At 39.3% G+C, this 130,662-nt stretch overlaps 12 protein-coding genes across 21 annotated transcripts; 7 read left to right on the forward strand and 5 right to left on the reverse strand.

Annotated features, from left to right (window-relative positions):
• Positions 1 to 632: 632 nt before the first annotated feature.
• On the reverse strand, positions 633 to 14,393 carry cnsta (consortin, connexin sorting protein a). The gene is made up of 13 exons (XM_086072274.1): positions 14,247 to 14,393; positions 11,161 to 11,251; positions 10,705 to 11,070; positions 9,822 to 10,417; positions 8,514 to 8,544; positions 7,751 to 7,837; positions 6,854 to 6,935; positions 6,395 to 6,416; positions 6,225 to 6,285; positions 4,157 to 4,674; positions 3,647 to 3,838; positions 2,071 to 2,212; positions 633 to 1,935 (listed from the first exon to the last, which is right to left on the reverse strand). The coding sequence occupies exons 2-13, from the start codon at positions 11,171 to 11,173 to the stop codon at positions 1,724 to 1,726; spliced, it is 2,322 nt and encodes a 773-aa protein (XP_085928400.1). The 5' UTR covers positions 11,174 to 11,251; positions 14,247 to 14,393; the 3' UTR covers positions 633 to 1,723.
• Positions 14,394 to 16,112: 1,719 nt separating this feature from the next.
• Positions 16,113 to 20,712, reverse strand: tfb2m (transcription factor B2, mitochondrial). Its single transcript, XM_086071496.1, has 10 exons — positions 20,544 to 20,712; positions 19,701 to 20,040; positions 19,162 to 19,351; positions 18,950 to 19,041; positions 18,438 to 18,594; positions 18,195 to 18,343; positions 17,991 to 18,080; positions 17,822 to 17,878; positions 17,586 to 17,734; positions 16,113 to 16,760 (listed from the first exon to the last, which is right to left on the reverse strand). Exons 2-10 carry the CDS (start codon positions 19,995 to 19,997, stop codon positions 16,571 to 16,573), a joined length of 1,371 nt encoding a protein of 456 aa, XP_085927622.1. The 5' UTR covers positions 19,998 to 20,040; positions 20,544 to 20,712; the 3' UTR covers positions 16,113 to 16,570.
• A 404-nt stretch (positions 20,713 to 21,116) lies between these two features.
• Positions 21,117 to 27,914, forward strand: LOC147176984 (saccharopine dehydrogenase-like oxidoreductase). 2 transcript variants are annotated; one of them, XM_086070512.1, is made up of 13 exons: positions 21,117 to 21,379; positions 21,687 to 21,901; positions 23,959 to 24,071; positions 24,530 to 24,610; positions 25,137 to 25,266; positions 25,360 to 25,409; positions 25,493 to 25,623; positions 25,782 to 25,899; positions 26,187 to 26,306; positions 26,382 to 26,438; positions 26,686 to 26,797; positions 26,931 to 27,012; positions 27,233 to 27,914. In XM_086070512.1, the coding sequence occupies exons 2-13, from the start codon at positions 21,703 to 21,705 to the stop codon at positions 27,321 to 27,323; spliced, it is 1,284 nt and encodes a 427-aa protein (XP_085926638.1). In that variant the 5' UTR covers positions 21,117 to 21,379; positions 21,687 to 21,702; the 3' UTR covers positions 27,324 to 27,914. The 2 variants fall into 2 exon arrangements, with proteins under 2 accessions (XP_085926638.1, XP_085926637.1); XM_086070511.1 differs by having other exon boundaries at positions 21,117 to 21,901.
• gcfc2 (GC-rich sequence DNA-binding factor 2) lies at positions 27,649 to 35,656 on the reverse strand. Its single transcript, XM_086070509.1, has 18 exons — positions 35,287 to 35,656; positions 35,073 to 35,174; positions 34,312 to 34,548; positions 33,951 to 34,208; positions 33,484 to 33,584; positions 32,467 to 32,609; positions 32,198 to 32,381; positions 31,948 to 32,071; positions 31,787 to 31,823; positions 31,514 to 31,611; positions 31,252 to 31,451; positions 31,031 to 31,175; positions 30,814 to 30,935; positions 29,676 to 29,752; positions 29,526 to 29,592; positions 29,104 to 29,250; positions 28,457 to 28,593; positions 27,649 to 28,376 (listed from the first exon to the last, which is right to left on the reverse strand). Exons 1-18 carry the CDS (start codon positions 35,606 to 35,608, stop codon positions 28,244 to 28,246), a joined length of 2,634 nt encoding a protein of 877 aa, XP_085926635.1. The 5' UTR covers positions 35,609 to 35,656; the 3' UTR covers positions 27,649 to 28,243.
• itsn2b (intersectin 2b) lies at positions 35,333 to 63,176 on the forward strand. 5 transcript variants are annotated; one of them, XM_086070505.1, is made up of 40 exons: positions 35,333 to 35,628; positions 41,871 to 41,948; positions 43,880 to 43,972; positions 44,060 to 44,123; positions 44,197 to 44,354; positions 44,900 to 45,037; positions 45,545 to 45,590; positions 45,787 to 45,923; positions 47,040 to 47,103; positions 47,195 to 47,332; positions 47,422 to 47,510; positions 47,611 to 47,873; positions 47,998 to 48,147; positions 48,243 to 48,383; positions 48,468 to 48,555; positions 48,897 to 49,036; positions 50,195 to 50,352; positions 50,433 to 51,211; positions 51,317 to 51,438; positions 51,617 to 51,856; positions 52,214 to 52,410; positions 52,755 to 52,810; positions 53,655 to 53,821; positions 53,903 to 53,927; positions 54,068 to 54,189; positions 54,336 to 54,432; positions 54,639 to 54,836; positions 57,699 to 57,820; positions 57,890 to 57,996; positions 58,086 to 58,269; positions 59,169 to 59,267; positions 59,360 to 59,443; positions 59,560 to 59,643; positions 59,738 to 59,800; positions 59,913 to 60,059; positions 60,158 to 60,276; positions 60,480 to 60,562; positions 60,644 to 60,727; positions 60,853 to 61,026; positions 61,583 to 63,176. In XM_086070505.1, exons 2-40 carry the CDS (start codon positions 41,942 to 41,944, stop codon positions 61,729 to 61,731), a joined length of 5,376 nt encoding a protein of 1,791 aa, XP_085926631.1. In that variant the 5' UTR covers positions 35,333 to 35,628; positions 41,871 to 41,941; the 3' UTR covers positions 61,732 to 63,176. The 5 variants fall into 5 exon arrangements, with proteins under 5 accessions (XP_085926631.1, XP_085926630.1, XP_085926632.1 ...); XM_086070504.1 differs by lacking the exon at positions 35,333 to 35,628 and adding an exon at positions 36,213 to 36,504; XM_086070506.1 differs by lacking the exon at positions 35,333 to 35,628 and adding an exon at positions 36,213 to 36,504 and having other exon boundaries at positions 52,217 to 52,410.
• Positions 63,177 to 68,639: 5,463 nt separating this feature from the next.
• Positions 68,640 to 76,790, forward strand: eva1ab (eva-1 homolog A, regulator of programmed cell death b). Of its 3 annotated transcripts, XM_086071670.1 has the most exons (5): positions 68,685 to 68,833; positions 68,964 to 69,078; positions 74,274 to 74,442; positions 75,674 to 76,039; positions 76,333 to 76,790. In XM_086071670.1, the coding sequence occupies exons 3-5, from the start codon at positions 74,340 to 74,342 to the stop codon at positions 76,443 to 76,445; spliced, it is 582 nt and encodes a 193-aa protein (XP_085927796.1). In that variant the 5' UTR covers positions 68,685 to 68,833; positions 68,964 to 69,078; positions 74,274 to 74,339; the 3' UTR covers positions 76,446 to 76,790. The 3 variants fall into 3 exon arrangements, with proteins under 3 accessions (XP_085927798.1, XP_085927796.1, XP_085927795.1); XM_086071672.1 differs by having other exon boundaries at positions 68,640 to 69,078; positions 76,328 to 76,449; XM_086071669.1 differs by having other exon boundaries at positions 68,701 to 69,078.
• A 1,331-nt stretch (positions 76,791 to 78,121) lies between these two features.
• Positions 78,122 to 88,150, forward strand: xkr5b (XK related 5b). Its single transcript, XM_086071124.1, has 13 exons — positions 78,122 to 78,341; positions 80,034 to 80,123; positions 80,378 to 80,483; positions 80,601 to 80,767; positions 81,104 to 81,237; positions 81,334 to 81,412; positions 82,278 to 82,447; positions 83,097 to 83,208; positions 83,314 to 83,481; positions 83,578 to 83,771; positions 84,772 to 84,855; positions 85,042 to 85,222; positions 85,515 to 88,150. Exons 1-13 carry the CDS (start codon positions 78,233 to 78,235, stop codon positions 86,147 to 86,149), a joined length of 2,229 nt encoding a protein of 742 aa, XP_085927250.1. The 5' UTR covers positions 78,122 to 78,232; the 3' UTR covers positions 86,150 to 88,150.
• A 1,016-nt stretch (positions 88,151 to 89,166) lies between these two features.
• On the forward strand, positions 89,167 to 96,777 carry ctsba (cathepsin Ba). Its single transcript, XM_086071125.1, has 11 exons — positions 89,167 to 89,315; positions 91,529 to 91,656; positions 91,760 to 91,845; positions 93,184 to 93,298; positions 93,396 to 93,511; positions 94,577 to 94,662; positions 94,738 to 94,884; positions 95,001 to 95,117; positions 95,213 to 95,341; positions 96,044 to 96,125; positions 96,207 to 96,777. The coding sequence occupies exons 2-10, from the start codon at positions 91,534 to 91,536 to the stop codon at positions 96,115 to 96,117; spliced, it is 993 nt and encodes a 330-aa protein (XP_085927251.1). The 5' UTR covers positions 89,167 to 89,315; positions 91,529 to 91,533; the 3' UTR covers positions 96,118 to 96,125; positions 96,207 to 96,777.
• An 897-nt stretch (positions 96,778 to 97,674) lies between these two features.
• Positions 97,675 to 105,323, forward strand: adpgk2 (ADP-dependent glucokinase 2). Its single transcript, XM_086072080.1, has 7 exons — positions 97,675 to 97,947; positions 98,813 to 98,972; positions 101,116 to 101,306; positions 101,400 to 101,496; positions 101,566 to 101,702; positions 101,781 to 101,917; positions 103,249 to 105,323. Exons 1-7 carry the CDS (start codon positions 97,752 to 97,754, stop codon positions 103,804 to 103,806), a joined length of 1,476 nt encoding a protein of 491 aa, XP_085928206.1. The 5' UTR covers positions 97,675 to 97,751; the 3' UTR covers positions 103,807 to 105,323.
• A 126-nt stretch (positions 105,324 to 105,449) lies between these two features.
• On the reverse strand, positions 105,450 to 107,994 carry drc8 (dynein regulatory complex subunit 8). The gene is made up of 7 exons (XM_086072081.1): positions 107,947 to 107,994; positions 107,767 to 107,836; positions 107,475 to 107,547; positions 107,270 to 107,352; positions 106,781 to 106,823; positions 105,788 to 105,854; positions 105,450 to 105,715 (listed from the first exon to the last, which is right to left on the reverse strand). The coding sequence occupies exons 1-7, from the start codon at positions 107,969 to 107,971 to the stop codon at positions 105,597 to 105,599; spliced, it is 480 nt and encodes a 159-aa protein (XP_085928207.1). The 5' UTR covers positions 107,972 to 107,994; the 3' UTR covers positions 105,450 to 105,596.
• A 514-nt stretch (positions 107,995 to 108,508) lies between these two features.
• On the reverse strand, positions 108,509 to 113,406 carry cgref1 (cell growth regulator with EF-hand domain 1). 2 transcript variants are annotated; one of them, XM_086071614.1, is made up of 7 exons: positions 113,022 to 113,406; positions 111,637 to 111,733; positions 111,332 to 111,406; positions 110,956 to 111,020; positions 110,707 to 110,831; positions 110,177 to 110,278; positions 108,509 to 109,647 (listed from the first exon to the last, which is right to left on the reverse strand). In XM_086071614.1, exons 1-7 carry the CDS (start codon positions 113,245 to 113,247, stop codon positions 109,360 to 109,362), a joined length of 978 nt encoding a protein of 325 aa, XP_085927740.1. In that variant the 5' UTR covers positions 113,248 to 113,406; the 3' UTR covers positions 108,509 to 109,359. The 2 variants fall into 2 exon arrangements, with proteins under 2 accessions (XP_085927740.1, XP_085927742.1); XM_086071616.1 differs by having other exon boundaries at positions 112,946 to 113,163.
• Positions 113,407 to 119,058: 5,652 nt separating this feature from the next.
• Positions 119,059 to 130,381, forward strand: kcnk2a (potassium channel, subfamily K, member 2a). Of its 2 annotated transcripts, XM_086072107.1 has the most exons (10): positions 119,059 to 119,565; positions 120,980 to 121,086; positions 121,171 to 121,283; positions 121,807 to 121,897; positions 123,538 to 123,655; positions 123,997 to 124,157; positions 127,042 to 127,228; positions 127,291 to 127,430; positions 128,367 to 128,441; positions 128,506 to 130,381. In XM_086072107.1, coding segments are annotated over exons 1-10 (1,104 nt in total). In that variant the 5' UTR covers positions 119,059 to 119,564; the 3' UTR covers positions 128,617 to 130,381. The 2 variants fall into 2 exon arrangements, with proteins under 2 accessions (XP_085928233.1, XP_085928231.1); XM_086072105.1 differs by having other exon boundaries at positions 128,367 to 130,381.
• Positions 130,382 to 130,662: the final 281 nt, after the last annotated feature.

Here is a 130,662-nt window from a genome sequence, read left to right on the forward strand (position 1 = left end):
AGCTTAAATCTCAGTGACGATCACTGATTTGGAACATATTTCATATTTCATTAAAAGAAAAATACAAAATAGAAAAGTTCAGATCAACTTATACATTAAAATCTGCAGGCAAGAAATACATTTACATGACTTTTCAATGTATTTCTTTCAACACGAATCCTGACTGATGAGAAAATGAGTCTTTTTCTTTTCAACGTAGGACATCCACAAACTTTTAAGACCGACGTGAACGTGGCTGTCATGAGTGGTACACAGAACTCAATGACACACATTGCCCTTTTGTTGTATGCTCTTTTTGTGAAACATTTTATACTCGAAAGAGAGTCCGAACATGATCATCTAATGTGACAATACGACCAACCTGCCTGGTAGAAAAGTGATACAAGCAAATTACACACGTTTGTTAAAAAGCAACTGATTACAAGATAAAGTCACGACTATAATGCCGACATGAAAGATTAAAAACTTCAGTAATGTGCAACAACAATCATTAAGTGAGCATAATGACTAAATCAAAAATGTTTGCATCCGCTGAGTCATAAATTAAAAATATAAACAATTAAACAAGATGTTTGGAGTCATCTGAGCCAGCCGGATGACTCGTGCAAATAAAAACAAGAACGAATCTGCAATGCTTTACATCATTATGTGATGTATGATAATACTGCTTTAATCCAAGATGATTCATAATGCATATAAGACACTCCATGGAAGCTCCTCTTGTGTGAATTGTACCTTTGCCATATTTTCACACTCTTTGTCGGGCATCCAAAACGACACATTGGATGCAGAAATGCCTTAATAATAAAAAGTTGATGCACTGCAAGAACAATACAGTGTTGTCTTCAGGGCCCCAACAAAAAAAAAATCTCTTCACCCAAAGGGTAAAGAAACTTTCAAATTTGGGGGAAACAAAACAACAGTGGCTCTCACAATGAGGATGCTACCCAGAAATCCTGAGATGCAAAGACACAACTGGGCAGACACAATGCTACATAACATCACATAGATGTTGTAAATTACAATGAATAATTAGTTGCAAGAGGTCTCTATTTCTGAGGATAATATTGCAAAATTACAAAAACAAAATCGTACCAGTCATGTTAAACATTCCCGTTGGTATATGTTTTATATAAATTTTTAAATGTACAAGTAGAACACACTGCTAAGAGGTCGAACAATGCATAGCTTGAGATCAGTGTTATTCGTCATAAATTGTCTGTGGTCCAGCAACAGCTCAATTTCTATTCAAAAGAAAACTTAAAAAATATACAGTATAGTGTAAATGCCTTACATATGACTGAAAACATTCATTCTGAGTGTTAACACATGATTAAGACTTTACAATTAAATGTTTTTTTCCTCATTTGTTATAAAAAAAAAAGTCAATAAAAGCAACCCTAGAGGTTGCAAAACGTTTTGCAAAATGCCCATGAGGCCACTATTTGTGCAGCATGTGTAGAGAGCATGTTTGAGCCCTCCAGTTTACAAACGTTTATTTATTTATTTATTTATTTAAACAACTGACAGCAGTGTCAGCTGTTATTCCTGTGTTCTTGAGTGAGGCCAGCAAAAAGTATGGATCCAGTCTTTGCAGATTCCCTAACTCTTTAGGGGGGCCTGAAGTGTACCCACTTCTCTCACTTTTCCATAATAAAACAAGTGGCTGACACTGACCTGTACAAAGCAGACCGTTTGTTCTCTGTCCCTTGCTAACGAGCCGCTACGTGGCACTCGGGCCTAACCACTGATGGATCTGAGCTACGGCGCGCTGCATCTGTCCAAAGTAAAAGTCCACATTTCTGGAAAAGTCCTGGCAGACGGAGGAGTGAACGTCACCCAGAGCACAGTAAAGGGTGGTGCCGCCCATGCTGATCACCACAGTCACCAGACAAAGCAGGAAGAGAAGCAGGCAGGAGTCTCTGCCGCCAACATCTGCAAAATAGACAAATTAGGCCTTCTGGGTATCCATCAATTTTCTGCACCACTTATCTTGTTAGGGGTCTATTCCAAGGGGTCAAATAAGTCAATTCATCCATTTCAGGTAGGTTTGAGAAACCAGAAACTCACCACTATCAAAGCCATCATCTGCTACTTTGAAGCGGACTCGTCTTTTGGCAGTGGGGTTATCGGACCTGGACTCCAGACTAGCATCATCGCTAGGCAATTTCCTCTTCTTCAAGATGGAGGTAAGGCCAGAGGCAGGCGATATCTGGGAGGGCGTAGAATAAATAACATAATTTGAAAACGATCTCGAGCTCTGTCTTTACAAAAGAGTCAGCTTTCAACTCACCACTAGGTGTCACTGCACCACACAATAAGGAGCACTGAACTACATCCACTCTCCTTTCAACATTTATTACGCTGCAGTCGGCAGTGCTTATGTACATGTCCTAAACAATCAATAAATGGCGAGTCAGCACTAATGGATACCTATTTCAGTTGCCTTTGTTTAGACCACATTAGTATGATATCAAAAAAAATCTCTGAATCATTATGTTGAAGGAGGAAAAAAAAATGTACACCAAAAATGTCTATCAATCATCTCTGGGCCTGACAAAAAGACTATGAAGATAAGACATGACAACATAGGAACTTCACATTCAGTCCTATACAATTACAGGGAGTAAATCAACACTAATAGTGGACATGGAACATCCCAATCAATCAATAAATGACAACTTGACATTAGCTGAAGACCTGCCTAATTCACCTGCCATTGTAGCACACATTAGCATGTTTGCTAATGGTGATATTTAAAAAGAAACTCCAACTGTCTTGCTCTATATTATTTATTTGGTTGTTACTAACATGACTATGAGATTCATCTTTCAAAAATAATTTCCAGTTGAATACATTTTGTAGAACCTTTATTTGGACGTACGCCGCCATTGTTGTTTACCCCGCAACGCATTCAGTGCGTAGTGACGTAGAATGGCGGCTGGCTCTCTGCCGAGCAATGTGAAACGCCCATAAAGAAAGCAAGTTAAGCCTCGTAGCGTTCCTAAAGAAACAAACGTGCGATCGGGAGAGTCATCCTAATCCCACGACGTGCTGTCGTCATTCACCAGACACATTCAAGAGTTTTGATCGTCCCTTTAGGAACGCTACGAGGCTTACCTTGCTTTCTTTATGGGCGTTTCACATTGCTCGGCAGAGAGCCAGCCGCCATTCTTTTAAATAATAACATAATACGTCCAAATAAAGGTTCTACAAAATGTATTAAACTGGAAATGATTTTTGAAACATTTATCTCATAGTTATGTCAGTAACAAATAATTTAGAGCAAACTTGTCATGACAGTCGGGATTCCTTTTAAAGCTGATCTATCAATTACGTTCAGGTAGATGTTAAATTAGCTTTCATTTCTACAGAGACAGTAGCAGAGTATTGCAATAATGTTGCTATGGGCGGGGTGAGTTATTAAATAATAATAACTTAGATTTGTATAGGACCTTCACACACAAAAAGCCTGCCAGTCATTTGTGGGATTGAAAAACGTGGAAAAAGCATAGCGATAAAAGCAAATTTTCAAACTTCACATCCAGTCAACTACAATTACAGACAAATGAACACCAATAGGCATTGGAAAAACACATTTATCACATGTAGCTGAACTATTTAATAAGCATGAACGTGTACAGACCTCGTCTACAGTGATGAGTTTGGCCATGTCGTCCAGTGTGATAGCTTCTGGAAAGACATCAGCCAGCTCAGCCTCGTATTCTTCTTGCTCCTCGTCTTCCTCGCTGCCCAGCTCGGGGTGTTTCAGAAGAGCCTCTTGAGGAAGATGGCTATCATCATCATCCTCCTGCTGCAGGCTGCTTTCATTTCCCTCCTGCAGTCAAAACGGAATGCAGCGCTTACAGAGTACACGTCCATATTCAGGAAACAGCAACAGATGTTCCACTCCCAGTGGCTCTGTGCTAATACTTGTCTAGGACAGAGGCTGACATTTTAGCTATTGCTTCATATTAGCAAGAGCAACAAAGACAAGAGGCACTTGAAGATTTCAAAAAGAGAGAAAAAAAACAAGAATTTTTGTACAACTGAGACCAAATCACATGACAAAAAGAAAACAACTTTACTGTAAAATATTGACTAATTATTCTTGTACCCAAGTTAAAAAAACACTTAAACAAAACAGGATTTGTACCTTGATCTCGTCACAAATCTCTTTATCTGCTACTTGAGCTTTCTGGTGCAGATGTTCCACCTCCACATCTATCCCACTGAGTGCTTTCCTCTCTTCCTCGCCCTCTTCTTCTTCAGTCTCATCTTCCATCATCAGCGCCTCCGCTGCCTCTCCCACATTGCTGCGCTCGGCTTCCCGATCCACCTCCTTTTCCTGTGCCGGACCTAAATCTCCTCCCTGCTGCTCTGCGGGTTTGGTCTGATCCATTTCTCCAGCTTGAGAGGGGTGCAACACGTCTCCCACAGTTGAAATGGTGTGTTCCGGACACTCCCCTTGCTCTCTGCCACTGCCTTCCACGTCAGTCTGCTCAGTCCCATGGAAACCGGCCGGCCCTTCTAAATTGCATTCGGGGGCTTCCCTGTTCTTTTCGGAACACTCGGGGGAATCGAGCTGATTTATGGAGGGCGTGAGTGGATGGCTGGTTTGTGGACAGGAGGAGTCTCCGGCTTTATTCTCTGTCCTAACTTCAATGTGATGGGCTGGAGAAAAGCACACCACAAAATAGGACGTAAGTCATTGTTAGACAAGAAGGAGACACTGAAAACAGGTTACTTTTCTGTTTACGGGTGACATCCCAAATAGATAGACAGGCATAGCAAGGTGCAGCTATAAATATAATGGTAATGATTGTTTCTGAGGAAGTACATGGACAGGGGTGCAACATAACAGCTCCATATATACCAAATGTACTGTATTATTATTATTAATACTATTAATAATAGGAATGGGCGAATACCAATGCTGCCGATATCCAGCCTTATTTCAAGGTATAGGTACTCACGACGTGGCCGTTTTACGATCAGGAACTAGAAATTACAAGAATAGAAAATCCCCCTTAACTCATTTGCCCCCCAAAACGTATATTTATCTATTTTAAATATTGCCATGGTCCTAAAAACATATTTATACATTTTGTATGTTTTTTTTTTAATGCCAGAGCATACAGAAGGCTTTGATGCAGCCTCTGACCTGAAAAGGTCGCTTAAAGCAATGGTAGTTATTACAAAAAATGCCCAGCAGGTGGCAGCAGAGTATAAGAGATCAACCAGGGCCATGTTGGGGAAAAAAGCTAATTTGCTCACAATTCTAAATAGATTTGTGAATAATGATGAAACTTATTCTAATGCCAATTGCTGCAAAATGGAAACAGATAAAAATTTACTTTTTTCCTGATGAAGGAAGAGACTAATATTTCTATTGGTAGGTTCCATGTTTTTATAGCAAGAGAACACAATATTCTGTGGGCCTTGCAAAATCAGTCAAAATCCATCGGAAAATGGCTGGGAATGGATGAGTCAACCCAAACATGTTCTTTACAAATAGTCTAAAAAAAACAGCATTTTGACTAATATTGCGTTTGTGAAATATGAGTTAAGTAGCAAAATCCACCTGTTTTTATCCATCTCAGGGGTGTGTGTGTGGGGGGGGGAGGGGGGGGGGTTGTCGTGATTCTAATGCTGAAGATGGCGGCCACTTGTCACATTGCTACCAGTGACTTGGGTCAAAATCTAATTATAAATAATGGTAAAAAAATAACATTAAATCTTAAACCTGACTAGCTGTAAAGCAGCACTTTTTTTTTTTTTTAGCCACATCTTACACTGCGCTGGAAAAATTATATGCGGCAGGCTCACAAATACTGGCACAAGGTAGACACACACACTCAGGCAAACATGCAGTACTGTCACTTTCATTTAGTGACTAAATGGAATACAACTATAAACAATTCCACCTGTTCTTCTGGTTTTAATCAGATTAATGAAGGAGTAACAAATTAAATTCCTTCTCTGGGGAGGTAATTAGTACTTAAAACAAATTCCTTTTCAAAGTAATTTCCTAAAAATTGCTGACTACAAACATTATATTACATATTTCACAATTTATCGTGACCTGATAAAACCCACCAAATCCCATTCCAGATTGTACGTCTGTGTGTGTCGAGACAACAGAACACCCCATCTCAGCAACAAACCATATATATTGCACACGACAACTTTTTTCTCCCACACATACTGCTTCATTCGTTCACCTGATGGAGGTAATGCATCCCCTTCTTCAAGCAGAGGCCTTAACAAGCCCAGAGATGCAGACTGTAAACACACATATACAAACTGTTTTAAAAAGAAAATACATCAACAATAGAGTGATATATCCCTTTTATATACACGCAGATGATAATAAAAAAAAAACATGTCTTACCGCTGCATCTGTAGCATTTGGTCTATGACAAGAAGAGACAGGATGATATGGTGGTGAGTACTCTTCGTAAATTAAGACATGTAAGATAGGTGATGCTTCTCTACTCTGCCAATCTAATATTAGCCTGAGCACATTTCCCAGGCTATTACAAAGTGTACGCGTGTGTGCTCGAGAGTGTGACACAGTCAAGTGAGATGAAACCTTAGCAGCACAAAAGCTCAAATGTCTTAAAGTGCACAAGTAGCAGTCGTATCTTTACTGCAAAACCAAGGAACTTAAAGAAAATAGGATGCCAAGGTGACTGCACACACAAACATTAATTTCCCGACACCATGTGTATCTATTTTTGGATATATTGTATATGTTGCTTGGAATGTTATTTCTTTATTAGGTTTACTGGAACTTCAAATACATTAGCCTGCCTGCCTGACAGTGTAAAGTACAAAGACATACACTGACCGAGTGTGTGTCTGGCAGATGTCTCTGAGAGTGTCCAGATGTCGGGCTTCTAGAATGGGTGAGCTTCTTGTACACCGACTTTCTACGAAGAACAAACAACGACAGAAATATTATTACAATGTACTGCAGTGTATACATTAGTGACAGTACAAACTTGGTCAAGTATCTATCCTGTTTTACTTTAAGTGTCAGCTCTCTGAACTTGGTTGTAAAAGCAAAGATAAGCTGGATTCAGTATGAGGTAAACTGACGGGGTTTCATGGCAGATTGAAGACCAAATCAATCACCAGACTTTAACCCAATTGAGCATGCCCCCAGAAACAAAACAAACAAAAAAGAACTGAAAGAGGCTGTAGTAAAGGCCTGGAAAAATCATTTCAAATGAAGAATGCAACTGCCAGGTGAAGTCAGTGGGTCGCAGGCTGGACGCAGTTAGTGCAAGTAAGATTTATGCCACCAAATATGAAATGTTATTCACTAATCTAATTAAAATAATGTTTGTTCTAATACTTTTGTTCACATGAAAAGTGGGTGGTTCAAACTAAAGTTGTTTTGACTTGAGTTTTTTTTCTTCTTTTTTTTTTTTAAATACATTTTGTCTCAAAGTTATCTTTTGATCTGAAACACACATTTCTTCAAAAATAAATGAAATTGCCCTTGCCGTTCCAATACTTTTGAAATCATCTGTATATGAGAATACGCAGTACAGAGAACGATGGATGATAATGGTAATAAGTGAAATGCAAATGCAAGCATGGTCTCTTCAGTGTAAGTATTCAACTAAAGATTTTCCAACAACACTGTTGCAGTCTGCTGAGAAACCTTTCTTTATAGGTAGCAAAAAATAAATAAAATAAACAAATGTAACTGTATAAGTGTAAATCTACTGTAAATTACCCCACTGTTGCTGGAGAGCTTTCAAGTTGTCCAACACTCTCTGGTGATAAAGCCTCTCCAGTTGAATGCACTGTAACGCCAACTGGTCTGAACAAAGCAAGTTAAAGAACACACATAATGGCTCTGGAGAAACAACGCAGGCTGCGTTGATCTTTACTTTCTTGACATAACTTGAGTCAGGCAATGGGGGGGGGGGGACTAGGAGAACAAAGTGAAAACTTTAGAGGATGAAGTAGTGCTCATGTTTATGTATGTATATGTGCAAGCAGCCATAGTACAATCCTTCTTTGACATGGTTCAATGGCCCCTCTCTCGCCGAGCAGCCCTCGATACATGCCATGCATGATGCATGGCATAGCTAGGCAAGCTCTCCCCCTTGTATCTTTCTTAAATACTTTTTGTTGTTGTCAGATTACATCACATGTTCCTGTTTTCTGACACGTCTATAAGAGGGAGTTGCACTTGAATTGATACAATTGAATTGATTGTATTGCGACAGATGGTTTCGCTGGTTATGATACAAGAGCACTTTGCTTAAGTACATGTGAAAATAAAGATAAAGACCAATAGCTTTGTCTGATGCTTTTTGTGGCAATTTTCCATTCCTTTCCCTCCCTATGGGTAAATAAATTCCAATTAACTGTGTGTACAACAAGTTATGGTAAATCAGTGCTTGTGGTTTTCAGGAACTGTGCCATATTACGACAAAATTTGGCCTCCACAAAAAGCCCCTCCGTCAACACATAAACAATGATAAGGATACAATCTTCATGGCGGACAGAGGCCTCAGCAATCTGCAGGGACAGATAAGAACCTTTAAATCATGATAAGCATTTTTATCATTTCTAAGAAAACACTTCGGTTCACCCAAAAGTCAATTAAAATCAAAAGACAGACCGACGTTAGGACAATATAAGGAGATGCCACCATAGAAACTCTACCTCTCGTTGGCCGGTGTCAGTGTCACTTTTATGTTGCTCAGCTGATTACAGAACAAGTGTGTATGTGTCTCAAGTGTGAGAGAGTGCGAGAGACCACACAAAAAGCTCTCACATTTAAATTTAAAGGACCAGTACATATTTAGAGGGCTTTTTTTAACAGAAGAAAACGCTATATCAAATCTGCATGTTAAACTAAACGAATGATATACGCAAGAAGTCAATCATAACGGCTCTGACCTTAAAGTGTCTCCAATAGCTTGTTTTTGCCGTTTAAAAAGGTCTCTACAGAGTGTTGTCAGTAGTTGCACATCTCGATAAGTGAATGACTACCTCCAAACATATGCAAGTTGATCATATCCAAAATGCATGTTTAGAAATGATGCTCAAAAGAAATCTTACGTTTAATTAGGAACTAGTCTTGCATACACAAACACATTCTTGCAGGCGTGCATTCCAGAGATCCAGACACATCAAAAGAAATCAAACTCACAGAGATTTTTTTTACATGTCAATGCACACATCTTGTCCAGCAGGTAGCAAGCTTGACTTGTGGATGCAGTGTTGTGTGCTTGTTTCAAATTGACACCATACATTGGAGGTGGAGTAGATATTTTTTTTAACTCATTCACTCCCAGTCCAAGCCATTTTCACTGATGCAACCCCCTTCGCTCCCGGCTGTTTTACTGGATTTTGACTGATCTTGCAAAGTCCACAGAATATTCTGTTCTATTGCTATAAAAACATGGAACCTACATTTGTATCTGTTTCCATTTTGCAGCAATTAGCATTAGAATATAGCTAGGTTTCATCACTGGGAAAAAAAGAGCTTGTTGCAACATGGCCCTGGCTGATCTCTTATACTCTGCTGCCACCTGCTGGCCGTTTTTCTGTAATAACTACCATTGCTTTAAGCAACCTCTTCGTTTCAGAAGCTATATTAAAGCCTTCTGTATGCTGTAGCATAAAAAAACCCCAAAAAAAACATTTTGGGGAGTACTAAAAAAACAAACTTTTATTCAAACCCATTCAACATTATTGTTATTATTATTCAAACCCAAAAACTACATTTTGGGGGGAGGGTTGAATTGTAAGAGGGCATTTGGTGGTGAAATCAAATAAAAAGAGGTTACCTGATGAATGTCTTGTGGAAGGCAAGTGTCATCTCCTCTTTGGGCCAAATGTTCCAGGGATGCTATCAGAAAAGAGATGGGCCTAATGGTGCAGGTGGGTACTGAAGAGGAAGTATACTGATCGGAATGTGAAGGTGTCATTTCAGATGTTGATTGTGCACCAGTTTTTATATGCCCTTTGGAGAGGGCAAATGTCTCTGCAGTTTGGCTATTAGATGTAATGGACGTATTGGGCTTCATGGGGGACGTCGTCTCTAAATGAAGGTCAGAAACACAAGAGCATGTGAGCCCTTCAATGGGGGAAGAACAAGTGGTAAGAGGTTCTGAAGTGGATTTAGCATTTGTGGCACTAGTTGCTGAGATATGTTTATGTCCATCAGTGCAGCTCAGGCCTGTGTCTGAGGTTAAAGATGGATGAGGAGAAAGCACAGGCCCAGTGATGAAGGTACGTCCTGGTGTGCTGGAAGCAAAGCCACTGAAGTCCACTTCAGTTGGGCCCAGTTCCAACGGGCTGACGGGACATGATGTTTCTTGGAGGACAGGGGATGTAAGTTCTGGACTCGTCCCAGGACTGAAAGGATTTTCCAGCAGACTTCCTACAGAGGGAGTAGACAAATTTCATTTTATGGCTTTGGCAAAGCAAACTCAGTCACTTTTGTTAACAAGAGTATGAAAAAAGAAATATTGTACATTTATAACAGATATTAAATTTGTGATTAATCGTGAGTTAACTAGTGAAGTCATGCGATTAATTATGATTTAAAAAATTAATTGCCTGTCACCCCTAATTTTTAATTATCTTTTTTTTAAATGAATTTATGGCAGTGAATGAGTTAAAAAGCACATTACAAAGCTGTTTGTTGGGGTTTTTGTCTGTCTGTACCTGTTTCTGAATAGGAGGAGTCAGTCATGGGTGTATCTGGCGACTGGCAGTGCATTCGGCAACTTGATGCCTCTGATTCCTCTTCTTCATCCTTCATCACCTCATCAATGTCCTCTTCTTCTTCTTTGATTGTGCTTTTGTGTCTCTCAGACTCCTCCTTGTTCTCCCCATTGTTGTTGAGGGATGCGTTCGAGGCTCCAAAATCATTTTGTAGAGTTGACGTATGTTCAGTCTGAGTGAGCGGGTTGATTGTGTTGAGGTTTTGAGGTTGGGGAGTAAGAGGTTCAGGGTGGGGTGTGTTATCACAACGGCCGACCCCACCCACTACAACTTGTGACATTATTCTGTCCTCATAGTCCAATTGACCTGGAGACATGAAATACGAAATCAATATTTGGTGCATGCAGACTGGACATGTTTCTTCGTGGCTTCGATGATTACGTTCTTCACACTCACCACCATGCTCCATGAGGCTCCACCCTCACAATCTTTGACCTTTCAGCCTGTTGTCGCCAATCCAGCAAACACTCGAGAACAAGAATGGCCGCTGCGAAAGAAGAAAAAAAAAACACATTACATAAGTTTAACAGTCTGACTCATTCATCAGTGAAAGTGAGCGGGAAGGGGTAAAAGGCAGTAAAACAAGTCCAACGTCATTCCTGAGGTGATAAACAAATAATGGCCCTTAAGTACAATCCTACCAGCACATCATAAGTGTCAAATATATCATCTAAAACACATTGCAAACAAAGAACGAGATTTGGAAAACCACTCTGTACCGCACATTGTATTACCTGGAAGCTTGACAACAAATCTCTGGATCCAGCTAATAAAAATGACAACAGTTTACACCCATATCATATTCAGACAAATTAACTTTTGTCATTATGATAACTACATTTCATACCTTTAAGTAAATTAGAACCTTTGAGGTCAAACAACATCAGTTCCATCAACATGTAGCCCATTTTTACATAATGCAAATTTAAGACTGTACAGAGTTGTAACATTGGTAATCGTGACACAATCATGGGTATAAATCAACCCCTGTATAACCTAACAAAATGAAGGGAAAAAAAAGAGGGCCCCAATTTTTGTGTCATGTCGTGACCAAAGTCAGAAATGTATCACTTGCAAAAGTGTGAAGAGAAAAAGGAAAAGGGAGGCTTGCAGAGAGTCAGTCCTCATTGTCGTCATCGCACTTTATTAATTAGGGATCACAAAACACGATGCTATTTTGCCAACTTCAAACTATACAGTACTGTATAGTGATCAATGTTTGCATATTTGCCCCACAGCTACTTTTTAACATGATTAAGTGCTTTGCCAGTATAAAATAGGTTAACCAGTGTATAGTAAACATGAAAAGGCTGTGAAGGACACACTGCGAGGATCACCTGGTAGGCGAGTCTCAACACAAAGCATAGCTGACTTTGCAATGTACAGTCAAGTTTTTGTTTAATGAGGCCAGTTTATTATCCCTTATGCCATGTCACAATAAGGTGTGTGGTTTTATGGTTGTCTTTGTCATTGATATTTTCCACACTAGTTAGAGGAGCACAATCAGATTATTATTATTAATTTTTTTTTAATCATACAACTTACGTTGTTGGTTCTTTATAGCAGCGGTCAACAACTTTTTTTTCTGCCGTGGTTTGGTTTCAGGTTAATGACATATTTTGGTAGATTGGCAATATTCGAAACGTCATGTCCAATCAGCCGTTTGGAACTGAGCTTGTTTCTCTTCAACATGCTGGCAAAGCCATGTGCAAAGCATGTTTTGATAGCTTAATTACCGCATTTGCGAGTCTGTCGCAACATATTAGCAAACTTGGTGTGTGCGACTGTGCGCATCAGCAAGCAATATACCTTAATATTAGGACTGCTGATATTGTCCCTTGAATACAGCTTTTTTGGAGGTTGCGGGCTCTTCTTCTGTCTCATTATTTGGCATACTACCCCCTCATTTCAAGGAAGTTTACACTAAACTTTTCAACATGATTTTTTTAAAACAAAACCTCCTCCAGACTCTTTGTTGTACATAAAATATTTTAGATATGTGTAGTAAAATGATAGAGTTTTCGGATCACAGTTTCTGGTATATGTAGCCTTGGTTTTAAGCTATTATTATAGACAAAAAATAAAATAAATAAATAATTATATTTCTCCGTGAGATGTGTTCCCTTTATTGTTTTGAATTTTTAAGATGGTCACAACTTGGCATCATTAGGAAAATACCCAAGGTGTACTGGTTTATATGAGGTAGTGAGACCAGCCATGTTGAATGATTGAGAGAACGTAGTATTGACCAAAAGACAGGAGGAGGCAGGTTAATATTAGCAGAGTTGAAGGTGCTGAGATTCTTCATTTGGGAGTGAGTGACAAGGATGTACAATATCAGGAATGAGCTCATCAGAGGGACAGCAAGTAGACGGGTTAAGTTTTGAGACAAAGCGAGAGAGAGCAGGTTGAGGCGGTTTGGACGTGTGCAGAAGAGGGACACCGGATATATCAGTTAAAAGATGCCGTAAATTGAGCTGCCAAGTAGGAGGCGGAGAGGAAGAACAAATGGGAGATTTATGGATTTGGTGAATGAGCAGAAGATACTGAGAACATGGAGTGATAGAAGAGTATTATATGCTGTGCTGAAAGAAGATGCAATAAACATGTTATTCTTATACTGACTTGTAATAAAGAACAACCTCCATGCCTAATCTAACTGGTGCATTACTTGCCATTGTTTCTTAATCAACAGCATCCCAAAGTGTCTCTCCCCCACAGCGGCGCCTGTTCATCCAGCAACCCATCTTTTCCTCTTCTCTACAGGGGGCTCATAAATAATGAAGGACATGAGAAATGTAAAGTGCTCAGATCTCAGGAAGAAGAAACAAAGGCCACCCAAGAGAAATACAGATGGACATATACACCTCAAACCACAGGACAACTCATTAGGTACACCAACAGTATCTTTATTACAGCTTTTCGTGATGGATCGAGATGGCGTCAATCATCCTGAGAGTGTACCTAATGGCGTGTCCCTCCTGTATGTTTGCGTCGCCTCTACTAGCACACACTGCGTTTGGTCAACCTCGCTTTCAGTGGCAAGCCTTCGGTGTGACACGAAGGGAGAGCACATAGTTCGATTCAGTTACAGATGTGCTAGCTGACGGCTAAACGCTCACGTGATTGCTAACAAGGTGGGCAGCTGCCTTGGTTAAACAAGCTCTTCAATGTGCTACTTTCGACAATTTTATATTACGGCTCTCTCGCAGGCGCTGTCACGGTTACCATAATTAGCATAATCGTAACGTTGCCTGTTCAAAAAATCACAAGGTGCGGGTGGCTACCCGACTATGCATGTTACTATCGCAACAAGATGAGTTTATATAGCAGTTTTTCGACTACGGTTATAAATTGAGTCATCTTGGAGAGTACAGCGGCGTTGGCTAATAGTTAGCTCGCCGTCCACATCTGCACAGCACACCACAATCGAACCATTTAATTATGTCACTGGACATTCGTTTGCTTTAAAGTGACCTTACTTTTCGTTAGCTTGCGAAGGAGCGTTTCTTTCGCATCGACGATTGGCAGGTAATCCAACAGGAACGCCACCTCTCTCTGGCAAGGTTGGTCAAAAGGTGACAGCTTGGACCTGAAGTGACACCTTTCTGAGGATGTTGTCGCAATGACGTCTATCTGCCACCGGGGGCGATGTTGCCAACGTCAGTACCGAGTGGCTCTGTCGCCCTCTTTAGGCGACAATGTCAGGTTTGGGCAAAGTATGACCAGACCTAACCTGGCAATAGCCTGATTGATAATTGTGATTCACTCAAGGGAGTTCTCCACAATAGTCTCGGGAGTTTGTGAACTCACAAATACCGCGAGAATTTATCTTGCAGAGCAAGGTTAGGCCAGACTGATCTGAATATATGACTGGATAGCCGATAGCCCATACGTGCAAACCGTTGAAGTCACAGGGTGGCCATCTTGCTCCTCCCACCTCGCGAGCAGACTATTGTAAACTATACGGATACGTACAGATGAGACATACACAGTTTGTGCAGGGGTAGTCACTATTTATATATTATAAGTAAAATAAAATAAAACGTTTTTTTTTTTTTAAAGTGGACGGTATATGCTGCTTTGAAGACCCCCTTTTTCTTTTATCACTCAGTTCCAGACCCCGATATTAGATTTGGCAGAGGCATCTTTTGTTGAATTAGTTATAATTTATAATATAGTTATATATATATATATATATATTTATAAATAAATAAAATATTTATATTGCATTGTTTTATGTTATTTATTTATATATGTATATATATATATATATATTTATTTATTTATATAAGTTGTAAAATGTCTGAAGTCCTCTTGTTTACGTTTAACAAATTTGAAACACCATAAATCATGCTGTTTCTACGAAGTACTGTCTCAAATATTCTCAAATTTCGATACTGTAAATGATCGTATGCCGAGAAACGTTTATTGGGAGGAGCAATATGGCGGCCTCACGACTTCAAAAGTTTGGCCTATCGGCTTTCCAGTTGTATTTTCAGATCAGTGGGCCAGACCAGCAATCAGATTTTTAAAAAATTATATAATTTGGGTAATTGTAAATATTAATGTCAAATAAAAAATTGTACATATACATTTAAGTATTTCTTATTTATTGTATTTAGTTAATTACAAATTATCGATTTAATTCTTTATTTGTTTACTTCACAGCCAGGTCAGCTGTCTAAGGTATAAAAGAAAAATACTAAAATGTGTACATAAAATTATTACCTCACAGCAGGTCAGTCATAGATTGGGTTAAAAAAAAAAGTTAAAATGTGCGTGTAAATATGTACAGTATTTGTAACAGTAAAACTACTCGTTTTGTAATAATTAGAGATTTGCCTATTGACTTTCTTCTGCAATTAATTTGTTATATTTAAAGAGATATTAGACACTCAACAAACCAACGTTAGGGTAAAAATGGCTACATTATTGCAACAAATATTACAGGACTCTTGATACTGTAAATTTGTTTAATCTGTGAGCTACCACTGCTGTAGAACAACCACAATCTTGACAGCCTTCCAAACTTTAAACAGTTCAAATATTTAATTTCATTCAGAATTTCAAATATAATATTTTCATGTCAAATACTGAATGAGATGACATGGACTGTCATGACCTATGGAAACGTTTCTAAGAACAAAAAAAAAAAAAGTGGTTTATGGCTAAAATTAGTGCGACAAACAAAATTCATATAGAAAAGCATGTTTGAAAGGTCTATGACCATTTCCAACCAAATTATAGTCCATAGAATTGGTGTAAAAGTTCATTGTAAATATGACAAACAAGCAAACACATTGTGCCATTAGAAAAGTGAAATGTTTAACTAAAAATACACAGTATACAAACAAAGCAGAGTTTATTAGCACTTGCTGCTACTCCAGTGAAGAGGTTTTAAAATGTAGCTCTTCAGAGAACTTGCCAGACGTGTTTACAATGGGGGAAAATTTATTTATTTATTTAATACTTATGAAGCAGTCCTAAAGCACAATTGAAACCTTTAAATGACCGGATACACACAAGGCTTTTAAATGGCAGCCTCAAGGTTTTCAATCATAAAAGGTAACCACATAATGAAGTGCATTTTGCCACATTATAAAATATGGTTGTATTCCATTACTCTGCTATTTACAGTCCAGAGCAATTATATTTCCAAGGCCCATTCCAAGGTATATCTTTTGGATTTACCTTGTCTCAGTGTAATATTGTAATTGTTAGTTACATTTCACTGCTAATAAATTATGCACAAGTTCGGTAATTAATTGAATACATAATGATTTTGTCAGGTATATACACACTTTCAGCCCCATCCCTCTTTTTCAATGTTCTCCATGTGCTCTGCATAAAGCCAGCTTTGAGTGAACTCCTGGCTCTTTTCCATCAACTGGAACAGCTGAAGATATTGTCTAGGATGAACGTGACCTGTCAGGATATCTTCCGGAAGTCCCATTTCGGACAACAATTTACTCCCACTGTCAGGTGACCAAAGACTTTAAAAGAGAAAGGGGAGGAAAAAGAGAGGAATAGTAAGAATGGTTCACATTGGCTGTCATTTCCTCATATTGTACATGTATAATGGATACTGGACAGTTGGTGTAGTGGGGCATGCGTCTGGGGTTCGATTACAAGTCAGTTCCTCAATACCCATCCACAAATGATCCCAAGCCACAAAAACTAGACAACTGACCCCAATAACATTTAAAGTTGCGTAAAGAGGTTAACAGAGTGGATAGAAAAAGTCTAAACGCACAAACCCTTCAGCCTTCTTTTAGAAATCACCATTTAACGGTATAAGAGGATGGGCACACCAAATTATTTCAGTTACATTTTTTAATTCACTTCTCAAAGATAAGATAGCTGTAAAGTTTATAGGTTACATCTTAAAAAAGATTTATCTTTGTCTCTTTCTCTTTTTTAAAAATCACAAAAAATATACAAATAAATAAACAAAAAAACTTGGCTTGTGTGGGCTCAATAGTCCCGCCTGGATGATAACATACATTTGGGGCATATATGTACCACCAGTTGTTGTAATGTGGACCACTGGTTTAGATTGTTATGAGTTACCAGGGTCCTGCATAATGGTGCAAAAAATAGTAATCCTCATATTTATATAGGGGCATTCTAAAATTCTTACACGACTTAATTTACAGTCACAAGACACTCATTCAACTATACCAACAGAAATCACTGTTTAAAAAAAAAAAAAAAGAAGAAAAAAAAATGATTGCACATCCATGCTTTCATTTACCTCTCAAGATAAGTAAAATGACAACATTGTCACAATTAAACTGTGCAAAAGTGTGATTGCTTACTTAAGCTTATTAATGAGCTTCTCCTTCCTTTTCACCAAACACTGTTTGACCATCACAAAAAGCGTGGAGGCGTTTGAAGGTGTGAGGCCAGCAGAGAACAGGTCAGCCCGTGGACGCAGACGAACCAGGCACATGTGATCATTGGGAAGCTAAGAGGCAAAAGTGGAGAAAAAAAAATGGGTCTTAAAAGTGCTTAGGTCAGTCATGTTTAATATACAAATTGAATCGGTCATTACTAAGCCTTTGCGAGGAGATGCCCTCTGGTTGGTTGCCACAAACGACTCCCAGGGCTCCTGTAAACACAAACGAACACATCTTAAATCGAGACAGGTGTATTTCATATTGTGGCGGGTGAGTTATTGAACAGTTTAGTCATGTAAAAGTTCATTTTGATACATTGTATACCTTGTGAAGTAGCTCAACATGACAGGCCATCTGCCAGAGGACACTGAGGGATTGGTAGTGCAACATTTTACCAGGAGGTGTCACCATGGACTGGCAGAGAACAAATCCACATACAATCCAAGTCAATGGTTAGTACATTGCCTGCTGGTTACATGCAGTACACATACAAATTCCAGTATGAAAGTATAGTATAAATCCGCTTACGATGTATTCGCGCTCACTCATAAAGAGGTTGAGCTCAATTCTTCCATAACTGTAAATGGACAGTCGTTCAAACAGAGCATAAGCTAACTTCAGCAATGTGGAACGCTCATTGTGCTTCGGCACGATGGCCACAACTTTCACTGGGAAGTCTAAAAGAGATTGAAATAAATAAAACATGGACAATATAGCAAAGATTTCAGAATTTTTGTATTGCGTGTGTGTGTGTGCGTGTTTGTTGCCCACCATCCAACCAGTTGGCCTCTGTTATTCCCAGGTCAGTGAATAGTTTGTCAGCGAACATAAGTGGTGGTTTGTTGTTGCTTCCACTCCAGAAAGGGTCCAATCTGAAGAAGTCACAATGAACCACTTCCAGCTGACCATCAAGTTGGCCTTCCAGTGCCTAAAGTGACGCAACAACACCTAATTCACTCACTTGTGAAAAATTCATCAGTGGTGCATCATCAAGTTATCTTATGTGGAACCTCCAATGTCCAACAACACAAAAGTGGTTCACAGTTGAGTTAGGAGGGGAAAATATTTTACATTGTATTTAACAGTGGTTACTTTCTCTTTATGATTATACACACAGACAGTTTGGACAATCAATATGTCAGTAAAAATAACTTGCCTTCACAGCTAATAAAAGTGTTTAAAACTAGAAGAACCTAGAAGTCAACCAGCATCAATTGTGTTCCACTTTGGAGGTTGCACTGTACATGCACAATGCAGTCATGATTCAAACAGATGTTTTTTACCTGCAGATCATTCAAGAAAGTTTTTTCTGACTCAAGAGCCACGACTCTTTGAGCTCCAGCATTGAGCAAGGTCTTAGTCAACACCCCAGGACCTATGTCCAACAAATAAATGTATGCATCTATTATATCCATTCCGCAGAAATAGATGTTATTTATGCATGCTGATCACCAACTTGTGTAAAAATAACAAAGTGACAAAGCGCATACAGTACCTGGGTTACATTCAATGACAACAGTCTTGGCACTGTGTAGGTCAGGCCCCACATGATGTGCTACTATCTTAGCCACCTCTGGGTCCACTATGAAGCGTCTGGATTTTACAGAGGCGCGAGCTTTACGTATATTGTCCTCAACTTCGCCGAGATCCAGAAAATCATAAAAGCACGGAGGTCGGCATTGTCCCTGGAGAAAGATGTACAAAAACATATCCGTTTAATTCACTTCTACCACTGCAATGCTGAGAGCAACCACAAGCATGTGAACACAACACTGAGCAAATCGTGTAAATACAATTTTCAAGGATTTGAAACAACAGTGGCATTTTAAAGGACCATGACGACCACATATAATTGCAGTCATTTTTACCATGGGGCAGATATGACATCTGTAAAGCTGAAGACCACAGTTGAGTTTAAAAAGAAAGTGTTCAGAGTAAAATTGACAAAACATTTCAATCCTAAATGCAAAGAGCCAGGCCACACAAAGAACATTAGAGGGGAAAATATAAGTTAATGAACAGATAACTGTCTACCTTTATAGCCACAGCAGACAAGTTCCTGTGAGAGAGTGCTGAAGAGGGGGACGTCCTCTCTGCACGGGGCTGCTGGGAGTTTGCGCCAAGTGTTGGCCGACTAGGCCCGGCGGGGGACAGAGAATCAAGGCTATAAGCCCTTCCATGAAACATTGGGTGACTGGGCACTCTAGGTGCCACTAACATTGTCCTCCGTAAACAAAATTGACTTGTAATGGCCGGACAGCAAGAGGCGCCAGAGACCAGCTCCAACAGCCTACAGATGTTGGTGGACATGTTGGACCTGCAGACAGCCATCAAACACCCAAAGGGAATGCAAAGGGCCTGAAGAAGTCGCTTCCTAAAAGGAGTCGAGAGAATAAGATATAGTATTATGACGGATCACTGTATTTCTTGACATGTATGAATGTATACAATTTTACGTGTTTTTTTTTTAATTCAGACACTGAACGAAATCCACATATACCTGTTCACTTGCAACATTTCTGCCAGCCTGATTTGAAAGCCATAATAAAGACAAGTGTATGTACGTTTTCTTCATAACGGTTCATATTACTATAGTAATACAAGTTCAATGCTCTACTTTTACAATATACCCGTACTGGACTGAACATTGTCCTGCGTGCACGTGGAAAGGCAAACATTGACGTAGCACGAAATAACATACATTTTAATAACCAATAACTTGTTCTGCTTTTTGTGTATATGCACTAAAACAACATTTGTAAACTGAAATATAATATTGTACAATAAAAAGTATGGCTAGGAGAGAAGGCTGATCACGCGTTAGCAAATTTGCTAACATAAGCGTTCACCATATAAGCAGCAGTCATCTGGACATACCTCACTGTGGAGCTCCTCTATTAATCATATACAACTGTTGCGAAGGCCGGGTTTCGAATTCGTTTCATTGTTGCCCGTTTATTTGTAAACTCTGTGACATTGAGCTCCAAGCATTTTGACCCCACATTTGTTATGCGCGAACGCTCGTGGTGTTTCAGTCGCATAGTTTGGACGTCATCGATGCAGCCAATCAGCCGTATTGGTCAGGGCACTTCGAGGGAAGGCGTTCTTCTCGGCAAAAAAAGAAAATAAAAAAAGAAGCATATTACTGTATCCTAAAAGGAAAATACAACACTATCTAACTTTTACACCTCTGCAAACTAAAAACACAGAGTATTTGCGTCTAATTAGTACTGTATCGCTATGGATGTGTCAATCAAACCAATGGGACATAAACATTTGAGAACAATTGTAAATTACATTACTTGAAATTGTTCCAAATAATTAGTTTATCTCTATTGGTTTTTTGTACGTAGACATTTAAAAAAAAAACACACACACACACATCAAATATAACCTAGAAGTGCACGCCTTCACTAGGAAACGTGTCTATCCGTCTCCGCCATGTTTAATGTGGCACAGTGGCGCAGTAAGAGATGCAGGCATGTCTAAAAGCTTAGTTAGTCTTTATGCACCGTTGCATGTTTATGATGTAGCTTACATTGCTATTCGGCATGTTTTGTGGTTATAGTTTGTTTTCCATGTTACCGTTACACTTGCTGTGGGTTATGGGGACGTGAACAGGGTTTGACGAGAGGAGGAGCTTTCAGACTCAACGCCCCTTCATCTCCCTCCACTCCGCCCCAATCGTGGCTAGAGCGATCCAGATATAAATGGTATCGATAACGATGTTGGTGTTGATATTGTTTGAGTTTATTTTTGTCTCCTGTATTCGATGCTACGGTTTTCACAAAGAAATAGCTAACTAGCTGAGCGCGGGTGTGCGTCATTAATTTCGAATAGCAGAAATGGGCTATTTCAATCTCAAACCGAATTAGTAAAAAAGTATCTGTATTTTCTATCACTATACTCTCCTTGCATGTACTTTGGTTTGGGATCGATATTAAATCTTGCAGTATCGCACACCAGTTCCTCGCTCTTCTTCCGGGTAGAAAAGTGCAATCAGGTGTCGCTCTCCCTCAGTTTACCCGCTGTCATCATGGCGAGTGTTCACACATCATCCAGCAGACCTTACCATCTGGTTATTTTCGGAGCCTCCGGATTTACGGGGCAGTTTGTGGTGGAGGAGGTGGCCCGGACTGCATCCGAGGGTCCGCGAGGGAACCTCAAGTGGGCCGTGGCAGGCAGGAGCAGGCAGAAGTTGGAGCAAGTTCTGGAGCAGGCGGCTTCTGTCCTCGGTTTGTATCGGCGTTACTTTAAGTCAAGTGTCTTTTTTGAACTCATTACTGTTTTGTTTCATTGACATTTAACTGCAGATGTTTTCCTTTTTTTTTTTTTTTGCCGTACCGAATGCAACCGTGAAACATTAAATTGCCATTCTTAGACTTATCTGATTTCCCCTTGATCCAAGTCTACTGATAACTCAAGTAGTGACTTAGACCCTAGCTGCTGAACTCCAAAGTGCAACCAAACTAACAACATAAAATCACAAATCACTCCTATTGACCACGAATCTAGCCACGGGTTTGCAAACATTTGTTATATTGGAACGTTCATTTCACTGAGATTACCTGCAACATTTGGAACGTGTTGCAAAATGAAGCCAAGTATGCCAGTAATTTTCCAGGTCAACATTCTAAACATGGAAAGTAAAGCTCATCACTAGATTAGAACCTTGGAACATTTCTGGCTATGGTTTGATCTTTGATCCCCCCCACCCCACTGTTTTTCTTTTGTCTTTTGGGAGTGTCCAACAGCTGATGGAACATACCAGCTCAGCTCACTGTTCAATCCCACTTTGAAACACATGCGCACACACACACTCAGTCCCCAGTTCGTTTTCTAACTATAACAAGTTGTTGGTACATTCGAGAAGGAAGGTTGCATGCCGTCTTGAACAGTGATTCCGTTTTACATGAGAGTATTCCTACAGAACAGGAACACCACCAAACCAAAATGACAGTTTAGGCTTCGCAGTTTTTTGTAAGCATGTCATCGCCTTGCTGTATTGCCGTCCATCAAGAGGTTTTCAGTCCCTGATTTGAGTTCAGTAAAGTTAAGCCCTCCATATAGACTTTCCCCAGCTTTGCGCAAATGCCTGCTGCAGAAGTTGGGTGTTTTCATCAGTGTTCATAGTGGCAAGCCTTCTGCTGCATTATTTAGCAAGAACAGATCCTGTTTTGAGAAACCTTCCATGGCTTGCGTAAATTTTTACAACGAATTGGATCTGTGAGGCAGCCATAAATCTTCTCGAATTGGTGCTGGACAGAAGATCTTCTTACCAGGTGGCAGTTTTCAACACTGTTCTACTTTCAATCGTGGAGCCATACAAAAACTGCAAAGCCTAAACTGTGACCTTGTTAACAAGCTCGTTTTTGTCTTATTTATAAACTGGCCCAATTAGTCAATCTTCAAATCAGTATTACATCTGTGATGACATTTTCCACCAGTTAGCATCACCGTTTTACGGAAAAAATCAAATTATTATGTCAGCAGCTTCTTGCAGAAAATTTGAAAGTGTTCAAATCAATTATTTTGGTCACATTTATGCCACATTCAGTGTATTGATAATACTGCGGACACATTTCCCTTAGGTGCACATTTGACACTGTTGTTAATCTTAGTTTCATGAGTCTGATTTATTAGTGACTACAGTTTTTGTATCATTGTGAATGCTGTCTTTGACTTTACAGACTTTGTCAGATTAGATTATTCTTTTTTTTAAATACAAAAAATATATTTATACTCTTATATACAATAATGCTCATTGTACCCATCTAAAATATGCCGAGTCATGTTGCGTTGTTTACTTGTTTGATGTCTTATCAATTGCCAGAAAACGAAATATCTAAAGAAATTGTCTCAGTGCTGCAATTCTGTCGTGCAGAAACGAAAGTCTTTAAATTTCTGTAGAATTTGCGTTAGAAAGCTGAAGAGCTGAATTACTTGGTTGAGTGGTTGAATATAAATATTGAATGCAAAGTTTGTGCTGAAATGAATTGATGGCTGAAACACTCATGACAAGCTGATGGGCAGTTTAAGTGAAACAGGAAATGTGCGTTTATAGTAGGTTATATACATATTGCAACAAATTAAATAACTGACTATATACTGAATTGTAAAGCATTTAAATTAATACTGGAGTTTCCGCGATAGCAGATCATGTGACTATATAATAGAAAGGTTTGTTTATTTGAACAGTTCGATTCAGTAAGTGAAAGTCGAGTGTTATACTCTGACAGTGTGCTGGTTACTTTTTCTGTTGAAATCCACTGACTCTCCTGTCACGTTGCAGAAAAGCCCGAGCTGAGAACTGAAGTGGACATCATTGTTGCAGATGTAGAGGAACCCGACTCCCTGGCGGCCATGTGCAAGCAGGCTGTCATTGTTCTCAACTGTGTGGGTCCTGTAAGTATGAAACAGCATACTTTTTTTTTTTTAGTTTAGTTTTTTCAAACGCTTTCCTCGTATAGTGACACACAATTTTTGTAGCCAACATTTCCCACCTTTTCACTTGTGACTGTGTCACTCTCTCTTCCTCTGACTGTCCCACACACTGCAGCATTCATTTACACAATGAAGGCCACAGTCTGACAGCGCACAAAAACGCGTTGTGTCCAGCAATGCTGCTTTGCATCTGGTGACTCATTCAGGTTCTTGTTTCAAACCGAAGTTTGCCTTTTACAGTTACCCAAAACTGTTACTCACCTACCCTTTATCCGTTTAGTCATTGAGACTTAACACGTTATAGTGCCAGTGCATTTTCTGTTCATCTTGAAATGTCATCCCAAATCTGAATATTGCAAACTTTTTGTGAGTAGTGTATGTCGATATTTTATTTGATTGATTTGTGTTCATGTTAATAGTACCGGTTCTTTGGTGAGCCCATGGTGAAAGCCTGTGTGGAGAATGGAGCCCATCACCTTGACATCTCTGGAGAACCTCAGGTAGGTGTTTATTTTGTTGGATATTAGAGTAAATGGATCACATGATGCACAGTTTTGACTACCGCTGAATCAAGTGTGCTGTTTACAGGAAAAACAGCCTTCTGTGTTCAGATCTGCTTTTCAAATCGTATAAACGCCGGTGAACCATTTTTTTGAAATTTAAATTAAAGATTGCAAATCATAAGACCAGGCTATTATTAAAAAGGTCATCAGTTCCCGCAATTCTGCAAGATCATAAGATCTGAGTTTGTTGAGAAACTTACTGTCCTAAAATGTCACATTGAAGCAACATTGTTTTCATTTTATTTATGAGTGGTCATTTTGATTTCGCAAGTCGAACTTTTGTCAGTTTCTTTTGCAAAATTGTCACTCAGTGGTGATCGACATATGAGGGTCATGTAATTATGTAAATAAAAACAACACTGAATTCTTGATCTAAATATTCAATAATTTGTCAGCAGTCATCTGGTGAATTAGTTTCTTTTATGCAGAATTTAGTTTTCTAAAAGTGCTCTCTTCCATATAGTTTCTGGAGGGCATGCAACTGAACTACCATGACCTGGCAGCCGAAAAAGGCGTGTACATCATCGGAAGCTGCGGGTTTGACTCCATCCCTGCTGACATGGGGGTGCTCTACACCAGGGAGCAGTTCAAGGGTACATGGACATTCGTGCATGATTGGGATCAACTGTTGAACTCATTAGCTATTTTTTCTTGGCCAAGTTGATATTTTGTCACGTCATCTTCAGGTACTCTAACTGCATTGGAGAGCTTCCTGACAGTCGATGCTGGCCCGGAAGTATGTGAAAACATTGCAGACAAGCCATTACAAAAATGATTTGCTCCATGTGACGTCTGTGTGCGTTTGTCTTCTCCTGACAGGGAGGATGCATCCACGATGGCACGTGGCAGTCGGCCATCTATGGCTTTGCAGACGGCCACAAGCTGCAGAGTCTTCGCCGGAAGTTTAACTATAAGCCGTTGCCTACTGTTGGCACCAAGCTGAAACGCAGGTGTTGTATGTTGCAAGGCTATTGAAGTTTTACGAAGTCCCAAATTTCAAAAATGTTTTCTATATTACGGGTTTTCACCCATTGCAGGCGGGCTTGGAACGTATCACTGTAGTGTACATTTATATTCAGATAACATCAGAAAACTGTGTCTTTTGTAGGGGTACGTTGTTCTACAGCAATGAGATCCAGCAGTACACGGTGCCCTTCATGGGTTCTGATCCGTCAGTCGTCAAGAGAACACAGCGGTTCCTGGTGGAGGAATATCAGGACACTCCGGTTTGTTTGTTAAAAAGAAAAAAGTTGCATCTGTTCCCTTTGGGATTTTTTTCAGTCAGTAAATCCTCTATTAACTGCACAAATATGACTTTTAAAATACACTAACCATATTGTATTGAGCAGCCAGACAGAGATGCATCCGCCAGCTGTGTGGTGGTAGCATTAGAGAAGAAAAAAAAACCAGTAATATATTGTATGTCTGTAATTCCAATTGGTAAACAGGAATATATATATTTTTTTTAATTGTGTGTGCCTTTTGTCCAACAACATACCTTTCTCTGCCGCAGGTCCAGTACGGAGCCTACGCAGGTGTTGGTGGTATTGGCAACGTCATCAAATTGATGTTTGCCGGCATGATATTCTGGTTTTTGGTCAAGTTCAGTTTCGGACGCAACCTCCTCGTCAACGTAAAGTGACAAATACAGAAATCTCAGACTGAATATTTGTATTTGAATGCTTAAGTCTTCTCTGCTGCTTCCCAGCACCCAGAGTTCTTCTCCTTTGGACTCTTCTCCAAGGCTGGACCAACCCGGAAGCAGGTACATGTGCACAGTGAAAGAACAGAGCCAAAAAATCCTAGAAGACTTTAGTTTAAATTGTATAATGCAACGTAGCCTGATATGACTTGTAAAACCGCGTATCCCAACTTTTTATTGAACCAAGGCATAGTCTACATTAGAAAATGTCACAATAAGTATACTGAACTAGTGATGAGCTTGTCTTTATAAAGAAGGGGACCCATGTATCACACTTTTAAATAACAGATCTACTGTATATGTGTTTCAGATGGAATCGTCCTCATTTCGGTTTGCTTTCTATGGAGAAGGTTACACAGAGGGATTGGATCCCACCCAGGGGAAACCCAATGGCAAGATTTGCACCCTAGTTCAAGGACCAGGTAAACTACAAGCACTTTTGTTTGAAATCTATAATAAAAAGGGTTTTTTTTGTTTTTTGTTTTTTTTAATCATGAAGCTCTCAATTGTTGAGTACCCTTTTGAGACTCATTAACATTGTTTCTCACTTTTTAGAATGTGGCTATGTGGCCACACCCATTGCTTTAGTGCAGGCAGCTCTGACAATCCTCAACGAATCTACAGCTTTGCCCAAGAGGTGAGTCATCATCCCAAAAAAATGCAGACTTGCAAGTTTACTAGTGAACTCTATAATCCCCACATATAACTGTTCATAGGTGTTGATGGTATTGAACCAATATCGGCACAAATGGTGTACCACAGTGCAGTTACGTCATATTTACAGGTTGGGAGTTTGATATAAAACCCATTTTGTCCCCCCCCCCCACCCCCCACTCCCCACTCCCCCATCTTACTAGTGGAGGAGTGTATCCACCAGGAGCCGCCTTTGCAAAAACTACCCTGATCAAGCGTCTGGACAAACATGGCATCCAGTTCTCTGTCATCTAAGAAGGTTCCTGTACAGCATTGGGCTCCAGGTTTTACTTGAAGCATTTGAAAGCAACTGCAGAATAACAACTAGAATGTTTCAACAATGCATTTGTAACCATGCTTTTTGCACTTATTTTTCTGCAGAATGCAACATTACTAATAACTCAAGGCTTGCAAAGACATAGGCATGATCAAGCACTAGCACAATGTTAGCTTTAGTAAAAAGGATACAATCCAGGATTTTTTTCTCATCTCATACAATCATAAATTTCTTTTAGCTGCACGACAGCTTTCAAAGACAGTTTGTGTGCTGCTGGGAATAGCAGTCTCATGTTTGTGTGTATGCTTACTTTTGCTAACGGTATCGTCTACTGATTTTTGGTAGATAATGCTTGGAATATCATCATAGTCATCTTGTCCAAATATGTGCTGTAGTAAATGTTGCTTTTGTGGCCTGGAATGACAAACGGCATGTTGATCTCACTCCAGACTTTTTTGCATCCAAATGTGAGTGAGGTGTGCAAATAGCAGGTTTAGTGGATTTGCCTCTGTGTGATTCATTTTGCTGTGTATGAGTCTTCTGAATAAAGCCAGCTCCTCAAACAGAAATCTTGTGCTTTCATAGCACTAATGTTCCTTGGATACATTCCATCAGTGCGATGTTCACCACAATGTTTAGATTCATTTAATTCAAGATATTGCCTTAAGAAATATTAAAATGCACAGTAAAGAAAAATCTCAGATAAAATGCAAACATTTATTTTTAAAAAAAATAGTAATTTCCTGTATATAAACTATGAATTGCTTATGGCATGACCACTCTCACTATTGGCAGTGATGAGCCTTCCCCCTTTTTTTTTCTTTTTTCGTAGCATGTCAGCACATTGAATTGGAAACAACGATCTGCGAGAATCTATGCTTCATCTAATGATGGCTGTTCATTCCGTCTCCTGATTGAGCAACTGATGAGAGTAGATAACATCCTCATAGTGGTATTTTTCAGTTATGCTCATGATAGAATGGTGGCATCGTATTCTACTCAGAATTTTCAGTACTTCAACCACTGCAAGCCTGAAGACAGGGGAGCAAGTATGGATTACATAAATAACCGGTTTATCCAGAATAATAACCATTGATAAAACTTCCAATACCTTGTGTCTGGAGCTTCTGGGGGTTTTTGTTTACAAATGTTGTGAGCCTTCTGAACGAGGTGATTTTTGAAAGACTGGAGCTGAGGCAAACATTCATTCTCTCCTCTGAACCAACTAGATGGCAGGCTGTCTGCAATCTTAACGGAGACAGGATAGTGCAAGTTTAATGTATGTAATGTAGAAAATATAAGCTCTTCCATTTCCCACATTAACTCATTCACTGCCATTGTTATAGACGTAAAATATTCATTTGAATTATTTCTATTAGTTTAACTTTTTTTTTCCATTTTTGTTAAGAGTATGAAAACGTATAATTTTTTATTGTACATTTAGAACTGATATAACATTTTTGATAAATCGTGAGTTAACTCGTGAAATCACGCTCCTAATTTTTAATATTTTCTTTTCTTTAATCGCGTCAGGCGATAATTTTTTTTAAATTTTAGTTAATCTTATGACTTCAATAGTTAACTCACGATTAATCATACATTTTATATCTGTTCTAAATGTACAACAACAAAATTCTAGGTTTTCATACTCTTAACAAAAGTGGAAAAAAATGTTAAACTAATAGAAATAGTTCAAATGAATTTTTGACGTCAATAACCGTCAATGGCAGTTAAGAAAGGAAACATATATATATATACCCTTTTGCATGCATGAAGGTCATTGTTGGACAGCGTCTGACTGCAAAGGGCGATCATCAGATATCGGCAAAGTAATTTGTCCAACATCAGCTCCTTCAGCGCAGAATCTGGCAGCAGTGGATCCCATTTTCCCATGTTCCCTAGCAGCTAGCACAAGCAAAAAACAAACAAAAAAATACAACATTTAAAGCATGAATTAACATGCTCATCACACACTCATACAAAAAAAGTATGTTCAACCATTAACATTGCAGCATCAAAGCAGCAAGCCATTTTCAATTGGTCAATAATGTGCAAAAATAAAATTTGTGTGGACTGACCGATGGTATAGATTTGTGAAAAGAAAAAGTTGATTTTACCAAATCGTGACATAAGAGGTTTCAGTCTGACATTAGCGATATGTAATCGTAGCATTATGATACCTTAATAGCCATCCAGAACTGCTGGTTCCTAAAGTGATTCTGTGGAGACAACCTGTCCTCTAGGTACCTAAAGCAGAAAGAAAAAGTAATTTTAACAACGCGTTTTAATCAAAGCTCGAGGAAAAAAAAAAAGTGGAAAAAAACCCTGACTTTTTGGGGAAGAGCGGAATGAAGACGTCTTCATCTACACAGCTCCTCAGTCGGCCAATCACAGCCTTGGTGAGCGTCTGTGGACACGAATGCACATATGAATGAACTACTTACAAAATACACAACTCACAAAAAGTTAGGGGCATTCTATTCAGCTTTCGGGTGTAATTTCAGGATGAACATAACGGTACACCTTTTCCACAACTTGCTGTTCTCTACAGTTTAATGGATAAATTGACAACAGATCAATGAATGGATGAATACATTTTGTGAATTGAAATCTAAATAGTCATTTTCATCATGCTGTTCACATCTTTACATCATGAACACAACATGACAACTGACAATTGATCTAAAGTAATTAGCCATTGTGGGACAGTCATCGGCAAGTTACAACAGAGAAAGACTGGAAGAGACATAAAAAAGCACAGAATTGGACATATTTAAAAATGAAACTAACCAGAAAATGTTTTTGTCCATTCATAGACCAAACACCTGTTAATTTTGCCCTTCAGCTCCAGAAGTTTAACATTTTTCAAATTACGTTCACCTGTAAAAGCTATTGTGTAATTTCGGTTCATTGTGAAGTTTCATCCAAAAGCGGAATATCGGAAAATTTGTGTCAGTAGTAGGGGTGTTAGAAAAAATCTATTCGGCAATATATCGCGATATTACAGCGCGCAATTCTCGAATCGATTCGATATGCGGCCGAATCGATTTTTAAACATACATTTTTAATGGGAATATTCAACTAAACGTCTTACTTAGGGTTAGGATTCACACATTAAGCATGGAAGATTGTTATATTAATGGAACATTAAGCCTTAATATTTTATTTCAGTGCTGTTCAAACATGAAACAGACTGCAACCTGTTTGTTAAATGCAGTGGCTGAGTTATAAGCCTGAATTTTCAGATGAATAAATACATTTTCATACAAGTCTTACAGTGTACATGTACAAGTTTACTGATTAGTATTTTCTAAATTTGAGTAAAAAAAAAAAATAATCTCAATAATCAATTTATAGATTCATATCGGGATTAATCGGTATCGAATCGAATCGTAACACGAATTGAATCGCCAGGTACTAGGCAATTCACACCCCTAGTCAGTAGTGTGTATTTTAAAACAAGCTTACCATGACCGGCTTACTCGGCTCTCCTTCAAAGATTGAATAATCCTCCCTCAGCTGGTGACACAGCTGGGTGAGACAGGTTGATTGATGGAGGGACATGGGGTCCCAAACCAGATCCACAAAGGCTAAACACAGAAGAGAGTGGAAAAAGGTTTAGATCAGCGGTTGTTCCTCATGCAACCAAAAAGAATACATGAAAATGGGCGTGTATATGTGTTACCTGTTATTTTGGCTATGACTGTCCTTTCGATGACATTAGAAAGCATTTCTCTGTCTAAGTGCTCTAACTCCTCGTGACCGTGGCCGTGACAACATGTCTCCACCGCAGTGAACCATGGGAGCTTTTCAAAGCCCATGCTGGCATCCTGACACACACACACACACATTCAGTCCCCTAAAATCTACTGCACACGTCAAGATGTGTTCTGAACATACAAGTACCTTTACAGGGTTCCATCCAAGCAGCTGGTGCCTTATGATAGGGTTAAGCAACTTGGGCAGACAGAGCGAGATGTAGGCACTGTGGTAAGAGTCCGAGTAGAAGCTTCTCCATTCCTCAAAGCGGGACAAAATCCTTTTAACGTCATGAAAGTCGTCATGAACGTCAGAGAAGACCTCTTGGGACTTCTGCAGGATGGCAGCTATAGAGCAGATAAGGAAATGAGTTTGTGTCCACATCTCAAGTGGATCTTTTTTCCCTTACCTGTCTCCTTCTCCAGATGTTCTTCCTCTTCACTTGAAAGAGGTGCATCTTCAGGTATATCGCAGTCTTCCACAGGTTTATCGCAGGTGCCTTGCACCCTGCATTATGAGTCATGACATAGACTGTAAAATCAATGATGATAACCCATTGCAACAATTTTTTTTAAACTACTTTCAGGGCTTTGTCGCCTCCTTGTGGCACAAAAATGCACATAGGTTAGTTTTTCACATTCCAGATGGAAAAACACAAATTGGTGAATAATAGTGAACTTACGTCTGCGTATCAGCTCCATTGGTGGAGTTGTCGTTGGCTGAGATGAAACAGTGGGGAAGGAAAAGTGGTTCATGTCAACATCGAGTGATCCTTATTATTATGGCTCATTAGCAGACATAATTAGAAATCAATTGAGATGTCGATTGATGTAGCCGACTCACAGCTGATCTGCTGCAGGTGCTGGGCATGCTCCTGGATCTTCTGTCGTCTCTGGGCACACAGCACCTCCATCTGGCTCGACAGTAGCGTGTGCAGCTCAAGCTCCAATGAGTTAATTTCAACAATCTGTACTCAAAAAGAGTCTTGAATAAGAAAACCAACTGAAATGTGACATATAAATACATCTCCTTAGCATCTACAAATCAAACAGCCATCGTGTGCTTTAGGTGAGCAAATCCAATGGTGCCTTACTTTCTCCCGCAGACACTCCACCAAATTGTGGGCAAAGAAGGTCATATCTCTGTAAAACTTCAGTTGTTTCTCTGATGAGCTTTCCTCCAGAGATTCCACAAAGGTTTTAGCACTCTCGGCATCATCCTCCATCCGACTCAGCTGGGCCCGCCGCGCACTGTGCACCTCCTTCAGCGAGTCCAGTCTGCAGACAAACATAATCACCTGAAGCACTTGGACCAATTGGCAAAGTGGGAATACATTTAGGAGACATTAACCGCAAAACCTACGTTCCAGCTATCCTCCTCTTAACCATTGAGACAGTGACAGAGGAGAGCATCTTTGGGATTTTGAGCCCTGCTGATTTCTTCTTGTGTCTCTGATGTTTATCGCGCTGGATGCTACTGCTGCTGGTCTCACTGCCGGATGGGCTCTGAGTGCAAAAAAGGAAGCAAAAAAAAAAGAGAGAAAAGAAACAGTCAAGGCAACTTCAGTGGCAAAGAAAAATTGGAACAAATTTAAATTCCATTAATCCATTCCAGGTACCAAAAATATGGAGCCACAACACTGACAATAAGATTTGGTATTGGAAAAAAATGTCATTGTGGAAAAAGCTGCATTGACATTGAAACAAGTATTGGCATTGGAAAAGGTTGTAGTGAAAAATAAAATACAGACATAAAAAAAAAATGCCATAAAAAATGCCATTCTGCAGATTTTGTTTACACGCTCTCTTTTTTTCCGGGTGTCACAGGTTTTCAGTTTCAACTCTGGTTTTCAGTTTATTTTCTCTTTTTTTCCAGTTTCAACTTATTGGCAGTGTTTTAACGTGGTGGGCGGGGTTGGGGTTGCGGGCGGTGCTTTGAACACAGAACGCCTTCCAGCTTTTCAGGAGAGGAGAGCGCTGTTGGCTAAAGGCAATATTCACGGATACAAGTTCACCAGGAACTCCTAAACCGCCTGTAAGCCACAAGGTTATATGTGGTTATATATGTTACCTGTGGCATTAAAACCACCATGTTCGAAATTACTTTATGCATCATGTCATGCTACTTTAGCTAACGTGTAACTGGTTAACTACAGAACCATTAACACTGACGCCACAAGGTTATGTGTAGAAAAAACACAGCTTTACAGGGTTTAGCCTGTGGCTCTCCTTGCCCATATGTAAGGGAATTACGGAACCTAATTGCTTCTTTTTATTTTTCACTTCATCACATCTGCAAAATTTACTATTGAAAATTGAAAATGTTGTGGCCATTGAGCATACAAGTAGCTGTGCCTACTAAAGGGATAAGTAATCTTACCTGTGCGCCAGTGCAACTCTTCACTCCCTTCCCAATTTGTGTTTCTTCCCAAAGTTCTTGCTCCTCTTCTTCACTCCCTGACAGACTGCCTTCACTTCCACCTGACATACAAATAACACTTTAAGTCCAACCATTGCAGACCTGTACAGAACAGTGCAAACTCTCCTAATGAAAAATAATCTAAACTGCAAACAATTTAGTCCTATTAATTAAATTATAGCATTGATTCTCTCAACTGGTGGCTCGGGACCCAAAAGTGGGTCGTGGGGCCATTTTGGGTAGGTTACAGTCTAGCAGAGAGGTAGTAATTGCTCGCGATGGATAATTTTAATTAATGCTAACTCTACACAGGAAAGCTGGAGCCGAGATTTGAACCACAAACCTCAGAATTAATCAACCACTTATTCACCATGCTACCAAATTAGATTATGTTTCTAAAAATGTCACTGCATGTATTTCTTCCATACCAAGTTTCTCCGCAATCCTCTCCTTGATGCTTTTTAATAGTGGGGCAAACTCAATTCTTTTCTCGTGATCATCTGGCCCATCGTCGTCGTCAACCCTGTCTTCATCCTCATCCTCCATTTCCTCCTTGTGGTAGCGCTCTGGGGTGCTACCAGACGAGCTCCGGCCATCTTTGTTCAAAGAGATGAACTCTTTCTGGGCTCTAGTGTTACGCCGCTGCCTCTTGGCTGCTTCAATCGCCCTTGCATTGGGGATCATAACTGCACACAAAATAAACATGTGACACACACTGTTAGCATTTGCTCCAAATATTGTAGCACCCCATCACATGTCAACTAGCCAACAACAACAAAAAACACCTACTTGGTTTAACAGCAGAAAAGCTACATTTTGTGCTCGATGAAGAGGATCTGGCAGATCCATCATCATCATCATCATCATCATCATCATCATCATCATCATCATCATCATCATCATCATCAACATCATCATCATCACCAAGTTCCTCATCATTGTCATCACTTTTGTGAGAATTATGTGGTGATGCTTGGATGTCATCATCTTGCCTGACAGAGGCTGATGGGAGGATCCCTTCTTGCTCTGGGAAAATAAGAGAGAAAAGTCATAATCCCTCCGAACAGGCATGACATCTTTGATATAAGAGCTTTGGTTCCCAACTCCTGTGTCGACAATCGAGATACATTAGTGTGCAGTAACATATGTGTGCTGCCGGAGCTTTTCCAGTTTCACTGAATTGGTTGGAAAATTATTCACTACAAACAATTTTTTTTGGTTCGTCTATCTGCGCCAGTGACATTTACTGTAGTAACAGGTAGATCAATTAAATAAAACACTTCTACTAGGGGGGAGACAGACTTGAGCAGGATTTTGAACAACTTTGTCAAAGCGGTGAAGAACGAGGCCACAGGTGGCTGTCCCAGTGACAAGCACACTGAGCCAATGCTCTTTTGTGTTCAAACGTGCAAGTTCTGTGTAATAGCACTGTACTGAAAAAATACTAGTGACGTCATCTGTGACTAGTCGACTTTTACTCGCCTTTCATCACATTAGCGTCAACTTTGAAAAGTCGTGCAAGCTAACCTTTCAAATGAAGAGTTACCTACCAGCGTTGTGGTTGTTCCTACTAGGTGGCGCTTCCTTTTTCCGTATTTGGAACAACACGGCTTTATCAGCAGATTTCTTTAATTTAAACTCGGGTTCCAGAGCTGAAAACAAAAATGAGGTGCAAGATTCAGTGATTAGGACCACTAATAGATAAAATGGTATTATATTAACTTGTTTGTCACAGTGATGTTTTCCACGTTTAGACATATTTACGTTCTTTGTCGTCAGAGAAACTGAGGACTGTGCTTGTTTTCTTCTTGATGTCATCATTGTCTTTGCCATTTACTTCGTTGTCTGCCGTCATTGCGAATGTCTCCACGTCCTCACCATCACCATCACCCACCTTTGATGGAGTCGCTTCCCGCTTTGAACTGCACGATATCCCACGGGAATGGCCTACTCTGGACGGCTTATTCGCAACTACTGCTGCCACCTTCTCTGATTCGGCTCCATAACCACTTTTAACCGACGTTTCCTCATCACTCGAGTCCCCTTTTCTCTGTCGAAAATTTCTCCTGGGCTTTTTGTTGAACATTTTAACCCCGCAGTTGACAGGTGAGCATTTGGATCGCAAAACGGGGTACGTCGCGTCAAAAAGTGTTTCGAAGTGTCGTGAAAAGACGTAAATGTAGTTTGGTGCACGATGGGTTATGTAGTCGAACTTGTCGATAATTTTTTGCGTTTTTCTACTTCTTTAATTATTATTATTAGTAGTAGTAGTAGTAGTAGTAGTTGTTGTTGTTGTAGTAATAGTAGTAATATTTGTTATTATTTACCGCCAAGTGACATCTCAACATGTGACCATTTGCTTTATATTTTTGGGGTGTAGCTGCCCGAAGTGAGTTGGGCCACTTGCCACATTCAATATGGCGGCGAGGTTTACGTACAAATCCTTTTAATCTATGTTTGAAATCTGTTTGATAACTACACTACATTTATACTTTTCTACACGTTAAGAGACGGTATCATTTGATGGCCGTTAAAAATAGCCCCGGTCCTACCAAATGAATGGCTCAATAATATATTTGTGCCGTGCGTTCAAGCTTTTAATGAGTTCCCCCCACCCATCATTCCCTTTCATTTACGTTTTATCCCTCCCCGGTGTCTCTCCTCCCACCCTTGCTGGATAGACGTTAACAGCACTGCTAAGCAGCCACTCGGTAACAGCAGGCCAGGCAGGCAGTGGTCGTCAGCCATGTTGTTGGTGTGACACACTCAGCAGTCAGCACAGCGAGCTGTCAGCAACAGGTCCTCCCGAGAAGTAACAGCAAAACTAAAAACTTCAAACATTTCTGCCTCCCTTTCACTTCTCTTCGGACAATAACGTCGTCGGCAAGAGAGGCTTTCCCTGGAACATGATATTAACTTAGAACATTTAGAAAACTCGGACATCTTTTTTTTTTTTTTTACCGAGCGAGACAGCAACCAAGGGTAAGTTCAAATATTGTCATTAACTGTCGTTTAAATAGTGTAATTTCGCTTTCAACCGACTTATCGTGTCCCATTGCTTGCAATAATGTCACAAATGTAGGCAAAAGCTGCATTCTAATGACGAAAATATAAGGAGTGAAAAGTAATAACATGCAACGGGACGTGATTGGGATGGCGAGCTCAATCGTGCTTTCGAGCAAAATTGTGAATTGATTGACAATAAAAGAGCTGTCTAAGTGCATATTGTGTGTAACTTGGGTATCAGTGAAGGCAGATTTGCAAGTGCAATACTTTAAACTAGTTGAGCAGGTTGCAGGCAGCACACGAGAGATCTGAGAATGTGTGGCTTGCACACTGAGATAGGAGACGTTCATCTCAGCCTGTTTTTGAAAGTACTGTGTACGAGGTTTTCTTTAAGTAGTGGTTCTTAAACTTTTCACTTAAATTACTATCTAAACAATTGGCTCTCCAAAGTTCCACCATTTTGACCAACACTAGAATTCTGCAGTGTCGATCTAAACAGGACAGTGGTTTTATTCATAAAATATACATATTATGCACAGTTTGTATAATAACAGTGCGCTTAAATATGACTTACAAAAACTCACTAAATTGTATTGCAGATAAAAGTTAAATAATAACGTACTTTAAAACAAAGTTAAACACAACAGAACTGTGGTAGGCTAAGGTGATTGTTTACATGTCACTAAAGGGAACCCACGTACAGCGAGTGGTACGAGTACCACACTTGAGAATCACTGCTTTATAGCACTATTGCTCAACACTGTGTTTGTGTACATTTGATTGTCTCATAGTGTGACGCCTGTACTGGATATTATCCAAAAGAGGCACAAAGATGGCCCCTCATTACTTAGATGCACTACTGACTGGTAACATTATACACACTCGTGCAGCTCTACGAGATCTATATGGTTGCCAAGAAATAAACATTGTTTGATAAACGAGCCCAGATTTCACACTGAGGCAGTTTGTGGGTAAATTGAGACAAGGTCATTATTCCAGTCCAGTATGTGCCTGTATGTTTTTTGACTTTTTTGTTTTTTGATGGTGTGCCATGAGATTTGTCTAATGTAGAATATGGGTTTGTCCCAGAAAAGTTTGTCTAACACTGCTGGAGCAGACACCGTTTTTTTCTTGGCACACTTTATTTACTGCTGCTACGTCCAAAGATGACAAAATACTGCCATAAATGCATCACCTTCAAATGCACCCAGTATAAAACAGTGGGATTTTCCCCAGTTTTGTCATAGTCTCATATATTGACAAATCAGGGCAAGGCAAAGAAACCAAATTCAGCAGAGAGAGCCTTGCCCTGCAGCAACAATTACGCATTCTGTGAAACACTTTAAAAGGCCAATGCAGGTTTTTTTAAAATGTGTTTCATGTTGTGACATTTTCACCTATAATGCTACATGATTTAATAACATACTATTAAAAAAGGGTGTCAGTGTTTCAATCACGAGTCGTAACTGTCATGCCGACTAGGGCACCCTTGTTGACTGACCGCAGTATCAGATACAGAAACCAAACAGCTGCAATATTAAATGTATGTTTGTTGCACTGCATTTTCTTTGAGTGCCTTTTTTTCAGTTGAACTCTATTGCTAAAGGTCATGATGAGGAAAATCCTGCGTCAAAGTGAGTAGGAGGAAGAGGAATCGGTGGTTAAAAAGACAAGTCAGACATGGAGTCATCGACCAGAAATAATGTGCATGGAGTTACTGGCGTAAAGTCAGTGTGCAAGGTAGAATCAATCGTTTGTAATACAGTACGTTTGTATTGTCAAATACATGACATGTTATTTCTTTGTTCTGCCAAAATGCTGCCTTGTTGTGATTGTGAATTTGACTGTCACTATAGGCTAGTGCTCATTGGTCAAATTGCCGGGTCACTTGTAAATCAAGGTACTGTATTTAAGAGGCAGACACAAGGAACAAGGAAGTGGGTGTATTAAATACCTAAAATGGCTTGAGGTAGCATCTCATCTCTGTCTAGTTCAGTATGACCCCCTTTTCAATGTAACTGCATGGTTTATTATTAAACGATGCACTGATTGGAATAACATCTCCAGGATTCATGGCTATTGCAACACGTAGCCAGTGCCAGGCAGGCTATTTATCCAACAGTTGAGTGTTTTGTATATAACGAGTGAGACAAGCATGACCTTTTCAACAGCAACTGAAGCCAAGTTGAAGCATTTGAGGTTTGACGAGCGAGTATGACTGAATGACATACTTCAGTGCAGCAGTCTGTAGTGTAGATGTGATAAATGGAACTGCCTGATGTCTGACGGGTGATGAACAAAAAAAACGTCTACGCTGGTCACAACAGTGGAATCGCCGAAGTCCAACACAATCCGTTCAAAGATGCTGGTCAACCTCCAATTTATTTGCATTTCACCAAATATTTATATAAATGAAAATAATCACAACCAGGCTCCATTGCAATTGCTTCATTAATTGTACAGGCAATGTTTTGAGTTACATTTTATCAGTATAGTATATCTAAACTAGTATATCTAAATAAAACTGCAATGTACCCCCGTTTATTGCGGGAGAATTGAAATTTAGATCTTATACTACGTATTGTTGTGTGTTAGATAGGTGCCTTTGAGAGGCGGTGGCCAAATGTGGTGGCGTGTGACGTCAACAAGCCTGCTTGTGAGTGCCTGAGCCAAGTATTAGGGACAAATTTAGCACTTTTTTCTGACAGTGTAGCATGGATACTGGGTTTTTAAGTAGGACTGCATACTGCTATTTTTAACTCCAAGTAGTTTGTTACAGTCAAAAATGACAGGTGGTAACTCAATCACTGTGTATGGAGTTGCTCTACTGTATGGAATACTGCAATAAAGCTATTCTATTTATGCAGGAAGTTGATGCACCATCAAAACGTAGCTTTTGTTTCATCTTTACTTCTAGAATATTCCCCGTGTTTCATCGGGCTGCTCTTTGTGCGCTCACACTCTCGCCCACCCAGCCTACCTTGTTGTGGCTGTTGCAATGCAAATATTAAAGATGCTGCTGAATTCATTTGGAACCTCGTGACAACTTTGACGGATGGCCTGTGTGTGCGTATTTGTGGGTCTCACTATATAGACAGGGACATTTTTGAGATGTTTACAGCAAGGTGAAAACTTGAGTTTGCCTATAGTCAGCCACTTGTGTGTGACGACTCTTTTTGGTTTGGTTTTGTCCATCAGCCAGTGAACAATGATGCTGTCAAAAACGTCCACTTTCCACCAGGGTTATTTAAGTTTTGATTTTGCTATTTCAAATACTTAATTTTTTAATTTATTTTTGATTATTTTAATTAGTTTTTAGTTAATGGTTTTAGCCAGCATTATTTTAAAGCACTCATTTGTATTTATTTTATTTTATTAGTTTTTTTCTATTTTAATTTTCATTTGTTTTCGTAAACTATAATAGCCTTGCTTTTGTTTATTTTTTTCCAACTAGCTTCCTTTTCAGGCTCCAAAAGGCTGTGGTCATGTTAGCAACTATCATATGTTACTTAAAGCATCAAAAATTATATATGTACCCATAAATGTGTCCTTTCATTAAGTGTACTGTACATGATGTAGCAGTGACATCTTTTTGTATGTTGTACATTTATTTTTAATTGACCTATGAATACAGTTTAATTGGTGCATTCAAAGGATGTTATCTATGAGATATTATGAATGATCGGGTTACTGCACCATTTGGGAGTCATGTTTATACTCCAGAGAGATAACGAGCTATAAACCAAAGAGGAGAAAGCATCAAGTAACTGAGATCGAGGGAGAGGACCTGAGACAAGGGAAAGGGAGGAGAGCGACAGATGGCAGGCAGTAGATTAGTCCTGCTTTGCTCTCTCCTTGTGGGCATCGATTGAACACACTCAGTCCAACTGCACCCTCACTTTGTCATGCCTTTCTATTTTTCCAAACTATGTTTTGACGATTTGTAATTGTACCTCCTAAAATAACTGGTCAGTCAGGCATTTTTTGCTATGCTGTTGCGTTTTAAACTTTTTCTCCTTGGATTGCTGTCACATCCAAGCTGTCCCGCCGCCAAAGTCCATGACGGCTTCCTGTCAGCTGACTAGGGATGAGGAAATGCTGTTTTCTGATTGCTGGGAAGGAAGTGTTGAGTAGAAACACTGGAATGTGTCCCGTCTTGCTTCCTGTGACTTTATCATTTTAGTCTCACTAACTGACGGTGGCAGGTGTTCAGCGTGGAAGCTGCAGATACAAGCAAGGCATTTGTTTCACACTTTTTTAAAAAACTGAACTTATTGTGTCCTTTTGTGTTGACTGCTTTTCAGAAGTACTGAAGCTGTTACAGAACTTGTGTTACATCATCGTGACATTTGTTTATTGATGTTAGTCTTTTTTTTCCCATTGATTGCTGGGTTGTGATTATTGCGATTCAAGCATAATTCCCATGCTTTTTTCAATTTCAATGTATGTGCAGATGTTTACAGTTATAGGTTGTCGCGTCTTTACAAGTTTAATTCATTCCGTTAACACTCGCATCATGTACTATTATTTGTGTGTTTAGTTTGAACTGCGAGTTAACAATTAGAAAGCTCTTTTTTTAAGGTTTACTACTTACTTTTTGAGATCAGTTGAGTTCACTGCCACCATCTCGGGCTTGTATTTCATATTTTTTCTCGCAAGTCACACCAAAAATTCATTGAGAAAAACTGAACTGTCACCACTATAAAACATTAACTGTTTAAGTAATAGTCTAATATTCTTAACACATTGCTGGTGCTGTCATACATGACAAGTTTTGTATCGCAGACATTAGAAACACATTTCAAGATGTAGATTAAACTTGAGAGCTTCCTTTTGTGTCACTATCACCACTTTCTTACTCCCTCTACTGTTTGACTGATGGATTTTAAACCTTTACTTGTTGAGTCATGTACATTCAAAGCATGCGAACAAAGAATAAATGGAGACAGAAAATCATGTTGCATAAGCTCTACTGACGTGACATAAGTCAGCATATGACTTTTAGTGTCACCTCAAGCAATAGAGATGTAATATTTTAGTATGTTTATTGCCAAATACAGCATACGCCGGTCTTTCCAGCTAATGTAAATGCCACATCTCTAGCACTAATAAAGAGGGACTGTGAACGTTGTTGGAGCCTCTCCCAGTGTGCTTTAAATGGTTTGGGAGTTGGCCTGAGTTGCCCAAGCAGAGGAGAACAGGAGAAGCCCTGTTAGACTGTGCTGACTGACCAAAATCTCCCTCCTGTTTCCTGCCTGCCTCGTTCGCGCCACGGCTGCTGTGCTGTGCTGTCCTCGCAGCAGTGCTGACTGATGACGGGGCTTCCACTGTCTGTTTTGCAGATGGCTGCAAGCAGTAGCTGAGGACACCATCAGGAGTTCATCCACTTCCTCCGTCCCCGACACCAGCAAATATGAATGGTAAGCGGGATCCTTGCTTGTTTGTTTGAGTGCTCTGTGCGCATGTACGTTTGAATACTCCTCTTTGCGGTAGCTATGATAAGATAACCTTTGTGTGCAAGTAGATCTTAAAATAAACATTTATAACGCGTGCCACAACTGCCGTTTATTTTAGTTTTGTTTCGCTGTTTGATTTTCCCATAGATTTACTTGGCCACAGTTGTGGATACAAATTGCAAAGTAGAAGTGTGACAGCTCTCAGTCATTATCATAACATCATTTTCTGTGTGTGCATGTTTAATTTAACACTTACCAAGTTTAGGGAGTGTCTAGTCTCGCTGCTGTTTGTGGGCCATCCCCTTTGGTGCCAAGTGCTTGTTTGCTTTTCTCAGGTGAAGGTTTTGCTTCCTGGTGATGATCACCAGTGTGATTTGTTTGAACAAGGCTTTCTGCGTGTTAAGGTTATTAACGTCATGTATAATTCAGAATGACTTGAACAACTGGGAGATTCACTACAAGGACAAAAACATACCTTGGCCATACAGCAATTAGATCTTTTTTGTGCAGTTTCCACATTTGTGGAAATACTTTCTACAACATTTTGGAGTGTCTCTGTGAATGTTTAAACATTTGCAAAGTCAGAGTTCAAGGGTTGTGTTCAGAGTTCTCATGTTCCACTAATCTACACCAAAGTCACCCAAGCTTGGATGTACAATCTAGACCAGGGGTGTCCACACGTTTTCAGCATGTGAGCTATACTTATAACATGACAAAGGCAAAATGATCTGTCTACAATATTCATTTACAATCACATTTTGAAGTCTTCATAACGTACAGTTTATGGGATAGGCTCCAGCACACCCAAAGGCCTCGCGAGGATAAGGTGTTTGAATAATGGATGATAAATGTTAGTGCACCTTGCGTAACTGCATTTTACCCATATTGCACAATACAACGGGTGTACATTTTTTTGCCCTTTCTGATGCTGAATGGACTTTATAATGTTTTTCTATCAATGGCCCGAAAATACAGCTCCATGTTTTCCCTCCTTCAGCCAGTCAGCTAGCTGTCCTGGTTCCTCTCACCACCACCATCACACTGACCGATTGGCAACCGTATGGCTCAGGGTGTAGAGACGGTCGTTCAGTAACCAGAAGGTTGGCTGTTCGGTCCTCGCTCTCCCCAAGTCATGTGTCGTTGCGTCCTAGGGAGGGACACTTCACACACATTTCCTCCAGTGCTACTCACACTGGTGTATGAAAGGTGTGAATGTTTGGTGGTGGTCGCAGGGGCCATAGGCGCAGACTGGCAGCCACGCTTCCGTCAGCCTGCCCCAGGGCAGCTGTGGCTACTTAAGTAGTTTACCGCCATCAGAGTGCGAATGTCTGAGTGCATGAATAATGTATTCATTCCATTGTAAAGTGACTGTCTAGAAAAGCGCTATATAAATCCAATGCATTATTATTATTATTATTATTGCAACACACCATCGTAGTGCCCCCGCAGACCGGCCTCACGCCCGTTTTTGAGTGAACGGCTCCTACAGCTGGATTGGAGGCTCATAAAGAAACTGCTAGTTCGCTAGAGTTTTGCCAGAATGTGCCGTAGTATGTGCATGCATGTTATGCATGTGACATACGTATGACTGACTATCAAACAAGTGACAAATTTCACAACAGATAATAGGTGGGTGTCTACTTTTTTTTTTTTTCATTCACTGCCGCTGACAGGCAGCTATGTCGATAACAAAACTGAACTCTGGGAAATGAAAAGGTTGGAAACATAGAACTGTTCAAAATATCTATTAAGCATAAAGATTTAGGGAAATCTATCCAACCCAATTGATTAATTAATACATTAGATAAAGAAGTATGTGTCTTAATCTATCTTTGTAGTGTTAGTCTGCCTAATACCGCCTCGCTCGCCTTTATCAAATTTTCCATATATTGCAGGTGGTACAAATATGTGGGCTGTCACTCCAGAAGAGAGGAACAAGCATGACCAGCAGTTTGGCACACTCGCCCCTTCAATGGGTTATGTTTCAGGTGCATCCATATGTTCACTGTGCTTTCTTAGCTACATTGTCCTTCTCTATTCACTGGATTTATTGCCTCTTTACCTTCTTTCTGTAGGTGTACAGGCAAGGAAGTTTTTCCTTCAATCAGGGCTACCTGCGTCAGTTCTTGCTGAGATATGGTAAAAACATTTGTGGAACAACTACTTCCCACAAAATCTATTCTTGACTGACAATTTTGTTGCTCAATCTCAGGGCTCTTGCTGACCTGAACAAAGATGGGAAGATGGACAGGTTGGAGTTTTCCATTGCGATGAAGCTTGTAAAGCTCAAACTCCAGGGAACACCGCTTCCTTCTGCACTGCCAATCATCATGAAGCAGCCTCCTATGCCTGCTCACAATCCTGCCTATGGTACTGCCCATGCGTTAACACTTGAACTCTGAGCCAGTACACTTTTTCACTGCATGGGACCTATTCGGCTCAACACAGCTTTACTTACTATTGACACTTTTCCCAGCCTATATCATATGGTTGCTCATTGAACGAAGCCGTGATTGTTTCAACATTGTAACCTTTGAGAATGCATGGCTACAATTGTTAAAAAAATAAATACACAGGCTCTCGTGCAATAGCATTACAGTCTGCAGTCACGTATTGCTGCAACAGTCCATGTTCCTGTTGATGTTAGTGTCCTCTAAAATAACATTGATCTTTTACTGTGGCCACATGCAGAGAAGTTAATATTATATAGGTGACTGTTGATATGCCAGTACATCATGTTCTGATTGACCTGTTCAAGACTGAAAAGTTAAAAAGCAATTTAGGGCAACACGTGCTTTCAAGTAAGAGATGTACATACAAAAATTATAAAATAATTGAATAAAGCCTTTGAACGATTGTTGTCATGCACGTTGTCCACCATCTAAGTAATAGCTTTTAATGTGTGTATGCCTTAGGGATGGTGCCTAACATCTCCCTGATGTCTGGCACCAACCTTTCCAATTTAACACCTGTATCCATGGCAACCCCAGGACACACTTCTTTGCCACCAATGGCAGGCTTCAACATGGGACTTCTCCAGCCAATGGCCACTGGTACATGCTATTTATTTAATACAATTATTATTAGTGCTATATGAAATAAACACCTTTTGTGGTAAAATATGTTAGGCTCAATGTATTTGTAAAAAAAATGTTGCAAATGCACTTTTTATTTAATGTTATTAATGCCCCCAATTGTTCACCTATTGGATGGTGATGCATATGTATGGTTGCATCTGATTGGTCAAAGTTAGATAAAAGCATCCAATTCAACATGAAACATATTGTGCATCTTTGTAATATGGATATTGCACGCACAGGCCATTATTGTGATTATATTTCTTTAATATTGTGCAGACCTAATTAGTATCCATATAGTCATGCTACTAATAAAGTTTGCCATACAAAAAAAGTATTTGAGCACTCTTCTTCTTATTTTTTTCATAAAAAACACTATATGAAGTATGAACAAAGGTAAATACCCTTAATTCATGTAGTGTACATCCGTCTTCTTGCTGATGCATCTATAAATGAATGAAATGTATATTGATGTATTTTCAGGCCTTCCGCTATCTGCATCCTCCTATGGTTCTCCACTTTCATTAAGGTAGTGCACAAACACCCTGACATTTCAAATGCCCAAAGCAACAGCCCTTCACACTATCCGCCTCTTATCTAGTGTGGGGTGCTTGTAAATTATACTATACCTAATTTAATATTTCTCCGTCTGTAGACTGTAAGGACTGAGACCTCAGTATATTGGTGTGTATAGCCTGTATTTTTGTATTGTTTGTCCTTTGCAGCGCGGCTTTGCCACCCTCCTCAATGACTGGCCAAATGGCAGCAGGCCTCGGGGAGTGGGCCGTGCCACATGCCTCCAGACTGAAATATAGGCAGCAGTTCAACATCTTGGACAAGCAGATGACTGGATACCTCACTGGTGTGTGTGCTCACAGTGCACTTAGGTCATACAAAACCCAACTATGTGTGGCATGCAGGCGTGGATGTTATGAACAAAGGCTGAGTTCATAAATGGTCCCTCCCTTCTTTTTTCTTTTTTTGCAATTTAAATTGCGTCAAGCCTTGGCTGAATTGGCAAGTGTGTATGTGCTTGTGTGTGGCAGGCTTGTTGGACCGGGTTTTCCGAAATAGCCGTAATGTACTTAGACAATGAGCAATGAGCACACACCCACGCAGGCATGACTTTCATGATGGTCATCATAACTGTGTTTTAAAGTGTATCTCCATTAAGCAAATGCATGCCTTTATTGTAGTCTGCAGCGTGCCAGTTCTTGTACACGTTAGTTTTGTTTAGATGATGTTAAAATTGCCATTATGTAACATAACAGTACAGTACTTGAGAGCTCATCAGCCAGTGACTGCAAAGCAGCTTTTTTATATAGCACATTTCATACACAAGGCAACTCACTGTGCTTCACATGAAAAGAACAGTTGATGACATTCAGAAGCAAAGTAAACAAAACAAAACTTAAAACTACAAAAAAAAACATGCAAAGACAATATTTAAACACATTAACAAAAACATATAACACAAGTAAAGAAAACATATTTCTAAAATAACCAAAATGTAAAAAAAAAATTAAAGTTTTCAATCATCAGATCCTTTTATCTACTGTATATATAATATACAGAGAATGCAATCAACGACCGTGTGTTTTAAATTTTACTTTGCTTTTTCAGTCGTGCAATACAAGTGTAAAAAAAAAAATAGAATTAGTCAGGCATGCCTCACACATCTTTCCGCACATCTGTTGCATACTGCCATTCTCCCATATTGTCACCTGACTAAAGTAAGTAGGTTTTTGACAAAAACATTTTTTTTTTGCCTTAATCATCTCCTAATGATGCTGCCCATCTGTGCTAAATCCCCTACATTCTCAATTGAAAAGGCCATGCAATTCTGTCCCTCCAAATGAAATTAGTACTAAATCAGTATTGGGTTCAATACAAAAAAAATGAAAAACGAAAATGGGGGAAAAAACAACATTTTAGGCAGGGTGACTATGTTTAAAATAAAAATTCCATTTGTCTATAGGTCAGCAGGTGAGAGGTGCCATGGCAACCACAATGCTCAGTCAGACTCAGCTTGCCTCCATCTGGTGAGGACATAACCATGAATGTTTATAAGTGTACATTTTGTACGTAGTTATTAATAAATAGTGAATGCGTGTGTGTATAACTTTTCTACAGGAATTTGGCTGATGTGGACAAGGACGGCAAGCTCTCGGCCGAGGAATTCATCCTGGCCATGCATCTGGTAGATGTGGCCGCGAGCGGGCAACCGCTGTCGCGAACCCTGCCAACTGACCTGGTGCCACCCTCACAAAGGTAAGTGTAAAATAAGCCTAATTACTTAGCACATGACTGCATCAAAATGAGAGGTTAGTTGGTGTCTGAAATATCATCCTTTCTTCCAGGGCCGTTGCGAATGGGTCCAGTGCGTCTCACTACGCAGCTCTTATTGATCATTTTGATGTTGAACCCCCACAAAAAGCAGGAAGCTACAGTTGGGTTTTTTTCTTCCTTTTTCCTTTAGAATCTTAAAGAGTTTATTGAAGTTGCAAATTCAGTTTAATGTAAGTAACACTTATTGTTGTACCATTCAGTATCATTCGAGGACAAATTCAAAGCCAACATGGAGTTCGGTAATGCAGAGCTGGAGAAGAGACGATTGGCATTGCTGGAAGCGGAAAAAAAGGAGCAAGAGAGGCAAGCTCAAAAGGCACGAGAGGAGCAAGAGCGGCGGCAGAAGGAAGCTCGTGAAGCAGAGGAGAGGAGGCGGAAAGAGGAAGAGAGACGGCTGGAGCGCCAGAGAGAGTTGGAGAGGCAGAGAGAAGAAGAACGTCAGAGAGAAATTGAAAGAAAAGAGGTGAGGCTGTGTTGCAGCTCTCTCAACCCTTCACATATCAACAGTGGTTTCTGGCACATATTTTGCTCATAACAAATTATTACTGCAGCGTCACTGTGCTGTATAATGTGTTTGTTCACTACAGGCTGCACAGCGAGAGCTTGAGCGGCAAAGGAAGGAGGAATGGGAAAGGAGGAAACGAGGAGAGCTCCAAATAAAGAGGCAGCAGGAGCAGGATGACATTATCCAGCTCAAAGCTAAGAAGAGGAGTCTGGAGATGGAGTTGGAAGCTGTGGTTAGTGGTGAAGAGCTACTATGGAGGGTCAATTGCAAAAGCATTGCCAACCTTAGTGGAGGTGTCAGGTCGTTCTCTGTGTCTTAACACTGAAGGGTAACAAACAGCGACAGATTTCTGACCGTCTGCGGGACATTCAAAACAAGAAGAAGCTTCCCAAGACTGAGCTGGACCTTATCAATCAGAGGAAAGATGGGCGCCAACAGGACATCATAAACCTTCAGAAACAGATCGAGGTTAGTGGCTGTTTTGTTTCAAACTGTTTGTGATTCCTATTTTCTTTTGTGGCATCAAAACTATTTGCATTTACTCTTTGACAGGAGTCCCAGAGGAAATTGTCCCAATTGACTCCAGAACAAAAGAGGTTGACGGAGACACTCCAAAGCATGGCTGTGAATAACCTGTCCGGTTAGTGTTGGTGGGGCACTGCTTTGCTGAGATCATGAAATTATACTATTAAGTTTTTCGCAGTATTATTGTCTTAGCAAACTGACACGAAAAATGTCAGAAGAGCAACAAAAAGGAACACAGCAGTTAACACAAAGCAATGAAAACACAGTAGTAAAAGTTCAAATGCATTGTTTAGCCGTGCAATTTGCCATAATTATTTGCTTCATGAAGTTATTCTAAGCAGATTCTATAATATTTAGGCATTGTGGTGTCAGATTCAACGCAATTTACAACCATCATTTATTAGTGTACGAAAGGGAAATACAAGCTCATTATGCTGTCTCATCCTATGCTTGTAGTGTCCACCATCTCCAACCTGAAGCTCAGTGTTACCCAGAAGCGCGGTACATGCACAAAACTGAAAGATCAGTTGGAGGCCCTTGAGAGAGAAACTGCTGCCAAACTGGAAGAGCTGGACCGGTATAACAAAAGCATGCAGGTAGCATACAGCAACTTGACATGGCATCAGTTAAAACCCTGCAGTCACATGAAGCAGTGACTCACTATGACTGTGTGTATGGGTCACATAGCAATTTACCTAACGTAATTCCTCATGTAACGGCCAGGGGCATTTATTTACGCCACTGCATATGGGCAGACGGGGGATAGATAATGAGAGTGGAAGAGCATGTGTGTTAGCGAGGAAACCTTAATTTGTACAAATGCAAAATTCAAAGCATCTTTTTTTTCACACTTGGTGGTAAAAATAATGTACCGTGTGTTACAATATGTGTAAAGTTAAATTGGAGTTTGAAACAATATAAAAATGACTTATAAAGGACAACAACTGGGGTAGTCTAGGAAAAATATAAGTTGCATCGCTCAATGCAACATATACATGGACGCATGCTACTTGCTGAACGAGCATGTGTTTATTGGAATGCAAAATGCCAGGAAAGATGCCATTTCTACATATTCTAAGATCACTTTTAATACTTCTAAGGTAACCCGTTTATAGCATTGGTTATTTCTCCACACTTAAATTCACTTGAGAGACTCTTTATGTGCTTCAGCGCTGCTGTTTTGGTTATCAACCGACCTTAGTTGTTCCAGCAGTTAAGGCTTATATGTCTGCAAAAAGTAGCATCTATGACCTAAGATAATGTTACAGCCCGTGTTTTTTTTTAAACTAATGGAATAAGAGAGGCATCTATTTGAGGGAGAGTGTCTTATGTCCCTTTGAGTAGTCATGTAGAGATTTTGCTTATGACTAGCTACCTCTTTTTAACCTCATGTTGTCATATCATTTGCTACCGTCAACCATTTGCTTATTTCTTCTGCACCGTCTTCCTGTTACACATCTTTCTCATAACTATGCAGCATGTGGGCGCTAATGACGCTTTGCTTCAGGCGGTCGTTCGTCTCACTGCTGGCCTGCCTTCGTAATCTCTTCTACCTGCTGAAGGTTTTCATTCTCCTTGTTGTTCTCAATTTTGAATATCTTTTTATTGGCTGGTGTCATTGTCTATCACTCCCTTTGTTTAGCTTTGCCCTCCAAGCTTTTTTTTTTAACACTTATGCATTTGTCAAAATTTTGCTCCGCTCCTAACTCACTCAGGTTAGTCACGTCAACACTTGCTGTTTTCATGTCCATCAGGTACTGAGGGAGAGCCAGCTAAAGCAGCAGGCAGCACTTGAGAACCTGCGTAGTATGAAAGAGAACAAAAAGCAAGAGCTCATTAGGAGGAAGGAGGAGCATGAGGAAAGGAGGAAACAGGAAGAAGAGAGGAGGCGGCAGGAAGAAGAAGATCAAAGGTCTTTGGCACTTTCACACAAGTTAAATCCCATCAAACCTCACGTGATTCCTTGCATTAATGTTTTCATCTGTTTCGCAGGCTTATCAAGCTAGAAAAGGAACGTCAGTGGAAGGAGAAGTTGAGGAGGGATGAGGAGGAGCGCCAGAGGAGACTTCAGGAGGAACGCGAGGCCAAACAAAGGAAGGAGGAGGAGAAAGAAAGGCAAGCTCTCATCCAGGCAGCGAAGTTGGAGGCTGAACGAGAACTCAGGGCACAGGAGGAGGCGGAGCGGAAGCGTAGAGAAGGAGAGGAGAGGAAGAAAAGGGAGGAAGAGGAACGCCAAAGGCAAGCAGAGAGACGGATGCAGGAGGAAGAGAGAAGAAAACTGGAGGAGGAGAGGAGGCAGTTGGAGGCTGAGAGAAAGAAGCTGCAGGAGGATAAAAGGATGGAGGAAAAGAGAAGGATAGAAGAGGAGGAGCGACTGAAGCGAGAGGAGGAGAGGAGGAGGCTGGAGGAAGAACGTCAAAGGAAGCAAGAGCAGGAGGCAGAGGAGAGGAGGCGGCTTGAAGAGGAACGCAGACTGGAGAGGGAGCGAGTGGAGGAGGAAAGGCGGAGACAGAGGGCCTCCCATGCAGCCATCCGAGACTCTGAAGAAAGGAGGAGGTTTGAGGAGGAGGAAGAGAAACGGAAGCTTCAGCAGCAACAGGAGGAGGACTGGAGAAGGCGTGAGGAGGAAAGAAAAAGAGCAGAGTTGGATAGAAAGAGAAAGTTGGAAGAAGAAGAAAAGAAGAGAAGGGAGAATCAGTCAAGTGGAGGAGGCAAAATTGACATTCAAGAGAAGCTGAACTCTCTGCTTAGAGGACTGGAGGAGCGGAAAGGTAAGTAAAACCTCTGCCATCAATATACGATATGATATGTAAAGTTGTATGATGAATGGAAAGGAGCTTCTTTGTTTAATTCAAATTCCTCATGTGCAACCATAGGCCGGCAACCAAGGGTCATGCAACCCAGGAATTCGGTGGCTCTTACGCCCTTCAGGGCACTTTATCCTTTCACTGCGCGAAACCATGAAGAGCTCACTTTTAACGCAGATGAAATCATCGAGGTACGATTGCAAAATGCCTCACAAGGGCTGCCCACCAAGATCAGATCAATGATAAGCTTAACTATATAGAATTGGATAGCTGTATACAAACATTTAATTATTTTTTTCCTTTAGTCTGTGTATAATTGAATGAAACCCCTTCCTCCTAACTTCCAATCTTTCTGTCCTCCTCTGTCAGGTGGATGAGACTGTGGAGCCAGAGGAGGGTTGGTTGTATGGGAGCAGGCAGGGTCAGATGGGTTGGTTCCCAAAGAGTTACGTGGAGAGGGTGGGTCCGTCTGACTCGACAGCCCCTGCACCACCTCCAAAATTGCCCATCCAGTCGCAGCTCTCTAATGCTCTTGAAGCGGCAAAGGTAGCTGGGACTAAATCTGCCTTCACCCCAACACACTCTCCAAACCCCACCATATCAGGACAGGTAAGATTTTTTTGGTAATTTTTTTCTTAATTTCACTAGTACAGCGTACAGTTCAGTGAAATTCATAGAGTTGGCATTTTTGGGTTTTCTATGTCAAAAGTGGACTGGGATAGCAAGAAGGTATCATAACACACATGCCATAATAAAGAAACTAAGAGCTGCATTGTCCTTGGGATACTAAAACATCTTTGTTGAATTCATTACACTACTGTAAAAGCACACTATCAACACAGCTGACACATCTTGGCTTTTACCATTCCAAACCACACAATGTCAAGCCAGTCTGAACTGTACCACATTGAATACAGCTCTTTAGTGTCTAAACTTAGCTACATACTTCGGTATTTTCGTTATCAGCAGGTTGTAGGGAACCTGCTCGCCCAGGCCCTGTGCTCCTGGACTGCAAAGACAGACAACCATCTAAACTTCAATAAGGACGATGTGATTCAGGTGTTAGAACAGCAGGACAGCTGGTGGTTGGGAAATCTGAACGGAGAACAAGGCTGGTTCCCCAAGTCCTTTGTCACCCTTCTGGGAGAAGACAACAGTTCAGAGTATGTACCGGTATACAAATACGCAAAATAGTAACACGAGTCGTGCTTGCTTTCTAACATATTAAAAAAGTGATTTTTCTGAAAGCCTCAATAGCAAACAAGTCCCACAAATCATTGTTTGGGCTGACATAGACCCACCACTTACTCATAACCTTGGTAGCTCTTTACACAATAGATAAATTCAAGCCATAACAAAGTAAGTATATTTCAGCAGCTCTAGGACATAACATTAACAATACTCTGGATAATTTTCAGACACTCACTGAGATGCAAACACTGTTAATGAATTATTATAAAACTTCAGAGGGTATTTTGAATTTATTTTTGGGTCTTTGTGTTTACAGCATGAAGAACGCCACATCCAATGCCACAGACACGAGCAACAGTCAGCCATTTGAAGGTGAATTCATCTGCCTTGATTTTGGGGTTGTAAACAGTATGATTTCAATTTATTTCCTTATTTCAAATCACACCCAGGCCTCGATCATATGTGAATATAAATTGGAAATGTATCCAATACGTCTGCAGTATGAACGCTCATACATACACACTCGACCTATACTTCATCACAAGCCAAATAAGTGCTCTGTGTGAGTGGGGGGGGAAGAGTACTTGGGAGACGGACTGCTGACTTTTGTCCGTGAATCTGCAAAGTTATAATAGCAGTGTTGATTTAATCCATCCATTCATTATTTGAACCACTTCACCTCAATTTGGCAATGATGTGACGTCATCTTTAGTAGACGTCTCCATGGAATCAGATCGAGAAGTTGCCTCATATCCCCCAAATATTTCTACCTCCTCCCATCTCGCTTCTCTGTGGGTATGAGATCATAAGATGAGCCCCTACACAAGGCACCATTTTCAACCAGCCAGCCATGTTTTTTTCCAACAATGGAGTAAAAGTACAAATGGGGGTGGTGGGGATTGGCTGGTTCACATCACTCAATGTGTTTTGTGCGCATGCATATGTCATCATGGATGCGTTCTGTTCACGTCCGAAGCCATATTTGTTTTTGGAATGTGAACAAGTACATAAAAAGGTTGGATTTAACAAAAATATAATAAAAATCCTAATTCGGTATCACACCCTCCAGTGTGAACATAGCCTTAATGTACAATACTTAATTTGGACAGTCATATTTATGTCAATATTAACCCGTTTTCTTCAAGGTGTTATTGTCCATTATCGTGGTTACAACTTGATTGCTGGCTTCAAGCTTTCCCTCGCTTTTGCTTTCTAGAGTATACAGCGTTATACCCATATGAGTCATCGGATCCTTCAGATCTGACGTTTAGAGAGGGTAATGTGATCTTGGTGACCAAGAAAGATCAAGAGTGGTGGACCGGCACCATTGGCGACCGCTCTGGTGCCTTTCCCGGCACCTATGTCAAACCAAAAGAGGCTGATGTAAGGATTTTTCCACCACTACTCTAGTTTATGACACATACGTTATATGTATTATTAAAACATTTTCTTTGTGTTTCTCAGACAAGCACATCTGCCAAGAAGCCAGGTCAGTATCTTTACTCTTATTTTGATAGTACACTCTCTGTGCCCATCCCATAACATTACATCTCCTGTTTGTTTGTTTCTTTCTTTCTTTCTTTTTTGTCTTTTTTACCCTAAAAATTGCCCCTATTTTTGCTTGCACAGAGATTGGCAAAGTGACCAGAGCCCACATCTCCTCTGTACCTGGGCAGCTGAACCTGGAGAATGGTCAGCTCGTTGTCATCCTCGGCAAGGATGTGTCAGGCTGGCGGCTCGGAGAGCTGCAGGTCAGTAGTGCTCATGTAATCTACTTCTCGACAGTAGATGGCACCAAATGATTTCACAAGTATACTCGACATTGTCTATTTAGAGTCTGTCTCTTGTCTGCTGTAGGTTTTGATCGTTTTTCTTTGCATGTGTGCTTTGACAACAGGCCCGTGGTAAAAAGCGGCAGAAAGGGTGGTTTCCTTCCTCACATATCCAGATATTGGGGTCTAGTAGTGGCAAATCCACACCAGCAGTCCAGTCAGGTAAAATGCACACGCTTTCAAAGCTAAATGCAGTGGTTTCTCTTTTTTAGAATTATTATGCATGCTGGAATATGCCCTAGTCTATCACTAACATTGCTATGTCATGACTACAGTAATTATGTTTGAAAAACACTTACAGGTCTTAGATATAAAACAATTGGCGGCGGTAATGATGTTGGGCTCATTGACATTGTTCGTTTGTCAAGGAGTGTGCCAGGTGATCGCCTTATACGACTACGTAGCCGCCAACAAGGACGAGCTGAGCTTCTCAGCAAATCAGCTAATCACCGTCCTCGACAAGAACGACCCCGACTGGTGGAAGGGCGAGGTCAATGGGGCTACTGGGTTGTTCCCCACCAATTACATTAAGATGACCACGGGAGACGGTGACCCCAGTCACCAGTGTAAGTAATGCACTTCCACATGACCGCACCCTTGAATCATCATCGTCGTCGCCGTAGTATATAACGGTGACCCTTTCTCTCCATCTAAGCATATTTCAAGTGGCTTGTGGGAGCTGTTCTATCACCGTTGCACTTTGCATGCAATCTTCTTCTTGGTTTATGCTCCTTTGCGCAGCATTTTACAAACCAATGCGTTGATGTAGATAATTTGACATTGCCAGATGCAAATTGTTCAAAAATAGAGCCAAGTAAACATTAAACCAACTATGATATTTTATATTTAACACAGTGGAACCTTTGAATTACCACACAATCCGTTTCAGGAAAACGCAACCTCCGGTTTGTTCAAATTTCGAATGTTTTCACCGTAGGACATAAAGGAAATTGAAGTAATCAATTCCAGGTGCAAACTGTTGCCATCATAGAACCTTTGACAAACATGGATCAGTTCTTCAAAGTAAGACTTATTTTAGCCCTATATTTTTTTTTATCTGCAGTTATGAATCACTGACCAGCCAAGATAAACACAAGACTCTACATTATAATACGTTATGTGTCTGCTACTGTGTTCAACACACTTCTCCGCTCAAGGCAAAGCAGCACACTAGCTAACTTAATCATTTCAATGCCCAATTATCTGAAGTCAGCTGAAGATTTGCTGAGTTCCCATATTAATTTGTGCACGATGTTAGTCAAACTCTTAACAGCCAGCCCAGTACAACCTGGTGGGTTGGATTTTAGAGGTTTCACTATCTTATACATTATCTTATACCTAATATTCAAAACAGGACCCTTAGAGTCCCACCATGGGGAAACTCGCATTGATATGACAGCCCCAGGAACAATTCGGGGTTCATTATCTTCCTCAAGGATACTTTGACAGGTCTGGGGGAATCGAAATCTTCCTAATGCCGGATGGCCACTCCTCCCCTCCCCTTCCAACCATGCCGCCCAGCAACTCATGAGTTAAGGAGATTTTTTGTTGACGTTTTTTCTCACTGCATCAGTGCTTGTAGGGATTCTTATCCATCAAAACCGGAGTTCTCCTTGCTTGTTAGCTTTTAATCTCTGCTTTCCGTTCCAACTCTTCCTCTGTTGCTTCTTGCTGACTCACCTTTTCTTCTTTCCTCATGTCCCCACTTGTTGCCCTCCCACCCACTTGCCCTCTTTTCTCCTTCTAGGATGGTAAAACGAGATCCACCTCCTCTCCTCCTGACTTCAGAGAGACCCACTATTATTGCACACAGCTCTGATGGAGTAGTATTTGGGTGCCTGGACCGTCCCACCAAATCTACTGACTACTCTCGCTTAAGCACTGTAATGTTTTGGAGACTTCTACTAGCTCTGAGAGGCTCTTTGGGACTCTGATGCAATAAGCCTATGTGCCTTTTCAAAACAAATATGCAAAGAGGGAGAGGGAGAGACGGATAGTGGGTCTCTCTATTGTTTACGTTTTTGTCCCTCATGTGTTTTCCGCCCAATCTTCTACTTCTTGCTCAGCATCTCTTCTCTCTTTTTTGGGGGAGTCAACAATTTATCTCACAGGGATGCCTCCATACATGTTATCCAAACTTTTATCAGCCTTGCGTCAATTTTTTTTTTTTTTTTTTTTTTTATATAGTGCCTTCTTGATTGTCCTCACTGGGAGTGGAAGAATATGTTTGCTTGCAAGACCATAAGATTTATTTTTATTAACAGCATGCAAGCTTGAGGGAAAACCTATGTCTAGTGCGCTGCCATGCTGTGCTAATGCAAGAAAGGGGACTTTTCTGCTTAGATTTTATTTTATTTTTTCAGAATGATCTGGCTCAATGTATTGCAAGCTCTCCTCAGATTTAAGGATAAAAGAAAACAGGGTCAAATGCACTGATCGCAATGATGTGTATTTATTTTCTTTGGGTTCTGCCTTATAACATTAAAGCTTTGTTGAATTTCACACTTAAGTGTTAGTGTTATTATTCCTGTATACAGTATTCTTCAGGTGCGTACATACGTGTGTGTTTATGTGGGAACATGCATGCATGTTTGTGTGTGTGAGTGAGAGAGTGTATCACAAACAGAAATCTCGAACTGTTTCAGTAACCCACAACTGAATCGACTAGATAACACGGTTGATGGTCAAAGGACCATTTACAAACCATTTAGTTCTTAAACTATTTTTTTCCAAGGATTTTTGTCAGTTTCGAATATATCTAAAATTAGTGTCTGATCTAAACTCTTTTTTTCTCTCTCTCTCTATGGCTGTATAACAAAACCAATAACATTTTTGCTCCGAACATCCCACCATGAACTAAAATAATCCCTCTCCCTGTTTTGGTACAAACAGATTTATTTTGCGCATGGAAACATTTGTAATCTGTCACCAGCAACACGGAGATAAACAGCCGGAAGGTGAGAGAGACAAGACGACAGTGTTGTCTAGACTGACAAGTAATTTGTGTGAAGACAGGGACTAAGAAAATACTATTTTTATGCATTTATGTTATACATACTTCAGGTGATGACTTTAGAGAGCAGATTTAATTTTTTAAACCTCTGGGATGAGGTTACTAGTGACTGTGTGGTTAGGGAAGCAGAAAGAAGAACGATGAGTTTGGGCTGCACACAAATGTTAAATCATGCATCCGGTAAGTATACATGTGTTGTCTTCCTATTATTCCGAACAGAGAACCGACAGCTCAAAGTTGAGCCAGGTTACTTTTTTGTCTAAATGTCCATGAGGAGGCAGTGTATGCATTGTCAAATTGCTGCTGTGGTTCAGTAGATATGGTCAGTTATAGTGCCATTTTTGTTCAATTGTTTTTTCTTTTCTTTTTTTTCCATCCAAAATACCCCGTCTCGTGTGTGTTTTATGTTCTGTAGGGTGTGCAGACCTGACCAGCTTGGACTCGCTGAGCCCACTTGAGAAGAAGAGGCAAGGCTACATTCATGAGCTGCTACAGACTGAGGAAAGATATGTGGAGGACCTGCAGACAGTGCTCGAGGTGTGACAAAGCAAACCATGTTAACTAACTGCACGTCTGCATGGCAAATATCTGTTGTACTCTTTGTAGGTTTTCCATAAGCCTATGTCGGAATCCGGACGACTTAATGATGCAGAAATGAACATGATCTTTGCCAACTGGAAAGATCTGATTGCCTGCAACACTAAACTTCTCAGGTTAGTGCCACATCCACCAGAAGAGCTTTTTGAAATATTTCCAGTGTGCTTCAAACCTCACAATACGGATTCTTACCGTCTTTTTTCAGGGCGTTGTCTGCTCGAAAGAGAAGCGGCGGGGAGAACATGCCGGTGCAGATGGTGGGAGACATTCTGGTTGCTGAGCTGTCCCACATGCATCCGTACATCGACTTCTGCTCGTGTCAGATTAAAGGAGCCGCGCTGCTGCAGACTCGCACCGACAACGACCCTGACTTCAAGGTGTTCCTCAAGGTAGGAAGGGGCATCTTGAGGCCTACACTTTACTGAAAAGTTATTTTATGCATTTTTTGTGTAGACATCTTTAATGCACATATTTTTAGTGCCGTTTTAACACAATTAATAATAATAATAATAATAATAATTATTATTATTATTATAACCCTCTTCAAAGTGTCGTTATAGTATAAAAACAGAGTGTGAGGAAAAATCTGAACAATTTCATTCATGAATGAAATATGGAAAGGTTAAATCCAAAATAATTCAACCCCTGGGAAAATTTTGAGGTTGCTGTGATCCAGTGTAAAAGGTTGTTTCCTGAAATTTGTCCAATGAGATCAGGAAAAAATATATACATTTGTGCCATATGAAAACTTGAAATACTTTTTTCTTATCCCAATTGTATAGACACTTTAGAGGTGCATCCTAAAACTTCAAACTCATGCCGATTCACCTCATGCTATGTCATATTTCTACATTTATTTTTTTGTAATTTTGGTGATTAGTATAGCTCACAGCTAATAAACTTCACCAGCTCAAGAAATGATAAAATTATGTTAACCAATTAAAATATTTTTATACAGAAATTAAGTAATCATTTCACTTCTCCTGAGTTTTTATAATATCAAGTACACTTTTTAAATAATAATAACTAATATCAATGACCTTTATTATTAAAATATTTAAAAAAAAATCCAGATCAACCCGCAACTGTTTTTTTTTTTTTTTTTGCATACTCATTGAAAAGCATTTACAAAAAAAATATATTATATATTATATATATATATATACATTACAATACAGGGGGAATATTTAGGCCTTGGCATAGGTTTTCACTTGATGAACACTCATGTTTTTAAATGTAACCATTTGTGGCATTTCTTCTGTTTCTTATCTTTGCTGTCCTTTGTCAGAAAATTGGCTCAGACTACAGATGTAAAGGGATGCCACTGTCCAGCTTCCTCCTCAAACCCATGCAGAGGATCACACGCTACCCGCTGCACATCAAAAGTGTATGTATTCCCACATGCTACTTGTGCGCAGCGCTGTGTCCAATAAGAACAAAAGCAAAAGCATTCTCATTATTTGTGTCATCTTACACTAGATTTTGGAGTGCACTGCGGCTGGCCATGCTAACAGAGGTCCTCTAAAAGAAGCTCTGGAGAGGGCGGAGGAACTCTGTCAACAGGTGTGGAATTGTCATATATTAGTAATATACTGTACGGAATTGTACCACTAAGCAATTTGAGCGTCCATGAGACTTGCCTTTTGATCATTTTGACACTGGTCTCTTGTGCCAACCAGGTCAATGAAGGTGTGAGAGATACGGAGAACTCTGATAGGCTGGAGTGGGTTCAGAGTCATGTCCTGTGTGAAGGCGCAGCCGAGGTATTAAGTTCTCAAATGCAGTTGAGTTCATATGTACATCACCCACACCACTAAAAAAATAATAATCTAAAAAGCTTTTTGTTTCTTTCCACAGAATATTGTTTTTAACTCTATCACCAACTGTTTGGGCCCAAGAAAATTACTCCACAGTGGCAAGGTGACTGATGTTAAATAAACCCCTCCAATGTGACACAAACGTTCCAACTACTATTCTACCATGCTACGCTTTTTGGGCTGGATGTTAATTTGCTGTTATTTTTTTTTGCAAGATGTACAAAGCAAAGAGCAACAAGGAACTTTGGGTCTTCCTCTTCAACGACTTCCTGCTCTTGACTCAATCAGGGAAGCAATTCACCTTGTCTGGCATTGATAAACTGTTCAGCACCAAGAACGGGCAGCTCAAAATGTACAAGCCGGTAAGTTACACAATATTGTGCTCTCAGTCAGCCTGTCACAGTTGTATTATTATTCTTTCTAGTTTGCATTGATATCTGTGGGCCGTGTTTTCCTGCAGCCTGTTATGCTCAATGAAGTTCTAGTGAAACTGCCGGATCCTTCCGGTGACGAACCCGTCTTCCACATCTTGCACATCAACACGATTTACATACTGAGGACGGACAACATCAATGAGCGGTAGATATGCGCACAAAGAACAGCATGCTGTGCAAAAAGACATGAAATATCGAACATGTGCATTCAAAATCTTAAATGACGGTTAGTGTGCATTTTAGGCTTATCCTGAACTTTGACCCAAAAGCTGTATATCACAAACTTTTTGTGAAGTAGCGTATGCGTCAGGCAGTCTTAATGTTTGCTGTGATCCTTTGTGTTTGCAGGACAGCCTGGGTTCAGAAGATCAAGGCAGCATCTGAAGAATACATCGAGACGGAGAAGAAGAAGCGGGACAGGGCCTACCAATGTAAGCGTGTCACACTCGCATCTGCATTACAGCTAATGTGACACACCCTGCAGATGAATGACTCTGTGCCGGTCCTTTTAGTTCGCTCCATGAAGGGAAAAGGAATCGGCCGGCTCCTCGTCACAATTTTGGAAGCCACAGAGCTGAAGGCAGTCCGGTCCAATGGTGAGTGTGAACACACTTGCACAACAGGCTGGCTTTTGAATATTGCATAATTGCTTTAGTGAGTGTGTGTGTCAGTGTGATGATACATTTTAGAGGCTTTCCTTCCCGTTCTCTCCCCGCTGCAGGTAAAATGAATCCGTACTGTGAGGTGACCATGGGAGCTCAGGTGTTCACGTCCCGAACGATCAACGACACAGTGTACCCCAAGTGGAACTTCAACTGTCAGTTCCAAATCAAGGATGTCTACCAAGATGTCCTCAGCATCACTATATTTGAGAGGGACCTGCTTGCTCCTGATGGTCAGTAACCTTATTCATCGCCCTGCCTCTTTGTGTGCTTCGCATAACATGTAGCATATCTTCTTGTCCATTAAAATCCACACAATATCACAGAAATCTTTTTGTTTTTAGTATGTTTAACTGTATACTTACTGTAATGCCCACACATGTGCGAAAGGAGAGCCACAGTTGCCAATTCACTTTTCGAAGTCATATAATGAGCACACAGTTCATGTGCAGACTCGCTGACTTTGCACCCAACCCAACCAGGGCCCGCCTTTTAAAGACACACATCCAACACACAGACAGTAAAATATGTACTCTATTTTCTATTAAATTTTATGCTTTCATTTTTGTGTGGGTTCAAATGCATTCACAATGACGTTAAATTGTTTTTGCAGCGTGTGCGAGGGGCGTAAAAATTGTAAACCATGTTTGTTTGTTTTCTATCGTGGATATTTTTTTTTTACTATATGGGTCTTGTAGCATAACATCTTCCACACAAAAAAAAAAATTGTGTTCACCGCATGATGAGTAAGTATTCATATTGTTCCAGTAATTTATTTTCTCTTTTAAGAATTCCTGGGACGAACGGAGGTTCCCGTGGCGACCATAAAGAAAGAGCTGGAGAGTAAGGGCGCCGTAACGAGACGTCTTCTGCTGCATGAGGTACCCACCGGGGAAGTGTGGGTTCGCCTCGACCTGCAGCTCTTTAATGGCAAATAGCTCAAGCAAGGGCTGCCATTGCCACGGGATAATTCTCCTTCCATTTAGCATGTCTTCTTAATATTGTGATGAAAGAAGGCAGAAAATCTGTCTGACGTTACCCCAATCTTCCAGAAGGGCTATAAGTATTTTGTTTTGTATTGGATGAAAAAGGGAATATTGATGGATCCTGAATGAAGCTACTATAACTCTCAGGGCCAAGTCCACTAAACAAGTTGTAGTTGGAACAGTCTGACTGATGGCTTTGCTGACATGCTGTCTCTCCACCATTCTGACATGAAAACCTTGTCAAAGTAGCACTGGCTTGAACACACTCCACTGTTGTATATAGAAGATCTCAGGATATGTCCTTCTGGGTCCAATCACTGTAAAGGACTGAATGTTCCGTCTCCTCTGTGTCTGCGCTCTTGTTTTCATGATTGGCTCAGTCCTTGTTGTCCCATCTTTTTTTTTTGTGTGTGTGGACCCAAGAAAAATGCTAGGATGAGCTATTTTCAACCTGTGAAACTGTGTGTGCGCGATGTCACAATCAGTTTGTATGTAACAAAATTTATATTTTGTTGATAACACAGCATAGAAGACACGCTGCTCTTATATACTGTGGTTTTGTCAGGCCATTTTCTTTTCATGCAATTTAGTAGGAGTAAAGTCACAGCATTTTTTTTTTTAAAGGGGTTTTGACTAATTGAACAGTGTTCAAAACTGTGTGTAACCATTTAAAGGCCTTATTTTTTTATTTGTCTGGGACATTTGGGAATTAGGTTTGTTTGGTGATTCCTCTGTATATTTTATTTTTAATAACACCCGCCTGTCTCAAAGTCCCTTGCAAACATCTTTTAGATTCAAACTGAAACCAAGGAAGCGGCTGTGCAATAATAATAATATAATAATTCTCTTTCATGTTATGTTAGAAGGGAATCCTGTTCATGTTCACTTACAGCGAGTGAAAAGTTTCCACTTTTATCAGACAAATTTATTGTGTGACTTTCTTTTCTTCCATCCCACCTCAGATTTGAATGTCACCCCACCCTCAGCGAGGGCCTGCCGTTCTACATCTTAATTACAATTTGTATTTATTTCTTAATTTATGTGTGGGACTACCCAAAGATATCATGCGGCCCTTGTCATTTTGCGTAATCATGTTTTGGATTGTTTTTAGGGTTGTTGTTACCTTTTTCTGTCGTTGTTGAGTTTTGCTTTAAGTCGGCTCACTTACTGTAATACCGCTTGCTTGTTAGGGTCAATCAGGTTGTTTTTATTTCTTTTATTAACTTCATTGATTTGAATTGTCTTCTTTTTTTACACACAGACTGCCAAAGTGCTCTGAATAGACTTGTGAAACATGTTTGTTTGGTTGTACTTCGATTTTTGCAACCATCTGTCTGTTGACCTGCTGTTTGTACTCAATCAGCGGTTCCTGATTTGAATTAAAGGTATTAAAAGTGGCTAGACTTCCACATTATTTGAAAGGCACCCCATAGTAAGGAATTCCAAGTTTGAATTTTCACTGATGGGTTATCTGAAATCTGGTATATTCATCCATCCATTTTATTTGATTGTCTATGCCTCTTGTTCTCATTACCATTGTGAGGAACATATAAAGGCAATAATTCATGCCATCACTGAGTGGGAATAATTTTAAATAAATGTTTTATTTTGAATCCATTTTATCAAGGGCAGACAGGGAAGGAGTTTTGGAGTACAGTGCACAAATAGACCTCATTAAGTCCTTCTTCACCCTCCACTTGTTTCGGGTGCACGGGAGCAACAGCGATTGCGTAACCACACTGACAGTGGCTGCGAGAGAGGCTGACAAACACATACACATGCTCACAGCTGTGCAACACAACAGCTGGAATCAACCTTCTGTGCCGCCCAGTGGGGGGGGGGGGGGGGGGTCTTTAATACTGTGGGGATAACATTGCTATTAGTGACTCGTGCTCCGTTTAAGACTGAAACAGAATTATACACAAAGAAGTCAAGTTTGAGAATTGAAAGTCTAACACAATCCATTTTGTAGGTGTTGTCTGATCCCTTTTATTGTGTACATTCGTACCTTGAGACCAGACCAACAAGCTTGTATGTCAAATCACATGTATCCTTTATTTGTACCTTGAGATACGAGTTTAATTTGTTCCAAGCCCAAACAAGCTTGTATGTCAAATCCTCTTTCCCCTTTGAAATAAATGGAAACGTGATTAATCCGCTCCATCCCTCCTTAGCCACGTAGGGGCAGTATTACTAGACCAGTGGTTCTCAACTGTTGTCAAACTCGGACCGAATCTTCCTGTTGCAAGGTTTCAAACCACTTTCATGAAGGTTAAGATTAAGAACACCATTTTTGTTGTTTAAAAATAGTCTAGGAAAATACATGTAGTTGCACTATGTTATATTTTTAAACTCCAAAATCATATTGCTAGCTAGACCCATTTGAGCCAAAGGCTGAGCTGCGGTTATACAGTAAGCAATCTATCAACTAGAGCACAAGTGAGTAATATTTACGTCTTTTACCTAATATGTTTCATGTGGGAACTTGGTACACCTCAATTTTTGTACCGCAAAATCAGAGTATGCGTATATTTAAGTTGCTAGCTGCCTGTGAACCACAAGTTGAAAATTGCTTCTTCTTTTTTTTTTTTTTTACTGAATTTCTATAGCCTAAGGCAAAGCCATGTGGTTTAAACAATATGACAATATGAAATTTTAACAGGTAACTAATTGGGAATGGTAAAAAACAGCTTGAAGACCCCTTTTGAAGAATTGTTTATCCGCCACACTGCTGCTTGTTATGAGGTAAGTTGAGTTACCATAAAGCGTTCATATCTCGAACATTTGCACAAATCACAGCAAAAAATATCAGCCAAATGACGGCTTGTATCTGGAAAATCTTGTATTTACGTCACTCTCTGTTTAGTAAGGTACATTTTTGCATGTAATAGATATTTCGCAAAAATAAATTGACGTCTCATGATTTTGTTTTGAGCTCATTTTGGTTGACTTTTCCAGCATATCCATCCAGAAAATGCTGAGCATACAGTACTGTTTGTATGACATCAGAAGTGCTACAGTGCCAATACATATGTTGATATTGTTTATATAATTCATATCTTCTGTAAGGTTCTCTCACATACTGTATACGGGTGCAACGAGACGAAAATAGCCCCAGCAAATGGAACAAGGCGGACAGCGAAAGAGAGCGAGAGTCGGTGAGTGAAATACAGAATAAAGACAAAATGCAGCAAAGCAGAAGCAAAGAGCTACAGAGTAGTTGGGAGGCAAGATGGAAGTAAAGGAGAATAATCACGTATGGGGGGGCTGAACCAGAGTACAGAGAGGCAGAGTGACAGTCTGAGAGGCCCCGAGTTCCACTTGACTCAGTCATGGGAATGATTTGATTATTACCACATGAACAGCTGTCTTACGTAACACACACACACAGACCTAAATGATGGCAAAGGGGCCACATCCTGGACAGAAACCTAAAACAAGCACAGGTGGCCTATGCAAACAAAGTTATCATGCGAGGTGACATGTCAAATGAAAGCTACTGTATGTCATTGCAAGCACAGATATGGATGAGTAGTTACGTCACCATCATTTGGTTACGGCCTTAAGATAAGTCATGTGAGCAAAGCACCTGATGAATGCAGTTCATGGCAGGGCAAATGTGCTTGACTCACTTGGGTGCAACCCATGTCAATCACAGTACAGTGATTGTGTTCATCTAATAAAGTTGAAATAACGTGACCAACTTGCAACTTGAGTTAAGCAGCAAAATCCACCTGTTTTTACACTTCTTTGGGGGCAGCCGATTTGCCACTTTATTACATCACAGTTGCTCAGGTAACGAATCGACCAATCACGACGCACCCGTTTTCTGAAGCTCAGCCGCGATTGGTTGTTACCTGAGCAACTGTGATTACATTTTCAGTTGGTAACGTGTGACAAAATGGCCGCCCCCTGAGGTGGGTAAAATGATTGTGACTTTATGTTTTTAATGACTATTACTGTAAAAAAAAAAAATGGCATGGAAAAACTTAAACTTGGTATACAGTACATCCTTTTGGGTATCCCCATGATTTTCCCTTTTCAACAAATGCTTGTGATTGGTAAACAACAAAAAAAAAGTCCTACATACTGTATGTTTTGGCACAGATAATTCAAATGTAACTTGAGAGTGATACAGTATAGTATTTTAATCTGTCTGACAGTAGACTATGACGAGACTGCTCCTTGTGACCCCTCATTCGCTCATAGTGTCATCTAATTTAAAATGCAGTAATTATAGTGACTGTTTTCATTTGTTGCGTGTCCTAAGGTGTCCGACAGTGTGTGTGTAATGGGAGTATGTTTCATTTCATAGCCAGGAGAAGGTGCAGCGGTGGATGCATAATGAATGTTAAGAGCTTCGGCCCATGTGCCTGCTGTACAACAAGAACTTTATGTTTCAGCAATAGTGGTCATGAAGAAGTGATCGTTCGACTGTACTGCCACTTGACAGGCTGCTTCAAGCTGCTGTTATTTCCAGCTACATATGGAGACAAACTCATAACTATATGTGTACACACTATATACAGTGACTCGCTTGTGTAGACAGGTGGAGTGTAGAGTAAAAATGGTCTCACACGTTTATTTCTCAGTGCAGTGATGAGAAAACTAATGTTTTCCCACCTAGAGGCCAGGGAACAATTGTGAATGTACGGTTATGTGCAGCCTGGTGTGGAAAGACATTGAAATGTGCTGAGATTTGATATTGACTCTTCGGATGCGCTATTCTTATGAGTCCAATTAAAAAACCTTCAGCACTGATTGCCCTCATACACATCGTGTGTGTGCGAAGCAAAACGTCACCTAGTGGATATAAAAAGACTACACCACTGTTAAAATGCAGGGTTTTTGCGATTATAAAAATGAGATGAAGATGAATAATTTCAAAATGTCTTGTGGGAAAAATCAATGTGGGAAATAACCTGTCCAACTCAGCAGGTATGTGGCTGTGTTCAGAATGAAATTCATTCACATTGAAGCATGTTAAATGGGAGTGTCAGCATTTAAAGTTCCTCTGATCAACCCCAAATAATTAGTTCTTCTACTCTTGGCTTTTCCACTCCCTCCGGATAAGAAGCTTGAAGGTTTTGTGCTAATATTTGGAACCGTTCATAATTGCCACCACCATGCTTTGGATCATAACACATTTTCCAACTTATTTGAGATATTTTGTCATAGTCCAATTAAACCAACTGGCTGTGTGCTGACTTGCAACACTATTTAAGAGGGTGTGCACACTTGTGCAACCACATGGTCTCAGTTGTTTATTTTTACTTCCACTCTCAATATTTTTCTACTGGGTTCTACGGGTTATTTTGCATATTAATGGTGAAAAAAGTTTTGAAATGATTGATCTTGATAAACGTAGCATTTGAACAGGGGTGTGCAGACTTTTTACATCCATTGTACACACTCACCTACTCATCTGTGTTGTTGTTTTCCCTGTCAATTCCAATACATTTTGCTTTGGTTTTTTTAAGCATGCATTAGTCCAGTGTGTGCTTGGGGAGGAAAAAAAGTCCTGCGAGAGAGGGCTTGTCAGTGAGGTTGTCAGGCTTGGCACAGAAAGAACCTGCCAACATGACAGGTCAGCTCATAAAAATTTCACACATCCGATGTAAATGCATTTTTACAGGAAAAAAAAAGAAGATGATTTAGCACAAGAAATCACTTAACAGGAACAAACACAACCTGCAGTCTTATTGTGCGTGTGTTTTTAAATCAGGAACATCAATAAGAAAATAACTAGGTACTGTATGTAATTTGGTCTATTGTGTGAATATAATGCAACTGTAAGCTGAATTCCTGCCATTATCCTGATACAAGTCACCTTGTAAAACTGCTAGCAAGATTTGAATATAGCCTCACTTACTAATCCTTCCCCACCCTACGAGTTTCTTGTGATTCTCAAACATGGCCGTTCATCATGGCATGCGATTATGAAAGTGCATAGGCCTATTAAATAGTCACAGAGACGCATGCTGTGTCCAGCTTCAATAAAATAGCAGCACTAGCAATACTAAGCTAGCATTAGCCACTGTAAGTAAGCTGGCGTTAGCCACGGCTGCTACATTGGTAGCATGACTTTGTAAACAAATGGTGAGCTGTCAATCTCAGAGGAATAGTGGAGGATGACTTTATTATTATTATTTATTTATTTATTTTAAAGAAAATATTTTCCTTCAAGAAGACCGGAGCGTCGCGCTGCCGTGGACGTGTCGCTAACTTTCACAAAAAAAACAGACATGGCAACCACAAGACGCTGACATATTGGCAACTATCAGTCAGATGAAAGATATTTTCCATAACAAATTAAGAAGAATAGTGACCCAATCTGAGCAAAGCATTTTTACATACTATTGAGAAAACAGCCCATTCAAAACGAAAGGTGTGTAAGGCTAACTAAAATAGCTTAAAAGTGGCATTATGGCCAATGCAAACCTGATTAAAAGGACACCAACGAATATATATGTATGTATGTGTGTATATATATATATATATATAGCCATCCATCCATTTTCTTAACCGCTTGTCCTCACAAGGGTCGCGGGGTTGCTGGAGCCTATCTCAGCCGGCTTCGGGCAGTAGACAAGGGTACACCCTGAACTGGTTGCCAGCCAATCGCAGGGGACACAGAGACGAACAACCATCCACACTCACAATCGCACCTATGGACAACTTGGAGTGTTCAATTAACCTGCCATGCTTATATATATATATATATAAATAGTTGTTGAATGGAACCTTTATTGAAAATGTTTAACTACGCCTTAAACCTGTTATAAATATACACTTTTTTTTCTCCACACAAATACATACTATTAAGTATTCATCAGTCTTTTGTTACTCTCCTTCCGGCTCCTCCTCCTGCACATACTACAGTATATTCTCCACAAGCAGTTGAGGAAAAGGATGCAGACATTTGTGAGCTAGAGAGAGAGATAGAGCGAGCGAGCCTTGCTTGTCCTGTCGAGGTCTCTCATGTCACAGCTCTGCCCCCGAGGGCCTGACCTCAGCCTCGCCGACTGCAAACCAACCTGGAGAAGCTCACACGGTAGAGGAGCGTATTTTGGGGAAAAACAGCCAACCTGTAAAACTGTATTAAGAAGTGGACGATGGATTAATTATTTTTGATAACAGTCCAGAAGAGAGCGTCTATGTTTGGTGATAGTGTTTTTTTGCAGGAGGGAGACACAGGGAAGAGGAAAAAGGGGAGGAGTGGCACTGAACACAGAAGAGAGGAGCACAGGCGCAGGCAAACAAGAGGAGGAGGCGAGCTGAGAGATGCTGCACGGAAATGTAAGTCTTTCTTTTCTTATTGTTTGCAAGTTTTTATGTGATATTCTATCACTTTTCCACCTTGTTGTTCCATTATTCCGTGTCCCCACCCCATGCTCCAATTACGTCCATCTCCCGTGCTGTGTTTGTGTTTGGGCGTGCATGCTGTCTCAGTTGTGCTCCGCAGGTCATATTAAAGAGTAACGGTGCTGAGGAGGGAAAGGCCAGTGTCACAACGTATTAACATCAGCTTCAAATGCGGAGCCACACACAAAAACACACGCACGGTGTGTTTGAACTACGCACAGAGATACAAGATCACTTTGTAGACAGTGCAAGGAAAGTCTCTTAGCATAATTGTCAGCGTGAATTTTAATTTCATTAACAAGGACAAGAGTGGAAATCACGAGCGTCACGCTTTTTTCCCCCCTCTCGCAGCTTATTAATTTATTTGGTTGCGGCAACAGTAGCTTACTGTGTGAGGATTTGACCTGGGGACATGAAGGGTCCATGGGTCACAATCTCTCTATGGACCAAAAATAGTCTGTCAAAGTGCCCTTGAGCAAGGCACTGAATCATCAAGCTGCTCAGGGGTGTTGACCTCCTCCGAGGTTTTAAAAATAGTATAAACGGTCGTAGTACAGTATTTTTCATTGGAAGCGGTCTATTTAGTCATTCATTGAGGAAAGACGCTTTCTCCAGCTGCGTGTGTTATATGAATATAGTTATGTCAAGCACATTTCATCAGTTCAACACAAGGCTGTCCACGTATCTAAAATGAATCACGAGGGGTGTGACAAAAAAAAGATTGTTTTTGATTTGAAGGATGTGAGTGCATCGAATACTTTCAAATATATCGCGATACGTATTGAATCGTCATTTATTATAGAGATAAATCGTTGACGGGAATACCATATTTACAGTAACTTACTAACAAGTTCATTCATATAGTGGTACTAGTTCAGGTTACTAAAATGGTAAATGGCCTGCTTTTTATATAGTGCTTTTCTCGACGACATATGGTTTCCAAAGCGCTTTACAAATGAAGCCTCACCTTCACCCATTCACACACCAGTGGTCGGACGCTCCTGCCATGCAAGGTCCACTGCAAGCAAATCGGGGTTCAGTGTCTTGCTCAAGGACACTTCCACGTGGTCACCAGAGGTGAGAATCGAACCCACAACCTCACGGATGGGAGACGACCACTGAGCCATGACGCCCCAGTATTAGTACTAGTATGTATTGTTACTTTCGTGTACTATTTACCTCACGTGTTATGATGTGTCAGGGCTCAGGTGGTAGAGTAGTCGTCTCCCCACCAGAAGGTTGTGGGTGCAATCCTGAACCACCTTGCTGAAGTGCTCTTGAGCCCAAAAAACTAAAAACCCACTTTCCCCTGTCAATAGGTGAATGAGACAACTTTGTGTTGAATACCTGGGAGGCAGATGTGCAGACCAGTTGTTATAACATATCTGTTTATCAATGGGGAAACTTGATTTGAGATATGAAGGATTTGAGTTATGAGCATGGTCATGGAAAGAACTCGTAAGTGAAGGCACCATTGTATGACTGACTAAGAAAGTTTCCTTTTCAGCTGTGAAGGTATCCTTTTATCGGATTTATTTTCAGTTGAGCCAGTTAGCAGCTGCTATGATCTCTCATTACAATATACAAACATTTCTGAACACTGCAGCCCAATAATAAATAAATTGTTGCATACCCTTCTGTCAATGAAAACGTGTTATCATCAGGCTTGGGGAGTAACGGAACACATGTACCGGTGTTATGTAATCAGGATACAAAAATCAAAAACTGTAACTGTAATCCATTGCAGTTACAGAACAAAACACATAATCAGATTACAGATATATATATATATTGACTATTTGGATTATTTTGCAGGTTGGCTGTTGATTTTAGTCCTTGCCTGCTTTAACACAACCTTTCCCGGAGTTAATTGGATAAAAGGTCAGAGTATAACTCATTTAGACACCGTATTACCAATATATCAACTGCTAATCTTATCACCGGGAATAAAATAAAACAGTTTTTCGAGGTTGACGTCAAGATGATCTTAATTTGTCCTCGCCCCCCACCTGTCCTCCCCAATTTCACTTGTTATAGCAAATACTAGTCGTGTGGTTTAAAAACTTTTGTTATGAAGCTAGCAAATCTATCCAGCTATTTAGCTAGCTAGCTAGTTAGCACTCTATGATGCTCGCTCTCTAGCTAGTTAGCTCTAGAACAAGTAGTTAACATGTCTGCCTCACAGTTCTTATATTTTTTATTTGAATTACGGCTGCTCGGGCTTCCATGCAAATTCTAAAACCATACACATTAAACAAACATTCATTCATTTATTTTTGTCTTTTTTTTGCATATTTGATATTGTAGTAATCAAGTTACATTGCACTTGGATTACATCATTAACTATTCGTATTTTTTAACAGCTAGTAAACTGTATTGGAATACATTTTTAAAGTATAAGATAAACCCAGGTTATCATCTGTATAACAGAGGTTGTTGTTTTTTTTAACAAAATATTGTGCAGCTGGTGTACCTAATGAAGTGTCCAGTGAGTGAAAATGGTTGATGCAACAAGTTCTATCAGTGTTGCCATCTAAATACATAACTGGGAAGTTCATGAGCATGGATACCGAGCCTGTAATGATTTTTATCAATTCAAATCTTTACTACAGAAAGCGTTCAGCCTCTCTCGTCCTATAAATCATTTTCTGCAGACAGGGAGGCATGATTTTTGCTCCAACAAGCACAAATCTAAATGGTCAAATGCAAAGGCTCTGAGGAGCAAGGAAGCGGGAAGAGAAGGGCATCCGCATCCCAAAACCACCTCGACAGCCAGCTAATTTGGCATCGCTCTGAGGATGCCTTTCATGTTTTGTGTCATCTTGAGTCCCAGTAGTGTGTGTGTGAGTGCGTGTGCGTGGCTGCGGCGCCGGGCTGATGTGTCATTCTTGTTAAATGTGCCAGAAGTGCGAATGAAAGCTTGAAACGTGCATTTTACATGCGTCGTGCTTGCGCTTGATGATTGATGCCCTGTCCAAAGTTGGAGCTGGGAGGAGATTTTTATTGGTCAAATTGGTATCCTCTGTTTGAATAAAAATATATATTTTTCTTACTTTTGAAATATGGTTCATATTTCTCATACTGGACATATTTGAGGAATGCCAATATTATGCTCCATTCTCAAGGATCCTTGAGATAACAGCCCATATTTATTGAATATTTTGACTAATATTGTGTCATATTATGGCTTTATTTTACTTTCCTCTATAAATATGGCTTTTATCTGCAGCCTTAATCCCATGACAAGACAACTTTTTTTTTTTTATTGTTCTAATACTTTTATTGCCTATTTTTGCAAAATAAGACCCATTCACTCAAAAAAGGAAAAAAACATTTGTTCACCTGTGTTTTTTTTATTTTTATGTTAAAGTTCTCCCCTTGAAATCAAACCAATCTGATCTCTGAGTTGTGTACTTTAAAAGCAAAACACACATTTTGATAGCGCTGCAACAATGCTGGCTTCAGTGGTTTTCATTTCCTAATTCTCAAGTGCACACCAGTGTTAGTTTGTCTCCAATACCCTTTAGGTCAGTCATTATGATAGGTGTGAAAAAAAAATCATCTCTGTCTCTTTGTGACACAAAAAGGCTCCAGACAAGTTTGGTCGAATCACAATTACTCTAGTCTACAGCACTTGCAGTAGGCAATACCTAACGAGGTCCAGCAAAAGAGTTCTTGCTGCCCTAACAATGATAATCATACTCAGTTTCGATTTATGCTGTCAAAGATATATTCATTTAACAATGGTTGTAGTTTGCAGTGGGTATAGATCTGCACTGGATCATGGCAAGAATCATTTGTTATTTTGGTTTGCTCTTTTCGGGAGGAAATTTTGTTTTGTCTCATTAATACTTCTAATATTGTCAGTCATAACTCAGTGAAGACATAGCTTACGACACCACTCTTGTATGGGATGTGAGTAAGTTTCATGAATGAGCTGCTGGGCAGCATGTCTAGACAGTTCTATTAAGAGCTCTGTGTTTACTGTCTCTCCATTCGCTCTACATTTAGCTTGGCAGCATAACTACTGTTGCACTTATTATGATGTGAGCGTGTGCATGCGTGCGTGTGTGTGGTTTAGCCCTCGGGCTATATAGTCAGAAAACAAATGCCCATGGCTTTTTTTTTGTATTTGTATTGTTAATGAATGTGATTTAATCTGCCGTGCAAGATGGGATCGTTGCAAACATCCCTGAGCATGTAAAAGCATTGCTACACATTTGACTTTGATGTTTGGTTACATTTCCTGGCTTTATCAACTAATTAATAGATTAACTGTTTTTAAAATGTATATATTTTTAGAATTTTTCTAGCAAAAAAAAAAAAACTACCAATGCAAGCTAGCACTTAACTCATTCACTGCCATTGACGGCTATAGACGTCAAAAATATTTATATTAGTTAAACTTTTTTTCCACTTTTGTTAACAATAGTATGAAAACCTAGATTTTTTTTTTATTGTACATTTAGAACAGATATTAAATTTGTGATTAATTGCGAGTTAACTAGTGAAGTCATGCAATTAATTATGATTAAAAACTTTAATCGCCCCGACGCCCCGAATTTTGTAATAATCTTTTCTTCTTTCTTTTTTTTTTTATTGATTCACTGCCATTGACGGCTATAAACGTCAAAAATTAATTTGAACTATTTCTATTAGTTTAACATCCCCCCCCCCTTTTTGTTAACAAGACTATGAAAACCTAGAATTTTTTTATTGTACATTTAGAACAGATGTAAAAATTTTGATTAATTGTGAGTTAACTAGTGAAGTCATGCGATTAATTACAATTAATAATTGTAATCGCCTCTTTCCCCTAACTTTTTTTTTTTTTATAATCTTTTTTTTTTTTTATGAATTCATGGCAGTAAATGAGTTAAGTATAGAGTGTGTTTAATTTTGCCACCTCTGATAATATTCTAAGATTTAGCTAATGGCAGCTCAGTGATGTGTTAGCCTTTTTTCCAGGATGCTACTTATTGCGTTCCACAGCAATAACGTGATATTGTTTTGCTGGTGTTTATGGCACTTGAGTCTACCCAATGTTGTGTCCAATAATTATGTGTCAGCAAAACGTTTGATGAAAACCGTTCTGTCTTTCTCTTCTGCTATTTGTCGTTGTTATGAAGAGATGAGTATGAAAGCTCCGTTGAGGGCTGAAGAAGATTCCAATAAGATCAACTCCCTGTGAAGTGATGAGTACTCAGACCGCAGAGAGCCCCGATACGGCTGTGATGGTGGTCTCCAAGGAGATGGCTTTGCTTAGCAACATACTGGCAGCTTACACCTTCATCACAGGTAGGATACATGTTTCGGAATATACTGTGCATCCTCTATGACTAAATCTTTTACAATGCGGTCTCACAAGTGCATAGTAAGAATATTGTAAGTGTTATATTACTACAATAATCTTTTTTTTTTCCTAAGAAAGTGACACTGCAACAATGTGGAGGAGAGAGAATAAGTTGGGTTCGGCGGTTACGTTATTGAGCCCAAAGGAAATTCTGGGATTCTGTCGCAGCAATAACAGTAAACTAATAATAATAATACAAAATAACGTCTGATGTCTATCAAGAAATAGTAAAAAAACAAAAAAAGAACAATGCTCTATGCAGCCCCAATAGTCTGAACACGGCATTCGGATTAATATTGCGTTTGTGGAATATAAATGAAGCAGTAAAATCTACCCATTTGTATCCATCTCATTAGGCGGCCATTTTGCCACTTGCTGTCGACTGAAAATGACACCACAAATGCTCAGGTAGCGACCAGTCACGGCTCACTTGTTTGGTCATGTGGCATTGTGATGTGTGTTAAAGAAAAAAAATTAAGTTATCACACGAATAAGCACTTTACTATTTGCTGCAATTGAAATGCCACACACTCACCAGATGCATATTTTATCATTAAGAGTATAGGACTGCTTTTTGTACCGCCTTCTGAATAAAACCGCAGAACGAGGAAGTGGGAAGCAGGAAGTCCTTTGGTGCTGAGAGCAAACACTTCCTCTCTTTCTGCAGAAAGACAAACATGGAGTTGCATAATTGAGGATTATTTGAGAATAACCCTGACACGTGATTGGTCATTTCCTGAGCCCAGAGCAACTGTGATGTCATTTTCACTGGACAACAAGTCACAAAACGGTGGATTTCGCTGCTTCATTCATATTCCACAAATGCAATATTAATCAGAATGCCGCGTTTAGACAAATGGGACTGCATAGATCATCATTTTGTAAAGATTTTTGGGGAGTTTACTTCCCCTTTAAAGTTAGCTTTGACCAAAGTGGCAAAGTCCTTCTCACAGTTCCGTCGGCCTGTGCTCATCTGCAAAATAAATTACCAGTATCATGTCTAATCCGCCTCTGTGCAGAGATACGCCTTGTGTCGCAACTGATTCATGATTTCAATGATTTCATCTCGTGAACTGTAACGGCACAGCATTTAAGAATAACCGGAGAAAAAATAAGAACTCCAGTGTTAGAACAAGTGACGAAAGTTGTTCTGTCTGTTTGCTCTTTATCTGTCAGACCAACCCGAGAGGACGGCGCTGGTGTTTCTGGGCGGCGTGTCTGTCGGTCTCCTTGTGACGCTCTGTGCCGTCGTCTTCCAGATACACTGCCGCGCCGACTGTCACTATGGCAACAACAGTAAACACCCTCGCCATCGCCATCACCACCGCCACAGGCGTCACCATCACCGTCACGTCTGTCAGCATCACCAGCAGCACGTCGACGCCAACCCGGACAACATGGCCGTCGTCGCCACGGACGTCGCCGGACCGGCCGGGGACAGCGAGTCAGAGGACTGGGATGAGATGACGGACATGTCGTCGCGCAGACGCAGACGTTTTGAGAGGGCCTTGCTGCACGCCAGCATGTTTACATCGGCTGAGGGTATCTTACATGCAAGTTCACCAAAAATATGTACACACCAGAGGGAACTGTTGCTTAAAGGGTTGTAACACCGGTTCTATGAGTTAGCACGAACCGTATATGGCTTTTTGCATTGTGTGTTAGCATTGAGCTAGGCTCCCTTCTTTTGCTTGTTACTCCCGTCTTTTTGCAAGGGTAATTTGAACACACACTTCTTAAAAATAGAAATGAGTTGCAGTGCTGAAAGATAATTTGATGCTGATGTGAATTGATGGTCATTGAGGGTGTGTGTGTGTTTGTGTGTATGAGATCAGAACTAGACCGGGCCCAGCGGCTAGAGGAGCGGGAAAGGATCCTGAGAGAAATCTGGATGAACGGACAGCCAGACATCAGCACAGTCACTCAGAGCCTCAACAGATATTACTGACAAAAGGAGAAACACTCTGAAGGATGAATGGAAGGAACAAAGGAAGCATGGAGGACTCAAACGAAAGATACACAAAGCAACAGAGGACACGTGAACATATGTGACTGCAAATGGACAAAGTGGCCGTCCACGCATTTGCGCAAACATTCTTTTGTGTTGTAAACACAATTCTAATTAAAATGGTGCTTTTGTATACATAAGGAATGTGAATGTGTTTCTGTTTATGAAACGCACATGTTCCTTATTCCATCTTTCCGATGCTTTGGAAGCTGAACATACAGGAAAAAGCAGAGGGGACCATAGATATGATGGTTTGATTCTGGTGCTTTTGCTGTTGTTGTATGTCGCATTCCTTAAATAAAGTGGATGCATACTTAAAGAAGACGAGTGAGTTTATTACTTGAGCCTGTGTTGCAGCAGAAATATTTTACCCTTTTTTTTTTTCATATGATGCAGCTTTGTCACTGGCAAAGCCAAGGGAAAAAATCACTTTGCGCCCAACCATTTTCATGTCTCATGTTGAAAATTATCATTTAATTTTCTAGGGCTCCTATCAGTAATGTTGCCCGTCGAATTTTCACACTTTTCTCCCTCGCCCTTTTCACTCGTCAGAACAATACCAGTATAAAAACTTACCTTTGCAAAGATAATAAAGTTACATTTTTAAATCATTTGACAATGTATTAGTATATTAAAATGGCTAAAAAAATACAGTAATGAATATTTAGTTGGTTTTATTGCAGCATTATTTTTCAAATACTTAGTTGGCCCTCAGAGGTCTTTATAAAAATTGAAATGGCTCCCCATTCATGTGCATGTGGTAATATCTTGTTTCGATGACAAGGTCATCTAATTGTACACGTTTTGTATTGTTCTGCCCTCGTGTGGTACAAAGCTTCTATCGCATGCCTCCGAACTCAAGGTAAACGTCAGTTCACGCCTCCTTGTGCCCAAATGACCCCGCAATCATTGACGCTGTCACCTCCAGCTGCAGGTGAATGTACTACTAGTCTACTACAGTGAATATCATCAGTGAATCAAAAACAACAACAACAAATTTAAATGAATATTACATCAGATTTTTATATACAGAAATTATACAGAGTGGTTCAAAAGTTACTGGTTACCCATATTTAATATTTTCATGAAAACACTGAGGGTCGATGAATTTTTTTTTAAATTATATATATATATATAATTATTGTTATTATTTATTAATTATTATTAAGAAATCTCCCTTTTTGCTGTTTTTTTTTTACTGCATTAATAATGGCTAGATGTTTCATTTTATTTTTTATTTTTTTGCGAAAAATGACTTAAACGCTAGTATGAAACGTATTCCAATAGTGCTGATTAAAAGGGCATTATAAATAAGGTTGAGTTTCCACATGCTACTTTAACTTTCCACTCCACGACATAAATAAATAAATCAAATACATAAATAAATTCCTTGTATGAAAACACATTAAATAAAATGAGAACATTCATTAAACATGTAAGCAGCACACAGTCTATGCTTGTCTGTCGAATGGCTGCTGTGTCTTTAACGGAAGAGGCGGGAGCGCGCACCCCAAGTGAGCGTGGGCTCTGCAGTAGACCCCCCCTCCTCCGCCTCTCTCTCTCTCTCTCTCTCTCTCTCTCTCTCTCTCTCTCTCTCTCTCTCTCTCTCTCTCTCTCTCTTGCTCTCCCTCCCTTTGCCTCTCCTTGACAGGACCAGAACGACTGCGGGCCGCCAGGTCTGGTCTGGCTTTTCCTGAGAAGAGTGTGTGTGTCTGAGGGGGTCCGCCATGAGGGACTACTCGGCCCCTGCGAGCCATGGAGGCTCCTGTATGGCCTGCTGCCAAGTGTGTGTCTACTTCTTCACTGCAGTCCTTCTTGTCGCAGAGAGGACGGCGCGTGAGTCCTACCTGGGACACACACACACACACACACACACACGGACAGGACATGCATGCATCCACTTTCACATGCACTAACCTGCAGAAACACAATAGACTACTAGTTGTTTCTGATTGACTGTAGCAGGAGTCGGGGTGGGTGGGGTTGATTGGTGCAACTATTAGTGAAAGTTGTGTGCTTGATGTGTGACGTCACGGACTGCAGCAGTGCGTGATGCTACACCCATGCATGCCATCAGAGCAAAAGTGCAGACTCATGCCACATGCTTTCATCCCCTCCCTGCTACAGTATCCCAAAATGATTAATTCAACAATAACATTGAAGACTGCAAAAGCATGATGACACATTCGAGCTCGACCCCTTTTTTGGGGAGCGTGAGGGGATGGGCGTATCCCAGGATGGGACATTGTTATGGCGGGACCCATGCAGCGTTAGGTTTGGATTTCGTGTGTGAGTGGAAGGAGGGAGGCCGAGCTGTTATACTGCTCTTCAGATGAGATGAAGAGCGTGCAGAGGTCATATGAATGCGGATGAGAAAGTAGCCTTGTAAGAGGAAGCTTTCATGAACTTTAATTGACAAGATTATGAGCGATTTATAGAAATTTGTATGAAATACAAACATAATAATGACTTCTTTTTAACCGTCCATCCATTTTCTATCCTGCTGAGTACCTTCATTAGGGATGATGGGTTAGCCAGAGCCTGTTCCAGCTGACTTTGGTCCAGAGGTGGGGTATATTCGGATACATAAAAACAAACAGTATGTAAAAATAAGGTTTTTTTAAAGCATGATTTTGTTTCTAATAAATATTTATACCTGTTACAGTCATGGCTAACCTTCAATTAGCGATAGGCGCTTGACTTTTAGGAGAAAAATGAACAATTAACCTTTTCAATTGTTTCAATTAAGATGCCGAACTTTTGTTACCATACAATAAGTGCCATTGAGGTCATATAGATGAAATTATGTTTAACATTCTTCAGAGACTAGCTTACTCTGAATCAACAGTGTTTGTTTCAGTCATGTTGTGCCCTCCATTTTACCTTAATAATCACTCCCAGCCATTTTCACTGAAGCAATCCCCTTCACTCACGGCTGTTTTACTGGAAGAAAGATTAGACTCTCTTCTTTCATCAGGAAAAAAAAGTATATTTCTATCTGTTTCCGTTTTGCAGCAATTGGCATTAGAATATAGCTAAGTTTCATCGTTATTCACAAATCTATTTAGAACTGTGAGCGTTTTCCAACATGGCCCTGGTTGATCTCTTTTGCTCTGCTGCCACCCGTTTGTGTAATAACTACCATTTCTTCAACCGTTCTTTGCAGTTGAGAGGCTGCATCAAAACCTTCTGTATGCTCGAGCATAAAAAAAAAACATTAAAAAATGTATAAATACATCTTTGGGACACTTAAAACATTTACAATAGAACGTATTTATACGTTTTTGGGATCAAATGAGTTGTTGAATGCATCACGTTACAATTACTGTCAACAAAATCAATCCACCCTACACAATCAGCTGAATTTTCAAGAGCTACTCGTTATTTGCTTTTAAGTACACATGTAGTATCTATATGTCTAGTTATGACAGCCAATAAGAAAGTACCAGTATCGCTAAACTGACTTGAACCTATTTAAATTGAATGGCCATTATGTAGGTGTCTTAAATCTCCCCCTTTTTTTTCCAGTGATCTACTGCTTTGTGTACTATCTCTGGGTGGGTCACAACTACTGCTACGCTCATCTGGCTGGCATCACTGCACTCTTCCTGCTACCAGGTGAGATAGCTAGCTAGCTAACTAGATAGATAGATAGATAGATAGATAGATAGATAGATAGATAGATAGATAGATAGATAGATAGATAGATAGATAGATAGATAGATAGATAGATAGATAGATAGATAGATAGATAGATAGATAGATAGATAGATAGATAGATAGATAGATAGATAGATAGATAGATAGATAGATAGATAGATAGATGAAAAAGGCTCATTGAGATTGATTGTTTTGCATTGTGCGTATTCCAGGTTGGTTTCCGCAGTGGCTTAGCTATCTGTGGTACCTCTCAGATGGACGGATCCGCAGAAAGTCTCTCACCTGGACTCACATACTGCACTTGGGCATCTTCAAAAGGTGGGTTGTGTATTAAGCAAAGTTAATTGTGTTTCTTAGATCCGCAGTGGACACATCAGGTTTTTACCTGAGAAAAATCTGGCATCGCAGTATTTGATGTGTGCGCGGCCTTGGCAGGTTGTGGGAGTGCATGCGTCTTCCAGACATGGACGTGTATGGAGAGATTATGCAGCAAGCCGACGTGTCAGCCTTACGCCTGTTTGAGGCCTTGGTGGTCACCCTCCCCGAAACACTGCTACACACTTACGTGCTCATCTGCACCGACATCGGCATCAAATCTCCAGGTAGGGAACATAATGTCACACAAAGATTTGTACTTGAAGGGAGGAAGCATTGTAAACATGATATGTATTGTATTCTCTTAAATAGTGGCTAGCCGCTAATAGGTCCTGTGTCCTAATTTGTTGCTGCTATATGTCAACCACAACACAATGACAAATAATACCTTCATCAAATAGACACCTGCCTTTCTTTGCACATAAGGAAAAAAATGGGTACTAAATGTAATGACCTAAATTCACACAGAAGGCATCGTTGAACTTGATTGCGAACCAAAACATAAGCACCAAAGTACAGTATGTCAATTGTTTTACACTTAATGTCTTTCTCTCTTCCTCTAGCATCAGTGTGTTTCGCGGTGTGTTTGTTATCTCTGGCCTGGGCGTTGGTCCTGTACGCCCGAGCATGTCACCTCATCAGACCAGGGCACCTGCAAATGACCCCCGCAGCCATCTTCTGTCGACTCCTGTGGAGGGTAAACACTCTTTCTGAGAAGAGCCTGTCTGACAAAATACATTCCTCACTGATTTAAGGTATGTACTTTGTACTGTGCATGCTTGTGTGTGGGCAGGTCAGTATGTTGGGATCTCGATTTGGTGTCCTCATGCTTTTCACGCGGGTCTTCAAGCAGTGGGTTCTTGGCGTTATAGGTGAGTTAGTATAAAGCAGACGTGCGGCCATGGTTTCAAATGAAATATATATTTATTTATTTTTACAAAGCAAAGCATCATATAGTGTACTAGTATCAAGTCATGATCTATCCACTTGAGCTAGTTAGCTAGCTATCTATAGCTATCTAGCTATCTATAGCAATCTAGCTAGCTAGCTATATAGCTAGCTAAACAGTTGCAATGTTTCTCTACTTTTTTCAGTTTTAATGAATTGGTATCAGTCAAAGTGAGAGTACGTTAGTATTCTTAGAAAAATGTAGTTGGTGGTCTACTAAAAGTTTAACAGTAAAAATAAGGAGAGGAGCTGGTGTTGACTTGAGGTTGTGGGGGAATAAGATTGTATGGCAAATGGGCAACTGGCGGCTCGTGGGCTCACTATGAGTGGCCCCCAATTTCCAAAAAATAATAGAAAATAATTATTCAGCATCTATTTGCAGATTTTAAAAAATATTAATGTGTGTGGGGGGTTTTCTTATGATTTTTGAATAAAGATTTTTGGGAGAATTACAATATGGGTGTCAGTTCTAAGCAGATTTTTATTACCCACAGGCCGGCACCTATTTTGTCCATATTTAAAATACCATATTTGTCTTACATCCGCTTAGGAAGTGCATGGTCCTACGTGACCCCCAGTAGCGCTGATGAAAAATTGTGGCCCCTTCATCATTTAAGTTGCCCATCCCGGTTGTATAGCAATTTAAAGTTGTGCATATTACACAGCATAGCATAAACAATGTAGAGGAAAAAATATATAATAATGTCATATCTTAGCATAGTGGCCTTGGTCAAGCGATTAAGTGTTAATTTTATTCATGAAATGTTTTTTCTTTGCTTAATGTGTCAGGTGTGCATTGGTTGGGGGCAACATTTTGGATGGTTTCTCAGCAGACTGACATCATACGTTCAACTAGTCGATGGAGACTCTTCAATCTGATTCTTGGAGCAATTCACATCTTCTTCTTCCTCAATGTGAAGTACGGTCCGTCACGCTTCCGCATGGCTGGATTCTATTTGGTATGTGACTGCGTGTGTGTGCGTGTGTTTGCGTTTGTGTGTAAGAGAGATTATCGCTGATGTATCAATCAAATTGTAACATTGGTGTCGTCATGATGGTTGAAGTTTTGATATTCATAGTGTCAATTAGTGTGCAATATTCAACATCAGGGCCGTGTTTTAGTGCACTAGTGTTTCTCCACTTTTGTGCTGCGGCACATTAGTATTATACTGTGAGAGACCATTAAATACTGTGGGGAAATTATGTAAGTTGGCCCAAAAATAATTAGTAATTATTATTATTCACACAATGTAGCTTTATTCCTTTTCATTGAAGACTCAAAAACTGTCTCTAGCTGTGATTTTCCGTGTAAATGGTTGATGCGTCCAAGTGTGGTACATGTAATGATAGTGGTCGTAGGCGCCCTCTAGTGGTAAACAACGAATCACTGCATTAACTCTTCAGACTGTACATAACGTTCTTAAAATCCAATGGAGTACTTTTGTTATGTTCAGTTCAGCTGTACTTAACTTTTAAGTGTTATATGCAATGTATTTAAATAGAGTTAGTAATACAATCTCTGCCTTATTTGTGATGAACATTTAGGCTTACTAAATGTGCCCACTGATTGGCTGGTGTCCACAATTTGTGTGTGGTCTTCAATTTCAGGTAATGTTTTTCGAGAACATTCTCCTCCTGCTGGCCTCGTCCTGGTTATTCAGCATGGTGTCGTGGGATACGGTGGCCATCCCGGCCGCGGTCATCTGCAGCTTCCTTATCGGTGAGGCAAGCTAAGTGCCTGTCAGTAGTTTCATTTCTTTCCTTATATTTCATCCACCAGCTTCACATGCTTTATATCTGCCTGCGTTCATCTTTACGTCTACAGGTGTGATCTCGTTGGTGCTGTACTATCGCTTCCTCCATCCCAAATCCTTTGAGATCTTCCAGAGTATTCGTCGTAGAGGGTTCAGCGGCGCCTGTATGGAGAGTGCATCCATACTGTCGTTGGAGGAGAAAGTCACGCCTACTTTCCATCGCCATGCAACACTGTCTGGTCTGTTTGGTCTTTCAATGAACCAATCATTCATATATTGTAGCAATTGAGGTATTCATCATCATGCATCATGCCTGTGGTTGTTAATCAAATCAGGAGGTGGCACCCTGATGGACCTCCCGCTCCAGTGGGAGGGTTGGAGGCATCATCACTGGCTGCTGATTCGTTTGGCTCTGAAGACAGGGGACGTGCCCAAGATCTGGTCAATGTACGGAGAAGGCGGTCTCGCTGGACTCATGGGTCTGTGTGAAGAGATTCAGTATGGCAATGAACCTCGTCGTGTACCGCAGGTGTGTTGTTGTCTTGGAGTATGGAGTGTGGATGGAGTATTCAAAGAAAATTGAGGCCGTGTCAAAAGTGACACACGCAACTCCTCACTTTGAGGAGAAAGTTGGATTTTACATGTTTATTTTTGGATAATATCAAAGAAAGAAAGTCTTAATTCTTAAATGATTATTATTCTCAACTTTATTCTCATAATAAATAACTTTTTTTAAATTATTTTTTTGCTCATAAAATTGTATTTTCTGAAAATAATTCCTTTTTTGTCACATTATGTGTTGAAAAGTTGCAGTTTTTTTCTTGTTATAGGGGATGATGTTATTTCTGTAAAATTGTTACTTATTAATTGTAATTAGTAATTTATTCTTATAAAAGTATGATCATTTCTAATCCAAATTTACTTTATTCTCAGTAAAAAAAAGAAGACTTTTGTTCTTGTAAAAATTATGAAATTTCTTGTTGAATTACATCTTTATTCTCATACAATTAGGACTCTCCTTGCAAATTAATTTAATTTAATAATTTTTCGTCAAAAATGACTTTATTCTCAGAAAAGTTACGACTAATTCATGTAAAAAAAAAAGATTTTTAAATTACAACTTTATTCTGTAAAATTATGAATTTTCTTGCAAGTACAAGCTGTTTTTTTAATGTTATGTGTTTATTATTATGGTATTATTATTATTATTGTTTTTCCAGTGTGTCTCTTGTGTTACCTCTGATTGACATCTGTTGGTCGGTTAATTACCAGTAGTAAGCAGCATTATGAAAAAAATAGCAGTCAATTTCCATGAATGCTTGTGGTGTGATTGGCCAGGAAAGAATCCATTTATAATGAGAACAGTTTGAAAATGCACATAGAAGTCACGATGGAACTCAAACCTCCAGCCACATTCTGAAAATGTTCCAATCCATCTACTTCCTAACATGCACCTTAGAACAGATGAACAAATGCTGCCTTCGTGCTATATTGAGTGTCATTTGAGCGCTTCTTTGTTCCCCCATCAGGTGCCACGTTTCCCCCCACAGGTTACCCATGTCCTACAACCAGCTCCTCAGCCACCCCCACCTCAGGAGACCCCAGCTCCACAGGTAAACGCTTCAGTTATGCTTCAATTCCACCTATCGGTGACAGCAGTTTACCCATTAAAAGCCATATTATACATTCATTGAGTACACCGAAACAGTCAATCCAATCATTCAAACCAGTTGAAAATAACGCTGCTTTTCTAAATACAGCATAATGATGTTCAGTTTGCTTCTGTGTATCCTCTCCAGGAGAGAGAAGTGGCACCGCCGCCAAAGCCAGCTCTTACCAATGTCATCGCCAGGCCTGTGAGGAAAGCTCCTCCCACCACAATCCACGATATTAGACTGGTTCCAGAGATCATCCCGGTGCACGAGGCCTTTCTTGAAGAGATCACGGAAGATTTCAGTGCTCCGCACACAGACGATAGAGGTTTGTTGGGCTGCAACACACAGTTAACAACGCAGATACATCAGTGATATATTTACTGTCCTTTGGCCAACATGAAGAATGTATTTCAATCTTTTTGTTTTGATCTAAAAAAAGTTGTCATTTATTATTAGTTAGTGCACATCCGGAGAGGAGCTAATTCTCCTTGTGCACTGTTTGACAACTTATTCTCATACGGCCCCCCCAAAAAAAGGACTGATTTAAGCACAAGTGAACTATTTACTGTATATTATTAATTGTGCCTATTTCCTAACATCAAGTGTCCTTTTTAAAGGTGATGAAGACTTTCAGAGTGCGATTTACGGCTCACCTACACTTTCATCACCTGCCCAACCGGAAAGCTTGCACCACGTCGACAGCTATGCTGCCACCCTGACCGAGAAGTCGTCTTCTGCTGCTTCTTTGGATATCAAGACCCCCGGCTGGTCACCCGAACGTCGCTCCCCTCTCCTGCTCGGCTCCCCAGAGAAGAAAACAGCCACGTCCTTAGATCCTAACACTACCTCGTATTTCAGCGTAGATGCGCCGTCTCCCTCCAGTGGGAGCTACCTGGGCTGGGGGTCTGAGCTGTCACCCATGTCCACCTACAGAAGCCCCTACCGCATTAGGGAGGCTCGTTTCGTCACGTCTACCCCGCGTCCAGAATCCCGAGCCGGGACGGAGAGTCCAAGTCCGTCCCTGGTTGTTATCATCCCTGCCACGCCCGGTACGACTCCTCGTGCTACCCCTAGTGGGACCCCTGGTTCCATTACCCCTGCGGCCTCCACACCCACCGCCTCCACTCCTGGCTCTGCCACCCCTGCTAGTGGCACTACACCCAGCACCCCGATAGCCCCGCTCACACCGGTCATCGCCCACGCCCGCAAACAGATGGTCCCGTTTGTGGACAGCAGAGAGAGGGCCGTGTAAGAAGGTTGAAGGAGCAACGGTGCTCACTGACCACAAAATTAGGTACACGTGCAAAGGATGTATCAAAAAGTTTATGATCAAAATTTTAGGGACGGCTCCCGGCATGGTTCAATGCAGTTGTGCACCACTGTGATAATAAACTTAGGTCATTGGTCATGTCCAAATCAACGTCATTATTATGATTCACTGACACAGCTCTTGGCACCATTTTGTTGTTAAAACTGGCCCACCGAGCATTTACGTTATTGAAAGTCCTGTAATATTTGTTGCAATAATTCAATTGGATAAATACATTTTTTATTCAACCATCTCATTAAATAAAAGTGATTTATTGTCAAAAATACAATACAAATATTGGTAAAATAAAATAATTTTACATATACATTAAAATATTAAATAAATAGTTAATTCATACTAACTTAATTATAAATTATGTAAAAACAGTCTATATGTATTTATGTATTTATTTTATTTTGTTTATGGCCCCTCTGTCCACATTAAAAAAATGTTTTGCCCATCCCTACTTAACAGGGAAAAGGTGTACCTAATGAAGTGTCCGGTGATAGAGGAATACACAATATGAAGCGCCAGTACACAGACAATCTGTAGGCAGTTGCTTTTAATTGGTGGGGGTAATGGAAATGTCCCAATGATTACAATAATATAAAACAAACTTTACTTACTGAAACAAAACCACATATGTGTTTTTCCCATCAAAAACAATTTGTGGAAGATTTGTGATAATAAAAGCATATTTACGTTTTAAGCACGTTAAGAAAAAAAAACGGTTTCATTAGCATTATGGTGATATTTGAGAAGATTTTTTTTCTTCAAAATAATCAGTTTACATTGCTGTCTTCCAGGGTGCAGCCTCTTTTCTAAACCACCTGGCTTCTTGTGAATTCTTATTTTTTACAAAGCAATAGCAACAAACTATTTATTCATTTAGAAAAACAATAGCAGTTGATGAGATGTTAATTTTCAAGGATTTCATACTTAAATTGTAACTTTTAGTTGTTACAGTTTATTATTAGTCACCCAGTTTCAGTTAGTGTTCAGTACTTTTGCTTCCTACTTTTTTGTCTTTTCACAGAACAAAATGATGAACTGAAAATGTTTCCAGTTTGGACTTTCATCAGGTAGTTGATATTAACAATAAAATGTTTTTATTTAAAGCCGTCTTTCAGAACAAACTGTAACACTGTACATGAAATTAAAAAAATAGTGGGGTGGAAAGAAACAGCTAAAAATCAACAAGTGCATGGTAAAATGAATAAAGCAGCTAGCTTAGCAGCTAGCTTAAAATATTTTCTTTCTTTTTCTCAAACTACTGTAGTTATAAACCCACCCCATTGAAAACTCTTACTAACGTGTTGCATTTCATTGGGATCTTGTGATAAGGGCGATTTAGCAGTATAGAACCGATTTGAGTCCTGCCAATAATGTTTGATCTTATGAAAGCTATTTATTTGAATAATCTGCTCTGTTAAGAGGTCATAAGTGAACTGCTCTTTTGAGTGCATACGAAATGTTTGTCAAATACATCAAATGTAATTGTGAAGAAAATCTGCATGAGGAGCACATGCACCTGCTGCACGTACTGTAAAAGACATTGCACACGCTTGGATGTGAACACCACAGCAATAAAGCAGTAATGACATGTAACTTTGTGCATTAAAGGAAAAATATACACGCTTTAGACTGCAGAACCATCATCATGACACGAATGGGTGTGCGTGTGTTTTCATTGCCTCCTAGTAGCCTAGAATGCATTGCTTTAAAGTTATACACATTATTTGTCTTGATTTTTTTACGTTGACACATTTGACACGCGTGGACGTAAATGGTGCAGTATATTGACATTTTTGTCTTTTGTCATTATCAATAGACACTCAACACTTCATCTCTACTGAGATTTGCACTGCTGCTGTGGTTGATGGTGCCGAGACACTAAATGCGCTATTGATGTGACAAAATAAAGTCATTAATCCCCGAGGAAAAGCTGCTTCGGTGGTTCTTTTTAACTGGCTGATCAAACTCTGTAATACTGTAGCTCTTGCTCAACCCATGCATGTTAAAATAATAGCCGCAGTATTTTCCATAACTCATCATTTCTTAAGTCAGCAGACAGTGCTAGAAGGAAGAGAAAGCAGCTCGCTATCAATCAGCATATTCTCTGTGGTCGCATTGTGAAAATAAAAATACACAAACATACACAAAAAAAAATCCCTATCAGCTCAAAATTTGGAAATTAGAAATAGGCGTCACGCAGGAATATAGAGTATATAGATTTTTTTCTGTGCAAAGACCATGATTAGATTGTTTGTTTTCTATAATGACATATACTCATTCTTTTTAGCCCACTCCATGGACAGTGGACATTGCAGCAAATAGCCCCCGGGGCGAAAGAGCCCGGGCCATAGTTGGAAACTTTTTGGAATGTGCTTTCCCCCCATCACATACTACTGAGGAAAAAGTATACAAACATAGGTTATCAAAGTGATGACAACTTGAATCATACATTGTGGGCTGATTGTGATTTGGAGGAAGTCAACATTGAAATCCAAAGTATGAAAACTTAAGCAACAGAAAAATCTAAAATAATTAACCCTCAAAGCCTTGTTGGATTCTACTGATTCTACTACTGCTCTAGTTTGTGGCCATTTTTAGTAAATCGAAGTCTATAATTTCTCCCACGCACACACGCAAGCCATTTCTTCTTTTACTGCGTAAAGTTTTTAACTGTCAGCTTTTCTCAAAACAGCAAGGTGGGGCAGTGGTTTCATCCGCCCCACAGTTCTGAGGTCTGGGGCCCTGCAGTTTGCTGGGAAGTGCAAAACTACTGTGAAACAATGTCACTTCTTGTTGATTTGTTCTGTCTCTTTTATTTATTTATTTATTTATTTATTTATTTTGTCAAATGTAAATTTGTGTCGTGCAATGAAAAAGCGTTTTACTCTTGTTAACTTCCTTTTGCACTTCCTAGTCATTTGTATATAAATCACAGACTCCTCCCACTTTGGTGTGGATCACATGAGCGGTGTTCATGTGACTGGTCACGTGATGTAAGATCTAAATGTCGCCGCTGAGCGTCGTTTTGTTCTCTGACTGGCAGCAGGCGATCTGTGAACAAACTTCATCTCACCTAACGACGAACTCGCTGCAGGTAACAATTCTGTTTATTACCGGCGCGTCTTTCAACTACACATGCTATTTGATTACACGAAGAGCGAAAATTAGCCGATAGCTAATCCAGCTAAACCTGGCAAGTCACACTTATCATAAACAAGCAAAACAACAAACTCTGTTATGTAATTTGAAAAGACACGACATAGCTGAATGCTCAGATCCAATATAGACAGCAGACGATTGAACAAAATACATAAATTAATATAGCATAATAGCTCTGAGATTCCAACAAAGGAGTTAGTTGACAGTAAGTGGTTAAGTAAATAGACTCAAGGTTGGACAAAATCCACAATTTAATCAAGCAAAATCACTCTGAGTTTCAACAAAAGAGTAAATAAACTCAAGGTTGGACAAAAGCTACTGTTAACGTCAGAAGTGTGCAAGAAAGATTGTTAAGACAAGATGATAATTTGTTATGTTTCCGTGTCGGCTGTCCTTTTTATTTATTTGTTTGTTTAAGTAAACATGTACCCAACAATGAGGAATGAGGAAATTGATTTGTCTCAAATCTAGTTGGCTAGTTGACATGTTAGGGCAAGATGAAACCTGCAGAACCATATGCATTTATATGGTGCTTCTAGCTCTTTGAGCTGGTTCCACAACAAAGAAATACTGCAGTGTCTGACCTGCCCTTCTTATTGTACAGTATTTATTCCAATACACAGCATCTTGACTACACAGCTATAGCCATTCAGAAATAATCAGATAAGTAATCTAAGGAGGTAAAGTCTACTTGAGATTAACGTGACCCAATATGGAGTTTTTCTCATTGGATGGAAACGCGTTGTTTCGGTTATGACTCACCGTGCCTGTGATATTGCAAAACTCTGGTTTCTGAAGGGGTAATAGTTTCCCACGTGTGGGAAGGTAAATTTACGACCATGCTGCATGTAGACAAATCCTTTGATGCTCTCACTATATGAGCTCAGTTTGCGCATGTGGGTGGTTCACTTCCGTCAGATTACGTTTGAATCGTTGCTTGTGGTGTAGTGTTAACATTTCTCCTTAAACGACACAACCTAATGCTTCTAATGGTTTTGTAACCAAGTGGAACCTTGAAAGCAGAAAAAACAACCAAAACGGGGCGGCTGCCCCTACAAAAATAATAATAATAATAATAATAATATCCACAGTAAATGAAGCATGTTTTTAAAAAATTTAATTATTTTATTGGGGTGGAAATTAACTGCGGGCCACGATTGCCACTTTCCCATCCTTGTTTTACAGTGTCTGCTCCTTTACGATGATCTTTTACCGTCACTAGCTCGTTACATGGTGCGTCTTGTGCCTGTAATGATTTTAATGGACCTCGGGTAGCCTTTCAATCCACAGCACAGGACTCGCATCACATCATCAGCATCTCTAATGGCTGCTTGTCCTTCACGCTACAAACTCAAGTGCCCTTCAAACCGCTCTGCTGGCTGAAATTATGGATCAGGGCCAAGAGTCCAGTTAGAGTAAAAACAACATTGGCAAGACAATGTGTATCACAAAGCATGCTGTTTGTGAATAAAATGAATTATTTGAATGCAGTGGCTGTTGCTAAAGTGTGCTTGACCACTGAAGGGGACTTTTCAGGCATGACTGAGGATATAACAGGTTGCATAGTGTGGGTGTAACGAAAACCAATTTTTCTTTTTTTGATTCAACCAAACCGATCCCACGCGGCCTCACAATCAGAATGTATAAAACTCCAGCAGCAGATCACATACCGGTAACTAAACTGCAAAGCATTTTTAATGTTGGTTGTTTTGTTTTTTTATACTGTAGCTCAAGCCCGTTTACGGGGGGGAATTTAAACCATCAAATGCCTGTTTCCGCCTGTGATTTTTATTTTTTTTTTACTGTCAGAAGCTTGTTCCTGCCAGCGGATATTTATTTATTTATTTATTTATTTATTTACTTATTTATTTAGAATAATGTCAGAAGCCTGTTTCCGCCCGTGATTCTCCCGCCCCCTGGCACAACCTGGGCATTTAGGAAAAGTAAAAATTAAAATTAAAAAAAAGTGCCAAAGCTACAGTTGAAACAGGGTGAGGCAAAGCTTATGCAGAATTAAAATACATTCATAAAGTCAACTTCTTCTTTTTTTTTCACTTAGAGGGAAATTTTCTTTCATACTGCATGCATTGTTAGATTCAAATATTAATCAAATTGAATTTTTTTTTTCTTCTTTGTTGGTCTCTTCAGGCAACATGTGGCGTGCAACCCTCCTCTTCCTGGCTGCCAGCTTTTCACTGAGCCTGGCTAAACCTCACATTCACCCCTTGTCCACTGAGATGGTTGACTACATCAACAAGATCAACACTACCTGGAGGGTGAGGTTTTTTTTTTTTTTTTTTTTTTGGTGGTGGTTTCCTTCCATGCTAGTTTCATTCCTTCTTTCACTGATGTCTGCCGACGTGTGCTCCTCTGCCGCAGGCCGCTCACAACTTCCATAATGTCGACTACAGTTATGTTAAGCAACTGTGCGGAACGTTTCTCAAGGGACCCAAACTTCCTATTATGTGAGTGTCACATGTAGATAGAGTTTCTGTTTTTAGACAGTGGTGTCTAAAAATGACACCTGTTGCTAATGAATTTGTTTTAGAGCTTTTCTAAATATTCAAGTGAACTATTTACTATTAACTCATTCACTGCCATTGACGGCTCTAGACGTAAAAAAAATCATTTTAACTATTTCTATTAGTTTAACATTTTTTTTTCCACTTTTGTTAACAAGAGTATGAAAACCTAGAGAAAAATTTGTGATTAATCGAGAGTTAACTAGTGAAGTCATGCGATTAATTACCATTAAAGAATGTAATCGCCTGACGCCCCTAATTTTTAATAATCTTAAATTGTATTTATTTTTTTAAAGATAAAAGAAAAAAAGATTTAAAATTAGGGGCATCAGGCGATTAAAATGTCCTCTTTTGTTTTTTTTAAATAAAAAAGATAAAAAAATTAGGGGCGTCAGGCAATAACATTTTTTAACTGTAATTAATCGCATTACTTCACTAGTTAATTTTTTATTAATAAAAAAAAGACAAGATAAAAAAAAGAAAAAATATATTTAAAAATTAGGGCCGTCAGGCGATTACATTTTTTATTGTAATTAATCGCATGACTTCACTAGTTAATTTAAAAAAAAGATTAAAAAATTAAAGACTTTTTTTTTATTAGGGGCGGCAGGCGATTAAAATGTTTAATTGTAATTAATTGCACGACTTCACTAGATAACTCACGATTAACACACAAATTTTCTATGTGTTCTAAATGAACAATAAAAAAAAATTCTAGGTTTTCGTTCTCTTGTTAACAAAAGTGGAAAAAAATGTTAAACTAATAGAAATAATTAAATAAATGTATGGCAGTGAATGAGTTAAACAAGTAACAACGTTTCTCTGCTGAACACTGTGTTGAATAAAAATAATGGTTTCCTCCTTTTGTGTCAAGTTCCAAATTGTGAAAATATCACATGAATGATTCCCATGTAAGTGCTTTTAAAAAAAGTTTTTTTGTAGAGATGGGAGACAACCGCTGTTCAGTGCAGGGGCTGATATTTTCTGGTGGCTTTCAGGGTCTCGACCACCCCAAAATATTGTAAACTTAACTATGTGCCATTTAGAAAGGGTTTCAGGTAGAAGATGAAAAAAATAATATATAAACATTAATGCAGTTGCTTGATTGATTGATTTTGGTGTGCTGGATACATTTATTAAAAAAAAAAAATCCAAACGGCCCTTACATCCATTGATTTTTTTCCTAATATGGCCCTTGGAGGAAAAAGTTTGGACACCCCTATGCTAAGCTGTAAATTGTACTAACTTTTTAATTCAACCTGAACTTCTTCTCATGTGCAGGGTTCAGTATGCTGACAATCTGTGGTTGCCTAAGAACTTTGACTCCCGGGAACAGTGGCCCGACTGCCCCACACTGAAGGAGATCAGAGACCAGGGCTCCTGTGGGTCCTGCTGGGTAAGCAAGCAAAACAGTGTCGATCTTATTCCGATTTAGAGTGTTTATTGTGCTTTGTGAAAGATGGAAAAGAACACTGAGTCCTCTCTGTTTCCAGGCATTTGGTGCTGCAGAGGCCATCTCAGACCGCGTCTGCATCCACAGCAATGCCAAGGTTAGCGTCGAGGTATCGGCAGAGGACCTGCTGACCTGCTGCAAAGGTTGTGGCATGGGGTAAGATGACCGCAACTTTTTATTTTATGTGACTCAATAGCGCCCCCTCGGCAGGGCATGCAAACATTGAACAATTAGTCCAAATGGGACACTTGACGAAAATGGCAGATCAGTCTCAGCGGATCAATCATAATTTGGACATTAACTCATTCACTGCCATTGACGGCTATAGACGTCAAAAATTAATTTTAACTATTTCTATTAGTTTAACATTTTCCCCACTTTTGTTAACAAGAGTAAGAAAAACTAGATTTTTTTTTATTGTATTAGAACAGATATAAAATGTGTGATTAATCGTGAGTTAACCAGTGAAGTAATTCGATTAATTATGATTTAAAAATGTAATCGCCTGACGCCCTTAATTTTTAATAATATTTTCTTTTTTTATGAAAAGATTAAATAGATAATTTTTAATCATCTTTTCTTTTTTTATAAAAAGATTAAAAAGATAATTTTTAATAATATTTTCTTTTTTTTATGAAAAGATTACAAATTAGGGGCGTCGGGCGATTAAATTTTTTTAAATCGTAATTAATCGCATGAGTTCACTAGTTAACTCACGATTAATCACAAATTTTATATCTGTTCTAAATGTACAATACTTTTTTCCTAGGTTTTCATACTCTTGTTAACAAAAGTGGAAACATTTTCAAATAAATGTTTGACCTTTATAGCCGCCAATAGCAGTGAATGAGTTAATCAGGGTATGAAAACCTAAAAAAAAAGAAATAATTGAACATTTAGAACAGATATAAAAATGTTGATTAATCGTGAGTTAATTATTGAAGTCATTTGATTAATTACAATTAAAAAATATATATTCTTTTTTTTCCTGTTAACAAAAGTGGAAAAAATATGTTAAACTAATAGAAATAGTTCAAATTGATTTTTGACAATCAATGGCAGTGGATGAGTTAAGTTCATATCAAATAGAAAAAATAGACCTTTATAGACATCTATACATTCTGTATTGTGACATTAGAAGCACCCCCTCAGATAAAAAAAACCAACAACACACACACTCACACACATTTTGGCAACATTAAAACGGACGCCTTCTTTTAGATGTAATGGCGGCTACCCCTCAGCAGCCTGGGACTTCTGGACCAGTGAGGGACTGGTCTCTGGCGGCCTCTATAACTCCCACATCGGTGAGTGATGCGCGCAATAGAAGCCAACGAGAAGAGCGTCACCGTGCGACTTTAGCGCCGTCTTCCTGTACACAGGCTGCCGGCCCTACACCATCGCACCCTGTGAGCACCACGTGAACGGTAGCCGACTTCCATGCACTGGGGAGGGCGGAGAGACACCCGAGTGCGTGGCCAAGTGTGAACCCGGTTACTCGCCCAGCTACACGCAAGACAAGCATTACGGTAAGAGAAACTTACTAGAAAGGATACTGTCCAGCGCTTAATCTGTTGTTTAGGGTCAGTAATCACTAAAGTTGTGCTTCATTTGGATATTGATGATTATTTTTGTGTGTTTCAAGGTAAAACATCTTACAGCGTTTTGTCAGAGGCGAAGCAGATTCAGATGGAAATATACAAGAATGGCCCAGTAGAGGGAGCCTTCACCGTGTATGCGGACTTTGTTTTATATAAGTCTGGTAAGTGTTCAGTGCTGCACTGTAGCGTAAAAACTCGCAAAAATAATTTCTTTCTGCATTTTAGTCTTTATCATGCCTCGTGTTCTTGTCTGCAGGTGTGTATCAGCATGTGTCGGGGTCAATGCTGGGCGGGCACGCCATCAAGATCCTTGGCTGGGGTGAGGAAGATGGTGTTCCCTACTGGCTCTGTGCCAATTCCTGGAACACTGACTGGGGCGATAATGGTGAGAGAGTACTTTAGTTCATTCCACAAACTAATGGCCTCAATTAGGGAAAAAAAAGAATTTATATATATATATATATATATATAAAAAAAAGTGCATCCAAATAGTCTCAACTGTCTTCATTTTATTATTATTTATTTTTACATATAAAATGATTCCAACATGATACTGTATATTTTTATCTGATTAAGTCTCACACCGCCGTGGTTCAAACCAAAGTAAACAAACTATTTTTATAGCATTTCAGTGGTGCTGCATAAACATAATGATGAAATAAATAAATATTTTGTTAAATAGACAATTAATTTCTCAGAGTGCAACCTTGAAGAAGTAAAAGCCCATTTTGGGTTAGTGCGGAATATAGACCAACAAGTCTAGTATTGAAATGAACAAATCTCAATTCAGGCAAAAAGCTCAGTTAACAGAAATGACAAGTCGCTGTTGCACTGTCGTCGCTATACAAATTAAATTATTAAACTGCAGAGCAGACATTACCCCTGTGCCAGCTTCACCTTCATGCTTCCAATTAATGCAGGCCCACTACGACTAACATTACCTGAACGCTCCACATTTGCTATAAATGATTATTATACACCTGCACAATTTAAAGAGACTTGATATTGTAGCAGTATCAAATACTGATCATGAAAAAAATATGATGAATTGTTAGATGTGTTTTTCTCTTTATTTATTTATTTTTAGGATTCTTTAAAATCTTGCGTGGATCAAATCACTGTGGCATTGAGTCTGAGGTTGTGGCGGGTATCCCCAAGTAGATCCAAAGGTAAGATGATATTGTGAACAGCATCAAGTTCAGTAACTCTTAGTTGTCTTAGACTCAACTAACAATTTTTACTATTACTAGGTTTTTGAGTGTCCACATTCAACATGTACTCAGTAGAGGGCGACATACTCCACCTGGCTGCACCGAAATGCCCACTATGTTATTCTTAGTTTTTATTCAGCACAATTCAATACAGCGGATCAGCCTTTTAACAGTAGCCATAAAAGATTGAAGAGTGACCGTTTTTATTTTTAGGTTGATCTATAGAATGTCTGCAAACACGGTATGTGCCTGAACACAATGTGTTCTTTTTTTCTTTTTCTTTTTGTTAACTGTCAAAGATCTGCATGTGATTTTGTATTTGTTCATGTCAGACTTCTCCAGTCTACAAATTTGATAGGATAACTTCATAATCTTGAATGTGTCAAATGTTTTATGATTACAGCTTTTACATTGTCATTTTATTTTTCAATGTCACTCTAAACTGATAAGAGTGTACGTACGCATTGTAATCGGTGTGTAAATACCATAAAATGAGAAGCAATATGTCTTTTATTTTATTAAGGAAAACGTTTTAAAGTTAGTGTTTTAATCACCTGCCTGCCGTGAACAAAGTATTAAGCTCTGAAATAAATGTTGAGTTTGGTTCTCATTGTGAGTTTGTGGTTCTTGTATATTTATCCAAATGTAACTGATGCAAAGGAAGTAGATTTAATACAAAGTCATGTTTGCTGAATGCTATCCATGCTATTTGGTCAGTGTTTGACCCTGTTTATGACGGCATCCTTTCTTTTAAAACTAAGAGGTTTTCTGAAACGTGAACATTGATTACACGACAGAACACTTAACGGCAGAAAATTAATGTGGAAAATATAGGAGTAGCACCTCCCACTTTTGGGATACTGTATCCCAAGTCGTTCATTATTAACAGTAGTGCTTAAATCTTGTCTGCAAAGCTTCGTGTTGCAGTGCACAACAACCAGTAGTGTCACATTTCTGAACCAGTGTTACGTCACATTTTTTCCCCATATCTTTTTCTCGAAATGATGAATGTGATTCTTTTGAATTGACTTGGAATGTGAATAACTCCACAAGGCTTGAACCAACCGTTATTTCGTGAATTTTGATCAAGTATGCTCGTGCGTGAAACCGGTTTGTCTAAATAGGTCAATATTTAATGTAAATACTGATTATATTGACGCTGTTGCATGTTTGTAGAAATATTACATCCCGCTTATTGCCCGAGGCTACTCTACTTCCGCCTTGTTGTCAGAATAAACACGCCCCTTAGGAGGAGGAGGGGGAGAAGGGTATGCTCGTTTCAGTTACCAGACTACTGTTTTTCGTCACCAGCCTCAATGCAACTCTAATACTTGACAGTGGATTTTGAAACAAATTAATCAATTGGAATGAATCCCCTTTTACGAACGAGTATGAATCTATATTGAAGTTATAATGGAATTAATAGTATTAAGTACGTGTAGACTTAAGCCAATTTGTTATTCTTGCACGTCGGGGACATCCTGTAATGAAAATCAAACACCCCATTAGGCGCTCAGTTGGAACTTGCTAGTTCTCCAGTAGTACAGTGTGTCCACCGTCCAGTGCCAAGCTAGTAAATTAACGATGGAGGGTACAGGTAGGACTTCGTGGATGAAATGTGGATCTGCAATCTCCTTGTTTGTCGTTATTCTGGCCATTTGGTTTCGGCCACCGGGCAACGAGGTACTGGACGGCCGGCTGGGCATCGTGTTGTCGTCGCTTCTCCGCGCCGAGAGCAAAGTTGGAATGAATCACATCGCTCGACCAAAGGTGGCCATTGGTAAGGGCTAGCAGAGTTAGCTCCTGTCATTTCAGTTAAAACGTTCTTTTTTATCATTCGCATTGTTTCGTGACATTTGGCTGCTGCACATGCACAGGCTGTGGTTTGGAAGGTTGACTGTAAGTCAACTGTGGGATCTTTAATAATAATAATAATAATGATAATAAAATGAATGTGGCCAAAACAAATCATTAATCGAATGGCATTTTAGCGGAACTCGCAGAAATGCAGGCTGCCAAATTGTCACTAAATAGTGAATCTGAATGATATTCAGTCCAAAGAACGAGCATCTTTTCTGGTCAGATGGACCAGTTCATTTCGGTCAGACGCCACTTGGTCTAAGGCTTTGTTAATTACGAATGCATTGGAATGTTAACATAGTGGTGCTAAACACTGTCGTCATCCCCAGATAAGATTGCCTTGTGTGAAATATTGGCCAAAACAAAATGTAGGTAAATCCTCCTTCCATAATGGAGCTGCTCAAAGTTGAATATTTTCATTACACCCTGAAACTCACAACAGTTTTTTGGAAGGGCGTCTGCTAAATGTTGTCATGTTCTTATCCTGTATCTCCAACCTTTGCCCATTTACAGCCACACAAACCGACCACTAGTGGTGGGTTAGCACAGCATCCCACGTCAGCCTACTTACATCATACATGTGCTTATGCTGGTCATGTGAAGCTTCTACGTGGCATCGAATGTAGAGTATAGCATGCGTCTGTTTACATTGACATGTCTCTCTGCTCCAGTTGACCAGAACTGCTTACTGTTGTACTTTTCCCCAAAACTGCCTAATAATAATAAACATCGCCATCATGCTTCACAAACTTTGCATATTCATCCATGTGCTTCACATCTCGCAGGTTTTGGAGGCTGCGTGGACCTGCTCGTTGACGGCGTGTCGCTACTCAATAAAATCGGCCTCGCGCCCGCCGACCAGCCCCTCCATCACGACTACATCGAAAATACAGAGCAACTGTCTCAGAGCTTCGCGTACTTCTTTGCTCCAGGCGCCGCGGCAGAGTAAGCAGTGTCTAAGCTTTGTATAAAATGTTTCCATGCCAAATCACTCGGTGGGTTTGAGCTAAGCAGATTTAGATTTTAATGAAACTTGGTCTGCTTGTTAATAGTGATGGCACGACACTAAATATAACATTTTAGGTGAATCGAAGCGTTTTTGGAAGCTACAGGCTGCAAAATTTGGAAATTTTTGGCAAAAGGTGCCACCTTTCTTTGAACCCTTAAATCTTAGGAACTACTGGGTCAGTCTTAACAAAATATATATTATTGTAAAGGGATTGGTGCGTATTTTAGTAACTTTTTGACATTTTGCTTCAGTTGATCTTAAAATTGTGCCTGTGGATCTTGTGACCTCAGCACATTTTTAATGAAATGTTCTTTAAAACAGAAAAGTTTCAGGTTTTTTTTTTTAGCAGCAATAAAGAGTCAAAGTATCCATACCTTCAGAAATTCGATGAATATAATTGAATATTCGTTACTCACTTTTGACTAGTTTTCATTGGAAAGGCAAACAGTCAGGTGTGGCCAATCCATTGTTTGAATTTGGGGGTTCACAAAATGCAAATTATCTGTTGTAGAGTCAAACTTAATTAATGTGACAAACAGTAACACTTCAAAATTCAAATTAATTTTGATTAAAAGTCAGTGACTGTGTGAGGTATATCGTCTTCTTCTCTTTGTAAAGTTTGACATTGGCTAAGATGTTACCTTATTATGTAGAATTGCTCAGTTGGTCTTGTTTTGTATTTTATACAGGTCATGTACAAATGTGTGTGTTTAGTGTGTGTAATGGTTTTGTGAAGCTTGAGAGCAGTTAAGAACAAGTTTTGACAATTTTAGTGCTCAGGCCCCCAGGCAACTCATGACTTACTGTCCCTCCCTCACATGCTCTTTGTTCCATCACATTAAAATGATTAGCTTGCTTACCAGATCAAAACTTAAAGTTTCATTGAGCTGCAAATATTGCATTGACAATCCCAATGGCACATTCAGATGACTTGTATTGTAAATATGTTTTAATCACATTACATTTAACATAGGGCCCGACCGATATACTTTTTTTTTTAGGCCGATGCCGATTTTTGGCAGAAAAAATACCGATTACCAAATAATAATTATTTAAAAATATATATTGAATGCATAAAATTACCCCCGACCCCCAATTCCTTTTCAATTAGTATCAACCATAACAATTAAAACAATAAGAAAGTGGAATAAAAACAGAATGAACTAAAATAATAATAACTGGAAAAGGGGATATCGTTGATATTTGTAAACTGTGAGCGTGTGAAGCCCTTTGAGACTCGTGTGTGATTACGGGCTAAATAAATAAACTTGAAAACCCTGAACAAAAACTGCATTTTGGCCTCATGAGAGCAGTGTCGTGCCGTGCATCCATGGTGTACACACTTAAAGTGAGTACAGAAGAAAGTTGCGATTTAATTATATTAAAATAACTCGTTTTTCACACATTGGGAATAATTTGTGCATTTGCTTAGTGTTATCTTGCCTGTGGGTATGTGTTCTCACAACGATTGTGTGAATATTCGTTATTTGAAGGAATAACACCCCCGAAGTCGATGCTAACTTCCTGTTAGCATTTGAAAGGGATCCTCCCTTCGCTTTTAGCATTAGCGCTAGGCTAGCGATGTTTTAATAATGAAGCATGTTTTGTGTGTAAAATAAATAAACAGTGGATGTAATTTTTAATGACATGCGTTTAGTTTTACAGTTAACTCCAACTGGGATGTCATTTAACTGCTTAAAGGACGCTTGGAGGACAACAGAAAAACCACAACATACGCTACACACTTGCTAGTTGCTAATGCTACGCAAGCAAAATGGTGCATTCAGGGTACTTGCACAGCGTCTCAAACTTCGGTTTTCTTCAATAATGTTTAAAGGGGAAAATTTTGGCCAATGTTTGAAGGCCAATAATAGTCTGACCCTAATTTAAAGGTTCATGTTAGGTTTAGGGTTGTTTCATTGTTATCCTTGGCGTTCTTACATTCAATCTGTATGAGTTCACCAATGGCACAAAATGGTTTACTTTCCTCCACAGGGTGCCTCCAATACCGTGGCAACTCAAAATAGTTTAAGCATTGTCATTTTATTTTCATGGTGTCGTCATTGGCATCCCTTGCAGGCGCTTCGTGCTGAATGAGACGCTCTTCAGCGAGCTGGTGGAGGCGTCCCGTGACCTACCTGGAAACAGATGGTCGGTGGGAGGCAACGCCCCTGTCATGGCTGGCCGCATGGCCAACGAGGGATGTGACGTGTTGCTCGGGGGAAGTTTTAGTCCGGACTTTAATGACGTCCTGTCACGGCACATCACTGGTGCGGACATGCAAACAACACTTACTCAAATTGCGAATTTGATGCTTTCATTGCCACATTATCCCCTTAAATCATTGGTATTTGTATCTCCAGTTGCAGGCAATATCGTAGAAGAGCCAGACATTCATCTCATCCTGGAGTATCCATCTGCTGCAAAGTGGGGGCAGTATTCCTCCCGTAGAGCCAACAGGTGTGTCTTGGCTGACAGTAAGCGCTCATTGACGACATGTGAAGTTGACCTCTTGTTTTTTTTGTGCAGGTACATTGTCCACAGCGATGACCATAATCCATACTTGGCATCCATGGAAGAATTCGCCAAGAAGCTCAAAGATTTTCATCCAGACCTTCTGGTGGTGGGCGGCTTACAGATGATGGACAACTTTCCATTCCAGTCAGGTAGGATGCAACCGAATGAAGGCATTTGGTTAACTTTAAAGTGTAGCCGCTCTAACTGTAGCTACTCCTTTACCTCAGGCGAGCGTGCCGCTCTGCTCTCCCGCCTGGCCGAAGTGCTGGCCACTTCCTCTCCCACGCTTGGTGTCCATTTTGAGATGGCCAGTTTTGTGGAAGAGAGCATCATGGAAGACTTGCTTCATTATGTCATCCCTCAAGTACGCCAAACTCAAAATTTCCTGAAAATGTAATAACATTTGAGCTTAATCAAAAATTTAATATATCCCAATAATGTAATAATTTCACCACTAATATAGTATTAAAAAAAACCTGACTGATATTGTAATATTTTTTACCGATCATGTAAAACCTTATAACATTAGTGTACTATCTATATTTTATCATATCCCAGAAGTCAGAAGAGCGTTTCTAATCTAAGTGGGCGGAGCTTAACAAGTTTTAACAATAAATAAATAAACTCTGTCAAATAACTCCATTTAATTAGACATTGTTAAAAATACACTTTAGGGTAGGGCTATGCAATTAATTGAATTTCAATTTCAATTATTGCACTCCGCAATTACAAAATCAGCATAATCGGGAGGAAAGAAATTATTAATACTAATTTTGAGTTGTTTAAATTTAGAAATTTGCACCTCTTCCAAAAGGAACTTGCATAATTATAGTGTTTCAAAGAATTTTATTTTGCTTACAAATTTTTTTGTTTAAGCATTTTCTTGTTTTGTCCCCAAAAATATATATGATCGTCCTAATCATGATTGCAATTATTACCAAAATAATGGTGATTAATATTTTCTTCATAATCGAGCAGCCCTACTTTGGGGGTTGAAATCAATTCTGAAACATTTAACACCAACATGTTAACACTCCATTTTTTTCTCTGAATGTGTGTGTACAACTGTCTTAGATTCTCAAAACACAAAATGTGGAACTTCTGACTGAAAAAATAAATATTACATTATCTTTCAAGTTTTACATGATCATTTTTTTTTTGGGGGATGGGGGGGGGCTGACATTTTGTGACATTCTCCACCTGAAAATGTAATAAATCCCCAATATATTACTGGTACATTTTGGTAAAACAAAAATATTACAATATCAATCAGAATATTTTTTTAAAATCACATTATTGTGTTTTATTACATTTTTGGTCGTGTTAAGTTGATCCCATTTTCAGGCATTATTATATTTTCAGGAAATTATTACATTATAGGTTGCTAGAGTTAGTGACAGGGATTCTAAAAAAAAATGTCAGTCAGTCGAGTGCAGATCTTCATCAATGCTGAAGTAAAAAAAAAAAAAAGTGTTACCAAAAAATGTCAATTTTAATTAGAGTTAACGTGCTACTTCCTGGGTGATAGAATCTGAGGATTATGTAAAACATTGGTCGTGCCATTTTTCTTTAGTGGATTGAGTCAAAAGGCAAAAAAATGAAAATAATCCTGATCTAACACTGCGCACGGCCACTTTCACTTTTATTGACAGTTCGGTCTTGTCTGAGCTTGTCCTCGTGTTTCTGCTCCCCCAGGCGGACTCCTTAGGAATGAACGAACAGGAGCTTCCCAACCTGCTGAGCCTCCTCAAAGGCTCCACCATCACAGTACTGTCCGACCCAAACCCCCGGGTCGCTACCGTCCTGGACCAGATGAGGGAGGTCTACCGCATGGTCAACCAGCGCTACAAAGACGCCGTGGCTCAGGACGACGACGCCCAAGCGTGGGGCAAGCCCCTGACCCGCCTGCACGTGCACACGTTAGCCTTTCAGGCCATGATCGTGACCCGGGGCTCCCAGTGGAAGAACATCATGTCGGCCACCGCCAAGGCCTCGCTCACGGCCAACCGCCACGTGTGCGGCTCCGACGACATCGACCCCAGCAAGGCCAGGCTCATCATGGACGACTCGTTCTCCGTCAGCCGGCGGGAGGGCAGCCAGCGCATCCCCCTGCAGGAGAGCCGGCCCGTCAGCTGCTGGGAGGAGGTCGACTACGAGATCTGCGTGGCGCCCGTGCTAGTGTGCACCGATGTGTACCAGACCGCAGGAGGCGGAGACAACATCTCAGCCGCTGGACTGGTGCTGCAGATTTAAAGCAGTACAAGCTAACCACGCTGTGACTCTCATCATCTTGGTGTGACGCAAAACAGGTGCTGACTCCACTGCCTGTTGGGTTAATAAGAACAAGGTGGACCACTAACATAAGTGATTAAGTAACAGAATAATGTTGTCGAGGTTTGGGTCTGTCCTTTCTAGACCTTTCCAGGAAGCGCTCGCGGAACGTGCGCTTTACGGGTTTTATCTTCTTGAATGAGAAAAATGTGCAGTTTATATGTCCCCTTTCTATTTTTAGTAGTTTGGCTTTCAAGATGGCGGAACGGCAGATTTGTGGTTAGCACATCAGCCTTGCGGTTCTGAGGTCGGGGGTTTGAATCTGAGCTCCCTGTGCCTGCTTGGGTTGTCTCCAGCTTCTTCCAGCATTGCTTGAAATGGACTCTGAATTGCTCACAGGCGTGACCGTGTGAATGTTTATTCGTCTATGTGTCAAAGTCTAAAATTGCTGGGCGGCTTTCAAGCTTAATTGTGTCTTCTACACAACAACATTCTGACATTTTTTGCTGAGTCATCGTAGTTATTCGACTAACCTTCGTTCTCATTCCGTTAGGAGCACAAGACGGCCTAGTTAGGCCTTGAGCCTTGGTAAACAAGCTCATATTTTGGACTGGATTATTATAATTTGTTTTGTCAATCAGTTCTGCCATTATGCAGCAAACCCATCCAGAACAGATTCAGTTGTTACAATGGCGTTAATCAACAAGCAATTCTACACTATGCGAACCCCGAGTTTCAAATAAATGCACATTTAGTAAAGATGAGCCGAGCTGATTGGTCCATTCCTATTTGGAAGACCACACCTGCATCCTGTCTCCCATATTGTGAAATGAAAAGATATTTGTTGAAACTTTTAAATTATCCCAACATATGTGAGTTTTGCGTTTGAATGTGCTAGCTCTTTTAATGATGTCACTCGCCATGTAATGATGGAAACATTTATTTAAGAGATGCTGGATTGACTCTTATCATTTAGCGTCCCTCTACTTTATTTCTGTTATCGTGTGTCCGTGTCTCTCTAAGGACCAAATAAGTAGCGAGGACTGCCTCTATGAACATTCCACAACGCTTCACTACTTTCCTCTTCTAATATTTTCCATTAAATCCACGTTGGGTTTCACATGTATCAGTTTTACAATCCAACAGGTGTGAGGTCAATACAAAATAAGCTACCTTGAATTGTTCTTTTTATCATTCTGATTTGATGCTGGAGGTAAATGAGTCTCGTTTATTAATTTAGATGTTTTGTGTGTGTGTGTGTGTGTGTGTGTGTGTGTGTGTGTGTGTGTGTGTGTGTGTGTGTGTGTGTGTGTGTGTGTGTGTGTGTGTGTGTGTGTGTGTGTGTGTGTGTGTGTGTGTGTGTGTGTGTGTGTGTGAAATGGGCTTCAGCGTGTACACAGTGATGGAAAAGCGAGGCTCACGGGTCATATTACTGTGATTTTTTTTTTTTCATGTTAACTCCATGTCAAAATCACCTGTGATTAAATGCTGACACAGCAGTTGATCGTTTCTTAATGTGCATCGTTTTTGTCCACCCTCAACATGTTCAATCCCAAAAGGGAATATTTCACCCAGTCATGTCCTGCTTAAATGACTTCATGTTAAAAAGTAGATATCATATGATCCCATGCTTCTTCTTTCAGTCTTTAATCTGATAAACATTTACAAAACGTGCCAGCCACGTTATAACTGTAGGGATATTAACTTGAATCACGGAACAAACAGCTATTAAACCCTTCAAACTCAAAAGTAAGTGCTTATTGTGCCATGTTCTACACTTCAGGGTCCATGATGAGATGGTTGAGCAAGTCTTTGCTGTAAATCAGGTTGGTCTCGTGGTCAGTGAGGGCAGTCAGCATCTCATCCATCTCCTCCTGAGTGAAGGCCTCACCTGGCGTTGACACAAAACCCAGATACTGTCCAACAGCTGCAAGTTAAGCTAAATGTTGTGTAAATGGTTTACCTTCCTCCATCATGTACTGTGACAGATCATCTGGGTCCAAGAAGCCCTTCTTTTCTCCGTCAAGAACCTCAACACATGATTACGACAACACTTGATTCGTATATTTGCATGTAAATATTTGAGAATAAAAGCACTCTCAGCTACATCAGTAATGCACAGGAGTTTGTTTTTAAAGTATATTTCAATTAGAAAATGTTTTATTTACTGTAATTTAGATTGTTATTATTCTTCAATTATCATGTTTTATGTTGGAACATTATTATGTACAACACTGGTACAGGTTCGCTTGTAATTTCAAGGTTTAAATAACGTAGCCTGTGTCCAAATTCACAAGGCTGGGTCCTCCTGCATGACGTCACTACTGGCGCGACTCGACAACACGCACAGATTTACACATGCGTGCTGCTCTCCCAGCCAAACAAGATAATTTTAATCATTTTGTACATTTTAACACAATTTCCTTCCCACATTTATAAAAGAGAAGCATAATACTTTGTGGTCATGGGCATCTAATCAGTTAGCTTGTCAATAGCGCCTTGGCTTGAATATTTAACAGAACATAACTGCTAGGTTCTCCCATTCCAATTCAAACAGAGGAAAGTGGCGCTATGCACCACCCGAAGAAGACATTAAAAAAAGAAAGAAATTATCTCTTAAGATTTTTTTTCATGAGTAAATACAAATGAAGTGTATCATTGGTATAAATACTGTATAATAAAAACAAAAAAACTAACAAAAAAAACAGATAAAAAGACAATATTTTAAATAAATTCACGCTACTAATTTGATGAGGCTAAAACATTGAATTTCAGAGTATTTTAGAAATACATTTCAAATCAATATGTGGGGTTTTGTTTTTATCCCAAACAACAACAAGTCACGTGGCGTTCATTTCAGCTTATTGTTTTACTCGTTTGACGAGTGTGACTGCATTTCCAAACACAACTCTTTATGCAAGACAAACAAACATGAATACAACATGGGCGCTCTCACCTCAAACGCCTGGAGCAGAACGTCCTCAGAGATCGGAGGGAACCTACAACACAAGCAACACTTACTTACCCATGAACGACGTTAGTCATTAATCAGCACAATACTTATGATGATACAGCACAATTCATTTATAAATTTCAAGTAGGGCAATCTAGCCGGTCTCATTCCTTCCATGATCTCATCACATGTAGTAACACTTTCACAATCCAATTAGATCCAACAAAAGAGCTCGCTCAACAAATAATGAAGTTAGATAAAAATGCTCAGTTTTGATTGACGCTTTCATAGAGGCATTAATTTAACACGTGAACAATTTGATGAAGCCTCGTGGGATACTTAATACAGTTCATTTGGAAGTCATTGAATTGTTTAGGTGTACCTAATGTTGTGGTGCATATATTCAAAGATCCAATCTATTCAATCGTCCCGACCCACTTTGATGGACAACAATATGGTCGCTAATCGCTAATATTATTAGAGACATCCTACTTGTGCTCCATCAGAACTCTGGTCATGGCAGGGAGGAAGCGGTCCAGGTGGATATATCCTGTTTGGTCCTCCTCCTCTTCCACCTGGTTTGACAAACACCATGTAGGCTATTTAGTTACTCAACTGAAAAGAGTACCATCGAGGCGTTTTTTTTTTCTACATGTTGACTTTTTACTTAATTTTATAATTGAAAGCAGCTATTTACGTCAGCTATGAAGTTGTGTAGGTCTGCCTGACTGGGGAAGCGACCCAGAGAATAGATGATCGTGCCAATTTCGCTGAGAAAACAAATACATGACAATGTTATGCATTTGATTGACATTTTCAGGTTATAACGTACATTATCAGATGATGTTCAGTACAATATCCTACGTATTGAAAACCTTGTCTTGATACGATGCAAACGAGACAACATATAGTCTGCAGCGAAATGAGTCAACAGGAAAAGCAAAATCCTCTTTTTAATAGTGTTTTTCAGTTTAAAAAAAAGAGCTCACCGGACATCGACTGTGCTGTTTGATTGATAGTCAAACGCTTCGAAAGCAGCTCGAATCTTTTTTTCCACCTCTGGGGGAAAACATATAGACTTGACTGTCTAAACATTTACAGTAGTTTCCTACTTGCACTTCATTTGACTTGACTTCATCTTGACGGAGTAATTATTTGACAAAACGCACCTGCACTTTGCGCGTTGGCCGCCATGTTGTTTGTTGTTTAATGGTCGCTATAGCGACCAACATCCATCACGTGCTTCAGTCAAAAGAACGGAAAATTAATTTCTACGACTAAAATAGAAAAATGCAATAATTGTAATAATTTTGATTGTGTTGATAATTGTGGTCGTTGTAATAATAAAAATCGTTTTAATTTACTCAGTTATTCTCACATAATGATGTTTATACTGCATTTTGTTACTTCCTAATTGTCTGCATATTTGTAAATATGCATATCAACATTTCAATAAAGTTTTGAAAACTTAATAACACATGTCTTCAGCATGATATTCATAAACCTTTAGTTTAACTCATTAAAAAAAAGATTGTTTATGGACAATTTTGTAAATTGAATATAAATATTTGTTTTACATGTTGCAGATGAATTTTTGATTAATGTATTTTCGTTTGTTCATTTTACTGTTTATTTTATTGGATTTGTAACAGCTCTCCTGTATGTTATTGTATGATGTAATACATAAATGTACTGTTTAATTAAAACAAAAATCATAGCATTAATCAAATGTATTATGTAATCCATTCATTTATTTGTAGCAGCTTTCCTTTTGATAGGTCCAGTTTTTTAAATGCACAGATATTTTCAATAAAATATTCAATCACGTTATACTGCATAAATAAAATGTATTAAATGAATGCATTATTACCATTATCATAATTGCAAAGGTGACATTGCTTTGTTTTGGGGGGAAGTGAGAATGAAAGAAGAAAAAGTAAAATATGTTTTTTGTTTGTTTGAATGAAGGGTTCAGAAATAGTTAACGCGACACAATTACAGAAATGAATAAACCCATTCAGAACACACTCTTCAAAACCAATACAGACAGAATTGGGCGATTTAATGAAATGTGATGTTTTCATTAAAAATGTCTTAAAGCTGTAGTCCATGAAGTTAACATTCTTTTATGTCAGCCATCAATCACACAAAAATGATCCGCACTATCTTTGCCTCTTTTTTTTTTTTTTGGTACGTGAGGTCTGGCCTATTGTAAGAGGATTTCCTATTATCCAATCGTTGTAAGGTTGTAAAAGTCGAGGAGGAAGACAGTAGTTGATTTCATTGCACCGTGCGCATATCAGGTGCACAACACCTTAACAGTATCTGCCCCCAGAAAGAACACAATCCTAAAAACCATGTATAGTGGTTGTAAAACTTCAAAATTCCATAACACAAGAACATACAATATAGAACATAGAACATACTTTTACTCGTTTGAAATTATGGCTTTAGTTTGAATAAAAGATTGCATTTTTCATTTAAAACTTTCTTCCGCTCCTGTTGCATAAATATTGCACAGAAGTGGTCTCAGATCGTGACAACGAAGACATAACATAACTGCAGTGCTTGTGCGCGTGTGTTCATATTTCCGGTTGGCCCTGATGTACAAGGACTTTCTGGTTATGCCTCTGCTCCGCTGCAAAGTCTTCTGGGACTTGTTGTCCTTGGAGTTCATCTACATGCTGTATGGACTCTTGTTCGTCTTCCGCTCTAACTTCTTGTTGCACCTCCTCTTGATGAGTCTGAACATGTTCGGCGGGCTCCTCTTCTTCTTTGGCTGCTTCCACCATCTCCCGCTTGGTGTCCACGTCTGGCATCCTCTCGTCCCGTGTGGCCTTCTGATCGTCAACGGGGATGTTGTTGTTGTCCTTTAGAGGTGCAAAAGCAGAGGGGCTCACGTTACATCGGTCAAACGAGATCATTTTGGGTCATTTGATTGTCTAATGTTCCATTAATGAAATAAAGAAGGCAATATAAGAAGGTCAGTATAACAAAAAAAAAAAGATTATGTCGCTTTACTTCTTATTTGCAATGGTTGTAATTTGAAGAACCATGCAAAAATGAACATGTTATAGTATTATTGATCTTTACAGTATTCAAAATTTTTACAGCTCTCGCCATTATGTTTGGTTTTAATAGCATCATTCACATGTTTACAAATAGCTACAAATAATTAAATACTGTGAATAATAAGAAATAATCCAAATCTCTTCGCCGGTCACAACAACAGAGCCCTCAAGTCATTATTTGGAGGCCTACTTTTTTACTTTCACTTGAGCCATATTATTCTAAAGTAACAGCACTCTTAATAGAAATCAACGTTTGGCTCCTCTAGCCATCTCTGCTCACAGTGAACGGTAAGAAGTTAATAACCAATCAGAGTGTATTGTGCGCTACCTCTATGTGAGCTGATGGAGGAGAGAGCAGCTCTGAAGGGGCCAAGAGACCATCTCGGTTTACATCTTGACTCTGAAGAAGGAAATCCACCAAGGACACCACCTGGACACACAACGATATCAACAACAAAACGTATCACACAGTCCAGTTCCTGCCACTTACACTCAGGTGCAACTTGCATGTATTAAAATTCGAGATCAGACTGGCACCCAAAAATTCTGTTCCCTAATCGTGTTGACTTTATTTTGGCGGTTGGCGAATACTTTTGGTGCATTACCACCGGTGGCCACCTTCTTTGGCACGCTAAAAAAAATGGTGGTAATTTAATATTTGCCAACTACCAAAAGAAAGTAGAAGAAGAAATGGAGGAAGAAGAAGTGTCGCAAATTTAGCATGCGTCGTTTGACTTCAACCCTGGAGCAACTTATGGTTTTTTTCTGATATATTTTTCGATTGTCGCAACTTATACTCTATGGCGACTGTTAAATTGTAAATATTGTTAGGTCCACCACGCGACAGTCACTCCTCACCATATCATTGGCCTGTTTCTCAGGTGCATTCTGGGAGTTGTAGTCAGACAGCAGCTTCATCATCTCCAAGCCGTCCAGGCGATCACTGCGGTCGAAGTCATAGAGACGAAACAAGTAGAACACCTCTGACCAAACAACAGGAATGATACGTTACGTTGATGTTAAACTTTTCTTTAAAAAAAAGGAGAAAATTTAGCATTGTCCACTTGGCCATGTGAAGATCAAAGTTGACTTGGTGCTGATGTTTACCTTCATCCCGCGAGTTGATCTGAACACCATCTTTTCTTGTTAACTCGATGTAACGCTGCAGCAACCTGTGGCAGATATGTGATCCGGAAATGTCAGTTAAAAAAAACAAACACGTGAAGTGATCTATTCATTTCTCTTGGTGACAGGATTAAATAAATATAGATTGCAACGTGAATCAGTATAACTGCACATGTAATCTTATCAGTGTCGGACACATCATTCTCACAACACAGCAACTAAAGTCCACAGTGACAGGGCAATCGTGTTTTGGCCCATTTAAACAGAAATGTCCACCAAACATACTGACACACGTTGTTTACTGACTCGTGACTATGTGTTGGCTTGTTGTTGTTGTTGTTGTTGTTGTGTCAGTCACCTTCGTTCCTCCTCTCCTAAACCAAAAGGATTGGTCAGCACTTTGGAATCAGGGTGAGCTGTTATCGGATCCTCTCTTTGGATATTATGAAAATGCAGAGATAAATTTAACCAACGAGCATGCAAATATGCACGGCAAATAATCGACTTTTATGTTATTATTCATTCTGCAGGGCTAATGGGTATAAGACGACAACAGATAGCATTAGCAGACAGTATTAACCATTCAGTGTCATACAGCTTAGCAGCATGTTCACATAATCGTGTAAAAGTGCAAAGTGAAAGCAGTGAAAATATGTGGTTTACCTTTGAGGTGCGGTCTGGGACAGGTGAACCTGCAGGACCAGAGCCAGAACCAGAGCTGAAGGGACCAGTCTGCTCAGATGTGTATCCATGATCAAGTCTACACAAACGACATTGATAAGTAATTATACAGCATGTTATAATGCAAAAATGTTACAATTATCATACCTACGGAATATATGTTTTAATCATAGTGAAAATATCAGGCAAACAGAGCCACATTTAAAATTCTTGAACTTGTATTCATTTTAAAAATTTGCTTGGGACTTGTTCACAGAATGGACAATGACAGGGTGGGATTTTTTTTTCTTCTAATGCTGAGATTTATAGTTGGCATTCACTGAACAAGACCGAGCTTTGTTTCAGCCTGAATTGAAGAAAAAAGAAAAGAAAAGAATGCTGATCGTAAGTTAACTGAAACCTTAAAGGAATACTTGACTCATTTAGCCATTTTCAGCAGTAAAAAATAATAATATTTTGACTATGATTAATGTGGTAACTTCATTATTTTTCATATAAATTATTAAAAAATACATTTGGCCATTTGCTGTCACCTGAAGATGACATGACGTGTGCTCAGGAAGCAGGTACCGACCAGTCATGGCTCAGTTTGCTAGCCACATGGCCATACTCAACAGACAGGTGAGCCGAGCACGAGTGATGTCATCTTCAGTCGACAGCAAGTGGCAACATATGTTTTTAAAGCTATTAATTGTACATGAAAAATAATTAAGTTATCAAATAAATTCTAGACAAAATATTTACTTTTTACTGCTGAAAATGGCTCAATGAGTCAAGTATCCCTTTAAGAGGTTTTCTTAAAGGGACAGTTACTCCATAATGACAGAAAGACAGTAATTTCAGGGAGACGTGAAACATGTTCAATATGATGACGAAAATAGAAAATATGATCAAACTGACGTGTTGACCACGTTGTTGTGGGCAATATAACCATGTATTTTTTTTCCCCAAGTAACATTTAATCATCTATTACACACACTTAGCAGTTACTGTGTATGGGATTGCGACATGCCAACATCAGGAACTTGTTCGTTGCACTAGTAGGCAAATCTGCAAGGGTCCCTAATGTGACCACCGGTGAATATACAGCACGTGTCGGTTGTTATGGATGCCATAATAATCCACTCAGTGGCTCAAAAGCAGGTTCCAATGAGCGACTGCCTCTGACTGTCTCTCAAAATGAAAGAGTAGCGACACGAGACCGCCAACAACATCGTGCACGTTATGCATTGCAAAGGGAAAGCTTCCGTGCAAAGCAGAAGACGTGCAGGACACGCGCGCGGTCACGTACCTGTCACACCAGATGGAGTGAGGACACGGAGAGGTAAAAGGTGAGATATTATCCAAGCAATGTTGCGTTCACTTACCAGTGGTAGCGCCTCCTCCTCCATCCGCTGCTGGTACGTGAACGCGCCGCGGGCTCTGCACTGCGTCAGGCGCGCGCTCCCGACCGCCACCGAATGGAAAGTGAGTGTGTTGTTGGCCACGTGGAAGATCCCGGGAGCAGACACACGCACACACACACACACGCACACACGCACACGCAGCCAGCGTGTCTCGGCCACGTCCACAGCGAGATCCAGCTTGTTTCATTTGGCGTCCAGTCGACGCCGTAGCTTGGAATTAGTTTCATTGCATGCGTGACAGTTCCGCCCAAAGGCTTTTGAGTTGAAGGAAGTTGACTGTATAAGGGCAAACGTTTGAATTTTTTTTTTTTTTAACTACATTGGACACACCGCAAACACGAGCACACGCGTATCGCCATACCTGATTAACCCCACACGCCGCAGTTTAAAAAAATAATAGAAACACGTGATTTGCGCCAACCAATCAGGCCAGGTCATGATCATTATGGCAACATAAATAAAAAACAGTATTAGTTGTTATTGTTGAGGTATATTACTGGACTTGATTACTATTTTAAATATTTTGTTTTACAAATAAAAACTATATTGAATTCCTCTATTAAATACACATTTTTGTCTATTATAACTGGGAATTCAAACCGGGAAAAGACAAAAAGGTCTTGTATATTCTTGCATGCTTGCAACAAAAGCATACAGGATTGTAAACTAAAATTCCCTGTCAGGATTACAATGAGTGTATAATAAATAACGTATTAGCATATTATATAAGTAATATAATCATAATTGTGTGTAGGGCCACGTAATTTAATTGAGTGCCCTGTAAATAAAGGAAACATATTGAAATACTTTGAAATTCAATATTTCCACAAACATTAAAAAAAAAAAAAATTATATATATATATACTGTTGCTTTGACCAAATAAAGCAATGGATTTGTTAATACAGCCCATACAATTAAAATATTGTCACACAGGCAAAAATTAAATTAAATTAAACGTTCAAGACCGTGATATATTTTTCCACTCTGTGATTCATCTGTGGACAACATTTTGTGTGACTTGAAACGCCAATTATTCCAGTGTCCAGTTGAATGAATGCTTTAGTCGTTGCCATTCCTGCTAACAACCACTGGGAGGCGACACACTAAAATTAAAGTAGCACAGTAGACTCCTGTACAATTACGTATGATTGCATGCATTCACAAATGAATCAATTTAAGAACGGCTTTAAAAAAAAATCTTATTTGGTCTTAATTTGAAAAGCAACATGCAACATTTAGCCAATACGCTATAGAATACTTATATACACAAATTAGCGTCATTGTCCTACTTCCTCAAATTTCTTTCCTTTTGTCAAATAGTAAAATAAATAAATAAATACAGCACATTGACACATTGGTAAAACATGACAATACAACAGAGCAGAGCAGGCACTCAGGAAAAAAAGTCAAACGCAACATGACCACTTGCATTTGTGCTCGTATGGTTACAGTGAGTGATTTCCTCTCAAATTATGTCACAGCTGTGGATGGTGTACAAACATCCCACTGAAGAATTCCTCTAATTGCTGAGTTGCAGCTTTGCGAATGTGTGCACGTGTGTTTGTATGCGTGCGTGCGAATGAGGCAGAAAATGAGTCAATTGGACTCAGAATGCAAAGTTAATTCCCATTCACTGAAAATTGCACTTTGCATCAAAGTGGTAGCCCTTTGCATTAATCAATACCAAGAAGTAGCTCTCATTTTCCAAAAGGTCGGTGACCCCTTGTCCTAATGTCGGCCGTCCTCCACTTTGCACAGGCGTCAACTTCATGTACTTTTTTTTGTGAGCGGTGCCCACTTCCCAGTACCAAGTCACGCAACTGCAGGACTCTGTTTGTTTTCAGCATAGCCCAAGTGCATTCACGTGCATACTCGCACACACACACAAACACACTCAACCTCAGGTCCCATTTGGAAGCCCCCCCCCCCCCCCCCCCTCCACCTCCACACACTTACATAACAGGGATTAACTTGTACTATTTTGTGGGCCCCATCAGTCCAAACCATGGGAGCTATTTTTAGGTCCGGACCCCAATATAACATCAACACTTGATCTGGCAAATAATGGCTAAATGAACAGTGATATGTACAGCAGGGGCCTCACATAAGCACACGAACAATGACCCGTGTGAGGCTCTTTCAGCTCTTTGTTACTGGCAGTTTTTTGTTGTTGTTAAAAATATAATACAGCTCTCAGTGTTATGCAATGCAATACTAGTATCTCAAAATTGATCAATTAAGCAATAAAAACGAAGCAATAAAGTCATCTTTTTGTATTAGATCTTATTAGATCAGTGATGCGGGAAAATATCCAATAGTACTTAACAGTACTTGTCAGAAAATGATTTGTTTGGAAGAAATGTGTTCATATTTCCATATCAGCGAAATATAGTGACAAGAAGAACAATTAAATACTTTTCCACTAGATGGCAGAAGGTCCAATTAATGTCCACTTGTTGCCATACAATTAGTCATTTCACGCACACACTGAGGAAGTAAATTGAGATCATTATTATTTGTCTATATGTTGTATATACTTTTGGTGAAATTCTTTTGAGTGGTGTGCAGTGAGAGTTTTCTTTATAGATACAATGAATGCAATGGAAATAAAAAAGTTTACAAACCCGTTTAAAAGCCAGTTTTTGTTTATGTTTCTTGGTACAACTTACAGTAGGGCTACTGATAAAAAAAAAAAAAAATCGAAGAGAGGAAAGTAAAAATGTTTTTGCATTAGTCTGCACACCCTCTTGTAACTGCGATCAGTAACTCCAAATAAAAATGTTCTAGTAGGCTTTGCTGCCTTTTTATTTATTTTTTGCTTCCTAGCAGAAATTTGAGGCATTTATGTTGTCACTGACTGCTTTTGAGAATTGTTCATAATTGCCTCCACCTCGATGATGGCCTCATTTCCATTTGAAAGAAAAGTTCAATGCTGCTACCTCCATGTTTCACTGTGATGAACATTGCTAAATGTACCTTTTAGAAATATGTTTTTTTTTTAAAATAGAATACAAATTGTGCCTATAATGATCACTCACTCAGTAATCAGTTTGTTTGATCTAGTTTGATCCAGTCTCATATGGTTTCAGACTAGCATGAATCAGATGGACAACACACACTCAGAAAAATGCCAGGCATTTCTATACACTTGAGTTTGTTTGAACTAGTTGCCCGTCACATTCCACAAGCCTATTATTATGAGTTTCTGGTCATTACAACTGGACAGCCAGGAAGCACTAATTGTGTTGCAGTACAATACCATACACACGTGCGCGCACGCACGCACACACACACACACACACAGAGGATGTTTCTCTTGCACTCTGGCAACGTGACTGTACTTCTTGTACAACACACAGCGAGAGAGCAGTTCCGCCTCATCCAGGGGCGTAGCCAGAATTTATTTTATTGGGGTGGCCAGGGTGAAACCATGACCCATACAGGGGTGGCCATAAGTTTATACTTGAAATGTCGAAATAAGTGGTTCTTAACCATGCAGCCATATTGTTCGCATGCCGACCTTATGCTAGCGGGCGGCGTCATTTCAGAGCATATGTTATGAATTCAAGGCATTGGTTACAATTGTCAATGAGTTGCTCAGTACAATAGAGCGTTCTGCCACTTGGCGGCAATAAGGCAAATGTCAGTTACTGACCTGTACTCAATAAGTAGAAAAGAACACCGAACAGCGAAATTCATGACTAAGTATAAAAATAAAAATAAAAGATTTTTACACACATTTGTTCAAAACACTGAACATTAAACAAGACTTGTCTTAACTCAACATACCCGATAAAAATGGGAAGTGTATACATTTTTGCTAATACATTTTTGTTACTTAAAAAAAAAATCTCTGGGAGAGGAAATATTGATTGGTTAGTGATAGAGTTTTTATGAGATTAAAACAAAAGATGCCTGTTGAAATTTTCAAAATTTGTATTTATGTTGTATGTATTGAACATTGACAATAGTGTTGAATATCCGGAGGGAGGGGGGGGGGGGGGGGCGCTGCTTCCACCATTGGCCTCATCATGGGCGACTAATTACAGCCCAGCATGCTGCCAGGACGTGACCCAGCCTCCACTGGTCATTAGGCCACAGGTATTTGTGGACACTTATAAGAACATACACCCACATAAGCACAGCATGTAGCCACATGTTTGTGACAAAAGTGGGCCCAATTAAAGCTCAATAGCGGAGAGTGGGGTAAGTTGGCCCACTTCTTGTTTCTAAAAAAAAAAAAAAAAAACTTTTTTTTAAAGACCATGTGATTAAATATTTAGGTGAAAGACAAAAGCTCTTGGTCCATGACTAAATACATTGCGTTTTGAAGGTTAAAGGTCATATTAATGTTGGAAAATGTTTTGAAATAATTTAGATCACAAAAACCTGTACATGGGTGTGTGGACTTTTTATATCCACATATACAGTAGATTAGAAGCATATAGCTAGAGTTACTTTTGTACAATTTTAGTACATACAAAATGGCCTCCCACATTTAAATACAATAAGCACGTTTGTTTAATTTCAAACTTTTTTGTCCAAAGACGCGAATGGTGAGGGTGAATGGTCATTTGCCTAACCATCCATTGCGACTGACTGGTGACCAGTCGTGGGTGTACCTTGCCTCTTACCCCAAAGTCAGCTCACCCCCAACATAATAAACACTGTATAGAAAATGGAGGGATTTATATTCCAAATGTTTACTCACATGTTTAATAACTTTTTCTTATTTTCCTCACAGACTTGCATACTACCTGACAACTCGAGTCTCCCTCTTCTGGCCAGTATAAAGACTGCACTTGCATGTTCACCAAGCATATTTTCACTAATGACTTATTGGTATTGTGGCAATTCCTTCAGCAAGAAGTAGTAGTAGTGAACGCTCACTTTGCTGTGTTGTATCACAAACACATGTGCACATCATTGAGTGTGGAACTAACCGTGACATAAACACACACACGCACACACATCTACCCACACGCATACTATCTTTGGCTGCATAAATGGGCGTGTAATTAACGTTTGTGTGTGTGGGAACCAGCAGGTGGAAGCATGAAGATTTAAACTGCTCTTCATTTCTCATCAACAGCAGACACAGCAGCGGAGTGTCAAGAGAGCCAACGGGGACGCCAATGATGAGGATGGCAATGCCAGCTCAGCAAACCGCTACACGTTTCAGGCTCATTTCAGATGAATACATTCAATTCAATACAGAAGATGAAATTCCACTTTTACATATGAGGCTCAATTTTAAGTTTGTGATTCTGTCACAGAGGTATTAATTTGACAATATGCGTATGTGGCATACAACTTCACTGCATCATAATGAGAGCTGTTGGAAACGATAGCTAGCTAGCTATCCCCATAGCTAGCTAGCTAGCTAACTAACCCCATAGCAAGCTAAATAGATAGATAGATAGAAAAAAAGACAGAAAGAAAGAAAAATATTAAATTGTATACTTCTTCGTTGGTGTATGCCATCTACTCTATATAATAATATATATAATATACATTATCCTATTCAAAGTTTGGTGTCAGAAAAGAAAAGTATTGTTTCTCATTTATTTAGATTCGCCACCTTCCCAAATTAGAGAATTAAAAATAATGTATTCATTTTTTGTAATGATTGTTAATCATCTCATGTAATATTTGGTTAATTTATTTATTGTAAATAATAAAATACTAGATAATAGAGCTTACCTATACTGGCTTAATCAATCATAAATTTGCTATTAATAATAACAACATTAAAAAAAACATTTTTATGACAATAAAATAATTTACAAAAACTCAATGTAAATTATTTTTTCTACCTTAACTCCACATGTCTTAATTTTTTCCCACCCCTAATCATGTCTGGATTAGGTTAAAACAAAAACTTATATATATATATATATATATATATATATATATATATATATATATATATATATATATATATATATATATACACTGTATATATAATGCTTTTCTTTAAAAAAAAACATTCTTTAAGTGACCCCAATTTCTTACTGTATACATTTTTCTGTGGGTCACCCCAAAAATTTGAAAGGCAGTGTAAATAACAACTTGGACCGGCAGTTAAATATCTGCCAATTCAGTTCACATGTGATAACGTGTGTGCATGTCATGACCAGAAATTCCCTCTTTGTGTGTCGTCTGCATGCGTGCGTGTTTCTCCACCCATCTCTCTCCTCCTCCTCCTGCTCCTCCCTCTGTTTTATCCCATCCCTCCTTCGCTCAGGGAGCACAGTGGAGCAGCGTGCATGCCGGAGAGCAAAACAACACCTGTGCGGCACACTGGAGCTCCTACCACACTCTGCTGCTGGCTCGGCCTCAGCAGAGGAGAGAGGAGGAAGACGAGTGAGAGGACGAAGACGAGGAGGTCTCAGCATCTCAGGGAGGAGAGACCAAGAGGAGGAAAGATTCCCCAAAACGCAGTGAGGGTGTCTGATGAGGAGAAGAGGAGCGCGGAGGGCATTGGATAGGCTTCATCCAGGAGTGAGTACCATTTACAAATACTTGATTGCATTTGGGATTATTTAACTGGAGGTAGTTACAAGAAAGTTATTCATTAGGTCAATAGACTTATTTACAGTCTCAGTCAAGTAACGCAACATTATAATGCTTTTCAAATTAATGAAATAACAAGGTCGTTTTGTAATATGTTAGACAAAGCAGCAATCTAGTACTGTATATGCAAACGCTATAAATCAGATCAATGACTTCATTGTAGACAGCAATAGTATTTTACAAGCACTTTTTATATTACGTTTATAATAATGACATTACAAAAATATTTTCATTTTGTTGGCTTGGAGTTCATACCACAAGTCTATAAGCACAATGGTCTTATTTTATACTACAATAATGAAAATGTTAAAACACTGGCACACTGACAGTCCTTTTAAAGGCAATGTTTAGCTTGTAATAAAAAACAACTTTTGTGTTTTGCATTTTTAGGCAGGAGGTGTACATCATCTATATTGTATGAATTTCTGTTTTTGCAAGAATGTTTTTTGTACCTTAGTGTCAAATTATTGACAGTATTTTTTTCCACACAAATTTTATATTTTTTAAACCACTTGTGAGCTACAGAAAAATTATTATTATTTACCTTTAATTGTTGTTTAACAACAAGCTACTAGTTCTGACGGTAACCAGTGATTCTCAACATGTGGCAGGGGAACCATTAGTGGTACTTGGGCTCCCTCTTGTGGTATGCGATTTTTAATTTTATTTTTTTTATCACAGAATTGAATGTTGAAAATGTGCAATTGTGCATAGTGCAAACAATACCTTGAAGTTTTTAAAATCCAGTACAGTGCATTTGTTATGTACACTTTAGCTGTATTTAATTTTTAATTAAGTACAATACATTTTTTTTTTTTTTTTTTTTTACTGTACTGAAACATTAAGTACTTTTTTGTTGTTGCTGCTGTATTCAAGCACCAAGTTAACATTCAAACTGTGCATAATGAGTGCCTCATAATGATATGAAACATACTTTTTAGGAACACCGATGATGAACACTTTTTTATAACGTAGGTCATAATGGCGGTACTTGGAGAGCTACGAATTATTTTAAGTGGATGTCGCTGAATCACTGTCGTAAACAATAAAGTTGCTATATTTAGCTTAGTGTTGGGTTTTGGTGTGCATTCACTCTTACTGTACTGTGCTGTTACTCTAATCTTGTAAAAATGTTGTCGCTGAAAGTGGCAGGAGCGTGATTCTTGCCTTTTCAAGTGTCAGGACTGAAAGGCCATTTCAAAGCCTTGTCTTTGATTTATTTATAAAGACTTCTAAAATTAACAACTAAATGGCCGCAGCAAGTGAAGTGAGACAGTGTGGGAAAACACAATTCCAGCCAATGCTTCTATTTCTTTCTCCCCCTCCTCATCCCCTCCGACAGTGGCAGCTCCAGACTTACTGGACCCCAAAACGGCCACTCACAACACCAAGCCCCGCCTCTCCTTCTCCACAAAGTCCGTCACGCTGACTCCACGAGAGGAGAGCGAGGTGGGACGTCATCGTGCTTTCCTTTCGTTCCTTACCTTCTTTCCAACGCGCGTGATGGCTGACTGACCAGTTGAAGTCTTGCAGGTGGTTGCCACGGTGATGAAAAGGAAGACGGTGACCGCCATCTTTCTTTTGATTGTCCTCTACCTGGTGATGGGAGCGGCCGTCTTCAGGTCCCTGGAGCAGCCACATGAAAGGTATCAATGCGTTGTGTTAAATACTGAACCCAGATGTAACAATAATACATAATGATATACACGTTGAGCGAAATAAACCACATGCCCCTTCAGCAGCTAAACAAAATATAATTATTATTTTTAAAATTTTGTGAGATCAAGTCCGGGCTTCGACCTTCCTGGGTGGAGTTTGCATGTTCTCCCCGTGCTTGCGTGGGTTTTCTCCGGGTACTCCGGTTTCCTCCCACATTCCAAAAACATGCATGGCAGGTGAATTGGACACTCCAAATTGTCCATAGGTGTGATTGTGAGTATGGTTGTTCGTCTCTGTGTGCCCTGCGACTGGCTGGCAACCAGTACAGGGTGTACCCCGCCTACTGCCCGAAGCCAGCTGGGATAGGCTCCAGCAACCCCACGACCCTTGTGAGGACAAGCGGTACAGAAAATGGATGGATGGATGGATTTTTAAAATTTAAATATAACTGGATTTATTGCAAATATTTCTGCAAATGAGTGAGGTCAACAATCCATTTTTCTCCATCAGTGCTCAACGCTTGGCCATCTTGACTCAGAAGTTGGACTTCCTGGCCCAACACTCGTGCGTCAACCACAGTCAGCTGGAGGATCTGGTTAAGGTAAAAAAATAATAATAACGTTTTTAAAGAGTCTACACAACTGTCCAAATGCCAGATTTGTGTGATCTAAAAAAAACGAGTATCGTTTCAAAACTCTTTCGACCATTAATGTGACCTATAAACTTTACAAGTCATTGGGGGGAAAATTTTCAAGAAGTGAAGAATTGCCAGTGCAGTAGTGTCAGCACCTTGGACAGTTCCTTACTTTCTCAGGTGGCGAATACAAATCTATTCCGAGAAGCTGCTTGACCTCCAACGTTTTGTATTCATGATTAATTCCTCACTAGAAACAAAAGCAATACTTAATTTCAACCCTTGTGTTACATTTGTCTCTCTGAATTAGTAAAAACACCCTGGGTCATTTTGACCCGGGTCTTGTTTAGTATCCAAATGTGTCAGTATTGTGTGTAATCCACATACAAATACTTCATTTTAATAAGTGTATTATTTTCATTTCTCAGGAACAGCATTAATGTTTCTGGGTCAATATGACCCGAAGGTGTGTTTAATAATTTGTTTGTGTCTCTGAATTAGTAACATTCTGGGTCAAGTTGACCCGGGGTCATGGTTTATTATCCAAAAGTATCAGGAGATCTATGTGTGTGTCTAATCTTGCTAACAAACAATTCTTATGATTCATTTTCCCGCTCAAGAACAGCAATAATATTCATGGGTCATTTTGACCCAGTTTTTGCTTAATTATAAAATAAAAAAATATATATATTTTTTTAATTTCAACAGGCATCTTTTGTTTTAATCTCATAAAGACTCCATCACTAATCAATCAATAGTTCCTCTCCCAGAGATTTTTTTTAAGTAACAAAAATATATTAGCAAAAATGTATTCACTTCCCATTTTTATTGGATATGTTGAGTTAAGCCAAGTCTTATATCAAAAAATTACTTCCATCACTTACTCCAAATTTCAAATGGGTCAGTTTGACCTAAAGCACAACAGGAGGGTTAAGTCTTGCATGACATCATACAGTATATCAACTTGTGTAGTTTTGGTTGAATTCGAGATTGCACAACTTTAGTCGCATCGTCTTAATTTGTAAATTTTCAAGCGAGGAGGTCCATTATTTTGTCAAATTAACTCATTCACTACCATTGACGGCTATAGACGTCAAACATTCATTTGAACTATTTCTATTAGTTTAACGTTTTTTCCCCCACTTTTCTTAACAAGAGTATGAAAACCTAGATTTTTTTTGTTGTTCATTTAGAACAGATATAAAATTTGTGATTAATCGTGAGTTAACTATTGAAGTCATGCAATTAATTACAATTAAAAAATTTAATCGCCTGACGCGATTTAAAAAAGGAAAAGATTATTAAAAATTAGGGGCGTCAGGCGGTAATTTTTTTTAACCATAATTGAATCGCATGACTTCACTAATTAACTCTCGATTAATCACAAATTTTATATCTGTTCTAAATGTACAACAAAAAAAATCTAGGTTTTCATACTCTTGTTAACAAAAGTGGAAAATAATTTTAAACTAATAGAAATATTTCAAATATTTTTGACGTCTATAGCCGTCAATGGCAGTAAATGAGTTAATTGTATCTTCCTTTACACCGTAGTGTTCCGTCAATTTGCGGTTAAAGTTGTGTCTGCCTTTCCTTCTCACTTCCAGCAAGTCGTGTCGGCCATCCGCTCGGGAGTGAACCCCGCCGGGACGCTCACCAATCCCAGCAGCCTGTGGGACCTGAGCTCCGCCTTCTTTTTCGCCGGCACTGTCATCACCACCATTGGTAGGAAGCGCGCACACTAAATAAGCTATTATGTAACAAAGACGCTGAGGACGTCACTTTTGTCATCGATCTGACATCTGCTTCCTGCAAGTAATCAAACTAGTGCACAGTGGCGCTCTCATGACCATATGTTTACTTTGTGTGTGTGTGTGTGTGTGTACTACATTATATATATATATATATTTTTGTACAGTTAATAACTATTTTGGTATAACGCTCATCTACTTTGGGGTGTAATTCCAATGTTGAACACTAGATGGCACACCCAATTTATTTTTGCCTTGGTGGAGGGAGGTAACAGTTGAACGTATTCCAAGTTCACTCTCTCGTCTTTTCTGCAGGTTTCGGGAACATCTCGCCTCACACGGAGGGCGGGCGAATCTTCTGCATCGTGTACGCTCTGTTGGGCATCCCGCTCTTCGGCTTCCTCCTGGCCGGTGTGGGCGACCAGCTGGGCACCATCTTTGCAAAGATCATCGCCAGAGTGGAGAAAATGTTTGTGGTGAGTGCAGGTGAACACACACGAGCACAGACGAGCAGGTACACCGAGCAGAAAATCCACAAAATTATGTACCGTGAATAATTTCACACGGTTTGCTTACAAGATGGACAACCTGATTTTGGGCGAAATGCATTCACAAATGTGTTTTTCCACAAAACATTTTTTTGTTTAATCATTTTTCCTCAACACACTTCCCTTCTACATTTCTAAACTGATTCAAACTACTTTCAAAAGCTGTTTGGCTCATTCAGAACATTTAGTAGAAAATTAAAGAATTTTCCGCTTTCCAACAATTCCCACCTTTGCACACTTTTCATATAGATTCCCAAATTTAAGTGATACATTACACATTTCTGGAAAATATTACTCACTCAATGTTGGTGATAGGACATGAAGTACGATTTTACTCACACCAGTATAAATTCATATTGAGCAATAACAAGGTACTGGTAATTGTTTAATTTAATTTTCCAATGAAGGAGTTTGCCCATTTCCTAAATGTCTACTCCCGACGCAGCCCCTAATCAATTCCTCAATCAATTAAAGGTTGGGCTGGACCCCGAACTTGTTCAGCTTGCAGTTTGGTTCTGAGTGATTAAGGGCTCCCGAGGGATTTTGAGAGAATTATGATGATGACGACGACGGCTGGAAACGAGGATAAAAGTTCATTGTGTCACCCACCTAAAAAGCTTAATGGCTTTAAGGTCAGATCGGTTTGGACGACGGCTTCAGTTTCTGTCCCAAATGAACCCAAGGCCATTCTTTGTGATGTCATATTGCGCAACATCTGCTTCTGTGTTGGCAACTGTATTTAGCGTGAAATTGTGGCTTTTCATCTAAAATGTACTAAAGGTGATAATCAATAAGTTTTGATTGTTGGGCATACGCTCACTAATTAACATTATTAGATACACTTGCATACTCCAATGGATTCTAACTCTTATCCGATATTAACTCATTCACTGCCATTGACGGCTATAAACGTCAAAAATTATTTCGAACTATTACTATTAGTTTAATTTTTTTTCCCACTTTTGTTAACAAGAGTATGAAAACCTAGATTTTTGTTGTTGTACATTTAGGACAGATATCAAATTTGTGATTAATCGTGAGTTAACTAGTGAAGTCATGCGATTAAAATTGTATTCACCTGTCCCCCCCTAATTTGTAATAATATTTATTTTTTATTGGATTTTTTAAAATTAATTCACTGCCATTGACGGCTACAAACTTCATTTTAACTATTTCTATTTTTAAAAAAATCCCACTTTTGTTAACAGGAGTATGAAAACCTAGAAAATAAATATTGTACATTTAGAACAGATATACAATTTTTGATTAATCGTGAGTTAATTAGTGAAGTCATGCGATTAATTACGATTAAAAATTTTAATTGCTTGTCGCCCCTAATTTTTAATAATCTTTTTTTTTATGAATTTATGGCAGTGAATGAGTTAATGTGGTTGAGGTTCGCACTGCTGTAACGAATTGCACAGCAACATACTGAGAAATGTTTCTTTGACTCTGCTAAAAAATAAAAATAAAAATAAAATAAAATGCACCACATTATTGCAAACAAATACCAATATTGAAGGGCAATTTTACACAACTGCGATGCAAACGACACTATCACAACAATTACAACAACAAAAAAAGATACTATTAAATGAATACTTTCAATCAAAATTGTCTAGTCTCATCGTTGTTAGAAAAACAATTTTGATATAGTGCTTGCTTTACATCGTTTATGATCAGAGGAGGGCAAACTCACATGGCCATTTGATGAAATAAATTTAAAAAAATAGGGAAATCCTTTAAAAATCTTAGTTTTATTAACAATTCATTTTTATTTTATTATGTATGCTTGATTGAATCAGAATTAATTAACAAGTTGTTTAATATTAGTTTTAATGTATATACACAATTGTTAATGTCACTAGTATTTTTAATTGTATTTTTAAGTAAAATTTAAATCAATTAAATTACTTAATTACATAAATAAACAAAGCATCAAAATGTATTAATACATTTGAATTAACTACATTTAAGGTGAAATGGCTAAATTAATGCAAACAAATATTACAGGACTATTAACTCAAATGTGCTAAATTCATATTTACAAAATGCATTTTAGTAACCTACTGTATAAATAAAAATGACAATGTGGAGTTTGAAATATATTAATCTATTCAAATTTGAATTATTTGTCAATTGCATTTTTCTTATTGTTTAAATATCAGCTGAAAATTGAGTATAATGTAATTATATTTCATCAGTAGTCAACAATCAATTTCATAGATTTCCACCTACATCGAAAGCTTTCAGATATTTGGTGTATCAGTTTTTTTTTGTCAGATACTTAGTAAATATTGATCAGTTTTTATGTAAAATAAGAATGTATTCAACATTTGCTACATTAGTAGTAAATACAAAGTATTTCAACTAACAATGTTATTATTTTGTATTTAATAGCGCCTTTAAATGTAGGCTACTTAATTAAATCAATAGTTTTTTTCAATCAAAGTTGGAGTCAATTACGGAAGTGTATTGCATTCACAAAAAAGTCCTGTTTTTCTGACTCTTTTTTGGGGGGAGCTTTTTTTTTTGGATTTTTTTTTCTGTTTTATTGAATATAGTTTCCCTGTTTTTTCAAATATTTTTTTCCGTTTTTTTTTAATAACCCCCCTGTTTTTCTGGATAATTTTTTTCAGCCTGTTTTTTGGAATATTTTTTTGACAGAAACAAAATATATTCAGAAAAACTGAAAATAGTTGTCGCAATACGCTTCCGTAGTAAATAACCTTTATTTATTGCATTAAGTGTCACTTAAAAGTCGTCCGCAGTCACTTACCGTGCGCGCTCACCTGGCGTGTGTTCCGTGCAGCACTGGAACATCAGTCAGACGAAGATCCGGGTGATCTCGACGCTGGTCTTTGTGCTCTTTGGCTGCTTGCTGTTCGTGGCGCTCCCGGCAGCCATCTTTCAACACATCGAAGGCTGGTCGGCGCTGGAGTCGCTCTACTTTGTGGTCATCACTTTGACCACCATCGGGTTCGGGGACTTTGTTGCAGGTAAGCACCTATTAAAAAATGCTTTGTGTCTGGTTCATGTGTGATGATGTGAACGCTTCCAGGGGGGTCAGAAATCGAGTACTTGGACTACTACAAACCGGTTGTGTGGTTCTGGATTCTGGTTGGACTGGCCTACTTTGCCGCCATCCTCAGCATGATTGGAGACTGGTTAAGAGTCATTTCCAGGAGGACCAAAGAAGAGGTAAGTGGTTATCAAGTTTGAGAACAAAATATGACCGGGCTATTTGGTCACGTAAATGCTCGGTAGCCAGAATGTGCATGTCCCGTTTGTGACCCGCAACTTTGTCCGCCAATATTATGAAATATGATACCCACTCTTTTCAGTGCAGTGACTAATGAGCGGCGCCATGTCCCAAGCAGACTTTTGTCACCCACTTAACTTGGTTTCACTGATGAAACACTTCTCTGATCCAATTGACTTTACGCAACCTAAACACACTTGCAGGTTATTAGTGGGAGTCTCTGCAGAGAGAGAGTTTGCATAAAGCATGACCATAACCTCATCTGGACGTGCATTTTGACTCATTGCTGCTCTAAATATAACTTGTGCAAATCAGTGCACTTTTCTCCAGCGAAGAGACACTTTTCATAGGAGCAGGAATGGAAATTGGAAAGGAAAGGAATAAAGTTGTTGGCTTACAGTAAATTAATATTTTGCCATAAATGGATACAATTTTGATTTTATTTGGTTATTTACCAAAGGGTTAGCCAATGATAGCAATATATTTTATACTGTATTTTAGTAATTAATTATATTATAGTATTTTTTTTTAACTGTACGGTTTCCTTGAGTGCTAAGAAAGGTGCCTTTAAATATAATGCATTATTATTATTATTATTATTTTTTTAACTGTACGGTTTCCTTGAGTGCTAAGAAAGGCGCCTTTAAATATAATGCATTATTATTATAAATTATTATTATTATTATTATATTAGTATACATTTTTTTATTTTGAGATTTTTAATGTTTTTGTTGTTGTTGTAATTTTCAATGGACAGCAGGACTCAGTCCAATTCACAAATAGTCTACAAATCGCTATTCTTATGTATATTGTAGTTTTTTTTTTCGTAAATGATCTTCAGGCTCCTGATTGGCTAAACTGACCTCACTCCACAGGTGGGAGAAATCCGCGCCCACGCGGCCGAATGGACGGCTAACGTGTCAGCAGAGTTGAAGGAAACGCGCCGAAGAGTGAGTGTGGAAATCTACGACAAATTCCAGCGAGCCGCTTCCATTAAACGCAAACTGTCGTCAGAGCTCGGGTTCAGCCCCACCCCAGAACTTGCGCTATCACGCAGGACGGTGTCAGCCAATCACAGCGAAGAGCGGGAGAAGAGCGACAGGGAGGCGGGGCTACCGGGGCTGACGTCACAGCTGACGCGGAACTGCGGCTTGTTTATGAACGGTCTGGACCTGGAAAGAGGCGACGTGGCCGTCATTGAACACCTTAAGTGAAAGGCACTCATGTTGTGTCTTGTTTAAAAATGTTGCTGATTTCCAAACTGGTGGACATCATTGTCCTCCATTCCAATCAACAATGGGAGCATCTACTAAATATCCAAGTACTTGTAAATCTCAATAGTTCCTTCATTCATGCTCAGTTCTCAAACTAATTGGGTCCTGGGACCCCCTCATAATCCACACACCAATTAAGCATAATTAACAGGCGTATGCCCCTGATTGTCAAAAAGGTAAAAACGAGTTGGCCATTCAAGAAAAGAAGAAGTTGAAAAAGGGCGTATTTTCCCATAAAAAGTCATAACATGATATTAAAGTGGGACTTAGCAGTGTTAAAAGTGCTAGCAAGATTTGAATGTAGCACCGAACACCTCACTAATGTGCACAAGCACAATTCTTAAACGTGGCCATTAATAATGGCAAGCGATCATAAAAGTGCGTCATTTTGTTAAATAGTCGCAACTTCACCAAAGTAGCACTCTCGCATTACAGAGCTAGCATTAGCTGATGTTAGCCACAACTGCTTAGTGTTGGAATGACTTATTCGTAATTGAGTGTTACTATAACACTTCAAATGATCGTTTTAAGTTGTTTTTTAATGTTTACGCCCAGTGTTAGGGAAGCAAGGGATGTTTTATTTATTTTTTATTGTTTAGAGGTCAATATTCAACCACAGTTTCAGCAAATATCACGAAACCCTAAGGGTTAATTTTTTCCCCACTTTTGTTAACAAGAGTATGGAAACTTAGATTTTTTTTATTGTATTTGACCAGATATAAAATCTGTGATTAATCGTGAGTTAACTAGTAAAGTCTTACGATTAAAAATTTAATACAAATATTATATTATAATTAAATAAATAAAAAGATTAAAAATGTAAAAAATATATTAAAAAAGAAAAAGAAAAGATTATTAAAAATGAGGGGCATCAGGCAATTAAAATTTGAAATCGTAATTAATCGCATGACTTTACTAGTTAACTCATGATTAATCACAAATATTATATCTGTTCTAAATGTACAAAAAAAATGTTTTTCATATTCGTTAACAAAAATGGAAAAATATGTTAAACTAATAAGAAATAGTTCAAATGATTTTTTGACATCTATAACTGTCAATGGCAGTGAATGAGTTAAAATGAAATATCCATCACTTTTTTGTGTGTGTGGACCCTCAAGCTACAGCTTGCTGACCCCAGGGGGTCCGGGGACCCAGTTTGAGAACCACTGCCTTAGTTTACTACTGCTGCTAGTTTGAAACAGAAAGATGAGCTGGAATAATTGAAAATTTTGGGGACATTGCAATCATTTTGATATCTTAATCTTATTGTCACTAACAGCTGCAGGCCGCCATATTCATAATCATACAGACGCTCACAACAATGTGGAATAACCTTTTGGATTTTGTTGCCATGGCCACACCTGTGACTGATATTCATCAGTACGCTCAGGTGAGGAGGAACAAGAAACTGCAGGACACGCACGAGGCAACGCCAACTGTTTAATTCAAGCGTCACGGTGCCTTAAAGTCCTTCATTTTGCTGAAATGTCAAGCACAAGCCTCGGAGGTTGACCTTTAAGTGTGAAGCAACAAAAAAAAAAACTTATGTTTTTGAGCTACTTACTCACAGCTGTTCCATTGCTCATTAAAGTAAATGTGGAAAGTGGACAGAACGTTAAAATGTTTTTGTTTTTTTTAAATAGTTGACTTTTTGAGTCCAGGGACCCCCTAACAGATTTTTTTTTTTAAATCTCACCATACCTATATGTATTTTGAAATGTGTGTGAATATTGAAAATGGAAGGCATTTCCATGCGAACGTTGAAATGTACAAGACGATAATCAACCTCCAACCATTCTACTTCTACTTTGTCACAAAAGGATGCCGCGTGTCAAATATGCAGTATTTGCACCCCTGACTTGAATCATCCTGAGCTCGTGTCCGACGACTGCTC

The sequence above is a fragment of the Leptonotus elevatus genome, chromosome 3 (genome assembly GCF_054856555.1).
Source record: "Leptonotus elevatus isolate MCC_2025b chromosome 3, RoL_Lele_1.0, whole genome shotgun sequence".
Classification (NCBI taxonomy): domain Eukaryota; kingdom Metazoa; phylum Chordata; class Actinopteri; order Syngnathiformes; family Syngnathidae; genus Leptonotus; species Leptonotus elevatus.

Coding starts and splice junctions, on each gene's coding strand:
- ctsba (XM_086071125.1), top strand. CDS start 91,534: ATGTGGCGTGCAACCCTCCTCTTCCTGGCTGCCAGCTTTTCACTGAGC. Junction 91,846..93,183: donor GGACCCAAACTTCCTATTAT/GTGAGTGTCACA, acceptor TCTCATGTGCAG/GGTTCAGTATGCTGACAATC. Junction 93,512..94,576: donor TGCAAAGGTTGTGGCATGGG/GTAAGATGACCG, acceptor GCCTTCTTTTAG/ATGTAATGGCGGCTACCCCT.
- LOC147176984 (XM_086070511.1), top strand. CDS start 21,583: ATGTACTTTGGTTTGGGATCGATATTAAATCTTGCAGTATCGCACACC. Junction 24,072..24,529: donor TTCTCAACTGTGTGGGTCCT/GTAAGTATGAAA, acceptor TCATGTTAATAG/TACCGGTTCTTTGGTGAGCC. Junction 25,624..25,781: donor GGCACCAAGCTGAAACGCAG/GTGTTGTATGTT, acceptor TGTCTTTTGTAG/GGGTACGTTGTTCTACAGCA.
- adpgk2 (XM_086072080.1), top strand. CDS start 97,752: ATGGAGGGTACAGGTAGGACTTCGTGGATGAAATGTGGATCTGCAATC. Junction 97,948..98,812: donor TCGACCAAAGGTGGCCATTG/GTAAGGGCTAGC, acceptor CACATCTCGCAG/GTTTTGGAGGCTGCGTGGAC. Junction 101,497..101,565: donor TCCTCCCGTAGAGCCAACAG/GTGTGTCTTGGC, acceptor TTTTTTGTGCAG/GTACATTGTCCACAGCGATG.
- xkr5b (XM_086071124.1), top strand. CDS start 78,233: ATGAGGGACTACTCGGCCCCTGCGAGCCATGGAGGCTCCTGTATGGCC. Junction 81,238..81,333: donor TCTGTCGACTCCTGTGGAGG/GTAAACACTCTT, acceptor GTGTGTGGGCAG/GTCAGTATGTTGGGATCTCG. Junction 83,772..84,771: donor AACCTCGTCGTGTACCGCAG/GTGTGTTGTTGT, acceptor TTCCCCCATCAG/GTGCCACGTTTCCCCCCACA.
- cnsta (XM_086072274.1), bottom strand. Junction 10,418..10,704: donor CTCCTCCTATTCAGAAACAG/GTACAGACAGAC, acceptor CTCCCTCTGTAG/GAAGTCTGCTGGAAAATCCT. Junction 6,417..6,853: donor ATCTGCCAGACACACACTCG/GTCAGTGTATGT, acceptor TTCTTGTCATAG/ACCAAATGCTACAGATGCAG.
- eva1ab (XM_086071670.1), top strand. CDS start 74,340: ATGAGTACTCAGACCGCAGAGAGCCCCGATACGGCTGTGATGGTGGTC. Junction 74,443..75,673: donor AGCTTACACCTTCATCACAG/GTAGGATACATG, acceptor TTTATCTGTCAG/ACCAACCCGAGAGGACGGCG. Junction 76,040..76,332: donor CATGTTTACATCGGCTGAGG/GTATCTTACATG, acceptor GTATGAGATCAG/AACTAGACCGGGCCCAGCGG.
- tfb2m (XM_086071496.1), bottom strand. CDS start 19,997: ATGGCTGTCTGCAGGTCCAACATGTCCACCAACATCTGTAGGCTGTTG. Junction 18,344..18,437: donor AGAGGCCAACTGGTTGGATG/GTGGGCAACAAA, acceptor AATCTCTTTTAG/ACTTCCCAGTGAAAGTTGTG. Junction 17,735..17,821: donor CATCTCCTCGCAAAGGCTTA/GTAATGACCGAT, acceptor TTTGCCTCTTAG/CTTCCCAATGATCACATGTG.
- gcfc2 (XM_086070509.1), bottom strand. CDS start 35,608: ATGTTCAACAAAAAGCCCAGGAGAAATTTTCGACAGAGAAAAGGGGAC. Junction 30,936..31,030: donor AGTCATAGCCAAAATAACAG/GTAACACATATA, acceptor TTCTGTGTTTAG/CCTTTGTGGATCTGGTTTGG. Junction 28,377..28,456: donor CCAGAAGCTCCAGACACAAG/GTATTGGAAGTT, acceptor CCCTGTCTTCAG/GCTTGCAGTGGTTGAAGTAC.
- kcnk2a (XM_086072105.1), top strand. Junction 121,087..121,170: donor CTCCACGAGAGGAGAGCGAG/GTGGGACGTCAT, acceptor GAAGTCTTGCAG/GTGGTTGCCACGGTGATGAA. Junction 121,284..121,806: donor CTGGAGCAGCCACATGAAAG/GTATCAATGCGT, acceptor TTTCTCCATCAG/TGCTCAACGCTTGGCCATCT.
- cgref1 (XM_086071614.1), bottom strand. CDS start 113,247: ATGAAACAAGCTGGATCTCGCTGTGGACGTGGCCGAGACACGCTGGCT. Junction 111,407..111,636: donor TCCCAGACCGCACCTCAAAG/GTAAACCACATA, acceptor TAATATCCAAAG/AGAGGATCCGATAACAGCTC. Junction 111,021..111,331: donor TTAGGAGAGGAGGAACGAAG/GTGACTGACACA, acceptor TATCTGCCACAG/GTTGCTGCAGCGTTACATCG.
- drc8 (XM_086072081.1), bottom strand. CDS start 107,971: ATGGCGGCCAACGCGCAAAGTGCAG. Junction 106,824..107,269: donor AGAGTTCTGATGGAGCACAA/GTAGGATGTCTC, acceptor CTTGTGTTGTAG/GTTCCCTCCGATCTCTGAGG. Junction 105,855..106,780: donor TTCTGCTCCAGGCGTTTGAG/GTGAGAGCGCCC, acceptor TCATGTGTTGAG/GTTCTTGACGGAGAAAAGAA.
- itsn2b (XM_086070505.1), top strand. Junction 44,355..44,899: donor TGCTCACAATCCTGCCTATG/GTACTGCCCATG, acceptor TGTATGCCTTAG/GGATGGTGCCTAACATCTCC. Junction 47,333..47,421: donor CTGGTGCCACCCTCACAAAG/GTAAGTGTAAAA, acceptor CCTTTCTTCCAG/GGCCGTTGCGAATGGGTCCA.